At 38.0% G+C, this 144,179-nt stretch overlaps 3 protein-coding genes and 1 long non-coding RNA gene across 7 annotated transcripts; 2 read left to right on the top strand and 2 right to left on the bottom strand.

Annotated features, from left to right (window-relative positions):
• The first annotated feature begins 49,322 nt into the window (after positions 1 to 49,322).
• alphaTub85E (alpha-Tubulin at 85E) lies at positions 49,323 to 53,042 on the top strand. 3 transcript variants are annotated; one of them, XM_002058700.4, is made up of 3 exons: positions 49,323 to 49,473; positions 51,363 to 51,887; positions 52,077 to 53,041. In XM_002058700.4, the coding sequence occupies exons 1-3, from the start codon at positions 49,471 to 49,473 to the stop codon at positions 52,896 to 52,898; spliced, it is 1,350 nt and encodes a 449-aa protein (XP_002058736.2). In that variant the 5' UTR covers positions 49,323 to 49,470; the 3' UTR covers positions 52,899 to 53,041. The 3 variants fall into 3 exon arrangements, with proteins under 3 accessions (XP_002058736.2, XP_032289866.2, XP_070067251.1); XM_032433975.2 differs by lacking the exon at positions 49,323 to 49,473 and adding an exon at positions 51,063 to 51,182 and having other exon boundaries at positions 52,077 to 53,042; XM_070211150.1 differs by lacking the exons at positions 49,323 to 49,473; positions 52,077 to 53,041 and adding exons at positions 51,063 to 51,182; positions 51,958 to 52,034.
• Positions 51,308 to 51,963, bottom strand: LOC116650406 (uncharacterized). The gene is made up of 2 exons (XR_004303370.2): positions 51,876 to 51,963; positions 51,308 to 51,815 (listed from the first exon to the last, which is right to left on the bottom strand). It is a non-coding gene; the product is annotated as an uncharacterized lncRNA (long non-coding RNA).
• A 31-nt stretch (positions 53,043 to 53,073) lies between the features above and the next one.
• Positions 53,074 to 130,426, bottom strand: LOC26531103 (aminopeptidase N). The gene is made up of 12 exons (XM_032433974.2): positions 130,349 to 130,426; positions 98,827 to 99,080; positions 98,505 to 98,763; positions 98,354 to 98,433; positions 66,256 to 66,436; positions 59,843 to 59,988; positions 59,634 to 59,784; positions 58,881 to 59,575; positions 56,182 to 56,365; positions 55,930 to 56,126; positions 55,561 to 55,875; positions 53,074 to 53,396 (listed from the first exon to the last, which is right to left on the bottom strand). Exons 1-12 carry the CDS (start codon positions 130,424 to 130,426, stop codon positions 53,159 to 53,161), a joined length of 2,778 nt encoding a protein of 925 aa, XP_032289865.1. The 3' UTR covers positions 53,074 to 53,158.
• Positions 130,427 to 134,545: 4,119 nt separating this feature from the next.
• On the top strand, positions 134,546 to 138,756 carry LOC116650408 (uncharacterized). Of its 2 annotated transcripts, none has more exons than XM_070211151.1 (2): positions 134,546 to 134,657; positions 134,739 to 138,756. In XM_070211151.1, exons 1-2 carry the CDS (start codon positions 134,624 to 134,626, stop codon positions 138,620 to 138,622), a joined length of 3,918 nt encoding a protein of 1,305 aa, XP_070067252.1. In that variant the 5' UTR covers positions 134,546 to 134,623; the 3' UTR covers positions 138,623 to 138,756. The 2 variants fall into 2 exon arrangements, with proteins under 2 accessions (XP_070067252.1, XP_032289871.1); XM_032433980.2 differs by having other exon boundaries at positions 134,711 to 138,756.
• The last annotated feature ends 5,423 nt before the right edge of the window (positions 138,757 to 144,179 follow it).

Here is a 144,179-nt window from a genome sequence, read left to right as displayed (position 1 = left end):
TCCAACACAAAATAAATTAATAAAAAAAAGTTCCCTTGGCAGGGCTCGAATTTGCAACTGACCGCATTACTTACTGTCGACTCTACTTCACAGCCACACCAGCAAAAAAAAAAATTAACAATACTTTCCACGGTAGGGCTCGAACTCGCGACAGACCGCACCACTTGCTATGCCTCTACTCAGCAGCCACACCAACAATTAAGTACTTATGATAAAAAAAGGAACTAAAATAACATTACAAAAAAAAGGTGCAATTACCCTGCTATTAGAATGCGAAGCAGACGCGCATAAATGTGTGTGTGTACATGTATACAGAAATTCTTAAAGCTGCTGCCCCATTCAAATGCGCAGTTGCATATAACTTTGGTTTTTCTTAACCGATCTTTATGAAATTTTCTACAGTATATCTTATTGTAACCTAGAATATTTGTGTATTCTGACAACATCAATTGCATTTAAATTGTGGTTTAAATTGGTTGGCAATAAAAGTTGGGTTATTAACTTGATTTATTGCTCTGGAGTGGTAGCGGGAAGGTGGCGATAGGTATGAATTGAAAGATACTTGAAATATCTATAATATTCTAGAAGCAGCATATCATGTTTGGTGGCTCTTGCTTTTATTATTTGCCCAATTTGCTAAAAAAAAAACAGCATGTCGATATCGATTATCGATTGCTTAGAAACTAAGTAAGTTATCGATTATCGGAAACAAACTCGATCTGCGCGGGAACTAGGAGCTTCTACATCTAAAATTTCAGGTCTCTAGCTCTTATAGGTTCTGAGATCCTTGAGCTCATACATACGGACGGACGGACGGACGGACAGACAGACGGACATGGCTAGATCGACTCGGCTATTGATGCTGATCAAGAATATATATACTTTATGGGGTCGGAGATGCTTCCTTCTGCCTGTTACATATATTTGGATTTTGCGCAAATACAATATACCCTTATACCCATTTTTAATGGGTTTAGGGTACAAAAACGTGACAGTAAGGCTATCTTTGGCACGAAGATCTAATACCCTTGCAGACCCAACATTATCATAATGCTTGGCCCGTATCTAACAGAGAAAATAGTAAATGCCGAGTTTGGGCAAGATATTTTGATAAACCAAAAAGGTTTTTAATCAAAAACCTTGTTTTCGACCGATGGTATAGTGTACCGATCTTAATAGAATTTTACATTTAAAACTAATAAATGTCGAGTTTGGTCAAGATATCTTCAAAAACAAAATGTTTTTTCATACCACAACTTAGTTTTCTACCGACCGTTCCTATGGCAGATATATGATATAGTGGTCCTATATTAATAGGATTTTGCCTATATATGACGAGTACAGTAAAACTATTAAATGCCGAGTTAGGGCAAGATATCTTGAAAAAAAAAATGTTATTTTATGCAACAACTTAATTTTCGATCGATCGTTCCTATGGCATATATAGTTGTCTGATACTGATAGGATTTTGCATATATATGAGGAGTATAGTTAAACTTATAAATGCCGAGTTTGGTCAAGAGATCTTGAAAAACAAAATGTTTTTTCTTACAACAATTAAATTTTCTACCAATAGTTTCCATGGCAGCTATATGATATTGTGCTCAGATCTTTACAGGGTTTTGCATATATATGAGGAGTATGGTAGAACTAATAAATGCCGAGTTGTGTCAAAATATATTGAAAAACAAAATGTTTTTTAAAATACCGTCAACTTAAGCTCCAATAACAAAATAGCAATAGAAAAGGAGTACAATATTAATAGTCCGATAACATGTACACCACCACTAACTCTTAAGAATAATTATAAACAAAAAGAAATTTACAGACAATCGTCACAGTACATTACGACATTGCTGAATAGGCATTGTCATAACCTACGCAACCACACTGTGAACAAATTCGTATTCTACAAAAATATTGGCGATTGAAAACCACTTCTTCGGACTCATGTCCTGCAACACCACTTGTTCGGACTCATGTCAATACTTGTTCAAAATTGAGAGCTTCTAAGCCTTTTTCTTAACCACGTCCTCGAAGTGACTTGATGGTGACACTAACCAAACAACATATTTATAGGACATTTAGAACAACCAGAGTGGATACACAAAAATCGGGGATATTCGGTCGAAAATCGGGTAAAATATACATATGATGTCTTTTTATTCGCGAACACTAAAGGAATTTGCTTTGGCTTACTCTCTTCCATATGATTTGTGCAAAAGAACAGCATCGGAGGTATTTATTATTTCGCTCCCACTTATAGCCTTTGTCCACTGAACACATTTCTCACACATTTTTGAAAATGTCAAATTTTTGCAAAATGTGTGAAATCTGCCTTGTGCGTTTCCCCATAAGAAAACACATTTCACAAATGTGTAAATTCACCCGAACATTTCGTGTTTTCTGCGGTGATTAATCGATATTTCTATCGATGTTGTAAAAAATGTTGTGATATATCAACGAAAGCAAGCGGCAACTTTAAACAAAAAATTTAATATTAAAATAATCCCACAGTTTTAATACCCTGAACCCATTAATATTGGGTATAATAATATAGTGTATTTGTGCGAATGTATTGAACAGGCAGAAGGAAGCATCTCCGATCCCATAAAGTATATATATTCTTGATCAGCACCAATAGCCGAGTCGATCTAGCTATGTCCGTCTGTCTGTCCGTCCGTCCGTCCGTCCGTCCGTCCGTCCGTCCGTATGTATGGAAGCAAGGATGTCAGAACCTATAAGAGCTAGAGACTAGTGCCTACGCAGATCGAGTTTGTTTCTGATAATCGATTACTCACTCCGTTTCTAAGCAATCGATAAAAGTCGATATCGATATCCTGTTTTTTTTTGGCAATTTTGGTAAATAATAAGAGTAAGAGTCACCAAACTTGACATACAGCTTTTAAAATAGAATATATTTATGCATTTGATGTTGGAAGAAGAGGGTTCAGGGTATTCCCTAGTTGGCAGCTCCCGACTAGAACCTCTAACTTGTTAGAATTTAAACATGGCGAAATGTCGAATAGAGTATCTAAAATGGAGCCCTTACTTTGTTTGAGAAGGAAATTTTTGAGTTTTGGATGAAAAACTTTGCGGCGTTTATGTAATTTAAAGAATCTCGATAAGCTGTTTATTTAAAGAAGCGGTACTTTTGCCACTCACATGTTATCGACAACCGGTGGAACACCAATATGTGAAATTTGAAAATGTGACATTTCTTACACCAGTGGACAGAGGCTATTACTCTCAGTACTCTCAATGTTCTCTCTTTATGTTTTAGGATAGTTTCAATGAGTGTGCTGCAGCAATATTTTAAATTCTTCTATATCCGCGTGAATGAAAAAGAAATAAAAATAAGTGTGTAAGGAAGAGAAAAATAGTTAATCGTACCTGTTTTTCCAAAATCAAGTTTGTGGGTTTCTGAGGGTGTAAGCTTAAGTATGTACTAAATGGTGCGGCATCGGCTGTAAGCACCTAGGTTACGCTGGCTGGTTGGGAAGGCGACAAGAGTAAAAGTAATGGAAGTATGGAATTTTGCGTGGAAAGGTTTGATTTGTCACTTCCATAGGGCGAGAAATCATATTGATTAAATTTATTGTAGGACACCCTGACTTAAAAATTTTTAATCTCATTATTTCCCTTGAAAACCACGGAGACTCATCAGGTCTCGCTAGATAATCAAGAGATAAAAAGATAATAAAACGTTATTGGGAGTCAACAAAAAGTATTAATTTAACATATCAATTTAAATATAATTTTGGATGAGGAAGAATTGAAAGAGATTACTAACGCGTGTAAGTTGAACGATTTGGAAAATTAACGAGAAATTAAGGATGCATTCGGTAGGCAGAGGATTTGCTACCCTTGTAAACATTTCCCTTTTGCAACTTTATAACCTGTCGTTCCTATGGCAGCCATACGATATAGTGGTCCGATCCAACCCAACTGTTGCAGGCAGTATATATCGCAGTATATATATTAGAGCATATATACATTATATTAGAGCATATATACTGCGATATATACTGCCTGCAACAGAAAGAGGGACATGTCAAAATATTCCCGTAGCAATTTTTGGCCTTCCAGACGTCCATTGCCAGGAATTTTGATCCGATTTTATAGAAGATGGCTTAAAATTGAAACTCTGTCGGTTTGAAGGTAGTAAGTTGACGCCCTGTTGAAGTCGTCTCTGCGGGTCAAAGTCGGATGATAACGGTCAAAGTATGCCTGGGACAAGACGACTCTAGCGGATAGGGGCCCAAGGTCAACATGATTATGATTGCTGCCCCACCATGTTGGTTATTATCTGAGCTGTCGGCAGGGTGAAGAGTATATCCTGGCACATAACCTTTTGTCGCTGACATTGTTAAAATAGACTTCTACGTCGATGATCTCATCTCTGGTGGAAGCTGTGCTCAAAAGCCAGTTTGGGAGATTCACGGTGATGCCAACCTAAGCGCTTATGTAGCATGCATCTTTGCAGTCTCAAATTGTCATGGCAACACCAGCGTACATCTCTTGTATTCCAAGTCACGTGTCGCGGCCGTGAAAATTATTTCTATAACAAAGCTGGACTTCAGTGGGGCTGCGCTATTGGCTCAACTAGTCAGCGAAGTATGCCAAATGAAGGTGTTCGTCTGTCGGTATTACTGTTGGTCAGACTCTGCCGATTTTTGGCTTGGATTCGCAATGATGCTTCGAAATTCAGTGTTCTCGATGCCAATCAGATCGCAGTCATCCAAGCCCTCATCACTAGCATGAAATGGCATCATATTTACACTGAGCTAAGCTAGGCAGATTTAAAGATCTCCATTGTGGGCTTAGGGCCAAAGTTTTCTCAGCAAAGCAAAAGATGAATCATTGACAGATTGACACAAGTTATTACTTGGAACTGCTGCGCTACTTTATCTCTCGATTGGCTGCAAGTTCATTAACTCTTTCTCCACGCTGCATCGAAACTATGCTAAGCTGAGCTAACTGTAGACCACGTGCATCATGCCACACATTTGTTGCTGCGGTCTGTGTAAATTGGCGGAAGGCATTTCGAATCGTCTAGTTCAATGGTTTGACTGACCATTACTTGACTAGTTCGGCCTACTTCGAAATACTGAAATACTTGTCTTGGGACTTCTCATTGGACTTGCCCCGTCAGCATCTTGTGACGCGAGTAATAATAGCTTACTATTCTAAACGGGACCTACAGGCTGGACCTCGCGACTAGTTGACTTCGATTCGGATCCAGTACTGGTTCATTGGCGGTTAAAAAACAGTTCAGTGTGGTTGCCAAGAGCACTGTTTGTCTGTTTTGGTGCTAAGCCGCAATTGGCGGAGCATATAATGGCAGACCTACTAGCTGATCGTCTCGACACATCGTATTTCCCTATGGTCAATGGATCTGAAAGGCGGTGCTTTTCTTGTCTACAACATAATTTCTCAACGACCTAAAACGGTTCATCCTGACTCGGTTTCGATATACAAGGATCTGGTCTAACAATGTAACAAACTTCGTAGGTGCCAAAAATGATCTAGCAGATTTGAGCCGCCCATTTCTGAGTGACAAGCATGTCAAGTCTGTTCACGAGTTTTGCCTATCCGACTCAATTGAATTATTGCTCATCCCTCATTGCTATCCGCACTGTGGCGGACTATAGGAAGCCGAAGTAATTTCTGCATAATGTATAAATTAGGAGCGAATCGGGTAGCCAATCGCAATCGTCCTATCCCCTTTCGGCACCGTGGATTGCAAGCCGGGCGTTGCCACTCTTTTCTTAATTGGGCGCCACTATGTGCCCGAATTTCCCACCGATACTGTGTCCATATGACAAAAAGATATCATCGAAGCCGTTAATTCCGAACGCAATCAACTAAGCAAAATATCGATGCTGCTGATGATGTGAAATGCAACATCACCACGCAGATTATTGTAAACGAACGGTCGTCGTGTTTACAATTACTCTGCGTGCACATTTTCTATATTGGTTCGCCCAGTCGACTAACAAGAACGTCCAACGAAGAACACACCCATAACCCTGAGATGTCAGCACCGGGACCTTCCCCGCCAGCGTCTCTGCCGGGACTCTATTCGGAAACTGAAATCCTTGACTGAATCCGTAGCGTGCGTGCCGTCAACCCGCTGCCCCACTGTTCTAGCCTTGGGTACGCCTCTTTGAATTTTTAAGCGTCTGCCTCCGGCGAAAAATCACCTGGTCTTCGGTCCTCTTTCCGATGTTTTGGTGGCACTGGCTCCGAATTGTGGTCTCTGGCGTGGGTCCCCAACGGTCTGAGCACGTCTATGATGTGCTTTATCATTCTCAGGAAATCAGTTCGCATCGCATCTCGGATGGACTCGGTGATGCCGGGGGGTAGGGATTGCCGATATGTCTGGCGGACTTGTGCAATCGCCGCGTTCACTGCCGACCTAATTGCATAATTTAAGGATGTTTTCTGGAACTCTCTTCCAGATACCCTTCGCCGAAATCGCTCGCTTTTAATGACAACAATACATATTAATCTTACCGACCAACTACTCCTATTTATAAATAAATACAATAAAATTCCTATCCATGATAAATCTTGCTAATATTTACATAGATAAATAGACAAATAAAGAAAGAACAACAATAATCACTATCGACAACCAAAACTAATTTCGCCAACTATTTGTACAAATATTAATAATTGAAAAATTAAATAAATATCGCCAAATCCGTTTCGACTAAAACCTTACCTACAATAATAAATAAGGCAATAAATCAACATCAACTACAATAATAATCCATACAAAAATTTTTTTTATGTTCTAAATTAAATTTCATATACTTCGGTGTAGAGAAGTCAAACTAATCTAATCTATGATATGGAAAGTGGGCTACATTTAAGCATTCGTCAAATGTTCAGTTTGTCAGCTTGACTGAAGTCTATTTGGCTTCTGTAACACTTCTATATCTATATCGTCCTGGGTCACCTGGCTCCGAAGTTCGCTGCAACCGCACACCAAACGTAAGCACAGAATGAGACGAAACAAATAGTAAACAATAAACATGCTTTAACACAATCATATTTTATCACAGGGTACCACAAGGCCATGATGGACAGTCGCAAACGTTTCGTCATACTGCCGTTAGCCGCACAAGGAGACTACTAATGTTAATGATATAGCAAGATCCATCTCCATTGCTCTTCTGGCCATTCTTAGAGTATGATGTGGGACAGATGCAGCGCAGGCTCGATATCACACAACAGCCACCCCAGCAAAAAAAAAATATAGTTTCCCAGGTAGGGCTCGAACTTGCAGCAGACCGCACCACTTGTTATACCTCTACTCAACAGCTACATTGATTATTACTGAAGAAAAAAAACAAGTAAGAGGTTCAAGTCGGGAGCTACCGACTATGGAATACCCTAAACTCATTATTCTAACGTCAAATGCAGTTCGCAAAACGCGCTCAGTTTGAAGTAATAATGATAAATTAAGAAAAAAGTTCCCTTGGCAGTGCTTAAACTCGCAACCGACCGAAATTCCTTGCTGAAGAATCTTTGCAACAGCCACACCCGCCAAAAAAAAAAGAAATGTTTCCCCGTTAGGGCTTGAACTCGCGACAGACCGTACCACTTGCTATACTTGTACCTAACAGCCACACCAATAATTAAGTATTATAGAAAAAAAAAAATTAAAATAGCAGAAAAAAAACAATCGCAATTGCAATTCTATTAATATAATTCTAAGCAGACGCGCATGAATGTGTGGTTGTACATGTGTCCCGAAATTCTTGGAATTTGCGCAGTAAAACACATATATAAAAATATAAACATGAGAATTTCTCAAAACCTGGCTGGATAATTTTCTTGATGTAAAATGCAAAATGATTAGTGATTCGCGATCTATATGATAAGCTACCGTGCACTTAAGGCCATTTTCGGAGAAATTATAAAATTAAAGTTATGTTAAAATATTGATACCTTTTTATACCCTGAACCCACTGAAAATCGGTAAAAAGGGTATAATGTTTTTGTGCAAATGTAAATGTATGTAACAGGTAGAAGGAAGCATCTCCGACCCCATAATATGTCCATATTCTTGATCACCATCAATAGCAAATTCGATCTAGCCATGTCCGTCTGCCCGTCTGACTGGTACTATGCGAATTAGTCTCTCAGTTTTAAAACTATCTTTATGAAACTATGCATATCATATATCATATAGCTGCCATAGGAACGATCGGTCGAAAATATAGCTGTTGCATAAAAAACATTTTTGTTTCATTATCTTGACCAAACTAAACATTTATTAATTTTACTAAGCTTATCATATGTATGCAAAGTTCTATTAAGATCGGAACACTATATCATATAGCTGCCACAGGAACGATCGGTCGAAAATTAAGTTGTTTCGCTTCATAGATACGGGCAAAGCACTATGAGCATTATGAAAAGGTCTGCAGCAAGACAGCGAAGACTACTTGCTCACTAAAAAAAAAATGCTTTGTGAAAGTAGTTTTGTTTTTATTTTTGATGTTATTGTTTTATATATTTTTTTTCCTGTTTCTTAAAGTGGCGTTTGGTCGTTCGGACGTGCACTCGAATTTTATCCACGAGTACGTCGGTTCACTTCGAACACCAAGAAATGTATTTTTCTTTTAAGTTTATTTTTATTGGTCGAGTTTGTTTGAAGCAGTTTGACAGTGTAATGCTTTTTATATGTGCATATGTTCAAATAATTAACCAACTGATGGGTTTGATTCTTCAGCCAAGGCTGATTTTACATAAATTCTTCAAACTTATGCTAAGCCAATTTTTTTAATATATTTTGGAATTATTTCTCATGAGTCTGTGAATTTGCTATTGTAGCTGTTTCAATGGCTAGCGAAGGAAATGTCGCAACCACATCATCTTAAACTGCTTAGTTCGGAATTTGATACAGGCACATAAAAACTGTGACAATGTACCGATGCTCCTTTCAGTGGTCGATGAGAAGCAAGGGGAAGGGAATGTAACTCAATCCGCTTCTTAGCGGGTTACAAATATTACTAATATATAATAATGCTACAATTTCCTTCATTTCTGAGGCTTTGCAAACATTTAGTTTGTGTATCTTGTGACATGGTGTGTTAATGTACCTAATGGTATTCTTATTATATATTTCATATTTGGATTTTATTATGAAATGAGTTTCGGTTAATGGTAATGGTATGATGTGGTACATTTGAGATTCATCCTTGCTTTATATAAGTATCTTGTTAGGTTGTTTCTAAAGTAAATAGTTTGTAAAAAGGGGCTACCGTTTGAAATTTAATGTTTTGCATTTCCATAATTTTTGTTGTTTTCTCAATTTCTTTGGTATTTGGATTATTAATTTGGAGAACGAACTACTCTTTGCGATATTGTTTAAATAATAATAAATAATAATAATAAATAATATGGCTATATTGAAACTTAGTTTAGGCTTAAATCTTTGTCTATTTATTTTTGGAATTTTATCAAAAATAGTTTCTTGTTACTTGTTCGTTGCTAATATGTGTCGAGATATTTGTAAATATTATTTATATCTCTTTATTAATTTCTTCTTGTATTTTTATATTCCTTGTATAGTTATTTTTTCCTCTTTTAGTTTCTTTAGTTTCGCTATCTATTCTAAGGTTATGGTTATGGTTATGGTTTTAGTGCCGGCGCCTAATCCGTTAATTATACCTCTTCGATAAGGATTTTAACTCTGTTTTCTAATTTATTTAATTTTTTATCTGTTTGTCTTTCATCGTCAATAATTTCTTAATGTTCTAAATTTATCTATGTTACTTTCGTAATCTTGTAGGAAAACAACGTATGATATAGTTTTAAAGGAATTTACTGTCTATGTCGGTCCTGGGTAGATCTTTGTCTGTGGCCAATCTGCCTGTTACATATCCTTGCGGTTAAACCTATGAACAGACGGACGGACGGACAGACAGACAGAAGGATATGGCTACATCGACTCGGCTATTGATGCTGATCAAAAATTTATATACACTTTATGGAGATGATTCCTGTGACAAAGGTTTAAGGGTATAGAAGCAATAGTTCCATCCATGAGAAAATGAGAAGAAAACAATAAAAATAGCAGCACAGAAAATATTCAATCGCAAATACAATGATTTTGATAGAATTCAAAGAAGACGTGCATGAATGTTACCGTGTACATGTACAGAAATTCGTGCAATTTGCGAAATCTGCTCCATTCAACTGCGCCGTAAGCAAAATTACTTTTGGATTTTTCATAACCGATTTTAATCCATAGAATATTTGTGTATTGTCAAAAAGTAAATTGCATTTAAATTATGTCTTAAGCCGGTTGGCAATACAAGTTTGCAGTATTAACTTGATTTATAGCTATGACGTAGTAGGGTTGGCGATAGGTATAAAATCAAAGATACTTGATATAAAGATATACCATTCTAGAATAAAGAATGTTAACGTAGGGGCTACGACTCTCAGTCTTACCCAGTCTATCGAGTTACAAGACGTTTATAAATTCGCTGGGATGGTGTGTTTAGGGGCTCGAAAGGTAGGTGTTCCGACCTAAACATAACTCGTGCCATGCATCCAACACCTACCTTATCGAGCCGTAGCCTCGCACCGCCTACACCATTAGCCTGTGACCTTGCACCAACTATACTACCGGTCCATGGCCTCGTACCAACTACACTATCGGGCTGTAGCCTCACATCAACTACACTACTGGGCCGTAGCCCCGAACCGCGTGGTCCCATCGGGGCACATCGGCTAGTTCCGATGTTAGAACAAATAGGTCTATTAGAGAATAAACGAATTAGCAAATCTGCTCCATCTGATTGCATTAATTTTTATTCACTTGTTCATTAATCACTAGCGTACTGTGCTTCCTTAACTAAAGCCCTGCCGCACTGCTTTGGAGTCCTAGCAATGTTACGTTTCGTCGCTCGCTCTCCTTTTCATGTCCCACGTCTACTCACCCTGATACCCGTTCCAAAACGGCGGTCGGCGGTTAAATTCAAAGTGAGAGGGACTCCTTGCCCTTAACTAACTTCAATACATCGGCACCTTGGCTTGGCTTTACTTATTACTAATATAATGCTTATATACTATACAAAGCTTATACCCTTTAATTATAATTATAAGCTGTGGGTTGTCTAGTGGCCGCCTCACTGCGCTGAGGCCATACTCACTCGAGTCAGTCTGCAAATCGAATTTGGCGGAAAAGTTCAGACAACCCAACATAGGGGCAGTCGTCAAGCTATCCTTTAATTGACGCAATGCTTATTCCTGGTTTTATCCCATGCCCACCCTTCTTTGAGAGCGCTGTAAGCGGCTGTTCCTGCGTCGTGAAGTTCGGAACGAAGCCCCCGTACTACGATGGCGTCCCGAAATAATTGCCGCATTCCCTTACTATTTGTCGGGGCCCTCAAGTTACGTATCGCCTCCACCTTCTCTGGATCGGTACGTTTTAATTCCCCGAAAATGACATGTCCCAGATAGACCAACCTTTCGCTGAAAAAGCTGCACTTCTGCCTATTCAGCCTGAGATTGGCTGCCCTTAACCGTCGGAATACCTCCCCTATATTCTCTACGTGCTGCTTTTTCGTTGTCCCTATTACCACCATATCGTCTAGGCAGGCGAACGCATGAGGCTCTATCTCCGGCCCTATTACCGTGCCCAAGGCTCGTTGAAAAGTCGCACACGCCGAATGCAAGCCAAATGGCATCACCCGCCATTAAAAAAAGACCACTTTCAGGGATCACTCATAATCCTTCAGCTTCTCGAAGTAGCAGAATTCTATATTAGATACTGACCATGGCATATCCCTCAGCCCACTACTCAAGAACCAAAGAGCGGCCCTAACGCCGAACACCTACCTTACCGCTCGCGGCAATCGATCAAGAGCATATGTAATGGCGCGCTCATCTAAGTCCTCTAGGAACCCAAGGGGGTCCGGACGATCATCATACCTCATGCCCCACCTCCGGACTTGTTCTGGTATGCGAGTAATGAGGCAAACTATCGCAATGTATTGTTTCACTTGTGCTATTTATTTAAATGTTTAGAGGATTTCAGAGGTTCCCGGCTTATATTGAAATCAAACCATTGTGGTTCTTATTTCGAAAAGCAAAAATTAGGGGTTGATGATCGGTAAATCCTATAACTTTTGATGTTCCCTATAAATACATGCGTAAGCTCTGTATAGCCGATAGCTAACAGTTCCTCATCATTTGTGGCGTGATTTTCTTCCGGCTTAGAGAGTGTATGCTATGCAGGTGATGGGCCTACCATCTAGTTCTTAGGCTGCTCCGATGGGATGTTGGGCTCATCGGTTATTAAATGACATTTTATTTCGAAATTCGAGCTAGCAAGTATTACATCACATTGAGGTGCGCTGTTGTCAAGCGTCACTTTTACTATATTGGAACATTTTTTGAAGGGGTCGGTCATTTCCTTCCCTAAGAAGAGTTGTCAGAGGATTCGCTAACTTCGCATAATCTCGAAAAAAACTCCAAAAGCGAACGTAGGTCCCTGGGGTATTGCCGTTACTTTTTCGCAGTTGGTTTTACGCCGTTTGCCAAAGTTAGATTGCCTTATTTTTTTATCCAAAAGAACTTTTTTTCAATGAATGAATCTCCATATGTTTTTTTTTTGTGCGCTGGAATCAATCTGTGCCTTCTGATCTCTACCAAGCGAATAAATATTAATAATAAAGTATAGTTACTATTAGGTAACTTATATTATATTTACAAGGATGTCAGGAACCTGGCGGCCGCGTTGGTTGGTGCAGCAGCTTGTCGGCTAATCGGCTGCTAAAGAAGCTTAGTTGGTCTCCGACGTTTGTTAAGTGGTGGTCGCGTTCGATGGCGTTGGTTGTCATGTACCATGGCAGGCCAGCCACCTTGCGTGCTGCTTTGGCTTGGACAACTCTTATACAGAACTTGGATGGTATATGTCCAGATAGGCGTTATCATAGTTTTAACAAGCAGTACCTTCGTGGAAACGTGCAGCTTGCTTTGAGGCTTTAGAAGCGTCGTTGCTGCAATGTGGGGCTCCCTTAAGAGCCTTTGGTCCAGGTGGACGCCTATCTGTGGATCCTCCGTCAAAACGTAGACCCTGGCAACTCTCTGGGTGAAGCGTAAAAGTGACGCACGCGGACTTGGCGCAGTTAATGGCGATGTTTCAGTTGGCTGTCTAATTTTCGACTTTCAGCAGCCAGTCCTGCTTGCAGATTTTAATGCGAAGCTAGAAATCATATGCCTCGAGTACATGGTTGACTAATCGGTGGACCTGCTCGGGGCAGCCATGTGACTTCCTGAAGTCAAATTGATGGTCCGGGACAACGCGCGTGACCTCGTCGATCTTCATTAGTCGACTTAGAAGGAGTCTCTCAAAGACTTTGCAGAGCGTCGGCAGCAGGCTTATAGGGCGGTAGGATTCCTCTTCCGATCGGAGCCAGTGGCCGAAATGATCCTTGATCGAGGAGGTAAAAATTGGTAAAAATTAATAGCTCTGGTGAGTTTCCACACTGAGAAGGTGATGCCGTCTCTTTCTTTCACTTCGGGACCTAGCCGCAGTTGTCGGAGCAGGTTGAACACACTGACCATTTCCGCCTTGACAGAGGGATCGCCGTTCCGGATATACAGTTTTCTCAGACGCCTTTTGTTGGCGAGGAGACTCTTGGCTTCTGGGTGTAGCAGGGAGCTTCTAAACTTGAGAGGGTGGGGTGCAGTTCCCGGGGCTGCACGTCTGGCAGCTTCTCTTATTTCAGCTGTCAGGTGGTCGACGTTACTCTCCAGTTCGCTTGCTGTATTTATTACGACGTTAAGCTCTAAGGAGTCCTCAAGGCGGTTCCGGTAGACGTCCAAGATAGAGCACGGCGGGAGCATTTTGCGGATGCCAGCGACCCACTTAGATGTCTACTCTAGCTCAAAGATCTGAGGTGATCTGAGGTAATCTTAGGTCAGGTCTAGAAGGTTTCTTATACTCAGCTGTTCCTGTAAAAATCCGTTGTAGAGCCTAAAGTCGTGTGCACTTGGTGTTGCAGTAGCTCTATGGGTAGCATGTTGCTCCACCAGAGCGTACTTCCTCGGGAGCACATCCGATAGTTTCTCCACTAGCGATGTTTCGCGTTCCAGTCTCACCCTGCTAGGAGTTTTGGGCCGAGCTGGTCGAAGAGGGTTTAAAAGTGTGCCTCACTTTCAAAGTTGCCTCTGCCGGAACCGAGTCGGATAACAGCGGCTTGCATATGCAAGTGGCAGGACGACTCAAGTGGATGGTGGGACAAGGACGACCAGCTTAGTATAGCTGCTCCTCCATGTTGACTGTTATCTGGGTGGTTGGTGGTGTGGAAAGTGTAGCCTGGCACTCTGAGATATGGGAGCAGAAATGAGACTCCGTGAGCAGAAACAAAGTTAAAGTTTTTTTTTGGTTTTTCTTTCGAAGGTTAAGCACTAAAAAAATCTCTTGTATTTTTGTAAAAAGTGACTTTGGTTAACGGGGAGCGAAACGGTGACAGAACTGTCACTGGCACTGTCACGGGCAGTGACTGAGTTGCTAGCACTGGCTGTACTCCAATTGGCTGGTGCTTTGCTTGTGTTGGTGAGACTTGGCAAAAGCTCTCTAAAAAAAGCTCTGCTCACACACACAATACGGTTGAACTCGGCGATCAGCTGAGCGGAGTTTGAGCTTAGCTAGAGCTTGCTCTCTTACGCTCGCACGCGGTTTAATTTTTGTGTAAAATAACGAATATTTTGAGAATAATTGATTATACTTGGAACTTTGGCTGCCAGAGTCAACACTACTGGCGCGATTTCTTTGTTAAGCCCTGGGGCGGGCTTAGTTAGTGTCACTGTCACTGTAATTGATTGCTTTTTGCCTGTGTTACACTAAACATACACACACGGAAAAGTACAAAAATAAAAACAACCGATCTCCGTGTAAGTTCAGGCCGAATCTAAAAAAAAAAACTTATATATTGAGATAATGCAGCTAAGGAAAAGTTAAATCTAAAAGAGCATATCTTAGGCATTAACTACTGTCGGATTATATTCGAGTACACTTTCGATTGCGATCTGGCCATGAAGAGCGTAGACTCCTTCTAACTCTGCCTTTTCAAAGTAAGCTTGCTCGTTAATGTCTATGTAATATGAGTCGGAAGGTTTGGTCTTTTCTACCGCTAGCTTCAAAGCTACAGTAGCTCTGCGAAACTGTCGTTGGAAATTCGGTGGAGGTCCAAATGCTTCGGTGTCTAACCACGACATTTTAATGTTTTTGGACCGCATAGAGCCATCTTACCCCATTGGTACTGGTTGAGCTGCGGGTTAGAAACGTTTGACCACGGAGTTCGGGCACAGTAAGGGTGTGCATATGTTGGCTGATAGAATCGCTTGACTTGTTGGGCTATTGTTGGTTTTGTTATCTGATAATTCATGATTAGTGCTGGAGTATAGTAAAGTAGTTCAGAACAATTACATTGACTATTGTGTTGGTATCTAGTATTAAGGTGAACTGACAAATGTCTAGGTGGTAAAGGTGGCGGTTATTGCCCAATTTGCACAGATGCAAGGCGTGGCTCAGATCTCTTGGCTCCCTGATAGCCAGGAGTCAAGGTAAATCGCCACTTACAGTTCACACAAACGTGTATAAGGCTTTTCCTCTGTGTCTAACCGTCAAAGTCCTTACTATTTCTGGCGTGTCTTTTTGTACGCTTATATTATTATGGATAAAATAAAAATTGTGGTATACCGTTTGGTAAAATTTCCTAACAGAAGACTTAGTGTCAATAAAAACTTCTGATACTCGTGAGTTTTTAAATCTCGACTATTTAAGCAATGTTCTGTAAGACACTGGATAGATGGCTTTTAATGAATTGGGGTGTTGTATTACTCAAGCGCAGTATCCTCTTCTCTCATTAATATATTACGTAAGCTAGAGTAATTAATGTTTGTACGACTCCTCCGGACCCTTAAAATTAACTCATATATAGTTTAATCTAACGAGAATGCACCTTTTTAACACGTTTTATTGGGCACTCGTAAGCGGGATCCGCTAAATAATCACCTTCCTGAAGCGCATCACTTGATAAGTAATTAAGTCCCGAGCTATTGTACGGATTACTGATTGCGGGTTGTCATTTTATGCAGAGTTCGCACTAGACGGACACAGTTTCATATAAGTTATCGCGTCAGAAGGATCTCATTTTTGCATTTTTGAGAAAACGGACAACCGTAAGCTTGTGCACTCTTTTGCGAAATTTTGTATGAAGTGTGAAAACTGTATTTGCTGTGTTTTATTCTGTATATAGTTTTATTTATTCACCTTTACTTTTTTCTACAATTATTATAATTTGTATTTATTTCAGATCCAGATGGTGGTTCTCCCCTGCTATTCTGGAGGGTCCCTGGGGACTCCCTGTTCGGGTGCCAACTAAACAATTGTTGTTGTCGTTTTTTTTGTTAAACACAACCGATTTTTAGTGCTGCTTAAGATTTATTTTGAAAATTGTTATCTTGTCGCTTCCATCCAATTAAATGGTGACGGGTGTCTAGGTTGGATTTCCTTGTTGAACTGTCACACGGTGACTCTTTGAATGCGCTAACTTTGCGCTCGTGTCGATTATTGATAATGCCCCTTGACCATGATCATTGTGCTGGGTGCTTGAGTGCATTCTATTGATATTCATTATAGCTGCTTATAATTTATCTAAGCAACTAAAAGTTTCATACTAGCACCCTATGTTTGCGAACTATGGCGTCAACAAAACGTTAGGCACGCTACAATACATAGACTTAGGGCATTCTTATGTTCTTTTTAGCCTTATCAATCTGACTCAGTCGAAAAATGTTCTGTTTGGTTAAAGATCTGGCTGTGACCTTCATTATTTATCTTTTAAAAGCTTTGAGTTCATTTATTGTCATGCGAGACAGAGCGTTAACAGCAAATTATCTTTCCTTTTGAGGGATCCTAAGGTAAAAATGTATTTTTTCAAATCTTATGTTAGTTGTTGGGTTGTTGGGTCTTATAGGTAGAGGTATGTAAATGATCTGATTTAACTGTGAAATATATCTCATAGGCATATATTCTAATATGCTTAATTGCCTAGTGTAAAACAGTTAATTCCTGCTCTGTAGATTCTGCAATTTCTCCCAGAGTGAAAGTTCTTGAGGAGTTTAAAAATGGGAGCTGCCCGCAATCAAGCTCTTGTCTGAGTGCTGCTAGACTAACATGATCCCGGCATTAGTAATACTGCGAAATTATTTACTTAGGTCATCGTATTGCAATGGTTGTAGGGCAGAGAATTCACCATGTGCTTAAACGAGTTTTGGCTGTAATCCAGTCATAATATCAACGCATAAAAAATATTTTGATCTATTGGTCTTATTCTATCGGTCTGAACCCATTAAATATGGGTTAAAGGTTATATTATATTCGTACAATATGCAAACGTATATAACACGCAGAAGAAGGCATCTCCGATCCCATAAAGTAAATATATTCTTGATCATCATCAAGAGCCGACTTGATATAGCCATGTTCGTCTGTCTGTCTGTCTGTCCGTTTGCCCGTATGTATGAACGCAAGGATCTCAAGGATCTCTCTATAAGAGCTAGAGACTTTGATGTACATCCTCTTAGTGCCTGCGCATATCGAGTTTGTTTTCGATAATCGAAAACTTACTCCGTTTCCAATAAAAATGGATATCGACATCCTGTTTGTTGAGCAAATTGGGTAAATAATAAGAGCTAGAGCCACCAAACATGAAATGTTCCTCTAAAATATTAAATATATGTCAAGTATCATTCATTTTATACCTATCACCAATTCCCCGCTACCACCACACAGCTATAAATCAAGTTAATAGTTTTATTGCCAACCACTTTAAACCACAATTTAAGTGTGATTGACCTTTTCAGAATACACAAATATTGTATGGTACTGTAGAAAATTTCATAAAAATTGGTTAAGCAAAAACCAAAGTTATATGCAACTGCGTAATTAATTGAATGGGGCACCAACTTAATTGTTGGTGTGGCTGCTGGGTAGTGGCATAGCAAGTGGTGCGGTCTGTCGCGAGCTCGAGCCCTACTGGGGGAAGTATTTTTTTTTTGCTGGTGTGGCTGTTGAGTAGAGTCGATAGCAAATAATGCTAATGGAGCTCGAAACCTGCCAAGGGAACTTTTTTTGTAATTTATTTGCTATTGGAATACAAGGGATCAGGGTATTCCCTAGTCAAGACTAGAACCTCTCACTTGTTTAAATTTCAATTTGATAGAATTGATGCTGGAATCGATCAGTACCTTCTGTTCTCTATCAGACCTTGCAGGTCTGACTGCAGCGCTGCTTTGTCCTAGGGTCATGAACAGCACAAGGCCAAGTACGCTGCTTTGTGGGTCAGTTGCTTTGATGGTCAAGATGTTGAAATAAGGTGCGGGGAGTAGGCCTTGAGCATGCAAAGAAGGTCACCTTTCCAACGTTGTCAAGCTCCTTCTTAACATTGAGAAACACTCCAACGCAGTATTTCTTCTGTCCGAATGCCTCGAGCACCTCGTTGACTACCCGGTGAACCTGATCACGGCAGCCATGAGATTTCCTAAAGCCAAGCTGGTGGTCCGGGACCAGGCACATGACCTTTTGAGCTCCAGAAATCTACAGTGTACAGTTGCTCAAACAATTTAGAAAGCGTCGCCCGCAGGCTTATAGGATGGTATAATTCCAGCTGTGTTAGCGGCTTACTTGACTTTGGCACGCTTCTATTGCTTCGGGAAGTTGCCAAGCCTGAGCATGGAGTTGAAAAGAACGAGAGTACCATGATGACTTTGTGTGGGACGGCCTCGGCTGCTCTGTTTTTTATTTCGTCGCACCAAAGTTTGTTTTTCAGCTTGAGCGCTTTCCTGATTGGAAGAGCCATCTGCAGTGGCGCATCGACTAATTCTACCACTTTATGGCAATGTGCAACATCCGCGAGGTGAAAGGGATTGAAGTTCGCCTAGCCGCGGTGACCATTTCCTCCTTGGCGGAGGTATCACCAGATGTACCGATGTGCGGATGCGTGGATGTACCTCCTCAAGGAAACTCCTGTCTTCTGGGCTTAGTATGGAGCTTCTAATAGCGAAGTTTACGGTGCTACGCCTGTGGTAGTTTCTGTGATTATTCTAAAGTTTAATAGCCGTATTATTTGTCACGATCTAACGTGCCCTCGAGGCAGGTCCTGTAGACGTTTAGGTAGTATTTTCCGGATGCCAACGAACCATTAAGAAGTCTCTTCTATTTTGACAGTCTCAGTCACTCCGAAGGCTGGTGGGTAGTATTCTGACACGATACTTAAGTTGCGACCTGATCAGGATACAGATCCTCAAGTTGGCTAATCTTATTTATACCAGCTTCTGTTTCAAGCCATTGAGTTGACCTAGGTCGAGAATTCCATTGTTATATAGATTGCTAATCTCAACTCATGCTATAATTTGCTTACCATATTTTGTTAATAATTTGAAAGGTCGGACCTTGCGATCACTACATTCCACACATCGTCATTCTTAATGGCATGATTTACATTGGGGTTAGAAGCATTTTGAAGATTTTAACCTGGCAGATTTTCTTGTTTACTTTTGATTTTATCCCCTGTGTAGAAATTTGTTTGCCTACATTGTTGTGCTGTAGTGACTTTTTAGACTGATATGTCTTTTCTTTTAACTCTGATGATTATTTTTGATTGCGCATCTACAATAATAATTATTTTTACCCCTATGATATACATTTTTTCTATGAAATTTTTTCACATACGTATGGACGACAATGTTTTATTGGCCAGTGGATCTCGCCTTTTGTGAAGTTTCTTAACGTTTGCTACTGGTAGATGTGTATGCCAATGACATCTTTTTTTTTCATCAGGTAAAATACCTTTGTCAGTTCACTTGCTACTTAAAGAAGTTACTTTGTGCATGAAAATTAGAATTTTTCTGATAGTAGCTTACGGTTGTGATGCTGACACAGGTTTTGAATCAGGTTTTTTTGGAACAACCAATAGCTATTAAGTCATCCATATGAGTGGAAATGAGTTTGTCTCGCGTGAAACGATACGATCCATTGCTCGTTGAAAAAGATGTTATATTTCGAGAATCTTTATGAATCAATCTGGTGGAATCCAGACATTGGATTGAGACATGAAAAATATTTTGCGCGTCATATTTGAGCAAGAATATCTTCTATCCTTGGATGTTTAAACTACTTATTTGAAGTTGACACTGTCGACTATCAACAGCTAGTTTCCTAATCGATGTTCGGCTTCACTTATGTAAAATAAAATAATGTTACGGCTCAGTAATGAAATGATTGATTTAACGGCATGTACCAGAGCACGTCCATTGATATGTTGAGTGCCGACTAAAGCTAAAGATAACGCTGCTCTTGAGAGATAAGCAAGGGATTGGCTTGCCGCCGCTGACCGTTCCGATTTACAAATTTTGCTATTTACTAACGCTGTATGTTAGAATGTGACATGTCCGCAACGGCAAAAGCCATTTTCGACGAACATTTTACAGGGGTAGTTGTTAATGATGATCTGTGTCTGTGCAGTGGAAGACGCTTCCTGCTTGTGAGCCACGAGCGCAAATTTAGCATGTCGCAAGTTCGCAAAACAAATTGTTGGAACGCAATTTATGATTTTAAGAGTTTACCTCCATCACATGCGTTTAAGACGCCATCTGAGGTATGCTAGATTCTCTAAATTTGTTCTACGGGGATAATTTGTTTGCAAATGAGCTTTACTCTAAGGAACTCGATAATACAGTAGATTATGTTATCGGATAGTACAATCTCAATATGAGATACCTCCATTAAGCTAGTAAAAGGGATATTTGCGAGTTGCTTACTTCGAACAGATTTCAAATAGCAATGACCTAAGATAGTTCTGAATTTCGATATAAGGCATTATATTATACAAATGAGCGGTAACGCGTCATTTTGGCTTAAATATTTTTTATAAAGATAGTGTTTTGACCTTCCATGGCCTTCAACGCCGTTTCCGCAGGGTCTAGTCATCCTGTGATGCAGGATAACGTGGGTGAGTTTCTCGTATGTTCAATATCTATGAATAATAGACTTCATGTGAAACAGTAAGTCTAGATTCAAGTCTGCCTCTTCAAATTTGTTCTAATCTACCCAAGTTACTACACATCATATAGACCCAAAAAAACCATGCAGCATTTTGCCAAGCTGGAGACTTCAATTTGATTGGCTTGATTGGTTCAAAAGATTGTATGCAGATAAATGAATTTCTGAGATTTTTCAATCAGCCAAAGAAGGCGTGATTAGCCAGTTATCTAATGAAATAAGTTAAGTTTAGCTAGTAGACATATTAAAATACAATGCGCTTACTACACGATACGAACTAATGTGTCTGAAGATAGAAACTCAAACACAATTAAGAGATAAAGTTAAGAAGTTTCTACAGAGAAACTGACCTAATTAGTAGAAGTAATGCCTGTGAGAAACTAGACAATAATGAGGTAGATGAAAATGTTTCAGATATTTAGAATAAAAGAATACTGGGCTGGGACTGCGATAAAGTGGGTCACCGATTCGTTGACTGTATGGGGGAGTTTCGTATATTCTACTACGGTTAAGGTGCTAAAAATACTTCGAAACATAATTGTTGCACAATTCTTAGGGAAACCAAAAACGGAATGTTAAGACAGGACTTTGGATTGACAACGAATTTAATTCGCACCAAAATGTCTGTAAAAGAAGAGTCACGATTAATTTTGATCGTTTCAAATTTTTATTTATAAGAAAACAATGGAAAACACAGTGTTGAGATAGATAATGTGATCCCAATCCCACATGTGATCCCAATCAGACAAAGACATTGGGCTATTTCGACATCCGCTAAAAAACTAATGTTTGGCGATAATAGTTGAACCGCATAACCCTTGGAGCAACAACCGCGGCCTTGTGCAAAGAAAGAGAAGAATAGGGTTGTCTAGAAGGAGTCATTATTATAGAAAGAGGGAGTCATTATTATTACACTGCTTAGCCCATGGACCGTGGCGAACTTCCAATATATCTTGATTATTTTGGGCAGCAAATTCGTTGGAGTGGGACACTTCAGTGCTAAGCATCCACGCTTACAGGAAGCCATAGACAGTTGCTCTATTAAGTCCTTGCCACAGGCAACCCAACTTACTGCTCGTATAACACCCAGCTCACCCCTTCTGCGCTGGACTTTTCATAACAACGGGATTGCTTGGGATAGACTCACAGTTCAATCGCTGTATAAACTCTCCTCGGATCACTTGCCCATACTGGCTAATGCATCACACCTCAATTCAAGTCTCGTCGGCAGCGCCTCCTTCCACCGGGATCCTCTGCTGAAACGTTTAGAGCTGATCTTAACAAAAGAATAAATCTCAGCATGGAGTTAAGCGTTCCGACACAAGTCTCCCTGCTTTACTTATAGAGTGGAGTCAGAAGGGAATATGCCGAGGCAGGTGATGAACGTGTGCATCGAATCAATGAAAGGCTTGCCAACCGACTACAAAAGGTCCAAAATAGGTACAAGCAATCTCAAATCGACTTCTGGACGACGCAGGAACAGATGCATCCACGAACTATTCACTCTGGAAACTGACAAGCCGCTTTAAGGACTAGCCATCCCGAAGGCTCCAATCAAGGATCCATCAGGTGGGTGGTGCTATACGGGTCAGCAGAAAATCGAAACCTGCTCTGAATAGCCTGTTTATACCAATTAACTTCATATCCGAATGCAGAAAAAAATGACAAGGTATAGGTGACAACCCAATTTCAAATGTCTCTGCCCTGCAACCTAGTTACTGTGCCGGAGGTAATGTTGCAGATCAAAAACATAAAGATTAAAAACCGCAGACAAGGACCTGTTGGAACCATCAAACATCTTTATACTAGAGCGCTGCTCGCCATAGTTCTTTTGCTCAACTGATCATGATGAATCATCATCATTGATGATCCCTAAGCCAAAGTAGCAGCTCACACCAGTAGACGTTGAGACCAATCAGTCCAATCCTACCTGCCCATGCTAAGATGTTGGAGCTCACAACCGAGACACAGGCGATTCCAAAGTGGCAGTTTGGTTTCCGAAAAAGTCTCGGAGTGGTGGTCAATTTTGCACTGGAAGCCATGGAGTACAAAGAATATGTATAGGCACTGTTATTGGATATTCAACAAGCCTTCGACAGTTTATTGCACCCTGGACTTCGCAGCAAATTAAAAAGCCTTTTAACGCCACAATTGTTCCAATTATTAAGTAGCTTCTTCAGGAATAAAACCTTTTTTAATGTCGTCGATAGTGGAGAAATCATTCTTTTATGTTTGCTATTGAGCTTGTGGTAAGTCCCTCTTGTAATTTTACCTCTACATTCCTGACTTCGTTGTCTCTTACCCTATGAACTTTTTTTACCTTTCGCAAGGGCCATCTTGCTGGATGACAGTTTTCGTCTTTCGATATGACTCTTTGTCCCTTTTGTATATCCCGTCTTCTTTTTATACCCTGAACCCATTAATAATGGGTAAAAGCACTAACCATGCAATGTGTAGACATACCAAATGGCACTTTTTATCGAAACAACAAAAATCGAAACGAGGCGACCCCAATGGTACCTGCGACCATTTTAGTGTGCCCAGACAGAGTAAGACTGCTGAGAGTGGCAGCCAAACGCCGGCCTCAAAAGCCGAACGTTCACTATAAAGCCGCATCTCTCAGCACACAACGTCGCGGCTCATGATGCGTTTTCTTAATATATGTATGTATGCCATTTTTAAATCCTTACAGCCCAAAAAAAAAATATGTGTATGCATGCGCCTCGCTCTCACTCATCGCTTCGCGCACTTGCATCCATCTCTTTCTCCCTGCATAGCTTCCCCCAACGTGAGCTTACGTGGGCTTAACGTGAGCACCTGCCACGATGGCTTAATCTCACGGTTCCTAGTGTAGGATTAATTCAAGCGTCAATCACCGCCCCCTTGGAACATCAATTCCGCAGGTACCAATTAAAGATACGACTGTTTGGTTGTGACTGCAACCTTGGTTTGGTACGAGGACTACCTAAGCCTCTTCCGTAACCTGGATCATGGAACCCGGTTGTATGACGCAACTCCAGGTCGAGCGATGCTCTACCCGCATTTGGGTGTTAAGCCACAACCACCAAGATACTCCCCGAAGGGCCGCACCAACTAACCAGGACGGAACAAGTGCCGTGGGCTCCTGGTTACCCCTGGTTACCAGATTAAAAGCCCCTGGTCAGGCCTATTACCAGAAGGGTACTTCCAATTTAAACTCCAAGCCAGTTAAGGGTTAGTAGCCCCAGAAACGATAAAACACTAATGCAGGGAATAGAACGCAATTGATGTAAAACAGCAATTGACAGATGGAACAGTATACACCATGTTCATGGCATGGCTTTCTCACTGTGGGGAGGGAGGCTTATTCCTGCCTCTTCCGCAAACGACGGTATCAAGTTGATCAAGTTGATCATAGATCAAACCGCTAGGCGGCAAGCTAGTGTCCCCAACAAGTCCCAAAAGACTATGGCGAAGGGAGCAGAGAGCCGAGACCGCCTCTGTGTTCCCTAACGCCCGTGGTCCCAGATCAATCCACTGGTCAGAACGCGTATCCTAAGAGGACACTTCCAGTTTTAGCTCCATGATGCTGGGACTGGTAGCCCCGGACAACACAATGTTCAACAAAAATAACCATTCAGACACACCCCCACGTTCGTACCCCACCATTCGTACCCCCACATTTGCACATCTACCATTCATCATCATTCATACAATTCCTTCCTGCAGTTGCAAACTTTGCCCGGAAAATGCAGCTCTAGCAAACTCACTCATTCTTCTAACACTATCACTAGTGGAAATTGGTTGACCTACGTCAAACCCGCCACTAACCCCACTTATACCAATCCCCCTCAGATTTCGAAGATCTGCATACCTTGTGCACTCACAGAGAACATGCTCCCATGTCTCAGCAGCCAAGCCACAACGGCATTCTGGACTGTCATAAAGGAATGCATAAATGCATTGAGGGAACAGCGACCATCTGACTTGCCAGTCAAACAGAACACACTCTTTCACCAATCTCTTGCATTCACTAAGCCCTAAACTCTCCACATCCCTACCCGCTAGCCAATCATTCTGCAGCAATGGCAGCCGCCTCTAGATCCTCTACATCAAGGCTCGACGCCTGATCTCCAAGTCAAGAGGGGCTACTCCTAACAGTACCTGCATTGACTCCGTAGAGACAGTGACAAACAACCTAACAGAAGCAGTCTCTGGCAAGCCAGCATTTTCTTTCTGCCGACCACAGTCGTGACCGCCTTGCACCATACAGACGATCCATATGCTGCACATGCAGCAAACAGACCCTCATAGATGGTGCGGACAGCAAGTCTGCTTAGGCCCCATTCTTCAAAATACGACGCACTTGCCCCACCAAACCAAGTAGCCGGGCCTTGAGACCAGCGATATGAGGAGTGAAACACATCCTCTCGCCGAAGGTTATGCCGAGGTATTTCACCTCAGACGCATACCTCACATTCACTCCATTCAGTCTGACAATGGGTGGCCGACTAGTTGCCAATCTGCTCTTGAGCAGCATTGACACTGTCTTGTCCATTGCAAGACTGACTCCAACACTTTCACCGCACTCATACACAGTGCGCAAGCACATACCCGCATTCGTCTCGATCTCAAGACGCGACTGACCCTCAATCAAGATGAGCAGATCGTCCGCATACGCACAACACTTACACATCTGCTCGAGCTGCACCAGGAAGGGGTCCATCGTGAGGTTCTAAATGAATGGGCCACAGATAAATCCCTGCGGACAGCAACGAACCACATCTACGCTCACACATTCACACCGCCCTACAGCACACGCACGTCTGCCAGAGAAATAGCTCATCCAGAGAGCTAATTCTCGGCACCCGCATTCATCCAACCTTCTCAAAACACTCGCCCAACTCAGGTAGGTGATTTAAAATCAACAAAGATGCCTAAGACATACGTGGAGTTGCTAGCCTCAACAGAGTCACTAACATACCTTCACGCATCCTCGACACTTCTCCCCTGCCTAAAACCAAACTGCCTGTAAGACATTTGGTCACTCATTCATTCCTGAAGCCTTTCTACCATAATCCTTTCCAGAACTTTTCCAAGAACCGAAAGAAGACTGATGCCCCGAAAAGATCTAGGATTGCTCCAGATCCTGTCAGGCGACTTCAGGAGCACTATCACTCTCGCACACTTCCATTCACTGAGGAAATAACCCTCATTCAGACACTTCGCATACATCGCTTTCATATACTATGGAATTGACTTCCATACACTTTTACACATTTCTCCAGTGAATCCATCCATACCAGGGGACTTCCTCGACTTTAACCTCGAAAAAGCCACCTCCAACTCACTTTCCAGAAGCGGATAAACAGGACTAACCACACTAGGTGGTGAGTCTGGGGAAGAATTCATTTAACAAGACATTCATGCAATCCCTCCATGCCGTTAACTGAACGTTACCAACACGGAGGCTACTTACATCTGTTTCCCTGCCTCTACCTCGAACTATTTTATAAGCACGACCCCAGGGGTCATCCTTATTGCGCTCCAGGAAAGAGCGCCATTCATCTTCTTTCACCTTTACAAGCATTTGCTTGTACTCATTCATACACCGACTATATTCAATCCTGAGTTGGGCTGCACCATCCGCATTGGTAGCTCTGGCCCTTTGGAATCGCTTCCGCAGAGACCACACCATCCGCCGCTTGGTGCTCAAATGATTCGTCCACCACTTCACATGCTTGAGGTTGACCTTACGATGCCTCTCAAGCATGCGATCATTCGCACCAGTTATTCACCTGTTCACACATACGACCTGCTCGTCCACATTCAAATCATTAAATGCATTATGCGGAACTTGCGTTGCCGCCTCCTGCACAATGAGCCCATGAAGGGACCAATTCACACTACAATTGCGCCAGCGATTACCCCCAACACTTTCATTCCTCGTAATAGTGTGTGTGACAACAATCTCTATCGGATGGTGTTCACTCAAACCAAGTCCACCTAGTACACACCAATGAAAAGCATACATACTCATTGCTACCGCATGCACTAGAGTAACATCAATGTAAACGTGTACCACTCACGTGGGTTCGTGAACGACCCGAACATCCTGGGACACGGCCCATTCGGCTAGCATATCACCCCGTGTGTGGTTCGAATACCCAGACGAATGTCTGGATACCTTACTGAACCACATGGGGGATGATGCATTCGCATCAAGACCAAGGATGACTGGTACGCTACTAACCAGTAGTAGCACCTCATCCAAGTAAGCAATGTATGGTTCGAGGGGACCCCGGAACTTCCAATACATGCTCACTATAAAAATCCTGACAAAACTGCCGCTAAGGCTCACACACACCCCCAGTCAGTTGAGCTCACCAAAGTGCATTCAATACTGACATCATTCACAATGACAGCGGAATTGGCCCTCCTGTCAGGAAATACACGCATACATGCGGGCAATTCCCTTACACAACCTGCAGCAAGGCAACGACGTTGCCCCTTTCACACATCATAGCCCCCACATCACACATAGTGCATACGACCTTTGACAATTCAGCTGAAGAAATCTGCTAGACATTTTAATGTCTAGCATTCGCCCGCGGAACAACCGCCCCGTATATAGGACAGGCTAGAGACAGCATCAGATGTCCCGACGGCTTTCCCTTAAAGGAGCAATTACGGCAATTCAGTGCATTGCTGCACGAAGCCAAAGCAGCGGTAGCACCCTGGTACCAGGTCAAAACTTCTCACTCTAAACGAAAACCATTTTATGTAGCAGCGTCCGATTTCTTAAAGGGACTGCATGGCCACCACAGCACCCTCGAGGACGATATTAACTGCTACATTACCTCCCACAGCCCATGGCTTACTTGTCATTCGGACACCTTTCTTAAAGGCTTCAAGTGACGTTTTGTCCTTTAAGTTCATCTCGTAAGGGTCACCCATGAACTCGTCAGGGGTGATCTGCGAGCGAACGCCCTGAACCACAACTTTCGGCCCTAATTTATCATTCGCACACACTTCCAATCCCACCTCGTTGAACTTTGTGTTCTCCACAATTTTCTCATGCTCGGCGACCGATGGAGTCCGAATTAACGCAGCTCCGTCCCTTAGAGGTTTCACCTCATGTATCCACACGCCAAGAGAGAGACCTACCTCCTTCACCACCTGCTCAACCACGTCCTTAGCGGTTTTGCCAGCAGCCTTGCTGCGCACAACCAAGGACCAAGTCTCGACTGGCCGAGGCATCTCCGGGGTAGACGGCGCTGCCGACCTGGGACCCCCTCTGGCGGCGTTCACCGACGACGCCCGCGCTGGGCCGGCTGGAACATGCAAAGCATGCGAAACGCCTGCACCCCCACAAACGGCCTCCAAGCGCCCCCTCCAAGAGCTGCTCATACTGCCCTGTATAATCAACTAACTTGCAAATGAGCGACCCCGTGGCTCTCTCCTTGAGTGCAAGCTGCAAAAAAGCTCCCGTTGCTTGAAAGCACCGTTATCTTTAAATTGTCCGCGAAACGAGCGATGAAATAAACACGTCTGTTCCCAACGACCGTCTGAAACGAACTGGTAAAAGGCTATATTGTATTTGTGCGAAATGCAAATGTATGTAAGAAGGAAGCATCTCCGACCCCATAAAGTATATATATTCTTGATCAACATCAATAGCCGTCTGTCCGTATGTATGAACGAATCTAAAAACCTACAAGATCTAGACGCTTGAAATTTTAGCTGAAGGTTCTCCTAGTGGCTGCGCAGATCGAGTTTGTTTTCGATAATCAGTAGCTTACTCCGTTTCCAAGCGTAAAATGCTGAAAAATTGATATCTACATCCCGTTTTTAAGCAAATTGGGTAAATAATATGAGCTAGAGTCACCAAACATGATATGTTGTTGTTCCTATTACCGACAAAAATCACGTAATTTACAAAAAATACCGTATGCTGGGGAAAATAACAACAACTGCAATAGTGTGTACATAGGCACAACATGATCTAAACTAAAAACAAAGAATACTCAACATAAATCAGACTTTAAAGTCTGTTAAGACATCAAAATAATAAGCAGAAACAGCAATAATTACCCACTGTATGAGTATTTTTCAAAGCAGATTTTTTTGTGATATAGAATATTTGTATATTCTCTAAAAATCAATTGCATTAAACATGTGGCTTAAATTGGTGATAACTGGAAGGTAGCGATATCTATGAAGTGGGACGTACTTGATATATATATATATATATATATATATCAAGAAGCAAAATAAAAAGTTCGATGACTCTAGCTCTTCTAATTTAATCAAATTCGTACGTTGCAGCAGTACTTGCATACGAAATCAGTATGTTATAAATCGAACAAGGAGAATTAAGAATGGCTATTGCCATACCGCCAAGATACCGAATCAATAGACAACCCAGCCTAATGCTTTTGAAAACATATAATAAAAGAAAAAGTGGAACTAACTCGGATCAAATTGAATTGTTTGGAAAAAACTCGACACCTAATGCATTTCTTAGATAAAGAAATGCTGATTCAGAGGGTATGTGACATTGTTGAGAAGGATATAATAAATGTAATTTTCTGTGAACTCTAAATATTAACATTTTTATAGCCCAAGTAAATAGACCCATACCTGACGGCATCATTTCGCCAAACAAAACGCATGATAACCGATACTTTAAACAAGTACAAGTACCACACACAAAATTTTGATGCAACAACAATTTTACAACAAGAACAACACGTCACACATTAGAAATGTTACACATAATCAACACACCAACGAACAAATCAGTCGAGAGCTCCCGACTAGAACCCCTTACTTTTTTTTATATCTGCAGAGATGGCACACGACGTCGAAAACATATTTTTCGATTCTGAGTCTCATCCACATTATGTCATTTTAACTTATGTTGTTCGTGGTTGCATCGCATACTACTTTCAATTTGGTTGTGAGCATAGAGTCTCTTAACACTGCATGATTAGGTAAATAATACTTCAACTTTTTCGTTGGACATTTTTTTCGCATATTTCTGCTTCTGTATCTTCATTATCTTCTTCTATCTCCCAAAATCTTTAAAAAATCTTTAACCCCAATGGCTGAAGCGACTTATTTTTCCTCTCGTTTGCACATCGTGCACCCAGACACTATCTACCTGAACTCGATTTTTACTACTCCATTTTTAACAATGTGAGTATACAGGTCAGTTCTGATAACCTCATCTACTCGACCTAGTTTCTTATAAAGCTTTCTCATTTAATTTGATCAATATTTACTAATTTAATTGGGGTCTCTTTCATCAGTTTTGTTGAGGGCACTCCACTAATTTGTGTAGTCTCCCTCCATCTAGGTAACTGGCTCTTCAGAAATTATTGTCGTTTGCGACCCACAATCAATTAGTGCCCTACACTTTTCGAATCCCCCCGTAGCTTATTTTGCCATGACAATTGCTGTCGGTAATAGACTTTACCTTTCAGTCACGCATGTGTTCACACTTTCGCTTCTTTCGAAGTGATGCATTGCGTGGTGCCTTTTGTTGCATTCTGCACATAACATTTCACTCATGCACCTCTTGGCATTTTAGACATAATTGTGCCCTGTTTGCGGCTTCTGCCCTTTCTATTGAGCTCATGGCTCTAAATTTAAGCTTTCTAATACATAGTGCCCTGCTACTTTGCAATTTTGGAAATTTTCCAAAAAGTCCCTATTGGCTTTCGGTTTCTTCTCGTCATTCTTCAATGAGGCTAGAGCATTCAACCTAATAATGTGTGCAAAAATTACATCAATATCTTCTGGTAAGCCCGTTTTCAATTTTATTTAATGAATTGATTCATTATTTGAATCAATAAACGCTTTAATGTGCTATGCTAAATCACTGTTCAGTCCTGGCAACTCTATAAGACTATTTAGTTGTTCAGAAAATATTTTGCGGTTGTTTTCGTAACGCCTGGTTAATAATTCATGAATATTGCTTCTCCTTTTAGTGCCGTTTATAAATAGTTAAATTTAAGAGCTGGGCTGAAATCCCCTCTTGATTGAACCAACTCTGTAAACAACTCGGCAAATGGATCCCACTCCTTGGAGTATCTGAATTTTCCCCTATTTTTTATTGGCAATTGTCTTGCACCTGTCCTGCTAGTTCTTCTATCGTGCTCTGTACATCGAATCCTAGCGTTTTCATCTTCCTATCAAGCCATAAAAGCAGCCAAACTTTTCCTTAAAGAATTGTATTTCTTACCAAAGAAATACCAACTTCTTCCTCCTCAATTCAAACATTTTACCGTTGTTTCATGTTAATATTTGTTCAATATATCAACCTGCCTGTCGAATGCATTGGCTCACTCTCTATTGCTTCTGATTTAGGCGAACTGGTTTCGCCCTCTCTTTTGTTGTTTTGCTATTTAAGCTACCTGACGGTTTTTCCTTAAATTTGGCTATAACTGCCTTGAAGTAGACATGATCGACTACTCCAATTTCGCACAATACGCTGCAGTTACCCTACTGCTTCTAAATCACCTCCTTGCCCACCCTCTATTTCCTTAATGCTGCCCACTCTTTGTGACTTTGCAAGAAAAAATTATTATTAACAAGTACTTTTTAATTTAACTTCAATGGACTGTATGTTAAATTTAAATATAATATAATAAATCTATATATTTTTTTTTTATTGCAAGACTCTATTGCCGCCGTTTTCGCATGGGTGCGCCAAAGGTGGTGTTTATGTGTTTTACAAAATTATTTGTAATTTAAAAATTGTTTTAAATTCTTTAAGTGAAGTTTTCACTTGGGCCTCACGTTTGGAGCGCTGACGGAAAGGACTTTGATCATCTTCCGTAGGGCTCTGTTTTTGTAGCCTGGTCTTCTGGACCGCTCGTCTTTTTGGGTGCTATTGGGTCATATTGGTCATAGCACAAGATTTCCTCAATGATCGCCAAGATGTTAGTTTGTTGAACTTCCTGGCTTTTTGACGATGGATGTAGGCGTCGTTTAGTTGCTTGGACCCCCGGTGTGGGCGGCTTGTCATCTTCTTTAAATGTTTGTTTTCTGGATTGACCTTGATCCTCTTCTGCAGGGCTCTGCCATTCTGGTCTTCTGGGCTGCTCGTCTTTTTCCTGTTTCGGCGTGCTGTTGTTACTGTACTGCTGAAAACTTTCTATTCTGGTCGGCATGCAATTGTTAGCGCACTGCTCGAAATTTGTTATTCGGCGTGCCGTTGTTATTGCACTGCTCGATTTTTGTTGTTGGGCGTGATTTAGAACTGCTCTACTCAACATTTTTTGGTTCGGCATACTGTTGTTACTGCACAGCTCGAAGGCTTGTAAGATACTGATTTTACAAGCTTCACTTTTGGAATCTTAATCGATCACATGCACGCTACATATTTTTTTTATACCGAGGTTGAAAGTGAGACTGGGTGTCACGTGTTTATGTGTAAACAATGTGAAACACATCTCAACTGACTTTTATGTAGATCCTTGGAAATGAATTTGAGCGCGAAATATCAGCTTGCCAATCTTTGACCCCAAAGAATGGATTTTTCGAACTTCAAATGAATTTGAAAAAATTTCATTGCAAATGTGTTTGAGGCCGATCGGATAATAAACAAAAAACTTGCATACAAGCAACGTTTTCTGCCAATTTACCACTGATGCAGGTGGAATTTCCCAAATCGCTAAAACGAGTATACATTAAGATCTTACATGGAACTTTGAAAGCAAAGTTTTGTCCGATTTACTTCAAACTTCTTTTCATAATTCAGAATTTCAACGTTTCCAAGTAGTTTTTGAAGTATTTTACGTTAACGGACGATCGTTGACATGTTGTAAAATGACTTTGTCGTGCCGCTGCTCGGATTACGGCCTTTTTTCTTCAATGCTCTACTCAAACGCATCAATTGTGTTCGAAAGAGGTGTTGGTTTAGTATAGTTTGAGCAGCTGATCCAGCTGATCCCAAATTATTATTATTTTGTATTACTTAAAAATAATAATAATTTAATTAATAATTTCAAATATAAACAAGTAAGAGGTTCTAGACGGGAGCCTCTACTCAGCAGCCACACCAACAATTAAGTACTTATGACAAAAAAAGGAACTAAAATAATATTACAAAAAAAGATGCAATTACCCTGCTATTAGAACGCGCATGAATGTGTGTGTGTACATGCATACAGAAATTCTTAAAGCTGCTGCTCCATTCAATTGCGCAGTTGCATATAACTTTGGTTTTTCTTAACCGATCTTTATGAAATTTTCTACAGTATATCTTATTGTACCATAGAATATTTGTTGCAATTGCATTTAAATTGTGGTTTAAATTGGTTGGCATTAAAAGTTGGGTTTTTAACTTGATTTATAGCTCTGGAGTGGTAGCGGGGAGGTGGCGATAGTTATGAAATGAAAGATACTTGAAATATCACTAATATTGTAGAAGCAACATATCATATTTGGTGGCTCTAGCTCTTATTATTTATCCAATTTCCTAAAAAAAACAGGATGTCGATATCGATTTTTATCGATTGCATGGAAACGGAGTAAGTTATCGATTATCGGAAACAAACTCGATCTGCGCGGGAACTAGGAGCATATACATCTAAAATTTCAAGTCTCTATCTCTTATAGGTTCTGAGATCCTTGAGCTCATACATACGAACGGACAGACATACATACAGATGGACATGGCTAGATCGACTCGGCTATTGATGCTGATCAAGAATATATATACTTTATGGGGTCGGCGATGCTTCCTTCTGCCTATTACATACAGTATGTCAATAAAGTGTTTTGACTAACGAAAAAAAACTAATTTTTTGGGTTTAGTTGAAAATAAATGTACCTAAAAGTGAGAATTTTTTTTCAATTCTAATTTATTTCGATTCTATATTTTTCCTAGAACTTAATGGCAAAAAGAATTGTTAAATAACATTACCCAAACATTTTATAAAATTAAAAAACTAAAAACATTCAAATTTTATGCTGTCAATAAAGTGTTTTTACACGAAACTTTATTACTAAATAACAATGTTAAAAAAACAGGAATATTTTTTTTTAATACTTTGTGTGGCTGCCATTAGCGTCACATACAGCCTGCAATCGCCGTTTCATTGAAACAATAAGGTTTTGTATGTATGTTTCTGGAATCTTCTGCCATTCTTCCAGTACAGCAGCTTTTAAATCAGTTTTTGATTTTGGACTCCGCTTTGCGACTTTTTTTTTCAAATATGACCACACATTTTCTATTGGATTCATATCTGGACTTTGTGGTGGAGTGTCTAACACCTTTCCACAGTTGTACAACAGCCAAACTCTTACCATATGAGCTTTATGCTTCGGGTCATTGTCCTGGTAAAATTTAAAAATTGGCTTATTGTCCTCATAGAATCCAAATTTCTGTGCACTACTGACGAGATGTGTCTGTAAAATGCTCAGATATTGTCTAGCATCCATGGTATTCTCAATGAAGGTCAAATCTCCTACACCCTTGCTCGAAATACACCCCCACACCATCACTGATAGTTTTCCGAATTTAACGGTTGGAATAATATTGCGGTTTTCCAACGCTGTTAGTGGCTTTCTCCAGACTCTGGATGGCCCATCGTTGTAGAATAGCATCATCTTGCTTTCGTCACAGAATATGACGTTACTCCAAAAATCGTTCGAACTATTTACATGGACTTGAGCGAACGATAGCCGCTTCAAAATATTCGCCGCCGATAGTAGAGGTTTTTTCCTGGCAACTCGTGATGTGTAGTCATTGGAATTCAGTAATTTTCGGACAGTTTCATGTGACACATCAACACCACTTTCTTCCTTGAACTCCTGAGCAATATCCCTAAGCGAAATTTGTGGATTTTTCTCAATTTTTCTCAGAATTTTTCGCTTATCTCTGTCAGAAATTTTGCAGGGTCGACCACATACTGGCTTTGCCTCTAGCCTATCTTCCTTATTGGCTCTGTTTAATATGTTGTATATCGTTGCTTTTGATAAATTAAACATATCAGCCAGTTCCGAGACTTGACGTCCCATCTGATGGTTATAATACACCAGCTGAGCGACTTCAAAAGTTGTTCTTTTTCCTGGCATTTTATTTTTCATAAAATTAAAGCAAAACGTTATAAATTGCAATAGAAAATGACAAGAAAAGTCGAAGACACAAGAGAAGCCAAAACGCATGGGCCCAAATCTAACGGGATCACCCAAAAGAGAACGGCAAAACAATTTACCGTAGCTGTAAAAACACTTTATTGACAGCATAAAATGTGAATGTTTTTAGTTTTTTAATTTTATAAAATGTTTGGGTAATGTTATTTAACAATTCTTTTTGCCATTAAGTTCTAGGAGAAATATAGAATCGAAATAAATTATAATTGAAAAAAAATTCTCACTTTTAGGTACATTTATTTTCAACTAAACCCAAAAAATTAGTTTTTTTTTGTTAGTAAAAACACTTTATTGACATACTGTACATTTGGATTTTGCACAAATACAATATACCTTTATACCCATTTTTAATGGGTTCAGGGTATAAAAATGATATAAATATTTGCATCGACTTAAAAATACATATTTTGTACGGAGATAGATGTGGGATAGGTCGTGATCTGCGCTAGAAAACTAACAAAATTAATTTCTTGCCAGCTAAAGCCAGAGCAGTTAATAACAACACATATATACATATTTTGATGTACTTATGCATGCATAATTCACGCATACAACAAACGGTGCACGCGCGCTCGTGGCTGAGACAAGAACTTTTCTCGAGCATACACTGTCCAAAAGAAAAGTGAAATCAATCTATGTGTGCTATTTTCTTAACATAGTTATTGCGCAAGAAGCACCTTGTGTAAAAATTATATAAGTTCTTAAATTTTCCTGTAAAATTAATCGTTCATATCTAGGGTAATATATCATTTAAATAAAGCATGCATTTCATGGATAAAGCACAAGCACTTTGCGTCGATCGTAAGTTCTAAACTTTTTCGCTCAATGTACTTCGAAAACGAAGCGACGCAAAGCAGCATCGACCAGCTTTGCTGAAGGCAGGCTGGCGACTAACTTCGTAGCTCGTGTCAGCATCAGCAATCCGCGACTTCGGTATTCGTTCGTCTGGTCTTTAGAGAACGAACAACCAGTCGGCATGCATGCCGTACGAAGCCTCAAAGGCCAGATGAAAGGCCAGGCTAGAAATTTTGCGTCGCATTCAAATGTATGGGCGTTACTTATCTTAGTATTGTCTTATATTGTCTTTGGTGATACCTTGCAGTAACAACCACGTTGTGACCAAGTGCATAAATTAAATCAAGAAACACAGTAATATTTTATCAGTGCAAATTGCTAGACAAATTGTTGTTGTCTATTAATGAAAATCCAAAAAGCAAATCAGGGAAGCGGAAGAATAGCGGAGAAGAAATTGCAATGCTCCAAATTTGTGCCTCGCAATATAATCTGCACAAAATCAAATATTGTGTTCAGGGTGAGAAATACAATTTCTAAAGGTTTAAGCCGCTGCAACAACATATCAGTTTTGGTGACTGTAGCTCCTATTATTTACTCAATTTGCTCAAAAAGCAGGATGCTGATTTTAATTTTTATCGATTACTTGGTAACGGAGCAATTTATCGATCGTTCTGCGCAAGGACTAGGAGGACTTACAGATAAAACTTGAAGTCTTTATCTCTTAAAGTTTATAAGATCCTTGCGTTTATACATACGGATAGGCCTTCTGCCTGTTACATACATATGCAAAGATACATTATACCCATTTCAATGGGTTCAGTGTACGATAATGCATGCATTTCATGGATTAAGCATAAGTACTTTGCGTCAATTGTAAGTGCAAAACTATTTCGCTAAGGGGTTCTAGTTGGAAGTTCCCGACTTGAGAATACCCTCTACCCTCTTATTCGAATACCAAATGCAGTTCGCAACTTCACAACGCGTTCGCTGGAAGTCAAAAAGATAAATTAAAAAGTTCCCTTGGCAGGGTTCAAACTCGCAACTGCCGCATTTCTTGCTGTCGACTCTACTCAACAGCTACACCAGCCAAAAAAAAAATAAAAACAGTTTCCCCGGAAGGGCTCGAACTCGTGACGGACCGTACCACTTGCTATGCCTCTACTTAACAGCCATACCACTAATTGTGTATTAGTGAGAAAATACGAATTAAAATAGCTGCACAGAAAACAATCACATTTGGAATGCTGTTGATAGAATGCGAAGTAGACGCTTGAATGTGTGGGTGCACATGTATACAGAAATTCTTGCAGTTTGCGCTAATTGCTAGCTACCTATAGGTTTATTTTGTGTTTTTGCGACGCAAATTCGAAGAATATCTGTAAACACGTACACATACTCATTCATGTTCTGTGCTGCTTTTTTAATTTGTTTTTTTTTTTTTTATAACACTCAATTATTGGTATGGCTATTGAGTAGAGTCATTGGCATGTGGCGCGGGCTCGAACCCTACCAAGAAAGCTATTTATATTTTGGCTCGTCTGGCTGTTGAGTAGAGACGGCGATAGTATTGATTAGTTGCGAGTTCGAACGCTGCCCAAGGAACGTTTTTTTTAATTTATCTTTATAACTATAAACGAGTGCGTATCGCACGTTTATTAAACGAAGAAAAAAATATAATTTTTAGGGAAGCAAGACTTCCTTTATTTGATGTTAATTTGCAACTGAATAAACTTAAATCAATTCTAGCCCTAGTAACCTGTGACTTAGCGGCAGCGGCGTTGGCAGCGGCGTCGCTACTGATGTTGTTGGCGCGTTGGGCAATTCTTCTTGGAATTTCCGGCGGTTTCCAGTCGGCGCGTGGAGGAAATGGCACAGACACCAAGTCAGCATTTTGCTGCACTTCTTATCAGGTGTTGCAATGCTTCTTATTGGGACTGCATGAATTTATTTGTTGTTAACTCTTCCCCCTTTGATTTAAGCTTGTCCTCAAGCGATCATCAGAAGAAAGGTATGTTGTTGAACCTGAGGTTGTTGGCATCTGTATTTTGTATTTGGATATATGTTGGTTCTTTTTTGGGTCTCTCTTGTTCTTTGTTTAGTTGCAGTATTATATTTTTCTTATTTTTCTTCATTACGTGTAATACACAGGTAAGAAGGATGGCAACTGTGAACAGAGTTATGAAACCGACTCTATTTGCTATAGAGTGCGTCTGAAGTTTTTTCATGTTTTTTATGTTGTTGATGTGCAATTCTTCTTATGCTTCCAGAGAAAGAATCTTTATTCTTTCGTTTTCTATTGGGGTTATTTGTATTGTGGGATTTCCTGGGGTCATGACGGTGACCTCTAGGTTGCTGAACTCTTGTTTGTTGATGACGGTGACCTCAAGGTTGCTGTACTCTTGTTTGTTGATGACGGTGACCTCTAGGTTGCTGAACTCTTGTTTGTTGATGAATAAGGTTTCGTTCCAGAAGTTAATCATGTAGGTGCCTCTCACGCGTTTCTTCTCTTCTTGCCATCTAATAGTGCCGTTGAAGTCGTTCACTAGTATAAGTCCCTCGTCGATTTCCTCGATCTCCGGGATATGATCTGCATTGCTAAAGCCACAGAGCGCTTGCTCTCCGCTAACTAACTTAGGTATACAATTATTAGTGTTCAAGTTTACAATTTTTGATTTGTTATAAATTTTAATATTATGGTATCTTTTACAATTGTTCTTTATGCCATAGATTAGATTCTAAATTTATTATATTGTCATTTTTCACTACTGGCTTTATTATAGTATTTTTGCATTCTATTTCTTCTAAATTTGAAATTTTTACAATATAAAACAGAGTGGTTCCATTATGCAAAATAGATACATCTGCGAATTCTAGCATTTCTTCAAAACTTAGAGGTGGCATGTTGCTTTTATTAAAATTATCGTTTACTATCTCTATTTCTTTTTCGCCAAGTAGGAATGTATTTATTAAATTCAATTTCGCCCATCGTATGGCGTACTTAATATTAATTATTTCTTCTTTTATGAGCCTAATTTGATTTTGTAAGCTAATAGCTATCTCATCACTTATGAGAGATTCCTTTCTTATGCTATTGGTTAAATCGTTTGAGATTTTCGTGAGTTTATTAATTCGATCTTCTAATTGCCTGTTTATGATAAGCTGTTTATTGTCGTTTTCTATAAGTTTGTTTATGTTGTCAGTAAGCATTATTAAGTCGTCATTGTCCGGGCTGCCGGTTACATACTTCCAAGCTGTGCCTATAATGTTGATCGCTCTATTCTTTCGTTTATGGAAAAGTGATATTGTGTCGAAAGTGACAATTGCTTGCGTTATTTCGTGACGTAAAGTGTGGTATAAAGTATTGGTTCTTAAGTCTTTTTCAGTGTAAAAAAGGAGACAATCTAATGCGTTTTTGATCTGTTCTAGCTCTATGACTTGTACGATTCGTGTTGTCGATGTCTGTAGTTTCCCTATTCCTTTTAGAATTGTAATTGTTTGTGCGTCTGTGTAGTTCAAAATTTCCAAGTGTCCTTCTGTTGCTTTTATTGTCATCATTAATAGGAATCTGTAATTTTTATGTATTTTTTATATTGCTTTAATGTATTATTTTGTCAGTTGTTGTTAATACGGTTGTGTTTCTATTTTCTTTAACTATTTCCTTTTTGTATCTGGGTGACAGTTTGGTACCTTATCTGGTATTGACTTTGACGAATATTTCTTGACCAGGTATGTAAGTTCGTATGTCGTTACGTTTTTTGTTATGATTCTGCATGTCAGTCGATTGTTTCTGTTTGAGTCTGTCAATGTTCTCCTTCCTAGCTTTTTCGTATTGGTCTGGGTCCGTAGTCACGTTTCTGCCGAAGAATATGTCTAATGGTCTCTTGTTAGTTGTCGAGTGTATAGTGTAGTTGTAGTCGTATATTGATTTGTTAAGTAGTTCTTCGAATGTTCTGTATTCCTGTTTTCTTTTGTTGCATCTCATTATGTCTGATAGTGTTGAATGAAATCGTTCTACCTGACCGTTCACTGCGCTTTTGTAGGGTGGTGTTTTATAAACTTCTATATTTAATTGGTCCTGCATCATGAAAGTGATTGAAGCTGAATTAAGGGATTTTTCGTTATCTATTACAACTACTTTAGGTACGCCAAAATAAAAAAGGATTTCATGAAGTGGTTTTTTATTGCCCTAGATTTGATAATTCGTCCCTGAGCTAATTTCGAGAATTTGTCTACTGCTGTTAGTACTAAGTTTTTTTCTGTCGTGTATATGTCGATGTGGATTGTATGTCCTGGGTATTCGGGGATTGGTGTTTCTTTGAGTTTTGGGTTAGTGGGATGCCTATCGTATTTTTCTTCTTTACAAACCTGACACTGTTTGACTAATTCTGTTATTCGTTGCTTCATTTTTGTGAAATAGAATCTTTCGGAAAATTGCATTTTGTTTTCTAGTGCGTTGCGGTGGGCTCTGTTGTGTGTTACCAATATCTTCTTATCTTGTTCTTTTTCATTCGTTAAATCTTTTAATTCAGACTGTGTGAATCTAATCTTGAAGTTACTAAAATGTTGGGGATATATCTGCTGAACTTGGCTCATTATTTCTTCTGAGGTTATTATTCCGTTGATTACGGATGGGTTTAGATGAGCTTTCAGTATTTGCGTAAGGTCGTGTTCTGAGAAATTGGGTCGAGTAATTTGTTTCGTTGGCTCTATTGAGAAATATCTGGTTTTTGAATACGTTAATTGGAGCTTCTATGCTCGGAATTAAGTTGTGGCTTGAACTATCTGCACTGTGTTGGGTGGAGGCTACTGATCCAATATTATTGATCACAGGGATACGTGATAGCGCATCGGCTACAATGTTATCCCTACCTGGCTTATAGAGGAGTTCGTAATCGAACTCTTCTAGGTAAGCTTTCCACCTCTTTATCCTAACGTTGCCGTTCCAACTGCTAAGAGACTGGGTTAAGGGTTGATGGTCGGTGTATATTTTTACACTCGCTTTCCCGTGGAGATAATTCTTGATGGCTTTTAAGGCCCAAATTATTGCCAACATTTCCCTTTCATTGGTGGCGTAGTTCTCCTCTGTTTTAGAGAGAGTTCTAAAGAGTAAACAAATGGGTTGCTTGTTCTGGGATAGGACAGCCCCAATAGCAAAGTTGGATGCATCTGTTGTCAGATGAATTTCTTTGCTAAAGTCCGGGTAATGGAGAATTACCTCATTCGAAACTAGGGAATATTTTATTTTATTGAATGCTTCGATCGCTTCTTCGTTGAGATTAATGAGCTTTTTAGCTAATTGATTTTTGGACACGCGTCCATCTTCCCCTCTTAAAAGAGAGGTAAGGTGCTTTGACAGCTTAGCGAAGTCTTTTATAAACCTCCTATAATAGCTGGCAAGGCCAATTAACGATCTTAAATCTTTGAGTGTTTTTGGAAGTGGGTACTTCCTTATTGTCTTAATTTTATTTGGATTAGTTTCTATCCCCTTGTCTGAGATGACAAATCCCAGGAATTCTACTCTGCTTTTAAAGAACTCGCATTTGTCCAACTGAAATTTCATGTTGGCTTCTTGTAGAGTTCTGAATATGGCGGCAAGGTGCTGCGCATGCGATTCATCATCTTTGCTAAAGATAATGATATCGTTAATATAAATGAAGCATATTTTTCCAATATGCTCACGAAGGATGTCGTCAAGAGCTCTCTGGAAAATTGAGGGCGCATTCTTGAGACCGAATGGGAGTCGTGTAAACTCGTATTTTCCGTTGTTAACGGCAGTTTTTTCTATGTCTGACTCCTTAAGGGGTATTTGATGAAAGCCACTTTTCAAATCTAAGACAGAGAAAACTTTGTTATTGCCTAGCTGTGCTAGTACCTCGTTGATTTCGGGTATAGGGTATTTGTCTGCGGTAGTTTCTTTATTTAGTTTCCTGTAGTCTATAACCATGCGATATTTCTTTTGCCCGGAGGCATCTAATTTTTTCGGAACAATCCACACAGGTGAATTGTACGGGGATCGGGAGGGTCGGATGATTCCGTCCTCTAAAAGTTCTTTGATTTGGCTGTGTACTTCGTCTTTTAAAGACATTGGAAATTGGTAAAATTTTGAATATATGGGGGAGTCGTTTTTTGTTCGAATCTCTGCTCTGACGTTGGTTGTGTATGTCAGTTTTTCGTCCGGATTGGCAAATAGGTGTGGGTGCATTTTAACTAGTTGATTAAGGCTATTTTTTTGTTCGTTTGTCATATGTTCTGTCCGTGGTATTACCGTGTTGACCGCCTCTATTTTGTTGTTCTTGATTATTAGTAGATTCTTGCTGCTTTGTATCACAGCACCTAGTTCCTTTAGACTATCGTTACCTAATATGGCGTCAAATGATTTTAGGGTGGGTAAGAGAAAGAATTTTATTTTTATATCGTTTCTATTAAAAAGATTAGCGAACTTGTGGTGTGTAATTTTAATGCTTCCGCCGACTGTGACGGCTTCAAAGGTTTTTTCGTTTGGAATAGGCTCGGACACGAATTTTGGTTGGACGTAATTTCGGTTTGATCCTGTATCTATTAGTATTTTGAGTAATTTTCCGCTCCCCATCTTACATTCTATGTAAGGAAGAGAGGAGCTCTTTATCCTAAAAAATTAATGTCTGAGTGTTCGTATTGGGTATTTTGTCCGTCATCTGTTTCTTCAATTTGTTGGGCGAATTCGTTTAATGGCTGTTCGTATTCAGTCTGCTGTTCGTAATTTAGCATTGATTGTACGTATTCCTCCATAGTCACATAGTTGTCGGTGCTTTCTGTCTCCGTCCGTTCTTCTCCTGTTTGTATGTTGAATTTTTTTTGTTTTTTGTCCGTGGCGTTTGTTGGTGGTGGAGGTCTTTTCCCTACTTCAAAATTGGGTCTGTTCATGTAGTTTATCATCCTCGTGCGGATGCTTTGGTCCACGTCCATTGGCTTAGGACGTGGTTGGGGTTTTGGTGCAGAAGGTCTATTGGGTATGTATACCTGTTGTGGTTGTGTCTGGTAGGTTCGTTGGTTGGGATATTGTGGAATCGGTCCATTATTGTTGTAAGTCGGTGGTCCATGGTTTGTATTGGTTGGCCAAGGTGTATGGATCGGGAGTTGGGGCCTGAAGCTAATGGGTGGTGGCCTAAAAGTTTGAGCGAAAGAAGGCTGAGCTGTTCGAGGTGGCAGTGTAGGTGGTGGTATATTTCTATTTGGGTTTCTGGCATGTGTCTGTTGATTTCTATTCAAAGCCATGTTAGTGCGATAGCTTTGATTCTCTAGTTTTAAACAATAGTGAAGGGCTGAAGGTAGAGCTGCTGGCTCCTTTATTCCAAGAATCGTGGTAAATCTCCCTTCAAACCTCTAATGAAGGTATCTAATGCTTTATCTCGGTATATTTTTGTCATAAGGGTTTCGGATTCCCTATTTAATTCCATGCAGCCTACTTTATTTAATATCAGCGACAAGTGGTTGTAAACGACCTGGTAAAATTCTTCTACTGTTTGGTTGTTACCTTGCACTAACATTGTCATCTGATATTCTAATGTTCCCAGATCCCAGTGCAGCGTGAGACATTTGGAGATAGCGCTCCAATTTAGGGGAACATTATACGACTCGAGGGCCGTGTCGGCATTGCCAGTGATTTTGTTTCTCACTGTATGCAATATGCCAAAGTATTTTGGCGAACCTGCCTCAGCTGCATAGGCTGAGAGTATACGATCTACACTCTTCTTCCATGAGCTAAATTCTGCTGGATTACCGGAGAATTCTCTGAGGCTTTTAACTATGTCCGGAACTCTGTCTAAGTCATTCAAATTGTGGTTGGCAGTTATTGTTTGGTCGTCTACGTCACTAAACTCCCTAGAGGGGTTGACTAACTGCTTTACCAATGTCGGCAGTTGTTGTGCCAAAATCTGGCTAACCGTGGCTGCTATCATCTGTTCTGCGTTATTCGCCATGACTCTATTTTGTAAATGTTCGTTTTGTCTGTCGATATGTCGTTGTTGCTGTCTGTTCAAGTTATGTCCGCCTACCTGTGGTTGATCTGATACTATTGGGGGCCTAACTAAATCGCTTTCATTAGCCATAAACGAGATATATAACTTATATTGTACATTTTAAGATATTTTCGAAGTATATTAAAATCTAGTGTTAATTTTTTACTCTATATTTTAATTGAATTTTTGATCGTTTTTGTTTTCTTTTAAAAATCGGTGGCTGGTTTCTTCCTTCTACTTTGGAGGGTCCCTTGGGAGTCGCAAAGTTGGAAATAATTTATACAACGTTCGTAGTCTTTATAGTTGCTTACGTTTTACACTTTTTTATCCTGCTTATTGTTCTACAATATTTAGTATTTATTATTCTTATAATTCTATTTCACTTTTGTGTTAGTTGTTTGTTTGTTTTTTTGTGTTTCACTTAATTTCTAACTTACAGTACTATTCCTGATGTGGCAACCTCCCCTGCCGGTCCGGATTTCATCCTTTTTGAAGCCTCTGGGTATCTACTGGGGATCCTGCGAACAGTCTTTGTTGAGAGTATCCTGCGGGCGGGCCTTACAAGATGCGTTGTCCACCGATGGGCAAAATTGAACAATTAAGTTCCAATTGCCTTTCGCGAATTTAACCAATCGTTGAATTTAATCGACGAGAGTTGCACTGGTTTTACTTTCGCGTATAACCGACTAACGCGTACGTAGAAGCGTTTTGTTCTGTTGTAACACGAGCCGGTCGCTGCTCGGGCGCCACTTAATTCCAAAGATTATTAAACGATAAAAAAATATAATTTTAAGGGAAGCAAGACTTCCTTTATTTGATGTTAATTTGCAACTGAATAAACTTAAATCAATTCTAGCCCTAGTAACCTGTGACTTAGCGGCAGCGGCGTTGGCAGCGGCGTCGCTGCTGACGTTGTTGGCGCGTTGGGCAATTCTTCTTGGAATTTTCGGCGGTTGCCAGTCGGCGCGTGGAGGAAATGGCACAGACACCAAGTCAGCATTCTGCTGCACTTCTTATGAAGTGTTGCAATGCTTCTTATTGGGACTGTATGAATTTATTTGTTGTTAACTTATATCTATGCATATAGATCAATTAAATGTACCCAAAATGGATTTCTCTGCCCTTTAAAGGTTACCGACAATTGTACACACACAAATGATGTATTTTATTCTTCATCAGTTTTTAGCACACAATACCTAATTTTTCATTATTTAGTTACCAAAATTTCCTTGAGCATGTCCGAAATCCAAGCGTTGTCCAGATCCACTTCAAGCATCCCACAGACCGGCCAGCAGAAGAAATAAACTGGAGTTCTTGAGCTTGTGCCGAGGCAATAAATGCACCGTTTGTCAAGTAAGTCCAATTTCCACACTGTCTAAACAATCTCTCTGCCCGGGGGCCAGCTAAAATCCGTTCACAGAAAAATCAAAATTCCAAATATTTTAATTTGATTTAGTTTGGACGTCGCTAAGTTATTTAATAATTTCTGTTAATTGTAATTTATTGCGTCTGACCACTGCCAGAGTTTGAAATCAATTAATTACATAAAAATTACAACAAAAGAGGTTTGGTCAGATTGTCTAAGCACACGACAAGAGTAACGATTATATGTATATGTTTGTGTATCTCTAACAGAGCAAGTGACTCTGCATGATTACATTGGTGGACTTTTTAAATTTTTCATTTTATTTCATGATAGTGAAGCGGATGAAATTTCTAAAATTTCAGCAACAGGCCTTCACTATGTCATTTTTTGAGGTAAAATAAGATTAAATACTCAATGTTTCACCAAGAGGGGGCGAATGTTCCAAATAATATAAAGAATATGAATAAAAGATAAAAGCATGAATGAATATTCCTAAAGATCCATGTATAGAGCATTTACACCCCAAAAAAGGTGGATTATGCGAAAAAAAACCCGACTTGAGTCTTTTACTTGTTTATTCCTGACTGAGTTGATAGTTCTTTTACATTCTATTGTTAGAAGCGCGATGACAGTTTCGCTTAGAGTAAGAATTAAAAGTTCGCAATGTGTAGCGCTGATAGCCCCTACATTTACAACTTCCTGTATTCTTTGTAGCAGTTTTATGGGTCTAAGGAAAGTATAACATGACATACGGGAAATCAATATCGTAATGCTTATTTGATTCTCCAAGCAATTAACCGGCATGTCTGTGGTCTTGATCGTATTTGCTAGAGACAGCTCACTGAGTAGAAAAGTACAAACTTTTCAATTCTACGGCATTTATATTGTGATGTATCAGTGCGTCAGCACAAACTTCTTTTGAACTTTCTATTATTGGCTCGCACTAAAATATCCATTGTCATATTTCAATAACTCTGTAAGAGGTAAGGATATAATGGCATATGCTCGTATAATAACTGAAACGCCCCAAACATGATCTTGGGCCAAACAAATTTAAGGGTGGCTTCAAGTTTTGTATTGCCTGCAGCTTTTAAAATGCAGCTTTCATCCCCCTCTGGAAACAAATCCTAAGTACTTTACGCTTTTAGGACCCATTCAATGTGCTTGTCATGGTTCTCTCTGTTTTCTGAAAATAGTGTAACGTCATCAACGCCTTTCTTACAATATCAACTATTGTTTTTTCAAATATAACTAGACCATTCCAAAAACAAGTAAGAGGTTCTAGTCGAGAGCTCCCGACTAGGGGATACCCTGAACCCTCTTCTTCCAACACCAAATGCATATATATATTCTATTTTAGAAGCTATATTATTTACCGAAATTGGCCAAAAAACAGGATATCGATTTTTATCGATTGCTTGAAAACGGAGTAAGTTATCGATTATCGGAAACAAACTCGATCTGCGCAGGCACTAGGAGCACCTACATCTAAAGAGATCCTTGCATTCATATATACGGACGGACGGACTGACGGACAGACAGACGGACATGGCTAGATCAACTCGGCTATTGATGCTGATCAAGAATATATATACTTTATGGGGTCGGCGATACTTACTTCTGTCTGTTACATACATTTGGATTTTGCACAAATACAATATACCCTTATATACCCTTATACCGATATACAAAAAATTGTACTTCCTATTGCTTACTGAGAAAGCGGCTTTTATTCCATTTTAATGCTGATTTCAGGTCCTGCTGTATATAATTGAGTTTTACCCATCTTTGACCGAATTGTTGAAATTTCGGTATGGGATACTTGCTGCTCTCTAACTATTCTATTTAGTTAGAGCCGAGCTCGTCGACACCATTTTTATTGACAATTCAGGTGGAGTTTCCTGAATCTCCATCAGTTGCAAATTTATGCAAGAAATTAATGTAAGAATATCTTTGCGTTGGCGATCTTCGGCGTGCCGAAAATATCGTTTCTTTCTCGTTTTAAATAAACATTAATGTATATCATAAGCTTTATTGATCTTCAAATTTGATAGCAGCATTTGTATGCTCGATGTTAGCGTTTACTTGCATCAGCATGTCGAAGCCCAGTTTGTCGTCGAAGTAACTTAAGGTTGGCAGAATGAAAAAAAAAGGATTATTTTACCCCAAAGGATAGATTTGACTTCAAATGGAATTTCAACCGGTACAAGGTGAACCAGATTACAGGTACCTATCCCTACAAAATTATAAGTGTCATCGACGATTGGGAGTTAAACTTTTGGCTTGGTTAGAAAACCATCGTTGTCGAATACGTGACATTGACGGGTCAACTTACGTTGGTTCAAGTGCTGGAGTCAGTTCCTCACGGGATAGACCTCTGACGGTTAACCTTCTCTTTGCTAGATTTTTGATTTTGAAATTGTGGATTCCTCTTGTGTTGGTGTCGCTAATATTCTGGAAGCATGTTGAGATTCAGCCGGAAATACAATACAGTGTACCGATACTATCTTCGTACAGCGACTAAAATATTCTTTGGTAACGAAAATTACGTACTTGCAGAAGAGCAACAAAAAAAGATTAAATGCAGTTTCATCTATTAATTAACTTACCTTAACAAAAAAATGATTAGGAAACAACAAAAGAAAGGCACACTTTTGGCTTGAATAAAGTCTTCGTACACCATTCTATTATAGCTGCGTACGAAATGTAAAAAAAAAGTACCGGTAGTTTTTGAATGTGTACAATCACTAACCAACATATATTACTTTAAACGAGCGCGTTGCGAAGTTGCGAACTGCATTTGGTGTTGAAATAAGAGGGTTCATGGTATTCCCTAGTCGGGAGCTCCCGACTAGTACCTATTACTTGTTATAGCTTCTATTTTTGTTTTCAATTCTTGTGTGCACATCCACACAACTCAAACATGTATGTACATGTACATTTGTAGATCTCGGGGTTTTGTCGGACGCTATGCAGGGAAACAGATATGCACACAAGTGCGCATGCACACACACATTTGTTTTTGGACTGTTAGGATTTAAAGCAAGCATACGTACATATATTAAGGAAAAACATCAGCCGCAGCGACATCGTACAATGAGCGAGATGTGGCTTCATACTGAACGTTCGACTTTCAAAGCCGGCGTTCGGCTGCTACTCTCAGCAGTCTTACTCTGTCTGGGCACACTAAAATGGGCGCAGGCACCCTCGGGGTTCCCTCGTTGCGATTTATCGTTATCCGAGAACAAGGCTGTTTGGTATATCTATACATTGTATGGTCGCACCCTTCGTTAACCAGTCAAAGTGCTCATTTGTATTTACATACATATGTCTATAAGTTTCATAGATGGTTTACTAAATGTCACTGTACCAGACGGGCGTACATATTTTAGTGGCGACATACAGGCACAATACACCCCGACATGTCAATTGCAATTGAGTGCTTAACGTAGTATCAGAGATAGAAGAAGCCTCTGTTGCTGAGTGAGGTCTGATTGTTAAGCGCTGACTGAGGAGAAGGAGGAGGTAAAACAATAGATACAATATTTTGAGTGATTAAATTAAATAAAATAAATAAATTTAAATTAAATTTAAAATAAAGGAAGTTTTTAAAAGTGAGTCTCTCACTAACAGAACTTGCTATGCTGCCGAATTGCAAATAAAATGGGTGACAGCCACTTGGCACTGAAATATAATATACATATATAAATGTATGGAGATTTTTCGATTTACGTGAATCGGTTAACGTAAACTAATTCAAATTTATGTTCGGCAGTTATAAAAAAGGAATAATAAATCGTATATCACATATCTTCTCTTTTTTACACTATTCTACAAGCTGCCCTCGTAGATTTTTAATTGTTTTTAAAGCCTTCCCATTTAAGAATTTTTACTATAAAAAGACTCGCAGAACATAAAGTCCGACTAGTTGATTTCCAGCTATGTTTCATTGCGAACAAAAGTTTGGATAACTACCGGTTTTAAATTTCTCAGTTACATTTATCTTTTGTTCTATTAATTCAAGTTCACCTTCTATTTTTGCTTTATCTATTAGAGTTAATATGGTAAGTCAATCAATGATGGTTATGGCGACCTTTCCATGATTTAATTATAAAGTTGGCTGGCTCCAGGTCCAGCGGTCCAAAAAATTGTTTTCATTGTTTTATTTAAACAGTAAGTCAATCAATACTAATCAGCATACATATTGTTTAATTATTGTTAAAAAAAAAAAAAACATTTTTGTGCAATCTCATGCTAAGAATTCGATAGCGTCAGATTGTCAAGATATTTGCATAAATACTCATATATATATACTATATATACTATACTATATATATATATGTATATATATATATATTTCGATATATGTCAAATATCATGCAATAATAGTAACTTTATGTTATAGTAGGCTGATGTCGTTAATACTTTTCATAATTTATTAAAACTAATAATTTCCGAGCTTGGTCGAAATATTATGATAAGCAAAACACTTTCTTTATAAAAAATTTTTTTAAAAAAATATAAAATAAATGCAGTCGGAAGTACTCCACCTGGGGATCCGTATACTATCTAAGCCAACAAATATGTTTAAAAAAGTTGCTTTTCCCTACCGAACTTGAGCTGGCAATTCTATTTAACCTAAATACCCCCTCATACTGGTTGTGGAGTCCAAGAAATAAGAATCAATGAAAACAAGTAAGAGGTGAGCTGGGAGTTCCTGACTTGAGAATACCAATAGCCCCCTTTTACCTACACAAAATGTAGCTCGCGCTACGAGCAAATTTAACAAGATTAGGATTTCTGATTTTGGACCTCTACACACAGACACACACATACAATTGTCTGTGAATGGGCTGATCATGGGCGCAAAAGAAAATACATTATTGGCACGCGTCTGATGCGCGCCCTTATTTTTTGAGATTTTGATGAATGAATGTTGACCCCTTATTACCTGCAGCAGTTCGTTGGGTCGAATGGGTCAACTTTTGACAAGCACCTGCATATGGAAGTCAAGTGACTGATCACCAATATTAAAACCATACATATAAAATCACATCTTGTATTTTAATTTGGTATATTTTAATATTTTAAAGATTTTTATTTTTACTCAAATTTCATTCATCAAATCATTAAAAAGAAATTGTTAAATTTGCATCGGGGACAGGCATAACGCATAAATGCTTCTATTCATACACAAAATATGCAAGTATGTGTGTATAGCTAGTCCAAAATATTTTAAATGCACACATGGCAACGCTTGGGTACCCTTACCAACGATAGCGAACTAAAATGACAGAATTTTGCATCGATGTGGCAAACCCTTTCTCTATTTCATATTAGCCGTGCCTTCAAAAGGGTAGAAATGCCTCAGCATTTGGGAAAAATTGAATTTGTGCGCAGTTTTTCTGGTCGGACAAATACACACACACACACATTGAAACGATCCCTAAACATGGAGAGAGCATTGAGAGCTGAGAGTAAGTGCGAGCGAGATAAAAGTTAACAGCGTTGCCGTTCTATTGCACAAATCATATGGAAGAGAGTGCGCAAAGCACTTTCCTGTAGAATAAGCGGTTCAAAAATACATCATATGTATATCTTACTCCCTTACTCGCGATTTTGGACCAGATGCCTCCGATACTTTTTGTGACAATGCTGTTTGTATGTGATGTCCAGTCTATATGTTGTTTGGTCAGTGGTTTTACGTTATGAAGCGGTAAAAGCCTCAGACTGCTATAAAGCTAAACTGCTCATTCTTAGTTTCTATATTGATGTAAGTCCTTATGATGCGATCAAAGTGGTCGCTTGTGCGAGATGTGCGCAGATACATATATATGTATGTACATATGTATATACATACATTAAATATAAATACACAATAACAGAAGCCTACACCTATTTATAGTGATGTTACACGGTCTACTGAACTGAACTTTATTTTCTTTTGTTATAGAGGGAGTGCATTTCAGTTCATATAGGGCAAGCTGGAGTTCAGATTGGTAACGCTTGCTGGGAATTATATTGCCTAGAGCATGGAATTCAGCCTGATGGACATATGCCCTCTGATAAAACAATTGGTGGCGGGGATGACTCCTTTAATACTTTTTTTAGTGAAACTAGTGCCAGTAAGCACGTGCCACGTGCAGTTTTCGTTGACTTAGAGCCAACTGTTGTTGATGAAGTTCGTACTGGTACATATCGACAGCTCTTCCACCCCGAACAGTTGATCACTGGCAAGGAGGATGCAGCCAACAACTACGCCCGTGGTCATTATACAATAGGAAAGGAAATTGTGGATATAGTACTAGATCGTATCCGTAAGCTTGCTGATCAGTGCACTGGTCTTCAGGGATTTTTAGTATTCCATTCATTCGGCGGAGGAACAGGCTCTGGGTTTACTTCATTGCTAATGGAACGTCTATCAGTTGATTACGGAAAGAAATCAAAACTAGAATTTTCAATTTACCCAGCTCCACAAGTACGTATAAAACAAGCTGTTGCCTTAAACTAGAGGCAAATATTCATATTTGAGTTATTTTCCAAAACAGCCTGACAAGGAAAGCGAATGATCCAATTTAAAGAACTTTTTCGGATTTCGAGCGAGCGTACCTAAAACTAAAATTGCATACATATGTTTTGTAACATATTATATATTTTTTTTTTCAAGGTTTCAACTGCGGTGGTCGAGCCATACAACTCAATTTTGACCACCCACACCACTCTCGAACACTCTGACTGCGCATTCATGGTTGACAACGAAGCCATATATGACATTTGCCGTCGCAATTTAGACATTGAGCGTCCCACCTATATGAACCTAAATCGTTTAATTGGTCAAATAGTTTCCTCAATAACAGCGTCGTTGCGCTTCGACGGAGCGCTTAATGTTGATTTAACTGAGTTTCAAACCAATTTGGTTCCCTACCCACGCATTCATTTTCCCCTGGCGACATATGCTCCAGTAATTTCCGTTGAAAAAGCTTATCATGAGCAACTAACTGTTGCTGAAATAACAAATGCATGCTTCGAACCCGCAAATCAGATGGTCAAATGTGATCCGAGGCACGGAAAATATATGGCATGCTGCATGCTCTATCGCGGTGATGTGGTACCTAAAGATGTTAATGCAGCAATCGCTACAATCAAAACAAAACGATCAATTCAGTTCGTTGACTGGTGTCCAACTGGCTTTAAAGTTGGTATTAACTATCAACCACCCACTGTGGTGCCAGGAGGCGATCTAGCAAAAGTTCAACGCGCGGTGTGCATGTTATCTAACACCACAGCCATAGCTGAAGCCTGGGCTCGTTTGGATCATAAGTTTGATTTAATGTATGCCAAGCGTGCTTTTGTACACTGGTACGTTGGAGAAGGTATGGAAGAAGGAGAATTCTCTGAAGCTAGGGAGGATCTAGCCGCTCTTGAGAAGGATTATGAAGAGGTGGGACTTGACTCAAATACCTATGTAGACGAAGGTGATGAGTACTAAGAAGTATATTGTTACGCATGCTCGGAATGACTAACTACAAAATAAAGCTCTGTAAAAAAAAATGATTTTACCAAACAGTTTCCATTGAGATGATTTTCGATTTTATATTGCACTTAACAATTAAAAATGTAATAAAACAAATAAATATTGCAATAAAAAAATTTTTTAATTTTTCTTTTTTAAACTTTAAGCATACAAAGTATAAAACGAATTTCATCCTTAAATAAATAACGATTTGATTATTTTTCTAAAATGATACTTTAATTTTTGGATAAAAAGTTATTAAGCCAAGTTTCAATGACTGGCAAATTCTCTTTACTCCACAGTGTTTCTTCTCTTATGTTGCGGAGAGACTTTTCAATTATGTGTTGTGCACTCCCGAAATCTCCAGAATGCTTCTCATAAAGCTCCTTTACCATGTCATAGCCTTTTTGAGTCAGAAAAAACCCGGTTGCTGAACCTATTAAATGATCCCATAAATTGGTGTTATTTTTAAATCTGAAAGATAAAATATAAAGTTACATCAAACATAATTAATGACTAGCAATTAATACGGTGATTAGATGAAAACTCTTTTTTCAAAATACTTTTTGTTGTACCGAAGTTGCAAACAGAAGATACAAGCAACACCGAATTTCTTAGACTCTTTGTTGTGCTAATGCCAGGCAATATAAATACTATGGTGAGAACCGCCCATACATGTGGTTTTTGATGCTAACACGAGCATCGAAGTCAGTCGTCAGCCTGCCTTTACCAAAGCTGGTCGATGGTGCTCTGCTACATTTCGTTTTCGAAGTTTATTGCGCGAAGAACATTTGCACCTACAATCGACTTTTGTCAGTTTTATTATAGGTATTATTTTATATAAGATGTAATGCCTTATATGCAATTGTAGAGAGAGTTTTACAAAATAAAATTTTTTCTTGGGCAAAGCTCATTTTTGCAACAAATATCATCATACCAGTTGAGTTTAACTTTTATTTTTACATTGCCAATTTTTTTTGAGAAGTGGTTATCTCAGCCATGCATGTATGAGTAAATTAAAATATGTAAATGTGTATGTAGTGTTGGTATAACGGAATAACGTATTCACTGTAGTGGTTTTGCTCTCAACCATGACCTACTCCAAATTTGTAATCACATATTTATGTTATTTAATGAGGTTGGCACACACAGAAAATAAGTATCTTTAAAGTCGGAATCTCACCAAAAACAAGCTCATTGATTGAAATACAATAATTAAATAAATATATTTAAATACCCACATTAATATATATTTAAATAATGAGGCTATTGCTTTTTGTTTGCGCCAGCGAAGTAATAATAATAATTAATCATTTAATTTAAACAAATTATATAAATATTAGCATCAAATTAGAGTTACTTCTATTATACCGATCCAACCTCAGTACGCATTATACAATACATACATAAATGTGAATACAAATTTGGGGCTAATCATGGTTAGCTCAAGAGAACTACCACAATTAGTTTCTTCGGTACAAAAAGCCACTGCATTTAATATATTGACTCATACAAAAATACTTTAATGTATGTACATATGTATCTATGTATGTACACACAATTGCAAGCATACTTGATTGCTCGGCCCTTATAAAGCCGAAGGTGATAGTATATTCTATAATTAATGTTTTCCCTCGTTAAGTTTTAAGAGAGAGAAGAGCGCGAAGATATTAATTTCGATCTCAATTTTTTGAAAATTAAACTGTAAGATTTTGTTGTATAGCGTTAGTTATCTGAGTATTTATATTGTCTTTGGTCATACGCTCAAATATCCAAAGATCGGACCAGCTGCTTGAAAATTAATTAATGAAAGCACCAGATGAAAGCAAATTCTGCCTCTGATTTCGATTTTTGTTTTTCTATAGCATTTGAGTTTAACCACTGTACTTTTCTAAATCATTGCACTATAATGACATGCGCAGAACAAAAGGTGGCATTTTTAATTATAAAGTAAACTTATTTTGCTTCACAGACGCACACTTGTACTTCTGCACCAAAATGAGTGCTAAGCAATAACGTATTAATAAGAAATTAAATTTTCTTTGGCTTTAGAAGAACAGCTCATCGCTTAGACAAAATGTTTATGTAGTCTGTTTTTAAATAGGATACTTTTATAGTCCAAAACGAAAACTGATAAAAATCTGCCAGATTCGTTAGTTGAAAGTGAGTGGAAAATATGACATGTGGCTTTGAGAGCTACAGGCATAGCTCTAGAAGAGTGCAGTAGTTTATATCAGAAATATGAAATTTATGAATTTATTTTTGTCTGTTAGAACATTTTAAGTCGCTTCTGAGACGAATCTAATAATCTTATCTAATAATAGAAAAATGTATTTAATTGAAAATTAAAAAATCTTCCAACAATAGTGTACATTTGCTTTATCATATCAAGAACAAACTCGAAATATAATGCTTTCTAGACCTTACCATCTTTATTACCAGTCAGTCAGATAATTAACGTGCGAATATAATGGAACCACATCTATGTTTTATATTATCTACGTACCTATTATAAAATGAATAAAATGCATAAAATAACTACATTTCATGAATAAAATATAAAGATATGTAGGTTGATGAGAAACATTGAAGCTTAAATATTTTTAGCAATTTAACGTGGGCAAATGCACGGACTTACTTCTGCCGAATCGGCGTCCAATATTCAGATAAGAAATTAAATAATGTGTAATAGCCACTGGAGCTTCCGGTTAGTGAGGAAAAAATTAAGAATTGATCATTTTCGGTGAAATTGGAATGTTCTTCAAAAATCGACAATTCTAGCAGTCGGTAGATCTTTTCGGACTGGGTGGAACAACCAGCTAGGGTCTTTAATAAATAGGTTCTTTCACTCTGTATTCGTGTTTTTGGAAACTGAATCACTCGTTCAAGTCCAAATTGCCATTCATCAGTGGAACCCCACTTAAAAACAGGGCAAATATAATGATTTGGTACCCTAAAATACAAAAAAATGTTATTGTGTAAAACATAGAATTGCAGAAATACTGACGGATTTTCCAAATTTGGGGTGGCCATGTTTAGCCAGACTTTGTATGCATCCTTAGCTTCTTTAATGCATGGACGAAAACCTGAACGACACAAAAATCTTTTAGTTAATGAGCGTAAGTCTTTTTTCCAGTTATCTTCTGTTTCAATTTCAGCTCCTAATTCCTCATATAATGGCGTTAGAAGAGCTAAAACATATTCCTGAAATTATAAGCTATGTTATTAATGTTTATTTAATAAAATGGTGAATACTTGCCTCAAATTTTTTATGAACCTCTGACATATCAATACGCCGACCAATTTGATCAATGAATGTGAAGACCGGATTCCATATGATATGATTTCGCTCGAATTTCATAAATAGTGTCATGTTGAAGGCAGTAGCAAAACTTAAATCACCAGCGTAAGCGAGGTTCCAAGCGTCATGTAATAGTTTTGCCCTAAAAATGCTACAAGTCTCAGTACAAATCGCCAAACAATTATATTTGACATACATACATATGTACATATCACTAAAGTAAACATATACATTGAGAAAGTAAGAGACTGGTGTTTCATAAATAGTGTGTTTAAAAACATAAAAAATTTTATTAAAAAACTACAGGAATAGAATGGACAACTAAGATTGTTATGTGTGTGACCGACTAAAAGATACTCTAAGCTTTCTTCAACCAACACCAATTTTAGTTCTCGCTACACGCTCGCCATGGGTTCATAGTTTATTTATAAACTATTTAATAAATAAAGGGCTATACTTACTTATGAATAATGCTAGATAAAAACAAGTTAGAGGCTCTTGTCGGCAGTTCCCGATTAGGAGATAACCGGAACCCTCTTCTACCAACATCAAATACTTTTCCTTAAGAAGTAATAAAATTAAATTTAAATATTAAAGAAAGGCTATCTTCGGCATGCCGAAGATCTAAGACCCTTGCAGACCCAATCTTTTCATAACGCTTATAGAGCTTTGCCCGCATCTAAGGAGCACAGGGAAAATAGTTAATGCCGAGCTTGGGCAAGATAGATTGATAACCAAAAAAGGTTTTTCATCAAAAACCTAGTTTTCGATCGATCGTAGTAGTCCGATGTATATAGGAATATATTGAATGACAAAAAATTTGTCATACAACTTAATTTTCGACCGATTGCTCCTATGGCAGCTGTATGATATAGCGGTCCGATCTCAAAAGGATGTTGCATATTTAAGAAGAGCATGACTTGATAAACAAAATGTGTCTTCATACAACAACTTCATTTTCAACCGATCGTTCCTATGGCATCTATATTAATAGGATTTTTATACCCTAAACCCATTCAAAATGCGAAGAAAGGGTATATTGTATTTGTGCAAAATTCAAATGTATGTAACAGGCAGAAGGAAGCATCTTCGACCCCAAAAAGTATATATATTCTTGATTAACATCAATAGCCGACTCGATCCAGCCATGTTCGTCTGTCTGTCTGTCCGTCCGTCCGTCTGTTCGTATGTATAAACGCAAGGATCTCAGAACTTATAAGAGCTAGAGACTTGAAATTTTAGATGTTGTAGCTTGTTTCTATAAAAATCGATTACGATATCCTGTTTTTGGGCCAATTTTGGTAAATAATAAGAGCTAGAGTTACCAAACTTGACATATAGCTTCTAAAATAGAATATATATGCATTTGTTGTTGGAAGAAGAGGATTCCCTAGTCGCTCCCGACCAGAACCTCTTACTTGTTTTTCATATAACAACTTAATTTTCGACCGGTCGTTCTTATGGCAACTATATGATATAGTACTCCGATCTTATTAGCATTTTGCCTATATATGAGAAATATAGTAAGTAGAACTTAAAAATGCCGAGTTTGGTCAACATATCTTGAAAAACAAAATGTTTTTCATACAACAGCTTAATTTTTGACGGATTGATCCTTTGGCAGCTATATGATATAGTCGTCCGATATCAACAGGATTTTGCATATATATGAGGATCATAGTAAAACTAATAAATGCCGAGTTTGGTAGATAACTTTAAAAACAAATTGATTTTTCATACAACAACTTAATTTTCAACCGATCGTTCTAATGGTAGCTTTATGATATAGTGGTCCGATCTTAATAGAATTTTACACATATATAAAGAGAATAGTAAAACTAATAAATGATGACTTTTGTCAAGATATCTTGAAAAACAAAATGTTTTTTCATACAACAATTAAATTTTCTACTGATCGATCCTATGGCAGCTATATGATATAGTAGGCCGATCTTATTAAGATTTAGCATTTATATGAGGAGTATGGTAAAACTAAAAAATACCGAATTTGGTCAAGATATCTTGAAAAACAATAAGTTTTTTTATACAACCTTATTTTCTGCTGATCGTTCCTATGGCAATATGATATTGTAGTTCGATCTTAAAATTATTTTGTCTATATATGAGGAGTATAGTAAAACTAATATATGCCGAGTTTTCTCTAGATATCTTGAAAAACAAAATGTTTTTTCATACAACAGCTTAATTTTCCACCGATCGCTCCTATGGCAACTATATGATATGGTGGTCCGATCTTAATAGGATTATGCATGTATATGGGGAGTAAAGTAAAATTAATAAATGCCGAGTTTGGTCAAGATATCTTGATAAACAATATGTTTTTCAAACAAAATCTTAATTTTCGACCGAACGTACCTATGGTAGTTTTATGATATAGTGGTCCGATCCAGTTTTGGTTTTGACATATGTGTTTTCATTAAGATAGCTTTAAAACTGAGAGACTAGTTCGCATAGAAACAGACAGACGGACATGGCTATATCGACTCCGCTGTGGAGTCGGAGAGTCGGAGATGTATACTTCTCTGCAAGGGTGTAAAAACAAACAATTTCATCACACTTTTCGAAAAATCTAAGAAAGTAGGTATATTTATAGTTTACTAAATAATACTTAAGGAAATGATTTTTTTAAGGCTCACCTCGTATATGTTGGTACTACGGTGCGTCCAATCTCAGTTTGCAGAAATGCTGAGAGCATTTTCCAATTTTCTTCGTCGTAATTAACTGGGAATGGACCAATTTCTTCCTGGTTTATAATAATAAATTTATCATTTCCTGGCATATTATTGATATTTATTTGCCGAGTCTTTTCCATCCACACATAAGGACTGCTATTAGAGAAATTAAGTGTATCTTGTTGATTAATAATAATTGGAATCCACCAAAGCATTTTGTCTTGATCTGGTACATCATGTGGTCTTTCTCTAAGATACACTTTTTGTTGTATAGTCGCAGTATTAGTTTCATAATCCCTGTGGACAGTAATGACTGGTAGGCGTTGATAGGCAAGCCATGTACCGACAATATCAGTCAGTCTGTATTGGCTTTTTAGCGTTCCATCCTTTAGCGCCTGCGACGTCAACGCACTCCAAAGATCATCTCCAACAAATGTTTTATACTGATAATCTTCAATAAACTTTTTCAATCCTTTTTGCAACGTGTCCTTACCCAAGGTAAAGTTTAGCATGCGTATAACAAGTTCGGTTTTGTAAGAAATTGTCTCTTGCTTCATTGCAGTAATACGTGAATGTGGATATCTTTTACTGAATTCATAGTATAATGAATAAAGGGTAGTCATTGGATATTTTCCATTAAACTCGACTCCTCCATCTAACTGTATATTTAGTTTATTTGAAATCCCTAATCTTTATTAAGTAAACATCAAGACTTACCTTTATAACAGTTTCTGATGCTAAAAAACTTGCCAGCGCTTTATTAAGATGATCGTCAGTCCACCATTCAGGAGTCACCCACGAACCAATCCATTGATATATAAGCTCCTGTGCTATGTCATAATAACGATTTTGTGTAATAACGCTTTCTCTGTTGAAATATGGTTGTTAAAATAAATTTGCATTTCGATGCTTAAAATTGATCTTACTTAAACAACAACAAACCCCAATTATCCACCGGACGCACTATTGGCAGTTCAGGTATGACAACCACATCAATTTTAGAAATAGGTACAGGTATTCCAAAATAATTTTGAATAGTTTTATAAGCAAGGAGAGTTTTTTTATAAATGTGCTAAAATAAACGTAACATAAAACATTTAAATATTTTGTAGACGGGTGTACAGTGGAAATGTAAGCAAGTAAGAAATTATAATCGGGAGCTCCCGACTAGGGGATACCCTGAACCCTCTTCTTCCAACATCAAACGCATATATACATTCTATTTTAGAAGCTATATGTCAAGTTTGGTAACTCTAATTGTTATTATTTACCAAAATTGCCCAAAATAGCAGGATGTTGATATCGATTTTTAACGATTGCTTGAAAATGGAGTAAGTTATCGATTATCAGAAACAAACTCGGTATGCGCAGGCACCAGGAGCACCTACATCTAAAATTTCAAGTCTCTAGCTCTTATAGATTCTGAGAACCTTGCGTTCATACATAAGGACAGACGGACAGATAGGCAGACGGACATGGTTAGATCGACTCGGCTATTGATGCTGATCAAGAATGTATATCCTTTATGGGGTCGGAGATGCTTCCTTCTGCCTGTTACATACATTTGGAGATTGCACAAATACAATGTACCCTTATAGCCATTTTTAATGGGTTCAGGCAAAGACAATATTAATTTTTATTTTTTTCATTTTATTATTTTTTGTTCGAATTATAAAGAACAAAGTACGCAGGGAACACCGCGAGGAGGCCATTATAATTATAATGGGGTCATAATTAATATGACCTTCGAGTCGACTTGAAATGTAATTGTATTTTTTAGCACTCTTTTATTTCTTAATTGGAGAATAAAAATAATATTAATTAAATTTAATGAAATTATGTAAATATTTGCATCGACTTAGAAATAAATATTTTCTGCGGAGCCAACCTCAGTACACAAAATGCATTCATATATCAACACAAATTTGGGATAGGTCATGATCTGCGTAAGAAAACTAACAAAATTAATTTCTTGCCAGCTAAAGCCAAAGCAATGAATAACAACACATACATACATACTTTATAGTTCTTATGCATGTATAATTCACGCATACAACCAAAGGTGCACGCACGCTATTGGCTGAGACAAGAACTTTTTTCGAACATACACTGTCCAAAAAGAAAAGTGAAACCAATGTATGTGTGCTATTTTCTTAATATAGTTATTGCGCAAGAAGCGCCTTGTGTAAAAATTATAAAAGTTCTTAAATTTTCCTGTAAAATTGTTTGTTAACATCTAGGGTAATATATCATTAAAATAAAGCATGCATTTCATGGATAAAGCACAAGCACTTTGCGTCGATCGTAAGTTCTAAACTTTTTCGCTCAATGTACTTCGAAAACGAAGCAACGCAAAGCAGCATCGACCAGCTTTGCTGAAGGCAGGCTGGCGACTAACTTCGTAGCTCGTGTCAGCATCAGCAAGCCGCGACTTCGGCATTCGATCGTCTGGTCTTTAGAGAACGAACAACCAGTCGGCATGCATGCCGTACGAAGCCTCAAAGGCCAGGCTAGAAATTTTGCGTGGCATTCTAATGTATGGGCGTTACTCATCTTAGTGTTTATATTGTCTTTGGTTCAGGGTATTAAAACGAGAATGAACAGTTATTCTCGGCACTCCGAAGATCTAATACCCTTGCAGACCCAACCCTTTCATAATGCCAATAGTGCTTTGTGAGTATCTAAGAAGCACGGGAAAATAGTTTATGACGAGCTTGGTCATGATATCTTGATAAACAAAAATTTTTTGTATACATGAAACTAGTTTTTGGTCGATCGTTCCTATGGCGGCAAAATGATATAATAGTCCGGTGTTGACAGGATTTTGTATATATATGAGAACCATAGTAAAACTAATAAATGTTGAGTTTGCTGAAGTTTTCTTGATGAACAAAAATGATTTTCACACAAAAACTAAATTTTAAACTAATCGTTTGCATGGCAGCTATACGATATAGTGGTCCGATCTTAATAGAATTTTTCATTTATATGGGGGCATGGTAAAACTAATAAATGCCGATTTGTTTCAAGATTTCTTGATAAACAAAAATATTTTGCAAACAACAACTTAATTTTCGGCCCATCGTTCACATGGCAGCTATATATTTAGCATTTCGCATATATATGACGAGCATAGTAAAACTAATAAATGTTGAGTTTGGTGAAGATATCTTGATATACAAAAATGTTATTTATACAACTAACTAATTTTCGACCGATCGTTCCTATGGCAAGTATATGAAATGGTGGTTCCGACATCTGTGCTGAGAGCAACAGAAAAGGGACTTCTGCAAGGTCTGGTAAAGAAAGCTTTAAAACTGAGAGACTAGTTCGCATAGAAACAGAGAGACGGACGGCGGACATGGGTATATCGACTCGGCTTTCGATACTGATCATATATATACTTTATTAGGTAGGAGATGCTGCCTTCCGCCCGTTACATACAATTGCCAAAATCCATTATATCCATTTTAATCAGGGTCCTGATCAAGATCAAAAAAGAAAGCCGTCTTCTATAGCATCAGATTATGCAAAACACAATCACACTATGTATATACATAAATGTACACATTCAATGTGTATGAATGCAAGTGCGCTGTCAGTGATCATACTGTTTGTTCGAATCAAATTATTCACAAACACGGTGCTTACTAGGAGTCTTTCGCACACTTGCACGTATACGACAAATGGTAAGGATTTGATTATCTCTGCAGCTCTGGTGTTGATAGCGATCCAATTATTTTGCGAGCTTTTTAGTATCTAGTAAGTCGTTGACTATAAAAGGTCTCCCAATAATTTGACTTAGATCTTCCCGCAGCAGAGAATCTTGGACAGACGAAAAGAAATGCTTCATCTCTGGCCCGCGCACAATGTGTGCAAAACGAATTTAAACGTCTCGTGCTTGAAGCGCCCGGGTCCCTTCAGTAATTGAGTCAGGTAGAAATCTTTCTGACCGTGCTTCTTACTCACCCAAGGCCATATGTCCGGGATCAGCGATCGTACCGGAGTAGCTCTCCACCTCACCTGCCATGCTGTTGCCCCCTGTCTCCATTGCTGGCCAGCACTAGTGCTGCATCTTCGGAGACAGTACAGATGGATCTGAGGCATCAGCTTCGTAATTTGGGCACAACAAAGAATGCTCGGTTTAAGTTATCTCTTTGTTAAACATACATGACTAGCGCACTCTTGGTTTATTTAATACAGCACATATATTAATAATTAACAGAGTTTACTTTTTGCTGAATGGTATGTACTTCTGCTCATTAAAAGCATTAAAAGCTCATTATATATTTCGTCAAAAGTTTTGGTTTTATTTTCAATAAATTAAAATCAAATATAATGTCCAAAAGATTCATTATTATGTCTGAAAATGCCGTTGATCCCATTAACATTCATTTTAATTGTATGTTTTTATACCCTGAACCTATTAAAAATGGGTATAAGGGTATATTGTATTTGTGCAATATCCAAATGTATGTAACATGCAGAAGGAAGCATCTCCGGCCCCATAAAGTATATATATTCTTGATCAGCACCAATAGCCGAGTCGATCTAGCCATGTCCATCTGTCTGTCCGTCCGTATGTATGAACGCAAGGACCTCATAACCTATAAGAGCTAGAGACTTGCAATTTTAGATGAAGGTGCTCCTAGTTCCCGCGCAGATCGAGCTTGTTTCCGATAATCGATAACTTACTCCGTTTCCAAACAATCGATAAAAATCGATATCGACATCCGGTTTTTTTTTGGCAAATTGGGTAAATAATAAGAGCTAGAGCCACCAAACATGATATGTTGCTTCTAGAATATTATAGATATTTCAGTATCTTTCATTTCATACCTATCGTCACCTCCTCGCTACCACCCTAGAGCTATAAATCAAGTTAATAACCCAACTTTTATTCCCAACCAATTTAAACCACAATTTAAATGCAATTGATTTTGTCAGAATACACAAATATTCTATGGTACAATAAGATATACTGTAGAAAATTTCATAAAGATCGGTTAAGAAAAACCAAAGTTGTATGCAACTGCGCAATTGAATGGGGCAGCAGCTTTAAGAATTCCTGTATGCATGTAAACACACACATTCATGCGCGTCTGCTTCGCATTCTAACAGCATGGTAATTGCATCTTTTTTTTGCAATGTTAGTTTAGTTCCTTTTTTTATCATAAGTACTTAATTGTTGGTGTGGCTGCTGAGTAGAGGCATAGCAGGTGGTGCGGTCTGTCGCGAGTTCGAGCCCTACCGGGGAAAGTATTATTTTTATTTTTGCTGGTGTGGCTGTTGAGTAGAGTCGACAGCAAGTAATGCGGTCAGTTGCGACTTCGAGCCCTGCCAAGGAAACTTTTTTTTATTAATTTATTTGTCGGGAGCTCCCGACTAGAACCTCTATATTGTTACATTTTTGATAAAAAGTTTACACAGTCCTTTTGATGAATCTCCGATAGTGGTAGTCCATATATCCTCGGAGGTACCGCTGTTGTTGTAGTCATCTTATTTCTTTTGTTCTTTGAAATAAGTCCCATCTTAAATATTACTGCCGAAGCAGTATTTTCGAAGAAATTGTTTTTACAAAGTTGTATACACAAAACTAAGCTAGAATTGAAACATTGAATTGGATCTGAACCCGCGCATAAGTCTCAGCTGCTATATCCGGCAAGCCGAATCCGCATACGCCAACCCTGTCGCTTGCGACATGGGCAAGTGTCAAGTTACCGCTGCTTGCTGCAGTGGCCGGGCACTGAACTCATGCGTCAGCAGAATGTCGCAATGTAAGCAAAGTGCACTGCAACATTCTTGCGTTCTTATAAACAAAAGAGTGTTCCTTTGACATAAATATGAAGTGAAATTCTTATGTGTTAACTTATATACTTTATGGGGTCCAAGATGCTTCCTTCTGCCTTTTTTATACATTTGCACAATATATAATACCTTCTTTACCCGTTTTCAATGGGTTCAGGGCTTAAAAACAGGACGGATCTCTTTTATTTTATCACTAACAAGACTACATATAGACTGCACATACTGAACAACCATTGGGACCAAAAAAATTCGAATTCGCTAGCGAGAGTGAGTTGTACACTTCATGAAATTGCTTTAGCTTACTCTCTTCCATATGATTTGTGCTATATAACGACATAGCTGGTTTTTTTTAGCTTGCTTCCACTTACTCAGTGCTCTCAATGCTCTCTATTTATGTTAAGGGATCACATATATATATATATATATAAGTATATATATATATATATATATATATATATATATATATATATATATATATATATATATATATATATATATATATATATATATATGGCATGGAAAAATGCCATCGGTGGCATTTTTCCCCTTTTGAAGGCTCGAATAATAAAATGAATAATGAAATAAGGGTACCTAAGCATTGACATGTGTGCATTTACGATTCTTTGGACTTTCTGTATTCACGCATTCTTGCATTTTTTGAATATACATAGAAGCATTTATGCGCGTGCCAATAATGAAATTTTCTTTTACGGTCATGATCTGCCCATTCACCCACATTTGTGTGTGCTTAGAGACTGAAGTACCACCAAAACTTTAAATCTTCTCAAATTTGTGAGGGGCAGGTAGGCAACTAACAGGCACATTAGCGTATAAATTGTTCTATTCATATACAAAATATGCAAGTCTGCTTGAAAATAATTTAAATAAACACATGGCAACGCTTACCCTTACGAACGATAACAATGCAAGAAATTCCTAACGACGTAGCAAACCCTTTTAATATTTCATATTACTCGTCCCTTTAATAGGGAAGCAAGTTACCGACTTTTGAGAAAAATTGAATTTGTGGGCATTTTTGCTTGTGCGGACAAATACACACACAGACAGTACAACGGGAAATACACAAATAAAAAGAGCACTGAAAGTAATCCAAAGCAGCCTGTAGTGCGGGGGAATATAATCAAGTAGCTATGCACAAGTCATATATATTTACTCTCTCTTACTTACTCTCTTGCTCTCTTGCTAACAAAAACGTAGGCGACTTTGGACCAGCCGCACAAAAAACGAGAAGCCCCACCGCCGTTCACTGCTTTTTCAGTCTATATGTTGTTTGATTAGTGGCAACAGCAACCTTTTTTGCAACTAATAATTTCCCTCTACATTCGTGAAACAACAGAATTCAAACAGTTCAATTCAATTTTAATTTAATTTATCAATTCAATTGTTGTTAATGCAAGAACATAAATATTCTTATGTGTACGGATCGAAAAATTGTTCCTAAAATTGAGAGCGTTTAACTGCTCCTGAATTTTAAATGGCAAGTACAAAATAAAAAACATATATCTCTTACCTTTAATTGATTTGTTCGATCTTGAAAACTCCAAAAATTAATAACGGGATCTGTTGAATTCCTTGCCGTTTTCAAGTCATCTTTTAATTTAAAAAGTGCTGATGTCACAAAGCCAAATGTAAAAGTGGACATAGGTGGAGTTTGTTCAAAATGATCTATTACATGGTCTTTAAGAATTGAGCTGCAATTTAAAATTTAACTTGTTTATATGCGTTTATATTATAGATATAATAAGAGGTAACAATAATATATGCAGTAAAGTTTTTGTATACCATAGAATTACAAAGGTTTTTTATTATAATTTGGTTTTAAATAATTTGCCTTAAAAAAGCATGATTTATATTATAAGATGATTAGATATTATTATGATGAATTACATATACGGACAGACGGACATGGCTAGGTCGACTCGACTATTGGTGCTGATCAAGAATATATATACTTTATGGGGTCGGAGATGCATCCTTCTGCCTGTTGCATACATTTGGATTTTGCAAAAATATAATATACCCTTATACCCATTTTTAATGCGTTCAGGGTATAAAAAGCTTCTTGATGCTTAAAGCAACTGAGTTATGCATTTGATTTTTACCAAATAGCTTTGAAAACTCTTCATTTTTTTTACCGATTCTAAATTTAGAGCTATATGCTTTAAAATTTATCACGAATTCAAATGCATATATACTTAATGGGTACTTAGATGTCTTCTATAAATACGAAACGATTTTTTGTCTGAATTTTAAATGCTTTAATGGCATTTGAATTAGAAAAATTCGTAATTTTTAATCTGATTTTGGAGATGTATACTCATCGCTCTATTACTACTATGTACAATTTTTGTATAAATATGATTTAAAGGGAAATAAAATATTAAAGAAGAAACAAATATATGTTAACAAATGAAAGAATTTTTTTCGCATGTGCCCCTCTAGGACGTACCATGAATATTCGTCTAATATCCAAGCTTTACACATACAGAAAAATACGTATTTTACTCTTTTAAACAATTTTCAATGGATTCTGGTTGTAATTAACAAAAGATCAGCGATAACATCAACTCACGTTTCGTATAAATACAATATTATATTATTGTCATGAGGTGTGTATAAGTTAACCGGCGTCAGTCTCAAGTAGACATTAAAATACCTCCGCATGCCCGAACGACAAAGTTATTGAACAGCTCACGCTCATATAACGTTTCGTATGTCACAATGCAGGCCGTAGGATTTGTAAGAGGAGTGGCTTGCCGGTACTTTTCCACTGGACATTCTTAGCTCAAGTTCTATGCCGTAGTTCTTTAAATTTTCAGTTTTGTATGAATATTATAAGTGCTCACTGCTCAAAAAAGTACTTGCTCCGACAATTGACGTGAAAATATAAATATTATTTGCTGACAAACTACATCCTGAAGACGGATTTCATACCAGAGTGACATCGGCGCGATAATCAACTCTCAATAACTTATACATAGAAGGAGAAATCTCTAACCAATAAAATATATAATTATGTTTTTATGCGAGGTAGTCTGTCAGTTTTAAAACATTGTTTCTGTTTTCTGTAATGCATATATCAAAAGCTGCAGGATTGGATCACTATATCATATAGTGGCATTAGAATTATTGGGTTAAAATTATATTTTTGGATGGACAGCATATTTATTTATAAGTATACATATATAGAACAAACTCGATATTTAAAAATTATTAAATATATTTAAAATCTTACTAACCTCGTTAGACTATTATCTTCTTGAATAAACAACTTGTTTGTTGATCAACAACAGGCTGATCAAACCTGGCAAACATTCCATAGAAACGATCGTTGGAGAAATAAGTTCTTGTTTGAATACATTTTGCTTATCAAGATGTCTTAATAAAACTATGCATTTGTTGGTTTCATTATGTTCACTAATCTTTTCAATATTTGAGCTTTATACCGTATAACTGCCATAGGAATGATCGATCGACAGTTAAGCTTATGTTAAAAAATTGTTGTTCTAAATGATTAACCAAAAGCCGCTTTAGATTACCAGTAGCACCAAAGACAATAAAAACACTAAGATGAGTAACGCCATACAACAAAATGCTACTATGCAGCTTGATTTTTTGAAAATTGAGAACGAAAACGAAATCTGTAGCATTGCGCTCTCACAGCCGAGAGAACGAAAAAGCTAAAAATACAATTTGCTCTCAGCTTCGGCTCTATGAGGGCCGTGCAAGCAATTATGTTTGTATGCGTGTGAATATACATACATAAAGCATATTTGAATGTGTTGTTATCCACTGCTCTGGCAAAGTCTCTGGCTTGCAAAGAAACAATTTTCTTAGTTTTCTAGCGCAGATCACGACCTACCCAAAATTTCTGTTGATATATGAATGCATTTTGTGTACTGAGGTTGGCTCCATACAAAAAAAATTGTATTTTTAAGTCGATGCAAATATCTATGTAATTTTTTTTATTTGAAATTATCAATTAAATTATTATTATTTTTAAATTGTTGTTTTTAAAGATACATTTAATTAATTTTTATTTTTTTTTATTTTATTATTTTTTGTTCGAATTATAAAGAACAAAGTACGCAGGGAACACCGCGAGGGGGCCATTATAATTATAATGGGGTCATAATTAATATGACCTTCGAGTCGACTTGAAATGTAATTGTATTTTTTAGCACTCTTTTATTTCTTAATTTGAGAATAAAAATAATATTAATTTAATTTAGAGAAATTATGTAAATATTTGCATCGACTTAGAAATAAATATTTTTTTGCGGAGCCAACTTCAGTACACAAAATGGATTCATATATCAACAGAAATTTGGGATAGGTTTGGATCTGCGCTAGAAAACTAACAAAATTAATTTTCTGCCAGCTAAAACCTGAGGAGTGAATAACAACACATACATACATATCTTAAAGCTCTTGTGCATGCATAATTCACGCATACAACCAAAGGCGCACGCACGCTATTGGCTGAGATAAGAACTTTTCTCGAGCATACACTGTCCAAAAAGGAAAGTGAAATCAATCTATGTGCGCTATTTTCTTAGCATAGTTATTGCGCAAGAAGCGCCTTGTGTAAAAATTATATAAGTTCTTAAATTTTCCTGTAAAATTAATCGTTAATATCTAGGGTAATATATCATTTAAATAAAGCATGCATTTCATGGATTAAGCACAAGCACTTTGCGTCGATCGTAAGTTCTAAACGTTTTCGCTCAATTAACTTCGAAAACGAAGCGGCGCAAAGCAGCATCGACCAGCTTTGCTAAAGGCAGGCTGGCGACTAACTTCGTAGCTTGTGTCAGCATCAGCAAGCCGTGACTTCGGCATTCGTTCGTCTGGTCTTTAGAGAACGAACAACCAGTCGGCAGGCATGCCGTACGAAGCCTCAAAGGCCAGATGAAAGGCCAGGCTAGAAATTTTGCGTCGCATTCAAATGTATGGGGTTACTCATCTTAGTGTTTATATTGTCTTTGGTAGCACTCTATGGGTACCTTTATCATACATATATACCCTAGGATTAGATAAGACAAGTGAATACCGAGATTGATCTTATGGACGAAGAGATTAATTAGCTCAGTTATTGTAGAGTAGTACACACTCAAGTAAACCAAACATATTTACCGCCGGCATTTTCGTCACGAACGGCGGAATATATCACTGAATTACTCCAGGTTAATACAATTTTCGAAATTACTCAAGCACAACCATAAATGCCGGGATTATACTCTCGGGCGGTCTTAAAGGGAAATAATATAAACGGAATTAGTTTTGGGTATTGGCTTTTTCAGTTCAATTATTTCTTCGTTGTTGAGCCACACGTCCAGCACTCTACACAAGCTGAGTCGAACAACGAATCTTGCTGCGAGCGATTGTGTAGAACGCCTACCAATAACCATAACTAGATTCATTAAAGTCACAAACAGCATAATTAGAGTCGAACCACAATTTCTGAAAATCAGTGTCTCTCATTTTTAAGATTGATTCGTAATGAATCGGTTACCATCGATAAACCTGCTTGAATTTACTTTTTTGTAAATGAATTTTCCCTTCCAGAATGCAGAGAATGACTTCGCAACAAGTTCACGTTACTTTGGGTTTCCTCAAGGTAATCATCTTTGACCTTTACTCGTTATTCTTCTTATAAATGATAATACGTGCCCGTGTACTTAGATATGCGGACGATGTGAAACTTATTCTTTCATGCACTAGTCCTCTTCATCCCTCTCGTCTGCAAGATAATTTGAGCGCTATATAAATTTGGTGTTCGACCAATCAATTGCATCAACTGCACGTTTAATCGAACTACACCTTATCTTGTCAGTTATACAGTCGACAATACACCATTGCATCGGATACTTATAGTAATGGATCTAGGCGTGATTCTCGACTTTACTTCAATCTTCATATATGTTAGCTAGCATCTTTAATGAGGCCAAAGGCGTACTTGGACTTACTAACAATAACCAAACTTCTACACATCTCTTTTAAACGCCTTTTTTTTCAATATTAATATTTAAAAAAAAGGACGCTTTTGCTTTACGAGTCTTAAATTGAGATACCAATCTTTGGTTGGCAATTTACTAAAGCAGGCTTTACGACATTCTGTTTTTGAGTAGGCACTAGTAAGCTAGAGCAGTACCTATACTTTAGACATGACATAACCATTTGCCCTTGACTTTTCTAGTATCACATAGGAACCATAACGCAAATATTTAAAGATAGTAGCCGTATTGATGTACATTCGCAGGCTCCATTTTACAAATAGGAGTTAATTCTTAGACGAAGTCAAATCGATAGTCTACCCGAACTGGTCAAGCATCCAACATGAATTAATAAAAAGTTGCAGTACCAGCTGTCCAACACTACTGAGGGATTCGCTGCGAAACTGGCTCCCAAATTTATTTCACCTAACATAGTGCGTCTCGTGAGGTCTGGCGAATGCAATAAAAGAGTGGCCAACAGCGCGCAACTAAAGCCTTTCTTTCAGGAGACAACCAGTGATGATGAAAAGAAGCAAGGACCCTCGAGTAGACAATAGTAAGAGCGACACCCGTCGCGCACCATAACACCTGTAGTCGGGCCAAGAAGGCTTCATCGAGGCCAAGAAGAGGCTCCACCTGGGCCGATGCCGGCGAATGCGCTTCATGGTGAGAGACGGTAGCTACATGTACTGCGTCACGGTCGCCTAAGGCGAGGTTACCATTACGTTATGAGAATAAAATGAAGTTCAGTAGGGCCTTCGTCCGAATTAATGAAGCTTAAAGTTTGAATGTAACAGCCGGCTGCATTAACAACAACGCCCTGGAAAGCGCAACTTCACTTCGCTGGTGAAGAGCAAAAGCTCCGAGGCGAAGTTGCAAAAGATCGCGGTAAAGTTGAGCCGCCGAGGTAAGCACACAGCTCGACAGCGAGCGTGCCGGAACTTCTGCAGCTATGATCAGAGTGAGTAGACGTGTGTAAAGTAAGATAGAAGGAGTGAACATAACCGTAAGTGTACAGCGGATCGCAAAGGCTCCAGCCAGTGCGGCAGGGAAAAGTAGTAGGATAGTGTATAATAACTATAGAGAATGAAGCGCGAATAAAACCTATATTAATAACGAAGTTCGCTCATTTTTTTTTATTTCCTACCCCTAATCTCGGTCGTCGTGGCAGGCCGGTGTTCTATAAAACACCCTTCACTAACCTAGAGTGTGAGTAGTACGAGGCTCATCCCGTCGCATGGTAGAACCATTCCGGCTTTAGTGTATGCGTGTGCTTAGACGGTAGGTAACGCCCTTGATATTGATCGGCCGGCTTTTCCGCAAGGTTTGCCCATGTGTGTGCTCAACAAATGACAGGGTAGCAACTCCGTGGATGAACGAAGGCGATCTTAATCAGCTCGTAGATGAACAAGTCGTCAAACCGTTTAAACTATTTCCCGCCCCTGTTAAACTCTCTATCCCAGCAAATAACTTGCTAAAAAACAACTTGATAAAGCTGACATTTTTTACCCCGGCCAGAAGCTCCTTCACAATTGTACCCTGTATTCTTCACCGACCTCCCTCTCCTCCTAATAAAATCGTGTTTTTAGGATACCTTCGGGACCTCACTGACTATTCCCAGCTTTAAGTAGGAGCATAAATTACCGGACAGGCTATAAATATCCCCACCGAGTCGGTGAATTTCCAATACTATATTTTTATCGTATCTTCCAAACACTCTATATGCTAGTATACATTTCTTTACTTTTTGAATAACTTATTTCCTTCTTTTTTCCTAGTTATTGTATATTCTAATATATATATATATATATATATAGTGACATATCCATAGTCGCACCCACCCTTTAACATAACTTAGCACATAAGCATAAGCACAACTATAAACATTTCTAATATTGTAAGCAAAGAGCCTGGTAGACATAAACAATTCACACTAAATATCACGCCACTGTCAATGTTCCCATTAGAGCACTATTCCACGCACAATTGCTGACGCAGCTCAAACTTCACTCATTCACTCAAAAAGCTCTCTCAAAGCGAAGTTTGCTAAGAGACCGCAACAGTTAGATAAATTAGTTCATATTCGGGAAGCAAATCTGAATGTACTCAACAAAAGTAGCCGTTAGTGAAAATTATAAATTGAAATATATTTTTTTATAGTAACTTAATGTGTAAAACTTAATTGGCGCAGCCGGTAGGATACGTCGGGAAAAAGTAAAGATCGCTAAAGGATAATTAATTCCCAGATCTAACGCACAATCGCGACCGAAATTGTTGTCGGTGTGTAACAAACATTTTCTCGAATACATATCCGCACAAGAACCTTCGGGTCACTAGTAGTCTAATAACATTGACCCTTTGGCCAATAAAGCTACTATAGTTAATAACGACTGGCTTTGCATATCTTTTGATCCCTGCAATACGTTATTACTGGGTCTTTTTAAGACACACACAAAAAAAAAACATTAAAACAATAACCGATCACAAACTATAATCTAAATTAAAATAAAAGTGCAAAATCAAAGAATAAAAAAGTTTAATAACTACAAACTCAATAATATAAAAAAAAAAACCATCTAACGAAAAAAAAAACGTGTATTACACTAAGATGACCATGGAATTATCGGAACAACACCTCAACCAGGCCCTTTCACAACTAAGACAGGTGCCAAGCTTTGACGGATCAACGGAAAATCTAAACGCTTTCATTAAAAGGATCGATTACATCCTACACCTTTATCCAACCCGAGACGTGAGACAACACAGCATCTTATACGAAGCCATCGAATTGCAAGTCACTGGAGATGCTCAGAGAATTTCACAAAGGACAGCAGCCAACACTTGGCAGGAGCTGATTGAAGAGTATAAAGTGCAAACACCATTTAAAGAACTCTTTCGACGCTTATACAACACGAATTGCCAAGGAAACGTTCGTAAGTTCATCGAGTATTTCGAAAATAAATCTTTTGTTATATTAAATAAGTTAGCATTAGAAAATATACCTAGTAATACGACACTTTATACAAATGCTGTGAATAACACAATCAAATATGTAATTACAAAAAAATTACCAAATAGGCTCTTCATGATGTTAGCCAGATATGACATTACGTCGACACAAAAATTAAAGCAAGAAGCTCAAGGAGAGGGATTATATGAAAATACCGTTACTGAAAAACCTAAAAATAATAATGTTCAGGGAAATCAAAATAACAATGGTAGGAACATGGGAAATTATCAGTAAAATGTTAACCACCAGCTCAAGTGGCTATTCCAACACGAATCAGAGTTATCACGTACAAAATAAACAGCACAATAAGTCCGAAGACAATCAGAAAGCTCACCAGTTCTTACAGAAATTAATTCAAAGTAGATCCCAAAATCCTTTAAACTATCACAATCAGTCCCATTCACGCTTGAATGCGCCATACCCTCTGACTAAACGTCAAAGAGATAGCAACAGTGGGCAGATGAAAATGGATACATCCGAAAATTTTCATCAGCAAGCTTCGGAACAAACAGAAGAAATCCATTCATAAAATTGATTATGAATGACGAAATTCTAAAATGTGTCATTGACACAGGTTCAACCATAAATCTAATGAAAACAAGCCGCTTACATTTTCCTGTTTACAACGAAACATGAAAGGTTCATAATGGTCATAAATGGTGTTATTGAATTAAAACACAAAAACAAATTAGGAGCAAGCAAAATTTGTCCGAGTAAACAAAAATTCTATATTCACGACTTCTCAGAGCATTATGATGTTTTGATTGGGAGAGAACACCTTGAAGCATGACAAGCAAAAATAGACTATGCAAGTTAACAACAAATAAATTCATACAGTCCCAATAACAAGCATTGCAACACCTCATAAGAAGTGCAGAAAATGCTGACTTGGTGTCTGTGCCATTTCCTCCACGCGCCGACTGGCAACCGCCGAAAATTCCAAGAAGAATTGCCCAATGGGCCAACAACATCAGCAGCGACGCCGCTGCCAACGCCGCTGCCGCTAAGCCACAGGTTACTAGGGCTAGAATTGATTTAAGTTTATTCAGTTGCAAATTAACATCAAATAAAGGAAGTCTTGCTTCCCTAAAAATTATATTTTTTTCATCGTTTAATAAACTTTGGAAATAACTGGCGCCCGAGCAGGGACCGGCTCGTGTTACAACAGAACAAAACGCTTCTACGTACGCGTTAGTCGGTTATACGCGAAAATAAAACCAGTGCAACTCTCGTCGATTAAATTCAATGATTGGTTAAACTCGCGAAAGGCAATTGGAACTTAATTGTTCAATTTTGCCCATCGGTGGACAACGCATCTTGTAAGGCCCGCCCGCAGGATACTCTCAACAAAGACTGGTCGCAGGATCCCCAGTAGATACCCAAAGGCTTCAAAAAGGATGAAATCCGGACCGGCAGGGGAGGTTGCCACATCAGGAATAGTACTGTAAGTTAGAAATTAAGTGAAACACAAAAAAACAAACGAACCACTAACACAAAAGTGAAATAGAATTATAAGAATAATAAATACTCAATATTGTAGAACGATAAGCAAGATAAAAAAGTGTAAAACGATAAACAAATATAAAGACTACGAACGTAGTATAAATTATTTCCAACTTTGCGACTCCCAAGGGACCCTCCAAAATAGAAGGAAGAAACCAGCCACTGGTTTTAAAAAGAAAACAAAACGATCAAAAATATAGAGTAAAAAATTAACACTAGATTTAAATATACTTCGAAAATATCTTAAAATATACAATATAAGTTATATATCTCGTTTATGGCTAATGAAAGCAATTTAGTTAGGCCCCCAATAGTATCAGATCAACCACAGGTAGGCGGACATAACTCGAACAGACAGCAACAATGACATATCGACAGACAAAACGAACATTTATAAAATAGAGTCATGGCGAATAACGCAGAACAGATAATAGCAGCCACGGTTAGCCAGATTTTGGCACAACAACTGCCGACATTGGTAAAGCAGTTAGTCAACCCCTCTAGGGAGTTTAGTGACGTAGACGACCAAACAATAACTGCCAACCACAATTTGAATGACTTAGACAGAGTTCCGGACATAGTTAAAAGCCTCAGAGAATTCTCCGGTAATCCAGCAGAATTTAGCTCATGGAAGAAGAGTGTAGATCGTATACTCTCAGCCTATGCAGCTGAGGCAGGTTCGCCAAAATACTTTGGCATATTGCATACAGTGAGAAACAAAATCACTGGCAATGCCGACACGGCCCTCGAGTCGTATAATGTTCCCCTAAATTGGAGCGCTATCTCCAAATGTCTCACGCTGCACTACGCAGACAAAAGAGATCTGGGAACATTAGAATATCAGATGACAATGTTAGTGCAAGGTAACAACCAAACAGTAGAAGAATTTTACCAGGTCGTTTACAACCACTTGTCGCTGATATTAAATAAAGTAGGCTGCATGGAATTAAATAGGGAATCCGAAACCCTTTTGACAAAAATATACCGAGATAAAGCATTAGATACCTTCATTAGAGGTTTGAAGGGAGATTTACCACGGATTCTTGGAATAAAGGAGCCAGCAGATCTACCTTCAGCCCTTCACTATTGTTTAAAACTAGAGAATCAAAGCTATCGCACTAACATGGCTTTGAATATAAATCAACAGACACATGCCAGAAACCCAAATAGAAATATACCACCACCTACACTGCCACCTCGAACAGCTCAGGCTTTTTTCGCTCAAACTTTTAGGCCACCACCCATTAGCTTCAGGCCCCAACTCCCGATCCATACACCTTGGCCAACCAATACAAACCATGGACCACCGACTTACAACAATAATGGACCGATTCCACAATATCCCAACCAACGAACCTACCAGACACAACCACAACAGGTATACATACCCAATAGACCTTCTGCATCAAAACCCCAACCACGTCCTGAGCCAATGGACGTGGACCAAAGCATCCGCACGAGGATGATAAACTACATGAACAGACCCAATTTTGAAGTAGGGAAAAGATCTCCACCACCAACAAACGCAACGGACAAAAAACAAATAAATTTCAACATACAAACAGGAGAAGAACGGACGGAGACAGAAAACACCGACAACTATGTGACTATGGAGGAATACGTACAATCAATGCTAAATTACGAACAGCAGACTGAATACGAACAGCCATTAAACGAATACGCCCAACAAATTGAAGAAACAGATGACGGACAAAATACCCAATACGAACACTCAGACATTAATTTTTTAGGATAAAGAGCTCCTCTCTTCCTTACATAGAATGTAAGATGGGGAGCGGAAAATTACTCAAAATACTAATAGATACAGGATCAAACCGAAATTACGTCCAACCAAAATTCGTGTCCGAGCCTATTCCAAACGAAAAAACCTTTGAAGCCGTCACAGTCGGCGGAAGCATTAAAATTACACACCACAAGCTCGCTAATCTTTTTAATAGAAACGATATAACAATAAAATTCTTTCTCTTACCCAACCTAAAATCATTTGACGCCATATTAGGTAACGATAGTCTAAAGGAACTAGATGCTGTGATACAAAGCAGCAAGAATCTACTAATAATCAAGAACAACATTTGCATACCCATTAAGCAGAAAAAAATAGAGGCGGTCAACACGGTAATACCACGGACAGAACATATGACAAACGAACAAAAAAATAGCCTTAATCAACTAGTTAAAATGCACCCACACCTATTTGCCAATCCGGACGAAAAACTGACATACACAACCAACGTCAGAGCAGAGATTCGAACAAAAAACGACTCCCCCATATATTCAAAATTTTACCAATTTCCAATGTCTTTAAAAGACGAAGTACACAGCCAAATCAAAGAACTTTTAGAGGACGGAATCATCCGACCCTCCCGATCCCCGTACAATTCACCTGTGTGGATTGTTCCGAAAAAATTAGATGCCCCCGGGCAAAAGAAATATCGCATGGTTATAGACTACAGGAAACTAAATAAAGAAACTACCGCAGACAAATACCCTATACCCGAAATCAACGAGGTACTAGCACAGCTAGGCAATAACAAAGTTTTCTCTGTCTTAGATTTGAAAAGTGGCTTTCATCAAATACAAAAAACTGCCTTCTCCGTTAACAACGGAAAATACGAGTTTACACGACTCCCATTCGGTCTCAAGAATGCGCCCTCAATTTTCCAGAGAGCTCTTGACGACATCCTTCGTGAGCATATTGGAAAAATATGCTTCATTTATATTGACGTTATCATTATCTTTAGCAAAGATGATGAATCGCATGCGCAGCACCTTGCCGCCATATTCAGAACTCTACAAGAAGCCAACATGAAATGTCAGTTGGACAAATGCGAGTTCTTTAAAAGCAGAGTAGAATTCCTGGGATTTGTCATCTCAGACAAGGGGATAGAAACTAATCCAAACAAAATTGAGACAATAAGGAAGTACCCACTTCCAATACACTCAAAGATTTAAGATCGTTTATTGGCCTTGCCAGCTATTATAGGAGGTTTATAAAAGACTTCGCTAAGCTGGCAAAGCACCTTACCTCTCTTTTAAGAGGGGAAGATGGACGCGTGTCCAAAAATCAATCAGCTAAAAAGCTCATTAATCTCAACGAAGAAGCGATCGAAGCATTCAATAAAATAAAAAATTCCCTAGTTTCGAATGAGGTAATACTTCATTACCCAGACTTCAGCAAAGAATTTCATCTGACAACAGATGCATCCAACTTTGCTATAGGGGCTGTCCTATCCCAGAACAAGCAACCCATTTGTTTACTCTTTAGAACTCTCTCTAAAACAGAGGAGAACTACGCCACCAATGAAAGGGAAATGTTGGCAATAATTTGGGCCTTAATAGCCATCAAGAATTATCTCCACGGGAAAGCGAGTGTAAAAATATACACCGACCATCAACCCTTAACCCAGTCTCTTAGCAGTTGGAACGGCAACGTTAGGATAAGGAGGTGGAAAGCTTACCTAGAAGAGTTTGATTACGAACTCCTCTATAAGCCAGGTAGGGATAACATTGTAGCCGATGCGCTATCACGTATCCCTGTGATCAATAATATTGGATCAGTAGCCTCCACCCAACACAGTGCAGACAGTTCAAGCCACAACTTAATTCCGAGCATAGAAGCTCCAATTAACGTATTCAAAAACCAGATATTTCTCAGTAGAGCCAACGAAACAAATTACGAATTCCATATCCCATTCCCAACATTCCACAGGCATACAATTACTCGACCAAATTTCTCAGAACACGACCTTACGCAAATACTGAAAGCTCATCTAAACCCATCCGTAATCAACGGAATAATAACTTCAGAAGAAATTATGAACCAAATTCAGCAGATATATCCCCAACATTTTAGGAACTTCAAGATTAGATTCACACAGTCTCAAGTAAAAGATTTAACAAATGAAACAGAACAAGATGAGAAGATATTGGTTACACACAACAGAGCCCACCGCAACGCACTAGAAAACAAAATGCAATTGTCCGAAAGATTCTATTTCCCAAAAATGAAGCAAGGAATAACAGAATTAGTCAAACAGTGTCAGGTTTGTAAAGAAGAAAAATACGATAGGCATCCCACTAACCCAAAACTCAAAGAAACACCAATCCCCGAATACCCAGGACATACAATCCACATCGACATATACACGACAGAAAAAAACTTAGTACTAACAGCAGTAGACAAATTCTCGAAATTAGCTCAGGGACGAATTATCAAATCTAGGGCAATAAAAAACCACTTCATGAAATCCTTTTTTATTTTGGCGTACCTAAAGTAGTTGTAATAGATAACGAAAAATCCCTTAATTCAGCTTCAATCACTTTCATGATGCAGGACCAATTAAATATAGAAGTTTATAAAACACCACCCTACAAAAGCGCAGTGAACGGTCAGGTAGAACGATTTCATTCAACACTATCAGACATAATGAGATGCAACAAAAGAAAACAGGAATACAGAACATTCGAAGAACTACTTAACAAATCAATATACGACTACAACTACACTATACACTCGACAACTAACAAGAGACCATTAGACATATTCTTCGGCAGAAACGTGACTACGGACCCAGACCAATACGAAAAAGCTAGGAAGGAGAACATTGACAGACTCAAACAGAAACAATCGACTGACATGCAGAATCATAACAAAAAACGTAACGACATACGAACTTACATACCTGGTCAAGAAATATTCGTCAAAGTCAATACCAGATTAGGTACCAAACTGTCACCCAGATACAAAAAGGAAATAGTTAAAGAAAATAGAAACACAACCGTATTAACAACAACTGACAAAATAATACATAAAAGCAATATAAAAAATACATAAAAATTACAGATTCCTATTAATGATGACAATAAAAGCAACAGAAGGACACTTGGAAATTTTGAACTACACAGACGCACAAACAATTACAATTCTAAAAGGAATAGGGAAACTACAGACATCGACAACACGAATCGTACAAGTCATAGAGCTAGAACAGATTAAAAACGCATTAGATAATCTCCTTTTTTACACCGAAAAAGACTTAAGAACCAATACTTTATACCACACTTTACGTCACGAAATAACGCAAGCTATTGTCACTTTCGACACAATATCACTTTTCCATAAACGAAAGACTAGAGCGATCAACATTATAGGCACAGCTTGGAAGTATGTAGCCGGCAGCCCGGACAATGACGACTTAATAATGCTTACTGACAACATAAACAAACTTATAGAAAACGACAATAAATAGCTTATCATAAACAGGCAATTAGAAGATCGAATTAATAAACTCACGAAAATCTCAAACGATTTAACCAATAGCATAAGAAAGGAATCTCTCATAAGTGATGAGATAGCTATTAGCTTACAAAATCAAATTAGGCTCATAAAAGAAGAAATAATTAATATTAAGTACGCCATACAATGGGCGAAATTGAATTTAATAAATACATTCCTACTTGGCGAAAAAGAAATAGAGATAGTAAACGATAACTTTAATAAAAGCAACATGCCACCTTTAAATATTGAAGAAATGCTAGAATTCGCAGATGTATCCATTTTGCATAATGGAACCACTCTGTTTTATATTGTAAAAATTCCAAATTTAGAAGAAATAGAATGCAAAAATACTATAATAAAGCCAGTAGTGAAAAACAACAATATAATAAATTTAGAATTTAACGAACTGTTTCATTGTAATAAAACAATCTATGGCATAAACAACAATTGTAAAAGATACCATGATATTAAAATTTGTAACAAATCAAAAATTGTAAACTTGAACAATAATAATTGTATACCTAAGTTAGTTAGCGGAGAGCAAGCGGTCTGTGGCTTTAGCAATGCAGATCATATCCCGGAGATCGAGGAAATCGACGAGGGACTTATACTAGTGAACGACTTCAACGGCACTATTAGATGGCAAGAAGAGAAGAAACGCGTGAGAGGCACCTACATGATTAACTTCTGGAACGAAACCTTATTCATCAACAAACAAGAGTTCAGCAACCTAGAGGTCACCGTCATGACCCCAGGAAATCCCACAATACAAATAACCCCAATAGAAAACGAAAGAATAAAGATTCTTTCTCTGGAATCATTAGAAGAATTGCACATCAACAACATAAAAAACATGCAAAAACTTCAGACGCACTCTCCACGCAAATAGAGTCGGTTTCATAACTCTGTTCACAGTTGCCATCCTTCTTACCTGTGTATTACACGTAATGAAGAAAAATAAGAAAAATATAATACTGCAACTGAACAAAGAACAAGAGAGACCCAAAAAAGAACCAGCACATATCCAAATACAAAATACAGATGCCAACAACCTCAGGTTCAGCAACATACCCTTCTTCTGATGATCGCTTGAGGACAAGCTTAAATCAAAGGGGGAAGAGTAAACAAACAAATAAATTCATACAGTCCCAATAAGAAGCATTGCAACATCTCATATGAAGTGCAGCGAAATGCTTACTTGGAGTCTGTGCCATTTCCTCCACGCGCTTATTAGCAATCGCCGAAAATTCCCAAAAGAATTCCCCAACGGGCTAATAACATCAGTAGCGACACCGCTGCCGCTAAGCCACAGTTTACTAGGGCTCGAATTGATTTAAGTTTATTCAGTTGCAAGTTAACATCAAATAAAGGATGTCTTGCTTCCATACAAATAAAATTTTTTTCATCGTTTAATAAACTTTGGAATTAACTGGCGCCCGAGCAGTGACCGGCTCGTGTTTCAACACAGTAGTCAGTTATACGCGAAAATAAAAACAGTGCAACTCTCGTCCATTAAATTCAACGATTGGTGAAATTTGCGAACGGAAATTGGAACTTAATTGTTCAATTTTACCTCGCCCGCAGGATACTCTTAACAAAGTCTGGTCGCAGGATACCCAAAGGCTTAAAAAACGATGAAATTCGGACCGGCAGGAGAGGTTGTCACATCAGAAATTTTACTGTAAGTTAGAAATTAAGTGAAAAACAAACAAACGAACAAACAACTTACACAAAAGTGAAATAGAATTATAAGAATAAGAAATACAAAATATTGTAGAACAATAAGCAAGATAAAGAAGTGTAAAACGATAAACATATATAAAGACTACGAACGTAGTAAAAATTATTTCCAACTTTGCGACTCTCAAGGGACCCTCCAAAGTAGAAGGAAGAAGCTAGCCACTGGTATAAAAAATTAATACTGGATTTAAATATACTTTAAAAATATACTAAAATATACAATATAAGTAATACATCTCGCTTATGGCTAATGAAATCAATTTAGTTAGGCCCCCAATAGTATCTGATCAACCACAGGTAGGTGGGCATAACTTGAACAGACAACGATATATCGACAGATAAAACGAACATTTACAAAATAGAGTAATGGCGAATAACGCAGAGCAGATAATAGCAGCCACAGTTAGATTCAGGCATAAAAATTGCCGACATTAACAAAACAGTAAAGTTAGTTAACCCCTCCAGGAAGTTTAGCGACGTAGACGACCAAACAATAACTGACAACCACAATTTAAATGACTTGCACAGAGTTCCGGACATTGTGAAAAGCCTAAGAGAATTCTCCAGCAATCCAGCGGAATTTAGCTCATGGAAGAAGAGTGTAGATCGTATACTCGCAGCCTGTGCAGCTGAGGCAGGTTCGCCAAATACTCTGGCATATGTATACAGTGAGAAACAAAATCACTGGCAATGCTGACACAGCCCTAGAGTCGTATAATGTTTCTTAAATTGGAGCGCTATCTCCAAATGTCTCACGCTGCATTATACAGAAAAAAGAGGTACAATGTTAGTGCAAGGCAACAATCAAACAGTAGAAAAATTTTACCAGGTCGTTTACAACCACTTATCGCTGATAAATAAAGAAGGCTGCATGGAACTAAATAGAAAATCCGAGACCCTATTGACAAAAATATGCCGAGATAAAGCATTAGATACCTTCATTGGAGGTTGGAAGGAAGAGAACATGGCTTTGAATAGACATCAACAGATACATGGCAGAAACCCAAATAGAAATGTACCACCACTTATACTGCCACCTCGAACAGCTCAGCCTTTATTCGCCCAAATTTTTAGGCCACCACCTATTAACTTCAGGCCCCAAGTCCCGATTCCTACACCTTGGCCAACCAATACAAACCATGGACCACCGACTTATAACAATAATGGACCGATTCCACAGTACTCCAACCAACGAACCTACCAGACACAACCACAACAGGTATACGTACCCAATAGACCTTCAGCACTATGGACGTAAACCAAAGCATCCGCACGAGGAGGATAAATTACATGAACAGGCCGAATTTTGAAGTAGGGAAAAGACCTCCACCACCAACAAACGCCACAGACAAAACGCAATGAAATACCACGGACAGAACATATGACAAACGAACAAAAATATAGCCTTAATCAACTAGTTAAAATGCACCCACACCTAAACGAAAATCTGACATACACAACCAATGTCAGAGCAGAAATTCGAAAAAAAAAAACCGACTCCCCCATATATTCAAAATTTTACTGATTTCCAATGGCTTTGAAAGACGAAATACACAACCAAATCAAAGAATTTTTAGAGGACGGAATCATTTGAAATATCTGATGGTTATTGACTACAGAAAACTAAATAAAGAAACTACCACAGACAAATACCCTATACCCGAAATTAAGGAGGTACTAGCACAGCTAGGCAATAACATAATATTCTCTTTCTTACATTTAAAGTGTCTTAGACTTAACGAGTCAGACATAGAAAACACCACCCTATCCGTTAACAACGGAAAATACGAGTTTACACGACTCCCATTAGGTCTCAAGAATGCGCCCTCGATATTCCAGAGAGCTCTTGATGATATCCTTCGTGAGCATATTGGAAAAATATGTGTCATTTATATTGACGATGAATCGCATGCGCAGCACCTTGCCGCATTATTCAGAAGCCTACAAGAAGGAGGTTTATAAAAGACTTCGGAGATGCTCCCTTCTGCCTGTTACATACATTTGGATTTCGCACAAATACAATATACCCTTATGCGCATTTTTAATGGGTTCAAGGTGAAATTACAGATTAATATTAACGAGAATTTTAATAAAAGCAACAAAAAGCAATAAAAGCTACAATTTGCGGATATATCCATTTTGTATTTTGCAACAACACTGTTTTATATTGTTAAAATTTCAAATTTAGAAGAAATAGAATGCAAAACTACTGTAATAAAGCCAATAGCGAAAAACAACAATATACTAAATTTAGAATTTAACGAACTGTTTATTTGCAATAAATGGCATTAACAACAATTGTAAAAGATATCATAACATTACAATTTGTAACAAATCAAAAATTGTAAACTTTAACACTAGTAATTGTATTCCTAAGTTAGTTAGTGGAGACCAAGCGCTTTGTGGCCTTAGCAATGTAATTCAAATCCCGGAGATCGAAAAAATCAACGATGGATTTATACTAGTGAAAGACTTCAACGGCACAATTAGATAGCAAGAAAAGGAGAAACGCGCGAGAGGCACCTACATGATTAATTGGAACGGAACCTCATTCATAACAAACAAGAGTTCGGCAACTTAGAGGTCATAGTCATGACCCCAGGAATTTACACAAGACAAATAACCCCAGTAGAAAACGAAAGAATAAAGATTCTTTCTCTGGAAGCATTAGAAGAATTGCACATCAACAACATAAAACACGTGCAAGAACTTCAGACGCACTCTATAGCAAATAGAGTCGGTTTCATAGCTCTGTTCACAGTTGCCATCCTTCTTACCTGTATATTACACGTAATGAAGAAAAATAAGAATACTGCAACTGAACAAAGACCAATAGAGACCCAAAAAATAACCAGCACATATCCAAATACAAAATACAGATGCCAACAACCTCAGGTTCAGCAACATACCCTTCTTCTGATGATCGCTTGAGGACAAGCTTAAATCAAAGGGGGAAGAGTAAACAAACAAATAAATTCATACAGTCCCAATAACAAGCATTGCAACACCTCATAAGAAGTGCAGCAAAATGCTGACTTGGTGTCTGTGCCATTTCCTCCACGCGCCGACTGGAAACCGCCGGAAATTCCAAGAAGAATTGCCCAACGCGCCAACAACATCAGTAGCGACGCCGCTGCCAACGCCGCTGCCGCTAAGTCACAGGTTACTAGGGCTAGAATTGATTTAAGTTTATTCAGTTGCAAATTAACATCAAATAAAGGAAGTCTTGCTTCCCTAAAAATTATATTTTTTTCATCGTTTAATAAACTTTGGAATTAACTGACATATTCGGTAAGACAGCCTGGACTCTCTGGTGCTGTTCGATGGAATCATAGGTTTCGATTTTCTAACGCAATTACAAGGGACAATATATGTTAATGACTCTATAAATTATCAAAAAGGCTACAACACCACTATTGCGACAAAATAAATTTAGCTAATGTGGCATCATCATTGTGCCGGTATTCAAAAAACATATTCGACGGCATTGCCATTGCCATGTATTAACATTAGTATATTAGTTGTGGGCACAATCCTCACGGGCGACGGAAACTCAATCTACTCGAAAATGTACCCCACGGCATGGGAATGTTTCGGCATCATTCGGTCCTCAAGGTAACCATACCATAACACCACTTTGGTTGTTGATAACTAGGAAGTACCCCGAACCCTCTTCTGCCAACACCAACTTTAACGTGCACTACGCGTCAGCAGAAATAAAAATTAATTTGAGAAAAAGTGTTTCCGCTGCACGTCTCGAACTCGTAAGAGGCCACACTGCTTGTCACTGCATCTATTCAATACCAATACTACCAATTAACTCTTACCTGGAACAAGAAGGAAGAAATATCTTCGGCACGCCGCCGATCTAATACCCTTGCATACCCACCTTTTTCATACTGCTCATAGTGCTTTAACCGTATCCAAAAAGCATAGAAAAATAGTTATTGCCGAGTTTGGTCAAGATACCTTGATAAACAAAAACGTTTTTTAAACAAGAATTTAGTTTTCGACCAATCGTTCCTATGTCAGCTATATGATATAGTGGTCCGATCTTAATAGCATTTTGCATATATATGCAAAATGTAAAACTGATAAATGCCGAGTTTAGTCAAGATATCTTAAAATTCGAAATGTTTTTTTCATACCAACAACTTAGATTTCGACCGATTGTTCCTATCACACCTATATGATATAGTGGCTCGATATTGATAGCATTTTGCATATATATGAGGAGCATAGTAAAAATAATAAATGCTGAGTTTGGTGGAGATATTTTGATAAACAAATATATTTTGTATTCAAAAACTTAGTTTTCGACCGATCGTTCCTATGGCACCTATATGATATAGTGGTCCGCTCAAGCTGGTTGCGACATATGTACGCAATAGAAAAAGGGACTTTTACAAAGTTTCATAAGGATAGCTTTAAAGCTGAGAGATGAGTTCGCGTAGAAACTGTCAGACGGACATGACTATAACGACTCGGCTGCTTATGATGATTAAGAATATATACACTTTAGGGGTCGGGGATGTCTTCTATACAAGGGTATAAACAAAGGGATTAAAATAGTAGCACAGAATACATTTCAATCTGAATTACAATGCTGTCTACAGAATTCAAAGAAGACGAACTCGCTCGAACTCGCGACAGACCTCACCACTTACTATGCCTCTACTCAGCAGCCACGCCAATAATTAAGTACTTATGATAAAAAAGGAAGTAAAATAACCGTACAGAAATGTTAGAATGGGAAGCAGACGCGCATGAATGTGTGTGTGTACATTTATACAGAAATTCTTACGCTTTGCGTTAGCTGCCCAAACTCGTGGCCAGCCAAAACACATATTGCTTAATAACTTTATCGTAATACAATTTCAACAGTAGATCTTATTGTACTGGAGAATATTTGTATATTCTTAATAAATCAATTCCATTAAAATTGTGGCTTAAGTTTGTGGGCAATAAAATTAGTGTTTTTCTTGATTTCTACAAGATAAAAGATACTTCATTCATATATACTATTCTAGAAACTGCGTGACAAGTATGGTGACTCTAGCTTGAAATTACTAGATTTGCCCAAAAACAGGATTTATAGCCTCTGTTTAAGAAAGTTCACATTTTCAAATTTCACAAATTGGTGTTCCACCGGTTTCGGTAACATATGAGTGGCAAAAGTACCGCTTCTTTAAACAAACAGCTGATCGAGTTTCTTTAATTTACATAAGCGCCATAAAGTTTTTCTTCCAAAACTCAAAAATCGCGCTCTCGAAGTAAGGGCTCTATTTTAGGTACTCTTTTCGAGATTTCGCCATGTTTAAATTTTAAAAACTGTGGGATTATTTTAATGATACTTTACCATTTTTCACAACATTGATGGAAATCTTGATTAATCATCGCAAAAACCACGAAATGTTTGGGGCGAATTTACACATTTTTTAAATATGTGCCTTTTTTGAAAGATCTGTGAAATGAGTTTTCTTATGGGGAAACGCACAGGGCGCATTTAACACACTGCAAAAATGTGACATATTCAGAAATGTCTAAGAAATGTGTTCACTGGACAGAGGCTATTAGCCATAAATTTTGATCGATTACTTGGAAACACGGCAAGTTATAGATTATCAAAAACATCGTACTAAGCAGGCATTATGAGGACCTAACGCCGAAATTTCAAGTCTCCAGTTCTTATGGGTTTTGATTCTGCGTTCATACACACGGTCGGATGGACGGAGCCAAATCGACTCGCCTATTGATACTGATCAAGGATATATATACCATATAAGGTCGAAGTAGCATTCTTCTGCCTGTTACATACACTTGCACAAATACATAATACCCCTTAACTTTTTCAATGGGTTCTGGCTGTAAAAAGGGTTTCACTAGATTAAAGTCAGATACCATCAAATTTATTTACCAAGGCAATCAGCAAAAACATGGCAATAATGACTCCTATTGATTTTGATGCCTTGATTTTGATGTCGCCTGTGCGGATATACCATTCGGCTCCAGGTTTTTTGCGCAAGGTTTTGGCCTGAATGATGCGAATTTTGTTCAAATGTGTTATACCATCGACTTGGAGCCCATAGCAACACACAGGGGCTAGGATTGCCTTGTAGATGAGGAACTTCTTTCGGAGCGTGAGTTTGTTGTTGGAGTTGAGAAGCCAGCTCATTCGCCTTATCTTGGACTTGATATTGCCTGATACTACAGAGACGCGCTTACTAAATATAAGTCGTCTGTCGAGACTGCGATTGATTTGATTGATTGAAGATTGATCGTACTCTTCGCGAATCGAATCGCAGTTGAAAATGCCCTTATATATTAAAAGGGAGTACTTTGCCGGTTGTTTGAAAAGTGGGTATGTCTGCCGGTGGCCAGTACCTGGGCTAAGCAGGGAGTGAGCGCCTCATGCTGCTCAGTCCCTCTGCTGTCAGCTTAGTAGTTTCCCAGTCTGTGCTGTGCGTCGAAGTTACCTCCAACAATGAATTCGGGGTTAAGCTGGTCAAACAGAGAGTCAAATTCAACTCGGGTCCAGATGGTGTTAGGTGCTAGGTATGCTACCGCAACGAGTATTTCACCTAGAGGAATCTCCATAATGATAGCAGCCAGCTGTGTCTCCTGGAGGTGTGCAGATGTTAGTGTGCTTTATTATGTTTTGCCAGCACTGCAGCACCGCCTCTGGCTCGTCCTGTTGGGTGATCCGCACATTGGAGCTGCATTGCTTTGATGGTGGGCTGAAAAGTGCGCGCTGATGGCCGGCTGCCAGGCATTTAATGTCACCTGATTGCTTGTGCATCCTTTATAGGAGACAGTATGGTTTCCCTCGCAGTTGGAGCATCGCAGGTCTGCCACTGTTTTAGCCTGGCACTGCTCAGAATTTGTCCAATGGGACTGAACGCACCTTGGACAATTGAAACAGTAGTTTTTGGTGTGGTCAAAGTCAAGGCAGCGGAAACACTGCCTTATGCTGCTATTTTTCATTGCGAGCTTTATAATGACCTGTTGACGGCCAAACCTTGTCAAGTGGCAGCGCTTCCCTGATGTTGGGTGCCTGCTTGAGATCAACAAGCCAGAAGTTGGGACTTGGCTAGTCCTCAGTGAAGTCTGCACATACTCAAGTACCCATATTTCGGAAAGAAGATGCTCATGCGTACTGATTGGTGCGATACTATCGGAAGAGGACAGGACCATAACTGTGATTTAATGCATATTGCACTATGCTACCAGTGAAAAAAAATTATTGGTCATAGTCTGGGCTCTAGGAAGCTACAGCACTCCTTTAGTGTACACATGACATACACATTTATACAGTCCACCATCCCTTGACTTTTCTTGTATCACATAGGTTCCTATCGACAAAATTTGCGATACGAGCTCATTTGCCTTGGCAGAAATTATATAATAAAAATTATAAAAAAAAAAAGTTCTTCCTCATCGGACCCGAATCCGTAAAGACAGCACGACCAGCGCCTCTACTTGACAACCAAACCGACAACGAACTTTTAGAGGGGGAAAAACGACATCAAATATCAGCACTGTCAGCAGTACAGAATACAATTCAATTTCAATTGTAAGGTTGTTTAGAGAATTCAATAAAAATGAAAATTAATGTGTGTGTGTGTGCACGGAAAATCTTGCAATTTGCGTTGGCTGCCGCACACATGGCCAACAAGACACGTTTTCTTCAATAAATTCTGTGTTTCTTAACCGATCTTGATCTAGATCTCATTGTGTAATACCACCAACCAAACAACATATAGACTGGACATCACATAGACGAAACGTTGGCACAAAAAGTATCGGAGGCATCTGGTCTAAGCTCGCGAGGAAGTGAGTAAGATATACATATGATGTATTTTTTAACCGCTTACTCTACACAAAAGTGCTTGGCGCACTCTCTTCCATATGATTTGTGCGATAGAACGGCAACGCTGTTAATTTTTATCTCGCTCGCACTTACTCTCAGCTCTCAATTCTCTTTCTTTATGTTTAGGGAGCGTTTAAATGTGTCTGTGTGTGTGTGTGTCCGACAAGCAAAACTGCGCAAAAATTCAATTTTTCTCAAATGCTGAGGCATTTCTAACCTTTGAAAGGCACGTCGATGCGAAATTCATGCATTTTAGCTCGCTATCGTTGGTAAGGGTACCCAAGCGTTGCCATGTGTGCATTTAAAATATTTTGGACTCGCTATTCGCGCATACTTGCATATTTTGTATATGAATAGAAGCATTTATGCGCTTATATGCCTGTTGCTTGCCTGTCTGCCTGTCCCCAATGCAAATTTAACAAGATTTTGGGATTTCTTATTTTCGACCTTTAAGCATAGACACACACATACGAATGTCTGTGAATGGGCAGATCATGGGCGCAAAAGAAAATATCATTATTGGCACGCGTCTGACGCGCGCCCTTCTTTTTAAAGATTTTGAATGAAATTTGCGTAAAAATAAAAATCTTTAAAATATTAAAATATACCAAATTAAAAAAAAAGGAGCGATTATATATTTATAGTTTTAATAATTTTGGTGATCAGCCACTTGACCTCCATATGCAGGTGCTTGCCAAAAGTTGACCCATTCGGGCTGCTGCAAGTAATAAGGGGTCAACATTCATTCATCAAAATACTTTTTGTTCCTACTTTCCTGTACTCATGTCCAGTCTATATGTTGTTTGGTTAGTGATAATACTATAGAATATTCACGTGTTTTCAAAAAGATAATTGATTGATAATTGTGACCTACAAGGAGGGCGATAAAAATTGTTTTTTTTTTACTTGATTATTAGCTATAAGGTGGTAGCGGGGAGGTGGCGATATCAATAGAATTAAAGATACTTGATAATTGATAATATATACTAGAAGCTGTCTACTAGATATACTAGAATATGTCAAGTTTGGTGACTCTATCTTTAATAACCAATGATTTTGATTTTGATCGACTACTTGCAAATGGGGCTTGTGGTCGTTTATTGGAATTAAACTTGTACTACTTGTACTAGTTTCAGTGTCGGTAGCACCCTTAACGTCATGACTGCTGTCCAATACTGGGTTTCGATTGTTGTTGCTAACAAGTCAGATTTGGAGCTTGGCAGGGTATCTAGTTTTGTAAATCAGCTTTTTGCAAACTGAATAAGTCGCTACCAGAGCGTTGATTCGGAGCGTGGCCACCCTGTAGTCCTGTGACCTCTTCTGGTAATGTCTGTATCATCCCTAGATCCAAGCCATATTTTATTCTTGATAAAAATAGCCGCGACGCTTCTCATCCATTGCGGTGATAGGTGTGAATGAGGTCGTATCCTTCTTATGTCGAAGTACGACCTTGAGGATACAAGCGTATCGGAGATGAGCAGCATTTAAAGTTATTAAGTCGGTCATGAAATATTCGCTTAGTTCAGTTATGCAGTCAATCATAAACGATTATATTTCTGTTCAGTTATTTTTCATGTTTTCAGTTGCAAAAAATATGTTATACTATATATATATACTACATATATAATATGTTATACTAATAGATACTTAAAAGTTGTAAGTGTGCAGTCAATCATAAACGATTATATTTCTGTTCAGTTATTTTTCATGTTTTCAGTTGCAAAAAATATGTTATACTATATATATATACTACATATATAATATGTTATACTAATAGATACTTAAAAGTTGTAAGTTACGACTAAACAAATTAAGAACTGGACATCTCAACAGAATGTATCGTTCAAGAACGGCTGAACTACTTAGTTGCGTACAACGTTCATGACCGACTGAACGAGTTGAGAATACATTGTTCATGACCGACTGAATAGCTGAACGAGTGAACTAAATGACCGATTTAGTTCACTAATCACTGAATTAGTTCAGTAGTTCATTTCAGCCGAAAGCTTTGTTTTTGTAATTTCGGCAATCCACTGTATGGAAGATAACACGCACTGTACGTGCGAACCATAAGCGAACCATGTGACGTCCGGGAGCAAAAACAAATCAGGAAAATATGCGACAAAAGCAAATGCAAATACATTTCTAAGACATGATACAAATTTGGTAAACCTGCGTATATATAGTGTGAGATTCACAACAACAAAATTTTGAACCACTGTTATTTATTAGCTGCGTAACATGGTATAACCAAAGACAATATAAACACTAAGATGAGTAACGCCCATACATTAGAATGCGACGCAAAATTTCTAGCCTTGCCTTTCATCTGGCCTTTGAGGCTTCGTACGGAATGCTTGCCGACTGGTTGTTCGTTCTCTAAAGACCAGACGAACGAATGCCGAAGTCGCGGCTTGCTGATGCTGACACGAGCTACGAAGTTAGTCGCCAGCCTGCCTTCAGCAAAGCTGGTCGATGCTGCTTTGCGTTGCTTCGTTTTCGAAGTACATTGAGCGAAAAAGTTTAGAACTTACGATCGACGCAAAGTGCTTGTGCTTTATCCATGAAATGCATGCTTTATTTAAATGATATATTACCCTAGATATTAACAAATAATTTTACAGGAAAACTTAAGAACTTTTAAATTTTTACACAAGGCGCTTCTTGCGCAATAACTATATTAAGAAAATAGCACACATACATTGGTTTCACTTTTCTTTTTGGACAGTGTATGCTCGAGAAAAGTTCTTGTCTCAGCCAATAGCGTGCGTGCACCTTTCGTTGTATTCGTGAATTATACATGCATAAGAACTATAAAGTATGTATGTATGTGTTGTTATTCATTGCTTTGGCTTTAGCTGGCAAGAAATTAATTTTGTTAGTTTTCTTACGCAGGTCATGACCTATCCCAAATTTGTATTGATATATGAATGCATTTTGTGTACTGAGGTTACATACAAGTATGCAAGTATGTGTGAATAGCGAGTCCAAAATATTTTATATGCACACATGGCAACGCTTGGGTACCCTTACCAACGATAGCGAGCTAAAGTGCAAGAATTTCGCATCGACGTGGCAAACCCTTTCTCTATTTCATATTAGCCGTGCCTTCAAAAAGGTAGAAATGCCTCAGCATTTGAGAAAAATTGAATTTGTGAGCAGTTTTGCTTGTCGGACAAATACACACACACATTTAAACGATCCCTAAACATAGAGAGACCATTGAGAGCTGAAAGTAAGTGCGAGCGAGATAAAAGTTAACAGAGTTGCCGTTCTATTGCACAAATCATATGGAAGAGAGTGCGCCAAGCACTTTCCTGTAGAATAAGCGGTTCAAAAATACATCGTATGTATATCTTACTCCCTTACTCGCGAGTTTGGACCAAATGCCTCCGATACTTTTTGTGACAACGCTGTTTGTATGTGATGTCCAGTCTATATGTTGTTTGATTAGCGGTATAAGGGTAAATTGCATTTGTGCAAAATCCAAATGTATGTAACAGGCAGAAGGAAGAATCTCCGGCCCCATAAAGTATATATATTCTTGATCAGCACCAGTAGCCAAGTCGATCTAACCATGTCCGTCTGTCTGTCTGTCCGTCTGTCTGTCTGTCCGTCTGTCCGTATGTATGAACGCAAGGATCTCAGCAACTATAAGAGCTAGAGACTATAAATTTGAAATAGATGTAGATGCTTCTACTGCTTGCGCAGATCAATTTTGTTTCCGATAATCGATGACATACTCCGTTTCCAAGCAATCGATAAAAATCGATATCGATATCCTGTTTTTTTGAGCAAATTGGGTAAATAATAAGAGCTAGAGCCACCAAACATAATATGTTGCTTCTAGAATATTATAAATATGTCAAGTATCTTTAATTTTATATCTATCGCCACCTCCCTGCTACCACCCTAGAGCTATAAATCAAGTTAATAACCCAACTCTTATAGCCAACCAATTTAAACCACAATTTAAATGCAATTGACTATTTCAGGATACACAAATATTCTATGGTACAATAGGATATACTGTAAAAAATTACATAAAGATCGGTTAAGAAAAAACCAACGTTATATGCAATTGCGCAATTAAATGGGGCAGCAGCTTAAAGAATTTCTGTATACATGTACACACACACATTCATGGGCGTCTGCTTCCCATTCTAACAGCATGGTCATTGCGACTTTTTTCAGTAATGTTATTTTACTTCCTTTTTTGTCATAAGTACTTAATTATTGGTGTGGCTGCTGAGTAGAGGCATAGCAAGTGGTGCGGTCAGTTGCGAGTTCGAACCCTGCCAAGTGACCTTTTTCTTATTAATTTATTTGGTGTTGGAATAAGAGGGTTCAGGGTATCCCCTAGTCGGGAGCTCCCGACTAGAACCTCTTACTTGTTATTTATAGCCTCTGTCCACTGAACACATTTCTCTCACATTTCTGAAAATGTCACATTTTTGCAAAATGTGTAAAATGCGCCCTGTGCGTTTCCCCATAAGAAAACACATTTCACACATCTTTTAAAAAAGTCACTATTTCCAGAAATGTGTAAATTCGCTCGAACATTTAGTTTTTTTTGCGATGGTTAATCGAGATTTCTGTCGATGTTGTGAAAAATGGTAATGTATCGTAAACTATAACAGCTAATATATCAAAGAAGGCAAGCGGCAACTTTCAATAAGAAATTTAAAATTAGAGTAATCCCACAGATTTTAGAATTTAAACATAGCGAAATCTCGAAAAGAGTACCTAAAGTAGAGCCCTTACCTCGAGAGCGCAATTTTGGAAGGAAAACTTTACGGCGCCTATGTAAATTAAACAAACTCGATCATCTGTTTTTTAAAGAAGCGATACTTTTGTTACCGACAACCGGTGGAACACCGTGTGAAATTTGAAAATGTGGCATTTCTTAAACCAGTGGACCGAGGCTATTACATATGAATGCATGTTGTGTACTGAGGTGGGCTCCGCAGAAAATATTTATGTTACCGCAAATGATTCACAGAGTGTCGCAAGAGCGGATATGTGCGCTACAAAGTAGCGAACGATGCAACATAGCGATCGACGTAATCTGACACCAGCATGCACGTACCATGGACTACGTGGGATAGTTTTAAGTTATGATAAGTTGAGTTAAGTTATGGAAAGACCAACAGGCTAAGTTGCCCAATAAATAATAAAAACATATAACTCCGACTTCGTTAATAGGCGCCCAACAAATTCGAGTTCGATCCAGTTCAACGTCGTATTTATGTAAAAACGTGTGTGCGCCGCGAAAAAAAAAAACAAAAATCAAAACAAAATATTTAAAAATAAGTATAATTTTAAGTCGCAAGCTAACGCAACGTCAAAACACATCAAGCAAAAAAAAATTCAAACACCAGGGCCAAAACCCTAGTTCAAAAATTCAACGCTGTTAAGATTTCAACACTTTAGCAAGCAAGACGACACAGATAGTGAAATCTGACGACCCCTGCGACCGCTTATGGTCGGTACAAGGATATTTTAACAACAAAATGTTCATCCCAATGAGACGTTCATCCGTTTGCGTGTTATCCAGTGTGACTTAAAAAGGAAAACAATAAGTTGCGATTCTTCTTCTGTTATTTCTGTTAAAATTATAAAGTTGACCAAACTCATGCAAAAAAAAAAAAAACATACGTAAAAGTTCCCTTTGTTCTTACTCAAGAATTAATGTATAGAAATAGAGTTAGTACTGATGGTGCAAGTGACGAAGATCTGTTACCCAGTTACAACAACATATATCGAAAAGCCAAATAATAATAATGAACAGATAATTTAATTGATAAAGTCTGCAGTCTGGTGCACTACTGCACCAAGAAAAAATTTTTAAAAAAAATTAAGAGCATTAAAAGAGTAAATGAATAGCGAGAGAGAGAATAGAGAGAGAATAGAAAATGCATCAGACATAGTAGTGTACGAACCAGCCAAAATTATAGGGAAGGTTTTTTGTAATGAACCCTTAGACATTGTAATGTCTATACCACAATTTGATGGCAACCAAGAAAATGATGTCTCTTGACAACAGGCTGCAAAATTTTTAAACCTTATGACGATAGCTCCCAAAATTACCAAGCGGTTGCAATTATTCGCCACAAATTGGATGCTCTGCAGACGCAACACTAGCGTCATTCAACATGATGTTAAATTTTAATGCAATTATTGCCCGCTTAGATTTAACTTACGCAGACAAAACTCCGATTCGTGTTATCCAACAACAGTTGGATACAATGAAGCAAGGCCAAGACCTGCCCTTGCTAAAATACTACGATGCAATCGAAAGAAAACTTACGCAACTGACAAATAAAACGATACTGCCCCACGATGTGGCATCCGCAAAAGTCCTCAACGTATCTGGGATCATCTTTCCCGCAAAGCCGCGAGGTCTGCCATCCGTCCTGGCGTTGCCCCAAGAGGCAGAAGTAAGCAATGACAGGTGTATGTTCGTACAAGTCGCAAAAGCTCGACGGACAACGCCAGGGGTGGCGGAAAGGTAACTCAAGCGGTCCGCAAATTAGTTCGTCAGGAGGCCCTTAAGAAAATTCGCACAGCTGTCAACAAAAAGAGAACAACCAGGCTTATCAGGGTAAAAATCCCCATTACACTAAGAGTCCGGGTGGTAGAAACCAGGGTCAGCACAATAATGAATCAAATAGCTCGAAGTGAATTAGCATTGAAAGACAATAGAACCAGGGCCCAGAGGCAATGGAAGTAGATTCTTTGTCGCGCCTTGGACGACAAACAGGTCATAGAGGAACGAAGGTTTCACAAGACCAATCCTAGAAGCCAACAAAAGGTTATCTACAAGCTCTGGAGCAGCATAATGATTAAAATGATGAGCCTTTTAGCCTCTGTCCACTGGTTTAAGAAATGTCACATTTTCCAATTTCACATATTGGGTTTCCACCGCTTTCGGTAACATATGAGTGGCAAAAGTACCGCTTCTTTAAATAAACATCTGATCTTTGTTTAATTTACATAAGCGCCGCAAAGTTTTTCTTCCAAAACTCAAAAATTGCGTTCTCGAAGTAAAGGCTATATTTTGGGTACTCTTTTCGACATTTCACCATGTTTAAATTCTAGTAAAAACTGTGGGATTATTTTAATATTAAACTTCTTGTTTAAAGTTGCCGCTTGCCTTCGTTGATATATCAGTTGTTTATGGTTATGATACTTTACCATTTTTCACAACATCGATAAAAAGCTCGATTAATCATCGAAAAAAACACGAAATGTTAGGGGCGAATTTACACATTTTTTAAAAATGTGCCTTTTTGATAGATGTATGAAATGTGTTTTCTTATGGGGAAACGCACAGGGCGCATTTCACACATATTGCAAAAATGTGAGATTCTCAGAAATGTGTGAGAAGTGTGTTCAGTGGATAGAGGCTATTACCACTAACCAAACAACAAATTTTTGCGCAGTTTTGCTTGTCGGACATGTACACACACACACATTGAAACGATCCCTAAACATAAAGAGAGAGCATTGAGAGCTGAGAGTAAGTGCGAGCAAGATAAAAGTTAACAGAGTTTCCGTTCTATCGCACAAATCATATGGAAGAGAGTGCGCCAAGCACTTTCCTGTAGAGTAATCGGTTCAAAAATACATCATATGTATATCTTACTCCCTTACTCGCGAGTTTGGACCAGATGCCTCCGATACATTTTGTGCCTACTTTCCGGTACTCATGTCCAGTCTTTATGTTGTTTGGTAAGTGCTATACACACTTTTCAAAAATTTTTGAAATGTGTTTTCCTATGGGGAAATGTACAGGCCGCGTTTTACACATTTTGTAAAGATGTGACATTTTCAGAAATGTGTTCAGTGGACGTATGTCCACAGGGATCGACGGACGATGCAAGATCGACTCGGCTATTGATGCTTAAGAATATTTCTACTTTATGGAGTCGGAGATGCCTTCTCTGGCTATGAATAAAGTTTCTCTTATTGAGATTGGCTGTTGGCAACATGTATGTATATATCGGCTAGTCGACCCCAAAATTATTATTCCCTTAAATTTTATTTAAATTTGAATTTAGTATTTATGTATGTATTGTCAACAACAAACTAAGTATGAAGTTAGCAACACAAATTGGGTTTGTTAATTCTCTCTCTCTTTTATATAACTTATACATAATGTTAATTACATCACCTCTATCTACTTACTGTTCACTTGTCCGAGCAACCGGTGTATTAAAAATGGTAATTAAATGCCTGGATCTTGTTATGGAGACTGTAAATGGTACCTATAAGTACAAATAATTAGTATAGAATCATCGAAAAGTTATGAGTTGTGAGTTATGAGTAATAAGCTTACTTTGAATCTAGGTTCATCGAAGCATGGAAACAACCGTCGAGCGTTATTTGGTCTTAAGTAAGTGGCTAAATAGGTCAAATTTGAATAAGATCCTTTAAAAAGTCCTTCTGCACTCTCCCAAATGTATCCTTCAAACGGAATTTCTAAAACACATTCAGAGCCTTGCTTAATTATTTCTGTGAGATAAACAATATAAATTGTTTTCTTAGGAAATCGACTGCCGCGCTGTACAGTAATGTTTTTATGTAACTGTAAATCACTAAAAACGTTATTAAAGAATATATATCATTTGAAAACTGTGGGATTAATAAGAGTGGCTAACCTGTTATTTTTATTAAGCATTTGTACAAGAATTTTTTTGTGATTGATATTTAAATCAAAATGAGCATGAAGTGCAATTTTATTTGTGTCTGATTTCCAGACCAAATTAATTTTTACATGTCCACTGAATGTGCCTTGTTCGTAGTTCGGTTCCAGATGAATTTCGTAGCTTTGTGGAAGAATATCTGTTGGCAATCGATCATCCGTTAAAAGTGCATAGGAAGCTGATGTATCTATGCTACGTCTTACAGCAGCCTTAAAGTAAAAAATTAGTTTATAAGTTATTAAAGATTACATAAATAGATTTCAAATTTGATTTACTAAGTAAAAGAATTTGTGTTTGTGCTATTATATTTTAGTTATATGGATGGAACTTGAAAGTCCAATTCTACATCCATTCTGGCAAGTAAAATATTTAGATTTTATTAATAGTTTCTTTATTTATTATACACAAAAAAAAGGGAATAAGTATTTGAATGCTTAGATGCTGAAGGTTAGAGAGTTCGCGCTGGAAGAACCTTGTACATACTTTTTCGTGATATAGTGAAATTCTAAATTAGTGTAACCACATTATCAAAGACTTTAAATGTATCATGTACCTTCTAGGCTTTAAGTTGTGAATCGAACAGGGGATCCAATTGTACGGCGCAGCCTTGTGGATTGTTGAATCAGTATCGTATGCATCTTGTTGTTGACCTAATGGCGATATTGTATCTGTGTTGGTTGTCGTTGATTGCTGTGTTTTCATAAATGCAGGGTTGAGGCGATCAACTGAGGCTATGGTATCGTGACCATTGATAAATATGTTGAAAAATGGGTTTGTTTTAGCTTACTAAAAATGGTTTGTCGTAGGCCGTCTGAAGCGAAACATGTAGCGTTTTGTTACGCAAAAAAAATCAGTTAAATCAGCTAATTGCTTGAAAATGAAAGGCTTTGAGGAGCCGTGGTTGGAAGTTTGAATTGTAGCTTCCTTAATCGTGCGGTGGCAAAGTTCTATGATTACGTTTGCTTGAGGATGGTAGGCGGTTGCTCGTAAATGGTCCTTTCAGGATACCTTCGGGAAGCCGCTGACATTTCCCAGCTATGAGCAGAGGCATAGCTTGCCGGACAGGCTGAAAAATTTTCCCCCACCGGGTCGGTGATTTCCCATTACTTTACTCTTTGTCCTATCTACTTAACACTCTTTATCTAACTTACATTGCTTTACTTTATTGACAATCTTCTTACTTTCTTTTTTCCTATTTATTGTATTTTCTTTATTAATATAGCAAATTAAGATTATTTTTAATTTTACTTGAAAACACTTTTCCTACTTACAACCTTCTGCTTAGATGTAGGCTCTAACTGCGTCACTGACAAAATTAGCTGTGAAAAGAGGCACAGCTGGCCGGACTGGCAAATAGAACACCTCCATCGGTCGGTAATGCTATTTAGAAAATTGTATCCTTTAACTAGGCTGTTAGCATATAATTCTATTGTATAATCTATTGAATAATGATGAAGACACTCGTTTTGTCGACCATTAATAAATAAATAAATAAATAAATTCCAAATTCTAAAAATGCCGAGGTGGCTCAACAGCTAGTTAAATAACCTGGATTCAAATTGTCTACCTTGGTCCGTGATGATGTGGGCTGAAACTCCAAAACGAGAAATATATGTATTGAATAGCGGGTATTGCCCGGCCTTGCCCGTGGCACTTATGTTATAAAATCAATGTTCACGAACAGCTTTGAAAATGATTTTGAAACTGAGCGGATAGTAAACAAACTACTTTCATACAAACGTTTTCCGTTATTTTACCATTGTTTCGAGTGGAATTACCAAATCGCTGAAACACGTATTCATTATATTCTTATATTAAACTTTGAAAATAAGTTTGATGCAAATCGGACACAGCTTATAATTCTCAAAAAATTACTTTACAATACAGTTTCCAAAAAAGGAGCTAAGATTTTGCAAGAAATGTGAAACAGCTCTCAAATGATTTTTTATGTAGCTCCATGCAGTTGCAGTATGTAGCTCTCTCAGTTGAGAGTGATTGACGTGTTTTACTTGTGCTCCAAGATTTTTATATATTTTTGCGCTTTTATCCTGCTTTTTACTTTAAAATTTTGCATTTTTCGGTGCTTTCTTTAAAGAGCTTTTATAAACTGTGCAAAGTGTTATCTGTTGTGCAGCGTAAGTCTGTTAATTATTGCATTTTATAAAACGCGGCGTCAGTTCCGTATTGTTGTTATTGCCTGTTTTGATTCTTTTGCTTTGGTGCTCCCCTGTGCATACACTTGTTTGTCCGTGTGTTCGCTGCATACTTTCTGCTTGTGCATCGCGCTCTCCCAAATTTTTTCTATTGCTTTTCGCACCAAACAATTTGTTTGTGTACTAATAATTGTTTTTTGAGTGTTTACTTGCTCTATCTTGTGCACCGTTTTCGTTTTGCTCTGCGCTCTCGTAACTTGCATACGCATTTAATAATTATGTCGTGCTGTAAGAAACCGTGCACGTTCAAGCAGGCTGACGATTCTGCACTGCCGCAATTTGTTAATTGCTGGCTGTGTGAGAATATAATGCATGCTAAATGTGCAGGTCTGACTGGGCGTGATTACGACAAGATTGCTATTGCCAAGAAGGGCTGCGGTGGCTTGCGTTGGTCGTGCCCAGAATGCATCGACAAGCAAATTGATTTCTCCAGAATGTGTAATTCTGTGAGAAGTCAATTCTTAAAATAAAATAATGTGGCTAGGCAGCTCTCGAGTAATTTTGACTCGAGTTTCGAGTTGCTTGGCAAATATAAATTTGAGTCCCCAACCAATCGCCGGTTGGAGCCTCAACTTTTGCAATTGCCCTCTACGTCTGTTCAGACACCTACGACTTTCTTGTCCCTTCCTAGCAACTTGGAGGTATCTCCAATGTTGTCTTTATCGCCTTCTCCCAGCGACTGTCCAATTACCCCTGTTTCAACCCCTGTACTAGTCCCAGTAGAGCCCGTACCTGATCCCGTCCCAATTAATCAAACTGCCTCAGCCCCGTCAGCTCCTGGCCGCAAAGGTAGACGTGCGCGCAATCTAGCCCAGATTGTTAAAAAACAATCATTGTGCCTCGTTAGCTCCTCCAACTCCTGTATTACCTACAGCCCCAATAGCGCCTACTTTAACGGTAGTTGCCCCTCGTAGGCAAGTTTTTGTGTCTCGACTTTCGTCGGACACCACTTCTGAGTCATTGACAGCCTATATTGCTAGCAAATCTTCTGCTAGCGTGTCAATAACCAAATTTAATTTCTCCACCCCTCGTGAAATATCATCATTCAAAATAAATGTTTCACATGATATGTTCCCAATCATTTGTGTTCCCAAATTTTGGCCTCCACACATGATTGTTCATGAGTTCAAGCCTAAAAAGCGTAACCAGCCTGTCACCCTTCCAGTCCCTTCAATACAGGGTACCATGTCTTCCCCAAAAAACTAGCTTCATCTTCTGACCAAATCTTTATTCATTATCAGAATGTCAGAGGTCTCATTTCAAAGCTTAAAACTCTTTTCATGACGAGCACTTCCTTCGTTTCGGATATAATAGCATTTTCAGAAACATGGTTAAACTCAACCATATCTGATTTTGAGGTTTGATCGAATAACTTAATTTTGTATAGAAATGATCGGCTGACTCGAGGTGGTGGGGTGTTAATTGCCGTTAAAGCCATTCTCCAGTCAGAATTTTTCTGTTTTAGAACGCCTACTTACGCTGAGTTAAGGTGTCTTTTTCTGCACGGAATATCTATAAAACATGCTCTTATGTCCCCCGTTCTTCTGATATTCAAGTTTATATGAACCATATTACTTGTATTAAAAAAGTTTCTTCACACGTGCGTGATAATAACCTATTTATGGTGTTGGGTGATTTTAATTTACGGAATATCTCTTGGTCACTATTCACTAATGAAAATTATCTAGTGCCCTCAGCACAGCACGATTTAATAGATTGCATGCTTGATCTTTCGTTGTTTCAAACAATTCAATTTCTAATCATTTGAATAGAACACTTGACCTTGTATTTGTTAACGAATATCTTATTTCTAATGTGTCTAGGTCCACTCCTTTATCTCTTCCTGAGGATGTCTATCATCCTACCTTAGAGATTGCAATGCTCAATTGTAATCCTTTCATTTCGTGCTCATCACCCAATAAGCTCCGCTGTTGCTTTCGCAAAGGAAATTATTTTTTGCTAAATCAGCTTATTTATGGAACCGATTGGTCTTTCTTATATGACTCGGTTGATATGAATACTGCCATTAATTTTTGTATATCACCCTAAACCCCCTCTTAGATGAGTGTATTCCTAAGTCAATACCTTCGACTACTTTTTCAAAACCACCCTGGCTTACTGCCAAATTATCACATCTAAAAAATGTTAAATCTAAATATTTTAAATAGTATAAAAAGTCTTGTTCGTGTACAGACTTGGCTAAATATTCCATAGCCAAGTCGAACTTCTTTCTCAATGCTATGAGAATTATCTAACTCGTTGTAAAAGGCAATTCGCCCGAAATCCGAGACAGTTTTATAATTTTGTAAACTTGAAGCGTAAATCTTCAAGTTTGCCATCTTCTTTTTTTCTTGGGATGGATAAAGCTAGCAATGACACTGATTCTGCTAACCTCTTTGCTAATTTTTTCCAATCAACTTACTCTTCAGTCTATCCTAATACTAATTCTTACCCTTATACTATTTCTTCCGCTAGTTCTATACCTCTCCCCATTATTTCACACTCCTCTCTCCTATTAGCTATAAACTCTTTAAAATCTTCTTAATCTCCTGGGCGGGACAATATTCCTAGTTGTCTACTCAAGGAGTGTAGTTCTTCCCTTTTTTATCCATTGCTAAAGCTTTTTAATCTATCCCTTGAAACTTCTGTCTTTCCATCTCGTTGGAAAGAATCTTATATCATTCCTCTTCACAAGAAAGGTGGGAAGTCTGATATACAAAATTACAGGGGCATTGCAAAACTGTCCGCTATTCCTAAATTATTTGAAAAAATAATCACTTCGAATTTGCAGCATTTCTGCAAATCAGTTGTTTCCCCTGTTCAACATGGTTTCGTAAAGAATCGGTCAACTACGATCAATCTGCTTGAATTTACTTCCTTGGTAAATGATGCTTTCCTTTCGAAAATGCAAACTGATGTCATTTACACTGACTTCAGTAAGGCGTTTAACTCTGTGCACCATGACATTTTACTTTTTAAACTTGACCGAATAGGTTTCCCTCTGTCCCTTTTACTTTGGATTAATTCTTATTTAAAAGGTAGGACCCAAAGAGTAATACTGAGGTTGACTACCTCTAAAAGGGTTCACGTTACTTCTGGTGTTCCTCAAGGTAGTCATCTTGGACCTTTACTCTTTACAATTTTTATAAATGATCTTCCCTCTGTTATATCACATGCCCGTATACTCATGTATGCGGACGATGTCAAACTTTTTCTATCATACACTAACCCCCTACATCATTCTCGTCTACAAGACGATTTGAACGCTATGCAACTTTGGTGTTCGGCCAATCAATTGCATCTAAATTGTTCAAAGTGTATGTTTATGACTTTTAATCGTACTACACCTTATCTTGTCAGTTATACAATCGACAATATCCCTTTACAACGTATACTAACAGTTAAGGATCTAGGCGTTATTTTTGATTCTAAGCTCTGTTTCAATCTTCATATAGATACCATTGTTAATGAGGCAAAAGGTGTACTTGGATTCATTAAACGATGGTCTAAAGAGTTTAACGATCCTTTTATAACAAAACTTCTGTACATCTCTCTTGTTCGCCCTATCCTTGAATACTGCTCTTGCATCTGGTCTCCACAGTAGAACAACAGCCAGGATCGTATTGAATCTGTTCAGAAGCAATTTCTGCTTTTTGCCTTACGAGGTTTAAATTGGGACCCTTATCTTCGCTTGCCGTCCTACTCCAGCAGACTGCTTCTTCTCAACCTTCCGTCGGTAACCAACCGTAGGACAATTCTCGGTGTTGTCCTTCTACATAAGTTGATTATTGGCGACATAGATTCTCCTTTTCTGCTAGGGCGTCTTCAATTCTCTGTTCCGGCTAGACCAACCAGAAATTATCGCCCCTTATTACTATCTACGTGCACAACAGATTACGCTATGCACAATTCTTTTCGCGTGCTATGTAAATATTATAATAGTTTGCATCACGTTTTCTCTACCGAACTGTCTCTACCCCTAATAAAATCGTTGCTTTCAGGATACCTTCGGGAAGTCGCTGACCATTCCCAGCTATGAGCAGGGGCATAGCTTGCCGGACAGGCTGAAAAATTTTCCACCACCGGGTCGATGATTTCCCATTACTTTTCTCTTTGTTCTATCTATTTAACACTCTTTATCTAACTTACATTGATTTACTTTATTAACAATCTTCTTACTTTCTTTTTTCCTATTTATTGTATTTTCTTTATTAATATAGCAAATTAAGATTATTTTTAATTTTAATTGAGATCACTTTTTTCCTGCTTACAACCTTCTGCTTAGATGTAGGTTCTAAAAGCGTCACTGACAAAATTAGCTGTGAAAAGGGGCACAGCTGGCCGAACTGGCAAATAAAACACCTCCATCGGTCGGTAATGCTATTTAGAAAATTGTATCCTTTAACTAGGCTTTTAGCTTATAATTCTATTGTACAATTTATTGAATAATAAGGAAGACACTCGTTTTGTCGACCATTAATAAATAAATAAATAAATAAATGCAAATAAATTTGAAGGCAACAGGCCATCCATCCATCCATTTGGATCGCATTTCTACCGAAGGAGTTTAGATTTTGCGAAAAATGTGAAACCCGTTTCAAATGATTTTCCATTTAGATCTTTAAAAATTAATTTGAGGGCGAAATGTTATCCACCAAATTTTTGACCCCCATTTCCACCAAGGAGGAATACATTTTTGAAAATATGTGAAACACTCCTCAAATGAATTTGAACATGAGAACTTTGAAATTGAGTTTGAGGCCAATCGGATGGTAAACAAAAAAGTTTCATACAAACGTTTTTGTAGTCAGGAAAAACAGTTTTATATATGGAGATGTGGAGGTGGCTACTATTTCAGCTTGGATATCTTCGATGGCGATTGCATCTGACCATCTTGTATAGCGATCGATGATCGTGAGACTATATCTAAATTTACCAGATCGAGGCAATGGTCCAATATGCTCTACATTGATGTGTTCAAGTCTGCGTAAAGGCAGAAGTATTGTTGGACTGGTGAATGAACGTGGCGCGTGACTGAAGATTTTTGGCAAGGGATGCAGCGCTGTTTGATGAGCTTAATTGTTGAACCAACTCCTCCATGGTCAATGTGTATGTATCTTGCTGATAATATTTTTTCGATGTAGCTGCGGTATGAATGGTTGCACTATGGAAGTGAGTTGTAAGTTGGACCACTCTTATGTGGCGTAGCTGGGATGCTGTCGCCGTCCCCCAAACTTGGCGTATATCCAAATGGGCGTTATCATCGTTTTAATAAGCAGTGCATTTGTGAAATGTGAAGCTTTTTAGCGGTTTTAAATTCCAGTTAACTTTTTGCAGCCTTCTTAGGCATTTTGCTTTTGTTGCTGTGATGTGGGATTCCCATATAAGCTTTCGGTCCAAGTGGACGCTCAGTTAGCAAAATAAGCTGGTATGTTCAATAGTTCCTCCATCAAAACGAAGCCGCTGGCAACTGTCTGGGCGCGCGTGAATGTAACGCAAGCGGACTTGGCAAAGTTTATGGCGATGTTCCAATTAGCTATTCAAGTTTCTACCTGCAGCAGCCAGTCTTGCACTGCATTTGTTGTAGCTTGCAGATATTCGTGCGAAGCTGGGAAGGCCACCAGCTATCTCGCGGGGCTGAAGGCTGAACTGCGTTGTTCCGTAGGGAGGTAGGCCGTATACAACGTGAACAGCGCTGGGCTGAGGACGCTGCCTTGTGGGACACCTGCTTTGATGCCTTTAACACCTGAGCTTTGGGCTTTGATGACCACGTTAAGGTGCGTCCTGCCAGGAATAAGCTCAAGATGCTAAAATATGACGCAGGGAGTATTTTGATTTTGCAGAGGAGGCCGTCGTAGCAGACCTTGTCGAACGCCTGTTTGACGTCGAGGAAAACTCCAACGCAGTATTTATTCTTTTCGTATGCCTCAAATACAGGGTTGACTGGTAGACCTGTTCGGGGCAGCCATGAAACTTTATGAAGCGAAATTGATGGTCCGGGACCAGGCGCCTGACCTCGTCGAGCTCCATTAGCCGACTTAAGCTTCGGGAGTAGGCTTATATGGCGGTAGGATTCCAGCTGAGTTAGCAGAGAACCTTTTTCAGATTTTTGAGTTAAAGCCCATTCCAAAGGTTTATGTTCAGTGTGGACATCAAACATTTTACCTTCGAGCATGTAACGGAAATGCTTGATAATAAGGTGGATTGCAAGAAGCTCTCGAACGTAAGTACTGTACTTGCGTTGTACCTCAGTAAGTTCAACGTTAAAAAATTCGATTGGCTGAAGTTCATTGCTGACGATCTGGTGCACTACATCGCCATCGACTGTATCGCATACGTTCGTGCTGAGCGATACCTGAACATCTGGAGCAGGGTGTAACAAAAGTGTTGCTGTAGCTAGAGAACGCTTGTATTCATCAAATTGTTTTAGTGTGTCCAAGCTATTGGAGTTGTTTTTTTTTTATTGGGTGATGGGTGATTGCTTTTGGCAGAAATCTTCGATAAAAGATATTTATTGCCGAAAACCGTTTCAGTTTTCTTGCGACTTTGGCTTCGGGCAAGGGAAATTCGATGATAATTTTGACGTTGCCTAGTAATGGTTTGATGTCACTATGATCGAAATGACCAAGAAACTCGATTGATGTTTGACGGAACCGACATTTGCTAGAGTTGATTTTGATATGAAAATGTCGAAGTCGTTCAAAAACTTGCCGAAGATGGATATGTTGATGCTCGATTTTGTCTGATGCAACGGCTATATCATGGAAGGTTGGTGGAGCGTTGCACAATCCAAATGCTATGTGTGTAAACTCAAATAATCCAACGGGTGTGGTTAATGCAATGGATCTGTGGATCTGGTGATATGTACCGTTAATACCAATTTTTGGCAATATTTTCGCCATTAAAAATATGTGTACAGTCTTATATGTGTGGAAGTGGAAGTTTGTGCGTTGAGGGCACGGTAATATCCACATGGCCGCTATTCACCTGTTGGCTTGCGGACCATGTGCAACGGCGATGCGTATGCACTTTATTATGGTTGGCACACACCTATTTTAAGCAAGAACTCGAATTCCATTTTGCCAGCCTTAAATTTGTCTGGAATGAGTCGACGAGGTCTTCCGAATGTATGTGGGCCTTTTGTCTGCATGTTGTGATGTTGTGTGCTTCGGTGCTAAGGCATCGAATTGTGTAATGTCTTTGAATTCCTCCACCAGTCGGGCGTACTCACAAGATGCATTAAACGTTTTTATTCCCCTGAAGAGGGTATTATAATTTTGTTGTGATATGTGCAACGCATAGAAGGAGACATCTCCGACCCCATGAAGTGTATATATTCTTGATCAGCATCAACAGCCGAGACGATATAGCCATGTCGGTCTGTCTTTCCTGTCAGTTTTATAGCTGTCCTTATGAAACTTTGTAGAAGTCCTCCTTTCTGTTGCACGCAGCATCTTATGGGTGTCATGGGAACGATCGGTCAAAAATTTAATTGTTGTAATGAAAAAACAATTTGTTTATCAAGATATCTTGACCAAAGTCAGAATTTATTAGTTTTACTATTCTCCTCATATATATCCAAAATCCTATTAAGATCGGACCATAAAATAATATAGCTGCCATAGGAACGATCGGTCGAAAATTATGTTAATGTGTGAAAAATCATTTGTTTTTCAAGATATCTTGACCAAGTTCGGCATTTATTAGTTTTTTTATACTCCCCCATATACATGCAAAATCCTATTAAGATCAGGCCCCTATATCATATAGCTGCCATAGGAAAGATCGGTCGAATATATTAAGTTGTTGTATAAAAAAACATTTTATTTTTTCAAGATATGTTGACAAAACTCGGCACTTATTAGTTTTACTACGCTCCTTAAATAAAGGCAATGCTGCCATATTAAGATCGGACCACTATATCATTTAGCTGCCATAGGAACGATCGGTCGAAAATTAAGTTGTGTAAAAATAAATATTCTTTATCAAGATATCTTGACTTAACTCAGCATTTACTAGTTTTACTATACTCCTCATATATATGCAAAATCCTATTAATATCGGACCACTATATCATGTAGCTTCCATAGGAAAACTTTATTGTCAATTCAAGATATTTTGATTAAACACGGAATTTAAAGATTTCACTATGCTCCCTTAATGCGAAATCTTATTAACGTCGGACTACTATATCATATATCTACCATAGAACCGATCGGTCGAAAACTAGCTTTTTGATTAAAAACCTTTTTTATTTAACAAGACGTCTTGAGCAAACTCAGCATTAACTATGTTCCCTGTGCTTCTTAGATACAGGCAAAACACTATATGCATTAAGAAAAGGTTGGGTCTGCAAGGGTATTAGATCCTCGGCGTGCCAAAGATAGCCTTTCTCTCTCTCTTTAATATTGTTGATGATCGAAGGCTACAGACACCTTGTCAATGCTATCCAAGTTAGAGTGTCGATTAATTAACATCTTTAATATTGGCAAGAAAGTTATAGTGCTGTAGAAAATCTGATCCAATGATTGGAAATTTTGTATCAGCAATGATAAATTTTCATGTGTATGGACGACGTAACCCAAGATCGAGAGTGAGGCGGGTTGAGCCATATGTTTTAATGGTAGTGCTGTTAGCAGTAAAAAAGAGAATTTTCGCCGGTGGCTAAGACACGTCGGTTTAGTGTCGATAAGGAACTTTTTGCCAGACTTTGTGTCTGGAATAAATAGTCGATAAGATGTTGTTATACTGTGAACGTTTATACTAAGCATGGAAAACAGATTGGGCGTCGAAGTTTGCTAATTTGATTTTTTCGGCGGTGTTTGCCTGTTTATTACGTTTTTGTTGTTTATTTGATTAATGGAAGGACTGCAGCCATACTTGTTATAAGACCAGCAATTTTGGTTTGAATCGGTATATGCGATCGGTGTTTTGCATTGATCTTTTGAATAATTATGTCCTAGGTACCCAGAGGTTTTTCAATCTTACTGATTCGGTTGTCATTTAAATGCTTAGTTGCAGTGTTATTACGTGAATGCACTGCGACGTTATCACATGCAGTATAACTGAATGTATCCATTACGGCGTCAGCGGCTGTTGCAAGTACGTTAATGTTGTATTCGGGGAAGTCTCAAGAATACCTGCTATGACGGCGCGAGCTGCAGGAGGTAGGAGCTTAATCCAATAACGACGCACAACTGATTCGTCATTAGTGGTATTTTTTTGCTGTAGTTGGCTGAGGAGATGGCTTGGACGTCCATCACCAAGTTGAATGCCTGGGGTAAGGTTGTCGAGGCGTGTGTGGCCTGTTTGAATGTAGTGTATGGATTTGTTTTAGGATCATTTTGAACAAGATCGTGAAATTTATCTAAATATTTCGGATCGGCATATGTGGAGACGGCTGCATACTTCTCGTGTTCCTTCCGTAACCCTTTGCCTTGTAAAAGAAAACAACTTTCTAGCTTTGTTAAAAATATTTCAATGTTTGTAATCGTGTGTAGTTGAAGAAATATCATCTTGACCAAAGCGTCTTGCATTTGGTGGAACTGCGCAAAATGTCTATATTTGCGTGAGTATGTCGCAGCAAGGCTATATGAGTGTGTGCATAAGAATTTTATTCCAAATTGAATAGACGAAAACTACAGAATAATATAATATTTCGAAATTCTAAATTAGTGCAAGCAAACTTATCAAAGACCAAAACTTTAAATGTATCTATTTCTGTGATGCCCGATCGCCCCAACATTATACAATTTAAAACTTGTTTGCGCCCTGAACCTATTGAAAAGGGGCTAGAAGTAGATCAAACAGGGGTGAGTAGGACCTCGATAAACAAAATAAAATCGGACCTACGAATTTCGGCTACTCCTGGAACACACATACACACATACATCTCATAAATAATCAAACAACATTATTGACAATTTCATACAACTTTTTTTCTTGCAGGGCGAACGCGAAAACGGTTTGACAAAACTAATACACAGGGCAAATAAATAACTATAGCTCTATCCTAAAAAATAAATATCAATATTAAATAGGTTCAAGTCATAGGCGCTTATGTGTCAACATTACTTATAAATAATAATCATAAATAGTAATAATAACTAGAAAAATACAATCAAATTATTCTAATAAGTATTACACCTATTCAAAATTAAATCAAGTAAGAGTTACTAGTCGGGACCTGCCAACTAGGGAAGACCCTGAAGCCTTTTATTCCAACACCAAATTAATTTAAAACAAGTAAGAGGTTCTAGTCGGGAGCTCCCGATTAGGGGATAACCCCGATCTCATTAAAAATGGGTATAAGGGTATATTGTATTTGTGCGAAATCCAAATGTATGTAACAGGCAGAAGGAAGCATCTCCGACCCGATCTAGCCATGTCCGTCTTTCTGTCTTTCCATCTGTCCGTATGTATGAACGCAAGGATCTCAGAACCTATAATAGCTAGGTAGGTGCTCCTAGTGCCTGCACAGATTGAGTTTGTTTCCGAAAATCGATAACTTACTTAGTTTCCAAGCAATCGATAAAAATCGATATCGACGGCCTGTTTTTTGAGCAAATTGGGTAAATAATAATAGCTAGAGTTACCAAACATGATATATTCTAGAATATTATATAAATATCAAGTATCTTTCATTTTATACCTATCGCCACCTCCTCGCTACCACCACAAAGCCATAAATCAAGTTAATAACCCAACTTTTATTGCCAACCAATTTAAGCCACAATTTAAATGCATTGACCTTTGCAGAATACACAAATATTGTATGGTACAATAAGATATACTGTAGAAAATTTCATAAAGATCGGTTAAGAAAAAACCAAAGTAACTGCGCAATTGGATGGGACAGCTAGCGAATACTTCTATTTCTGTATACATGTACGCATTCATGTGCATCTGATTCGCATTCTATCGTATTCTTACAGCATGGTAATTGCGACTCTTTTTGTAATGCTATTTTAGTTCGTGTTTTTTCTCATAAGAACTTAATTATTGGTGTGGCTGCTGAGTAGAGGCATAGCAAGTGAGTTCGAGCCCTACCGGAGAAAGTTTTTTTTTTTTCTGGTGTGGCTGTTGAGCAGAGTCGACAGCAAGTAATGCGGTCAGTTGCGAGTTCGAACCCCGCCAATTTAAATTTATTTGGTGTTGCAATAAAAGGGTTCAGGGTCTTCTCTAGTTCTTTTTTCCCAACTAGAACCTCTTACTTGTTTCATTGTTGAAACGTTTGTTTGATTATGGTTGTTGTTGGTTCTTATAGAAATTGTTTTAAAGTCGTGATTGAATTTTGGGCAGAAGTAGCTGCAGAAAGCCGGGCGTTGTGTTTGCAACTTCGGTATCTTGCTTGAGAATTTTTGAAAAAGAGCTTTTGGTCCAAACGCCCTCTCCATGTTTTTATTACTCCATGGCTTAATGGCATATATACATACAGACACACACAAAAGTATTGGCACAGCAAACATTTTCTACTTTCCACCCACTTTGCGTCCCTATAAGAGCTAGAGACTTGAAATCTTAGATGTAGGTGCTCCTAGTGCCTGCGCAGATCGAGTTTGTTTCCGATAATCGATAACTAACTCAATTTCCAAGCAATCGATTAAAATCGATATCGGTGCTGCAAGGTTTTTCTTCGAAGGCATTATTTGTCTTGCCACACACAATAATTTTGCGATCTGAGCGAAAAATATTAAATTTACTTTCTCACAGTTTTATGGCTGTCTTTATGAAACTTTGCAGGAGTCCCTCTTTCTATTGCACAAACGCAGATATCTTGACCAAACTCGACATTTATTAGTTTTACAATGATCTTCATACATATGCAAAATCCTAATAAGATTGAACCACTTATCATATAGCTGCCATAGGATCTGTTTGGGCTACAGCCTAATTTAGAATATTATAAGAGAGCGCATGAAAAGTGAGATTAACGGTAAATGCTCCTGCGGTTAGATCAGCCGATTTTGAGTAATATCGTATTACTTAATGGATCACGCGCTATCACGGTTGAGTTGAATTTAGTGGCTCTCCCAAGAGCTCAAGCATTCAGTCCTGTCCTTAAGTTTTCTTATTTCCTTGCATTTTGTAATTATTTTGAGCTTGAATTTGCCCGCTTAGTAACAGCGGAATCGGCGACACATCTCGACGTCTGTGAGCATCTTTCCAAGTCAACGGACATACGCTCTGTGTAGGGCAAATTATTAACTATGGTATTTAGGGTAAAGTTCGATAAAAATAAAGCCTTAAAATGAACCGCTCCTGAACTGGGAGTCTTTTGCTAATTTTAATTCCCAACAATCGTGCGAAACCCTCAAAGCTGCCTTGGTAGGTAACCACGCCGCAGGCCGCATCATATCTACGGGCAGTTTGGGTCTCCGCACCTGGCGCAGCCGATATCCAACATATTTTTGGTGCCTCCTGTGAGGAGATTCTTTGCGATTGGACTGAGGAGTTTAGAATTGGACATTGGATTGTGATCGTTGAAGACACTCGGTACTTACCGCATTCAATGAGACGTGTCTGCATCAGACTATGAATGAACATTGTATAACCCCTATGGAGGAAAAGAAGTTGTCCACGGGGAGGCTGCAAACTTTCAGTAGTAATTCAAGGCATTCAAGGATGTGTTCCTATCGCGTGTCCATCACTGTCGGATGCCTACTGACTTACACCGCTTCCATTATTTAAAGGATTCGTTATCAAAGGAAGCTGTTAAAGATATAGATCCCTTGACTATGATAGAATCGAATTACCCATTAGCATGGAAAATGCTGGTGAATTTATATCACAATAAACGAGTATTGCTTTTACATTACATAGATGTTTTGATCATCAATTAGCAGTTGAACATGGTCTGTGCACATCTGTCGCTCATGTGTGAGCTCGTTGGGGAAAGTTGGAGCTGATATAAAACAGCAGTCTCAACTTTTGGTATATTATATGATGAAGAAGCTGCCTAAGGCAAGGCGTATATGGCTTACGTGCAAGTCAAAGCTACACAAAAGCTTCATTTATTACTCGACAAGTGTCCGCGAATGCAGTCCAACAACCACGACTTACATCGAAACAAGTACACATTTAAGCCAATGGTTAAGCGAATGAAAGAATTACGGAATCGTCTACAGGAATTGAGCTAAAAAAAAGAATGCCTATATGATCCACAGGTAAAGCATCAAATATTTGCGTATGTCCTACCCAAGGTGAGTCAAAGAATGCCTGATAGAAGAATATCTACCACGAAGTGGCCACATCTACAGGATTTCCATTTAGCCGATATTAATTATTTTATTTTATGAAGAGTTAATGCTCGGTGAAGTCCACCGAGTGCCAACAAGTTTACCTTTAGCATAAAATACGCATTTAAGCTATATCGTGACTGGAAAGATCAACCAACGTGCGTCAATGGTATCATCGCACACAGTGAAGGTACACGCTTATGATGCAAAGGCGGAGCTCGACAATGTTTTACGCAAGTTTTGGGAACTAGAGCAATTTGACAATGAGGACAACGAGGTCTCTCAGTGAGGAAGGGGGTGCGAGGACTTTTTTTGTCAATACTTGTCGTTGTTTTATATTCGGGAAAATATCTTGTGCGTCTATGTATTTGTCCCATCTGGATCAAACTATGGTGATTGGTTTGTCATATCGAAGCGCACTGAAGCCACAAGATTATCTGGACAGGCGCCTGCGTGCAGACCCTAGGTTGAGAAAAGCATATTGTCACACCATTAATGAGTATCTGGAGCTGAGCGAAATGGAAGACGAAATCATCCGAAGGAGAAGTTCAACAAGCGTAATCTAAGATTCGTGCTTATGGCTGATGTAAACAAAATTTACAGTTGCATCAATATTCCAAGGGAAGATGCCCATAAAACGATCACATCGAGGAGTATGCATGCTCAACAGTTATGTTTGGAATTAGCTCAGTACCCTTTTAAGCTCTGCGAGTCATGCGATAGTTTGGTGTAAAGGAGACATTTCCATTGGCAGTGGATGTGCTGAAACATCATTATTGTTTGTGATGCATCAACTCATGCCTATGGAGCGTGCTCCAACCGGGGATCATGCATTTCATACGAAGTTGCTGCTGTCAAAATGTAAGGTCTCGCCTGTTAAGCCACAATTAACCATACCCAGAGCTATGTGCTACTCTTAAAGCTGCAAAAATGTATAAGTATTTTAAATAGAATTTGCGAATTAATATGTTTATAATTAATATGTTTCTGCAGTATTATTTTCGGTCCGACTGAATGATAGCCATCAGATGGATCCGTAAAGGAGGTGCAAACTGGAAGGTATTTGTATCAAATCGCATAAACAAAATTCTGGAGATCTCGAATGCAAAGCAATAGAGACAGGTTCCCTCGAATGATAATCCTGCCGACCATCTGAGTCGGGGAATTAGTGTATGTAAGTCACTCTCACATGTGAGTATTGAGACAAGAAGCTTGACTTGCCACAAAATATCATTGGAAAAGATGCCAAGCTCGATGTTCGTAAGTCAATATTCATCGCTTACACGACTTCGTCGAGTTATGGTATATGTTACACATATTATCCGCAACTTTCGCATAATAGAGTCTGAGCGTAAGCGAAGTGAGGTATCAACAGATGAATTAGGATAAGAAGTAATATGATTAGTGTAAAATGACTGTTTTGTTAAGGAATGGAAAGCACTTTCTTCTGACATACCGGTGCCCACCCAACGTAGATCGTTTTGGTATACATAAATGTAGCACATGTTTTAAAATGAAGCATCAGTTTGCAAGTTAACAAATGGGAAATTTGTTCATAGCCAGACGTGGTCTATGTGTCTAATTTTGTCGGAGCCAAAAAAAAAACCTGATAGGGAGGCATACTATTCATACATTTGAAGATTAATCGCGCCAAAATTGCTGAATAAGGGAATCACTTGGCAATTCAACCATCCATCAGCTCCACACTTTAGTGGATTATGGGAAGCCGGAGTTAAGTCTCCTTGGCATCGGTGGGTCGGATTACAAGCACTCATGCTGGTGCAGATGGATTAGTTAGAGTTGTAACTCTAAACACAAGCAGTGGTGTTATCAAACGGCCAGTAACAAAGCTCTGTCCATTACCCATACAAGAGAAATGGATTGATAATGACACCTAACCTTTATGTAAATGCTAACTAGTAATCTTCTTCAAACCCGAGAATTTGAAAGCCGCTGGATATAAATTTGATGATGAATGCTGCAATCATCAAAAAAGGGAGAATGTTTGGGCTACAGCCAAACAGCAAAAGCAATCAAGCCAGCCTAAGAGAGGTGCGACCAAATACACACACAGACAGTACAACGGTAACTACACAAATTGCGCTCCAGCATTCAGTCCTGTCTTTAAGTTGTCTTACATCGTTACATGTCGAAGTCTGTGAGCGTCAGTCCAAGTCAACGGACATACGCTCTGTGTAGCTCAAATTAATAATTATAGTATAAAGGTAAAGTTCAATAAAATTGAAGCTTTAAAATGAACCGCTCGTGAACTGGGAGTCTTTTGCTAATCTCAACATTAACAATCGTGCAAAACCCTCAAAGCTGCCTCGGTTGGTAACCACGCCGCAGGCTGCATCATATCTACGGGTAGTTTGGGGCTCCGCACCTGGCTCAGCTGATATCCAACAGGAACGATTGGTCGAAAATTAAGCAGATTAATGTCTTTGAATTCCTCCACCAGTCGGGCGTACTCACAAGATGCATTAAACGTTTTTATTCCCCTGAAGAGGGTATTATAATTTTGTTGTGATATGTGCAACGCATAGAAGGAGACATCTCCGACCCCATGAAGTGTATATATTCTTGATCAGCATCAACAGCCGAGACGATATAGCCATGTCGGTCTGTCTTTCCTGTCAGTTTTATAGCTGTCCTTATGAAACTTTGTAGAAGTCCTCCTTTCTGTTGCACGCAGCATCTTATGGGTGTCATGGGAACGATCGGTCAAAAATTTAATTGTTGTAATGAAAAAACAATTTGTTTATCAAGATATCTTGACCAAAGTCAGAATTTATTAGTTTTACTATTCTCCTCATATATATCCAAAATCCTATTAAGATCGGACCATAAAATAATATAGCTGCCATAGGAACGATCGGTCGAAAATTATGTTAATGTGTGAAAAATCATTTGTTTTTCAAGATATCTTGACCAAGTTCGGCATTTATTAGTTTTTTTATACTCCCCCATATACATGCAAAATCCTATTAAGATCAGGCCCCTATATCATATAGCTGCCATAGGAAAGATCGGTCGAATATATTAAGTTGTTGTATAAAAAAACATTTTATTTTTTCAAGATATGTTGACAAAACTCGGCACTTATTAGTTTTACTACGCTCCTTAAATAAAGGCAATGCTGCCATATTAAGATCGGACCACTATATCATTTAGCTGCCATAGGAACGATCGGTCGAAAATTAAGTTGTGTAAAAATAAATATTCTTTATCAAGATATCTTGACTTAACTCAGCATTTACTAGTTTTACTATACTCCTCATATATATGCAAAATCCTATTAATATCGGACCACTATATCATGTAGCTTCCATAGGAAAACTTTATTGTCAATTCAAGATATTTTGATTAAACACGGAATTTAAAGATTTCACTATGCTCCCTTAATGCGAAATCTTATTAACGTCGGACTACTATATCATATATCTACCATAGAACCGATCGGTCGAAAACTAGCTTTTTGATTAAAAACCTTTTTTATTTAACAAGACGTCTTGAGCAAACTCAGCATTAACTATGTTCCCTGTGCTTCTTAGATACAGGCAAAACACTATATGCATTAAGAAAAGGTTGGGTCTGCAAGGGTATTAGATCCTCGGCGTGCCAAAGATAGCCTTTCTCTCTCTCTTTAATATTGTTGATGATCGAAGGCTACAGACACCTTGTCAATGCTATCCAAGTTAGAGTGTCGATTAATTAACATCTTTAATATTGGCAAGAAAGTTATAGTGCTGTAGAAAATCTGATCCAATGATTGGAAATTTTGTATCAGCAATGATAAATTTTCATGTGTATGGACGACGTAACCCAAGATCGAGAGTGAGGCGGGTTGAGCCATATGTTTTAATGGTAGTGCTGTTAGCAGTAAAAAAGAGAATTTTCGCCGGTGGCTAAGACACGTCGGTTTAGTGTCGATAAGGAACTTTTTGCCAGACTTTGTGTCTGGAATAAATAGTCGATAAGATGTTGTTATACTGTGAACGTTTATACTAAGCATGGAAAACAGATTGGGCGTCGAAGTTTGCTAATTTGATTTTTTCGGCGGTGTTTGCCTGTTTATTACGTTTTTGTTGTTTATTTGATTAATGGAAGGACTGCAGCCATACTTGTTATAAGACCAGCAATTTTGGTTTGAATCGGTATATGCGATCGGTGTTTTGCATTGATCTTTTGAATAATTATGTCCTAGGTACCCAGAGGTTTTTCAATCTTACTGATTCGGTTGTCATTTAAATGCTTAGTTGCAGTGTTATTACGTGAATGCACTGCGACGTTATCACATGCAGTATAACTGAATGTATCCATTACGGCGTCAGCGGCTGTTGCAAGTACGTTAATGTTGTATTCGGGGAAGTCTCAAGAATACCTGCTATGACGGCGCGAGCTGCAGGAGGTAGGAGCTTAATCCAATAACGACGCACAACTGATTCGTCATTAGTGGTATTTTTTTGCTGTAGTTGGCTGAGGAGATGGCTTGGACGTCCATCACCAAGTTGAATGCCTGGGGTAAGGTTGTCGAGGCGTGTGTGGCCTGTTTGAATGTAGTGTATGGATTTGTTTTAGGATCATTTTGAACAAGATCGTGAAATTTATCTAAATATTTCGGATCGGCATATGTGGAGACGGCTGCATACTTCTCGTGTTCCTTCCGTAACCCTTTGCCTTGTAAAAGAAAACAACTTTCTAGCTTTGTTAAAAATATTTCAATGTTTGTAATCGTGTGTAGTTGAAGAAATATCATCTTGACCAAAGCGTCTTGCATTTGGTGGAACTGCGCAAAATGTCTATATTTGCGTGAGTATGTCGCAGCAAGGCTATATGAGTGTGTGCATAAGAATTTTATTCCAAATTGAATAGACGAAAACTACAGAATAATATAATATTTCGAAATTCTAAATTAGTGCAAGCAAACTTATCAAAGACCAAAACTTTAAATGTATCTATTTCTGTGATGCCCGATCGCCCCAACATTATACAATTTAAAACTTGTTTGCGCCCTGAACCTATTGAAAAGGGGCTAGAAGTAGATCAAACAGGGGTGAGTAGGACCTCGATAAACAAAATAAAATCGGACCTACGAATTTCGGCTACTCCTGGAACACACATACACACATACATCTCATAAATAATCAAACAACATTATTGACAATTTCATACAACTTTTTTTCTTGCAGGGCGAACGCGAAAACGGTTTGACAAAACTAATACACAGGGCAAATAAATAACTATAGCTCTATCCTAAAAAATAAATATCAATATTAAATAGGTTCAAGTCATAGGCGCTTATGTGTCAACATTACTTATAAATAATAATCATAAATAGTAATAATAACTAGAAAAATACAATCAAATTATTCTAATAAGTATTACACCTATTCAAAATTAAATCAAGTAAGAGTTACTAGTCGGGACCTGCCAACTAGGGAAGACCCTGAAGCCTTTTATTCCAACACCAAATTAATTTAAAACAAGTAAGAGGTTCTAGTCGGGAGCTCCCGATTAGGGGATAACCCCGATCTCATTAAAAATGGGTATAAGGGTATATTGTATTTGTGCGAAATCCAAATGTATGTAACAGGCAGAAGGAAGCATCTCCGACCCGATCTAGCCATGTCCGTCTTTCTGTCTTTCCATCTGTCCGTATGTATGAACGCAAGGATCTCAGAACCTATAATAGCTAGGTAGGTGCTCCTAGTGCCTGCACAGATTGAGTTTGTTTCCGAAAATCGATAACTTACTTAGTTTCCAAGCAATCGATAAAAATCGATATCGACGGCCTGTTTTTTGAGCAAATTGGGTAAATAATAATAGCTAGAGTTACCAAACATGATATATTCTAGAATATTATATAAATATCAAGTATCTTTCATTTTATACCTATCGCCACCTCCTCGCTACCACCACAAAGCCATAAATCAAGTTAATAACCCAACTTTTATTGCCAACCAATTTAAGCCACAATTTAAATGCATTGACCTTTGCAGAATACACAAATATTGTATGGTACAATAAGATATACTGTAGAAAATTTCATAAAGATCGGTTAAGAAAAAACCAAAGTAACTGCGCAATTGGATGGGACAGCTAGCGAATACTTCTATTTCTGTATACATGTACGCATTCATGTGCATCTGATTCGCATTCTATCGTATTCTTACAGCATGGTAATTGCGACTCTTTTTGTAATGCTATTTTAGTTCGTGTTTTTTCTCATAAGAACTTAATTATTGGTGTGGCTGCTGAGTAGAGGCATAGCAAGTGAGTTCGAGCCCTACCGGAGAAAGTTTTTTTTTTTTCTGGTGTGGCTGTTGAGCAGAGTCGACAGCAAGTAATGCGGTCAGTTGCGAGTTCGAACCCCGCCAATTTAAATTTATTTGGTGTTGCAATAAAAGGGTTCAGGGTCTTCTCTAGTTCTTTTTTCCCAACTAGAACCTCTTACTTGTTTCATTGTTGAAACGTTTGTTTGATTATGGTTGTTGTTGGTTCTTATAGAAATTGTTTTAAAGTCGTGATTGAATTTTGGGCAGAAGTAGCTGCAGAAAGCCGGGCGTTGTGTTTGCAACTTCGGTATCTTGCTTGAGAATTTTTGAAAAAGAGCTTTTGGTCCAAACGCCCTCTCCATGTTTTTATTACTCCATGGCTTAATGGCATATATACATACAGACACACACAAAAGTATTGGCACAGCAAACATTTTCTACTTTCCACCCACTTTGCGTCCCTATAAGAGCTAGAGACTTGAAATCTTAGATGTAGGTGCTCCTAGTGCCTGCGCAGATCGAGTTTGTTTCCGATAATCGATAACTAACTCAATTTCCAAGCAATCGATTAAAATCGATATCGGTGCTGCAAGGTTTTTCTTCGAAGGCATTATTTGTCTTGCCACACACAATAATTTTGCGATCTGAGCGAAAAATATTAAATTTACTTTCTCACAGTTTTATGGCTGTCTTTATGAAACTTTGCAGGAGTCCCTCTTTCTATTGCACAAACGCAGATATCTTGACCAAACTCGACATTTATTAGTTTTACAATGATCTTCATACATATGCAAAATCCTAATAAGATTGAACCACTTATCATATAGCTGCCATAGGATCTGTTTGGGCTACAGCCTAATTTAGAATATTATAAGAGAGCGCATGAAAAGTGAGATTAACGGTAAATGCTCCTGCGGTTAGATCAGCCGATTTTGAGTAATATCGTATTACTTAATGGATCACGCGCTATCACGGTTGAGTTGAATTTAGTGGCTCTCCCAAGAGCTCAAGCATTCAGTCCTGTCCTTAAGTTTTCTTATTTCCTTGCATTTTGTAATTATTTTGAGCTTGAATTTGCCCGCTTAGTAACAGCGGAATCGGCGACACATCTCGACGTCTGTGAGCATCTTTCCAAGTCAACGGACATACGCTCTGTGTAGGGCAAATTATTAACTATGGTATTTAGGGTAAAGTTCGATAAAAATAAAGCCTTAAAATGAACCGCTCCTGAACTGGGAGTCTTTTGCTAATTTTAATTCCCAACAATCGTGCGAAACCCTCAAAGCTGCCTTGGTAGGTAACCACGCCGCAGGCCGCATCATATCTACGGGCAGTTTGGGTCTCCGCACCTGGCGCAGCCGATATCCAACATATTTTTGGTGCCTCCTGTGAGGAGATTCTTTGCGATTGGACTGAGGAGTTTAGAATTGGACATTGGATTGTGATCGTTGAAGACACTCGGTACTTACCGCATTCAATGAGACGTGTCTGCATCAGACTATGAATGAACATTGTATAACCCCTATGGAGGAAAAGAAGTTGTCCACGGGGAGGCTGCAAACTTTCAGTAGTAATTCAAGGCATTCAAGGATGTGTTCCTATCGCGTGTCCATCACTGTCGGATGCCTACTGACTTACACCGCTTCCATTATTTAAAGGATTCGTTATCAAAGGAAGCTGTTAAAGATATAGATCCCTTGACTATGATAGAATCGAATTACCCATTAGCATGGAAAATGCTGGTGAATTTATATCACAATAAACGAGTATTGCTTTTACATTACATAGATGTTTTGATCATCAATTAGCAGTTGAACATGGTCTGTGCACATCTGTCGCTCATGTGTGAGCTCGTTGGGGAAAGTTGGAGCTGATATAAAACAGCAGTCTCAACTTTTGGTATATTATATGATGAAGAAGCTGCCTAAGGCAAGGCGTATATGGCTTACGTGCAAGTCAAAGCTACACAAAAGCTTCATTTATTACTCGACAAGTGTCCGCGAATGCAGTCCAACAACCACGACTTACATCGAAACAAGTACACATTTAAGCCAATGGTTAAGCGAATGAAAGAATTACGGAATCGTCTACAGGAATTGAGCTAAAAAAAAGAATGCCTATATGATCCACAGGTAAAGCATCAAATATTTGCGTATGTCCTACCCAAGGTGAGTCAAAGAATGCCTGATAGAAGAATATCTACCACGAAGTGGCCACATCTACAGGATTTCCATTTAGCCGATATTAATTATTTTATTTTATGAAGAGTTAATGCTCGGTGAAGTCCACCGAGTGCCAACAAGTTTACCTTTAGCATAAAATACGCATTTAAGCTATATCGTGACTGGAAAGATCAACCAACGTGCGTCAATGGTATCATCGCACACAGTGAAGGTACACGCTTATGATGCAAAGGCGGAGCTCGACAATGTTTTACGCAAGTTTTGGGAACTAGAGCAATTTGACAATGAGGACAACGAGGTCTCTCAGTGAGGAAGGGGGTGCGAGGACTTTTTTTGTCAATACTTGTCGTTGTTTTATATTCGGGAAAATATCTTGTGCGTCTATGTATTTGTCCCATCTGGATCAAACTATGGTGATTGGTTTGTCATATCGAAGCGCACTGAAGCCACAAGATTATCTGGACAGGCGCCTGCGTGCAGACCCTAGGTTGAGAAAAGCATATTGTCACACCATTAATGAGTATCTGGAGCTGAGCGAAATGGAAGACGAAATCATCCGAAGGAGAAGTTCAACAAGCGTAATCTAAGATTCGTGCTTATGGCTGATGTAAACAAAATTTACAGTTGCATCAATATTCCAAGGGAAGATGCCCATAAAACGATCACATCGAGGAGTATGCATGCTCAACAGTTATGTTTGGAATTAGCTCAGTACCCTTTTAAGCTCTGCGAGTCATGCGATAGTTTGGTGTAAAGGAGACATTTCCATTGGCAGTGGATGTGCTGAAACATCATTATTGTTTGTGATGCATCAACTCATGCCTATGGAGCGTGCTCCAACCGGGGATCATGCATTTCATACGAAGTTGCTGCTGTCAAAATGTAAGGTCTCGCCTGTTAAGCCACAATTAACCATACCCAGAGCTATGTGCTACTCTTAAAGCTGCAAAAATGTATAAGTATTTTAAATAGAATTTGCGAATTAATATGTTTATAATTAATATGTTTCTGCAGTATTATTTTCGGTCCGACTGAATGATAGCCATCAGATGGATCCGTAAAGGAGGTGCAAACTGGAAGGTATTTGTATCAAATCGCATAAACAAAATTCTGGAGATCTCGAATGCAAAGCAATAGAGACAGGTTCCCTCGAATGATAATCCTGCCGACCATCTGAGTCGGGGAATTAGTGTATGTAAGTCACTCTCACATGTGAGTATTGAGACAAGAAGCTTGACTTGCCACAAAATATCATTGGAAAAGATGCCAAGCTCGATGTTCGTAAGTCAATATTCATCGCTTACACGACTTCGTCGAGTTATGGTATATGTTACACATATTATCCGCAACTTTCGCATAATAGAGTCTGAGCGTAAGCGAAGTGAGGTATCAACAGATGAATTAGGATAAGAAGTAATATGATTAGTGTAAAATGACTGTTTTGTTAAGGAATGGAAAGCACTTTCTTCTGACATACCGGTGCCCACCCAACGTAGATCGTTTTGGTATACATAAATGTAGCACATGTTTTAAAATGAAGCATCAGTTTGCAAGTTAACAAATGGGAAATTTGTTCATAGCCAGACGTGGTCTATGTGTCTAATTTTGTCGGAGCCAAAAAAAAAACCTGATAGGGAGGCATACTATTCATACATTTGAAGATTAATCGCGCCAAAATTGCTGAATAAGGGAATCACTTGGCAATTCAACCATCCATCAGCTCCACACTTTAGTGGATTATGGGAAGCCGGAGTTAAGTCTCCTTGGCATCGGTGGGTCGGATTACAAGCACTCATGCTGGTGCAGATGGATTAGTTAGAGTTGTAACTCTAAACACAAGCAGTGGTGTTATCAAACGGCCAGTAACAAAGCTCTGTCCATTACCCATACAAGAGAAATGGATTGATAATGACACCTAACCTTTATGTAAATGCTAACTAGTAATCTTCTTCAAACCCGAGAATTTGAAAGCCGCTGGATATAAATTTGATGATGAATGCTGCAATCATCAAAAAAGGGAGAATGTTTGGGCTACAGCCAAACAGCAAAAGCAATCAAGCCAGCCTAAGAGAGGTGCGACCAAATACACACACAGACAGTACAACGGTAACTACACAAATTGCGCTCCAGCATTCAGTCCTGTCTTTAAGTTGTCTTACATCGTTACATGTCGAAGTCTGTGAGCGTCAGTCCAAGTCAACGGACATACGCTCTGTGTAGCTCAAATTAATAATTATAGTATAAAGGTAAAGTTCAATAAAATTGAAGCTTTAAAATGAACCGCTCGTGAACTGGGAGTCTTTTGCTAATCTCAACATTAACAATCGTGCAAAACCCTCAAAGCTGCCTCGGTTGGTAACCACGCCGCAGGCTGCATCATATCTACGGGTAGTTTGGGGCTCCGCACCTGGCTCAGCTGATATCCAACAGGAACGATTGGTCGAAAATTAAGCAGACATTTAATAGTTTTACTGTGCTACTCATATACATACAAAATCCTAATAAGATCGGACCACTATATCATATAGCTGCCATAGAAATGATCGGTCGATAGCTAGGCTTTTTACTAAAAACCTTTTTTGTTTACAAAAATATCTTGACCAAACTCGGCATCAACTATTTTCCCTGTGCTTCTTATATACCGGCAAGGCACTATGAGCATAATGAAAGGGTTGGGTCCACAAGGGTATTATATCTTCAGCGTGATTTTCTCATCTTGGGTTCTTTTTAATTTTCCACACTATATCGCTCCGTTCACGGTCATTTAAAACCCGAGGGTGCCCTTGCCGTGTAGCGTGTTAAGGGCTTTGTGATCCTTTAAAGCGTTGTACAATGCTGCGAATCGTAAAACGACTTCTTATCATAATTTCCCCGATATCAGCATACCATTTACTTTGCTAATGGAAATATAAAATTATTTTGCGTTTAAATTCAGTGGTTCCTTTTTATTTTGGACTCATATTTGAATTATTTTTATTGTTTAGGACAAAATGCAAGTCTAAATTCGACATATATCTATGATTTCATATAATAGAAAAACGTACAGGCCTTAGTTGTTTCACATATTTCCAAAATTTAAAAATGTGAAAGCAGATATAGGCTATTAGATTATTTCAGATCGCCACATTGGCGGACGCCCAGGCAGACAGACATGACTAGTTCAACTCAGCTATTGAGGCTGAGATGCTTCCTTCTGCATGTGAGAGAATGTTTCGAGCTACAATTTAACATTTAGTATTAAGTACCTTGCTATGTTATTTGAATAAATATCGATACCACTAATCGTACAATGCATTGTAAGGTTAGTGATTGAACTGTAATCAGCATTTTTAGGCTTTCACATAAAGCTGTAATCTGTCCTGTTGGGTAAAAAAGTTGAAGCGGAGCTGATATACATTTACACTTAAAATAACGATTTTTCGAATAATTATTTTTACGGTCTTCGAGGAGTCTTACTCGAACATAGGGCTACAGAACAGGAACCTAAGGATGAGGTGGAATTCCGGAAGAAGCGCAGCACTAAAACTAATTTGTGTTAAGCTTGATATGTGTTATGATCGCAAGTACGGCAACAATTAAAGCTACATTGTATTGTCAGTCTGCTTGCCTTGGTGCATTTAATATTTCTTGCAGTCATGTTAATTTCGTCGATTTATGTAAATATAAATTATGTTAATTAAGGAAATGCATACTGATTGTCAAGAGATTGGTAGATCGCCTCAAAAGCTGTATAGAAATTTGTCAAATGGATTCTTGCAAATGTACAGAATCACATTGAAAGTTACAGTTGTATTGTTTTCAAATTAGTTGAAATAAATTAATCGGTGCAGCACATAAAAATATGAATAAAATTGAACATTTTTTGCGGTCTGCTTGCCTCGATGGTATGCAGAATAAACTGAAATAGGAAGACTCCAAAAACTAAACCTTAACCAAATGGTAGCTGCAGATCACCGTAGGCTCCTCGAGCAGGTGACCCATGTCCGCAGTGGATATTTCGTAATGAGCTTTCGCTGACGGCTGGGCTCGACAGTGGACGCTGCACGTGTGTCAGGTAGAGAGCTGCATGGCTTCACTCACAACATACGTTGAATTGAATGGACTCGAATTGAATTAAAATGAGTGAGTACGAGGCTTACGATGAAACGAATGAGTACCTATGTGAGTGCGTGTTGTGTTTCATACTAGACGGCAACAGACGCAAGCAGTAAAATAAAAGGACGAAGAAAAAAATCGGTGACGGTATGGGGCATAAGAAATAAATGTTTTTTTTTTGTTATTTTCCGTTCTTCTTTTTATACCCTGATCCCATTGATAATGGGTATAAGGGTATATTGTATTTGTGCAAAATGCAAATGTATGTAACAGGCATATATTCCTGATCAGCATCAATAGCCAAGTCGATCTAGCCATGTCCGTCTGTCCGTCCGTCCGTCCGTCCGTATGTTTGAAAGCAAGGATCTCAGAACCTAAAAGAGCTAAAGACTTGAAATTTTAGATGTAGGTGCTAGTGCCTGCGCAGATCGAGTTTGTTTCTGATAATCGATAACTCACTCCGTTTCCAAGCAATCGATAAAAGTCGATCTCAAAATCCCGTTTTTTGGGAAATTTTTGTAAATAATATGAGCTAGTTGGAAGAAGAGGGTTCAGGATATCCCCTCCCGACTAGAACCTCTTACTTGTTGGTATTGTTCATTTGAACGTGTTTATTTCGCCATTCATGCACCTCTCTAATATGTATGCATTTTTGAGTCAAGCTTTGAAGAAAGTGCAGATGAATTCGTGCGCCTATTTTGGGAAATAAAATCTTGCGTAGAAACTAGAGCTACCACCTCAAGGGAAGAAAATGATTCGTTTGGATATATACCAGATTGCCTAGTAGCTAAGATTTAGTGTGTTAACCCTCAAGCCAAGTTTCAAATTTTCAATTCCTGACCTTGGAACGGAATCCTCAAAATCGTCCTCTAAAAGTCGGTATTCAAATTTTTAATGGAATACTTGGATCTGGGTCATATGTCGCTAGTCGTTTCAGCCCATGTATATGGGTCGAAAAATTTAAGCTTGCCTATTCAAGGCATATATCATCTTTTAATATAAATGTTCCACCAGAAATATGTACTACAATTATCTGATGTAGAAAGTTTTAGCCGGATATTTAAAGGTTAAAGAATATAAAGCCGAAAAAAATCGATCTCAAATATTATTACCCCCTCTATCTAGTGCTTGCCTATTAACTCAGTAGAGGTCTTAAATATAAACTACCTACCCTGTTTGACGATTCTCTTGCCCTCAATTTTAATATTATCACTTTTACTGAGACATGGCTAAAACAGAAAATTTGTCAATACTTCCTTGCAAATACACCTCTAACAAATTTTATTTTCCGTAACGGAAGAAACGTATGCATAACTGTTGTGCCTTTTTCTTCACAACTAATTGAGCTTTTGATTTCGGTGATCGAGCAAGTGGGTGTAAAAGTGGCATGTGGTAGTTTGTGTGACTATATATTATGTTTTGCTATTCCACCACTATCTAAAATGACCATTTACCAAAGCCATATTAACGCTATTAAATCTTTCTCCTCCCCTTCGTCGTTCTTGACGACTTAAATCTCTTAAAGAGGTTGCCAAGTCATTGCCAATAGATTCAACCTTCCCTAGCTGATGTTCATCAACTTAATAATTTTATTCTGTAAGTGGATCGATCTCAATTGTGCAATTGTGCAGACACTGATGTTGCCCTTTAACTTTATCCTGCACTCGCCCTTTGATATATGTGTCTTTCTTGATTACCCAACGATGTCTGATAGCGCTCCCTGGTTCTCAGGGGAGCTCCGCAAGTGTGGAGAAATTTATTTATTTTTAATGCAGCTCCCACGAATGCTTTTGGAGCGATATGGCCACGGCGCTTATCTCAACATCTTTCAGAGTGGACTGGAGACACTGTGACACTGAGACATTGACACACCATTAGCAGTCTCTTCACGGTAGATAACTTGGTTCTGAGCATGCCAGAGACCCAACAGAAGTAAACTCAGGAAAGTTGAGCGCAACGAACGGAGGATAATTAGGTAGCAGAAACCTCAGCCTCAGAAGCAATGCTTTACAGCCGTTCCGCAGGAATAAAGGATATACTATTGTTAATATACAAAACACAATAAAAAAACAAGTAATAAGTTCTAGTCGGGAGCTCCCGACTAGGGGATACCCTGAACCCTCTTATTCCAACACCAAAGAAATTAATAAGAAAAAGTTCCCTTGGCAGGGTTCGAACTCGCAACTGACCGCATTACTTGCTGTCGACTCTACTCAACTGCTACACCAGCAAAAAAAAAAAAGTACTTTCCCCGGTAAGGCTCGAACTCGCGACAGACCGCACCACTTGCTATGCCTCTACTCAGCAGCCACACCAATAATTAAGTACTTATGTTAAAAAAAAGGAAGTAAAATACCATTACAAAACAAGTCCCAATGACCATGCTGTTAGAATGAAAAGCAGACGCGAATGTGTGTGTGTACATGTATACAGAAATTCTTCAAGCTGCTGCCCCATTCAATTGCGCAGTTGCATATAACTTTGGTTTTTTCTTAACCGATCTTTATGAAATTTTCTACAGTATATCTTATTGTACCATAGAATATTTGTGTATTCTGAAAAGTCAAGTGCATTTAAATTGTGGCTTAAATTGGATGGCAATAAAAGTTGGGTTATTAACTTAATTTATAGCTCTAGGGTGATAGCGGGGAGGTGGCGGTAGATATAAAATGAAAGATACTTGACATATATATTATATTCGAAAAACAACATATTATGTTTGGTGACCTTACCTCTTATTATTTACCAATATTGCCCAAAAAACAAGATATCGATATCGATTGCTTGGAAACGGAGTAAGTTATCGATTATCGGAAACAAACTCGATCTGCACGGGCACTAGGAGCACCTACATCTAAAATTTCAAGTCTCTAGCTCTTAAAGGTTCTGAGATCCTTGCGTTCATACATACGGACGGACGGACAGATGGACAGACGGACATGGCTAGATTGATTCAGTTATTGATGCTGATCAAGAATATATATACTTATGGGGTCGGAGATGCTTCCTTCTACATTTGGATTTTGCACAAATACAATATACCCTTATACCTTACCTTATACATTTTTAATGGGTTCAGGGTATAAGAAAAATAAGTGGTTATAGCCGGGAATATTCCGACTAAGGGATGCCATGCAGCTTTATTTGCCAACACCAAATGCAGCTCTCGCAACGAGTGCGTTTGTTTTAGCACAAATAGAAATAAATTAAAAACAAAATAGTTCCTTCAATAAGACTCGAACCCGGTACAGAACACCTCTACCTAAGAGCCATACCACTAATTAACTCTAGGAGGACCTACATTCGAAATTTCAAGTCTCTAGCTCTTATAGAAAGAAAAAACACACGAGAAAATATAATTATCTCTTCGCATGGATGCTGAAATGTGAAGACTGTCATGACCGTAATCCTTTAGGTACTTCGCCGAAAAAAAAATGTTTAAATATAAATAAAAATTTTGTATTACTTACATGACTTGTTTTATAGCAAAAAAACATAAATGGCAGAAAAAACAATAAATTGTATGCGTTCGACTTAAAGATGTTCATTTTACTGAAATAAATTAAAAAAATTTTAATTTTAGTAATGTCTGAAGCATACAATCTAGTTAGATACGCATGCTCTCTCGAAGTAAGGGTTCCATTTAAGGTACTCTTTTCAACATTTCGCCATGTTTTAAATCTAAAAAAATCTGTAGGATTATTATGATTTAAAATTTCTTATTTAAAGTTGCCGCTTGCCTTCGTTGATATACCAGCTGTTTATGGTTATGATACTTTACCATTTTGCACAAGATCGATAGAAAACTCTATTAATCATCGCAAAAAACACGAAATGATCGCGGCAAATTTACACATTTTTCTCAAAATTGCAATTTTTGAAAAATATATGATATGAGTTTTCTTATGGGGAAAAAGAAATGTGTAAGAAATGTGGTCGGTGGACAAAAGATATTAGTTCATAAATTTAAAGGATATATATATATATATAATGAACAAGTGAGCGGCTCTTTGGTGGAGTTGCCGACAAGGGGATACCCTGAACACTCTTCTACCAACAAAAAATGACCCTAAGACCCTTAGCAGTAATAAAAGTATATTGAAAAAAGCTCCCTCGGTAGTGTTTCAACGCGCAACAGACAACACTACTTGCCCCTACTCTATGAAAACAAGTAAGAAGTTCTAGTCGGCCTTCGTTTTTGTTTGGGTTCGAGACACGTTCGAACGCTTAGACAGCAAGAGAGTAAGAAATACATTTTACCTGTGCGTTAAAACGGGATCGCTGCTCTTTTTTATTCCCTCGCACTACAGAAACTGTTTTGGGTAACTCTCAGTGCTCTTTCTATATGTGTATTTACCGTTGTACTGTCAGTGTGCGTCTGTCCGAACAAGCAAAAATGCCCACAAATTCAATTTTTCTGAAAATTGGTTCTGTTGCTGGTGGATCGCTACATTTAGCCAAATACAATATAAACACTAAGGTGAAAACCGCCCAAACATTTGCTTGCGACGCAAAATTTCTACCCTGGCTTCCTGAACTGGGTTTTACAATTTCGCACGACTTGCTAGCTGATTGTCTGTTCGAATGGCAAAGTCGCGGCTTGTTGATTCTGACACGAGCAACGAAGCTAGTCGCCAGCCTGCGTTCAGCAAAGCTGGTCGATGGTGTTTTGCGTCGCTTCGTTTCCGATTTACATTGAGCGATAAAGTTTTGATCCTACGATCGACACAAAGTGCTTTTGCTTAATCCATGAAATGAATGCCTTATTTAAATGATATATTACCCTAGATACCAACAATAAATTTTACAGGAAAATTGAAGAATTTAATAATTTTTATACAAGGCGCTTCTTGCGCAATAACTATGTTAAGAAAATAGCACACATTTATTGATTTCAGTTTTGTTTTTGGACAGTGTATGCTCGAGAAAAGTTCTTGTCTCAGCCAATGGCGTGCAAGCACCTTTGGTTGTATGCGTGAATTATGCATGAATAAGTACATCAAAATACGTATGTATGTAAGTATGTGTTGTTATTCACTGCTCTGGCTTTAGCTGACAATAAATTAATTTTGTTAGTTTTCTAGCGCTGTTCATGACCTACCCCAAATTTGTGTTGCATATGAAAAACTCTTAGAAAATAGCTACTTTTAAATATATGCACTTATTTATAGTTTTTCTTTAATTTAATTATTAATTAAATTGTTATTATTTTAATGTAATACAAATTATATTAAGAAATATAAGTGAAAATTTGTGGTTTTTAAAGATAATTCTTCTTAATTGTTTTATTTTTAATTACATTTTTTTATTGTAATTAAAAAGTCCAAATGTACTTTAATGTAAAATTAACATTAATTTAATTAAATGAAATTGAATATATAAATATTTGCATCTACTTAAAAATAGATATTTTCTACGGATTGTCAACACAAATTCGGGATAGATCAGCGCTAAAAAGCCAGAACAGCGAATAAAAAATACATTCAAATATGCTGTTATGTATGTATATTCAGGCCTGAAGTTGAGAGTACATTTTTTTCCAGCTTTTTCGCTCTCTCGACTGTGAGAGCGCAATGATACAGATTTCGTTTTCGTTCATAATTTTCAAAAAATCAAGCTGCATATTGACATTTTATTGTATGGCGTTGCTCATCTTAGTATTTAGATTGTCTTTGATTTAGCCATACCAGCCATACCAACCATATTGAACAGTTTCTGTTAGCTAAATTGAATGCATGTGATTCCATACATATATATATCTATGAATATTTACAGGTAATGCTTTAAATACCCTGAGCCCATTCAAAATAGGTAACACGGTATAACGATTTTGTACCTATATATGTAAAAGGCAAAACAAAACAAATCCGACCTCATAAAGCTTATATATTCGTTGGCAGTATCAATATTCGAGAGATCTAGTCAAGATCTTCTGTATGTCTGTCCGCTTGTCCGAATGAGAGCCAGAAGTATTCACCAATAATAACAAATATTACACACCACAAGAAAATTTATTCAATATCGGTTAAGAAACATATAAATTAAAAATAACCCCTTTTATAATATAGTATCGGACACTCCTCGGACTAGCCCGTGCCAAATTTTATGCTTTATATTTAGTTCTTTATCCAGGGCCTAAAAAATTTAAATCTGCCTGTACTATTTTGAAAATATATTTGAAGCTAATTAAACCATTATATGAAAAAACTTTTTCTGCGCCCACTAGTTTTGCAGTGAGAATCTTAAAGCCGAAAAATATACGCATCAACCAAATTATCACAAATATCGCTTAAAATAAATAAACATTTTCCGCCAATATCAAGAGTGATTGGTGTGACACTCGTGTCAAATGAATATTCGTGAAGATTTTTGAAATTATTTTTAAGCCGATCGGATGATAAACAAAATCTTTTGTAGAACTGTTTTGCGCTATTTACTACAGCTTGGGATGAAATTTCGAAAATCGATGAAGCATGCCAAGCTCCTATGTGGGGCTTTGAAAATAGGCTTGAAGCAAATCAGATGAAACTTACAACTTGATTCTGCAAAAATATATGAAACACGTTTTGAATGAGCTCGAAACATTACCCACCAAATCTTTGACCGCCAAAGTGTGAAACACCTATTCCAATGAAATCGAAGGAGTCTCTTTGAAAATGATTTTGAGGCTGAGCTAAATACAAACGCTTTTCGCCATTAAGATGAAATATTTCAAACCCACGTGCATCTTGGCGTGCATCTCTAGCACATAAATGATTGCCGTTTGGGCTGTGTGTTGACTACCAATCACTTTATCAGGACAAATAGTTTTATATATGTATATTTAGCGGGTGTTGCCCGGCTTTGCCCGTGGAACGTTTCGTGCTAAAAATTTTAGAAATTTTGAAATCTACCCGTTTAACCGTAAGCTCCACTTCTATTTAAAAATATGTTAAAACTACATCGAATAAGAGGTTTCTGTCCTTGTAAGTCTAAATCAAAAAATCATTGAATCGCCCTTATTACCTAGGAGCTATTGTTTTGCGAAAAATGTGGCGCACACCTCAAATAATTTTTCATATAGATCCTTAAAAATGAATTTGAGCTCGAAACGTCACCCACCAAATCTTTGACCCAAATTTCGAAAAAGGTGTACATTTTTTAAAAAGTGTAAAACACACCCCAAAGGAATTTGAACAAAGATATTTTAAATTGATTTAAAGGACGATCGGATACAATCATTATTCGCGATTTATCCATACTTGCATGTGGAATTTCCCGAAACTCCGTTTTGATGTTCACCATCTTCATATAAGTTTACTACAGTGAAAATTTAAGATTTCTAGCTCTGACGGCTTGGGCTGTGCGTTGATCACCAGTCAGCCAATAAGTCAGCCAGGACAAACATTTTTATTTATAGAGCTATAATAAGATATATAAAAAAGTTATGACAAGCATAGTAACCTGCCGTAACTAACAAGAAAATGTTCTGTTGCATATTGTAATAGATGTTTACTTTCAATGCAATCAAAATTATATTAATATAAAAAAAAAATACCCGTTTTATAAGATTATATTTACAGGGTATAATGCACACATTTGATAACAGAGATAAAGAAATATATCTAAATTGAGATAAAAAATAATAAGATAGCTCGGACTGTGCTTTGGTTTTTAGATGTGAAAGATACAAAATCAGTGTTTTGTGCATTGATGCTTCTTGGCCTTAAAAAAATGGCCAGACGATCCATAATTTTTATTATTATATGGGTACATTTTTCCTGCACTTTACCAAAAAAGGTCAGCAATCATCCATTGTAATTACACTCAAATTTTAAATTCGTCATATGTAGGTTACAAAATGTGATGATAATACAACAGAGACAGCTAGTGGCACAGCATATTGGAAATTTCGGGGCGTTCGTTACACAACTTCTGAAGACATTCTATGTTGGAAGGACCATTGGGAACTCTTTTTACGCGAGTGTAACACAACTACCGGCCAGTGGCTGCCAGAAAAGGTTGTATGCAAACCAGAAGAGAGGATTAATAAATATTGCCCGGAGGACTTAGTCGAAATTTATGATGACAAAGGTGATCCGCTATGTTTTAAAATTTCATCAAAACCACAGAAGTATGATGACAATTTTTGCCATGGCTCTAATAAAATTTTACCATTAGATATTTCTAAACATCAGATTGTAAGTTTCACACAGTTCTTGTATGAAAAAAACGTTAGTGAATATTGGTTACCAATACAACGTGAAAATAGTTATATGCCATATAAAATACGTTTGCCAGGTGACCGTTGGGGACAAATTGTCAACGACAATATTAACCTAACAGATTTAAGATCTGATAAAAAATGTATGTCAGTACGATATTACCATCGCCTACAACAAAAAAATGATAAGAAAGAGAGTTCTGATTTTATCATAAATATTACTGATTGTGAAGACTTGTTGCACTCGATTTGTATATATCAAGATAACCTAATAGCCAGATCAGGCTGTCCCGAAGGAGAAGGCGCGCTTACTTATCGTCCACATGAATGCTATGGTGTCAACTGGCAAAAAATATTATCTACAGAACAAAATTCGATTCGCATAAAAGAATATTTTTCAAAACGCAATAGCTTAAGAATGTTACTTAGCGAATTCCTACCAAGGGAAAAAAAAAACGAATTCTTTCAAGTTGACAATTTTGTGGACAAATTTGGCGACGAATACGTGATTCTCATGAACAGAAATGAAGTAGTGCAAGTTGTTAGTCATGCAAATAACAAAAGATTACCGATTTTATACAAAAATACTATCGACAGACTAGAAAACCCCGTTGAACTGATATTGAAAGTCGACATAACATTACAAGCGTTAATTCTGATAGTTTACAATGGGGACTATATTTGGCGTATTAATAAAAATGACAATGGTGTGCAATGTTTTACAAACGCAGATTATGATCTTCAAAGAAGCACTAAAATTGATCTTATTTGGGAAAATAAAAGCAAGACCAAGTCAATCTTTAAATTGAAACTACTTGGCGACGGACCAGGCGAATATTGGTGTGAAGGACACACTATCTTCGATTTTAATTTTGTGACCACCCAACGGGTAGTGGCAACAAAAGAACAACGTGGACATTCCTTTGCTATGAAAATAAATATCCCATGCATTATAGAAACTAAAAATGAATACACTAACATGTGCAACAATATTTATAAAAACATAAAAAAGCTTGGAAAGCATGTACTGAAGGTGCTACGAGAAAGAAGTAGCGAGGTGTCTCGAGACTTGAATCTACATAATTCACGTATTATGGATATAGAAGAAATTGCTACACAAAATATAAATTGTTGGGTTCACTTGACTGCTTCCCTAAAAAACTCTGCAGTTGATAATAGTGAAGAGGAAAGTAGCCAGGAAGATAATAGCTTGGAAAACGATAATAATGTTAGACACGACACTTCAGTTCGTATGCAAGTTTGGACTTTATTAAAAGAGCTTTTATCACTTTACAGCCCAAATAATTCGATTGTAATACGTAGCTCAGAATATTGTTTTCCAATTCAATTTAATTTGAATAATGACACATACCAGTGGAAGCAGGCGGTGATTGGGCAAGTGGGCACATTATCACGATTGTGTCTTCAAACTAATGGCATGCCATATACACGCCATTGTCTTGGCAATTTTACGCATGGTGCTTATTGGGAAACATTGAAGGGAAACATATCATGCCAACTTAACGAATACAAATTGAAAATAACAAAAACTCTTTACAGCTTAACTAACTCGAAAATGCTTAAAGCTACACCAGCAAGGGTGGTTAAAAAAGTTAAAGATATTTTGCAAGAATATGCTGGACAAGTTTTACCTGTGGATATACATTTTACTGCTGACATTGTGCAAGCTTCTGTAAAAAGTTTGGATCAGTTTGTTTTGAGTTTGCCAAAAAAAGCGATGGGTGCGGAACTTGTTCATGCTGACGCAGTATTGAAAGACATCACCCGAGATCTTATATATATTTACAATTATCTGATAAATGTGAAAGAAACCACAATACGGATGTCAGCTGAATTAAACTCAACCAACAAACTTCTGGAGGCATTTGAAATCGCAATGAATACTTTTTCATCACAGACAATATTTAATAAAGATAATGTAAGCGGATCTATTGGAAATTCTAATGAATTAGAACCGAGAGCCGATTTTGAAGTGTTGGACTATGAGGATATTGGAGTTTCCGTAAAAATATCACCCAATTTACTCTATTTTATTATTAACCCGTTGATAGCTAATATTTCTGGAATAGCAATATTTAAAAATGATAATAATACAACGGAACTACCATATTTACTAAATGGTGCATTTAAAAATGAGCACTACCGATTCCTGCAGTCGAATCATGAAATTGAGGACTTCATTTACGAACCTAACTTACAATTAGCCACATATGTTCCAGAAAAACTCTTGGGACAATTGGATGCAAATTTAAATACCCTTAATGTTACCGAGGTAACAAATAGTATTGTGATTATTAAAGTCTACTCAAATGACAAACTTTTTCAATCACAAGCCAATCATATCTCACAAAGTGCTTTGGGTCGTGTCGTTTCAATATCCTTACCGGGTCACAGTACGCATTTACCTGAAGAATTGCCACTTGCTTTTAGACTTTTTCAAAGTGATTCATCAAAACACAATAAAACCAAAAATATGTGTGGATATTGGAATTTTGAAAAGTGGGCCTCAGATGGGATTCAGGTCTCCAGTCTCTCCGAAATGTACGAAGATATTGTGTTATGTCAAGTAAGCCATCTAACGCCATTCGCTTACCTAGTAGGCTTTAATTTTACTGTGGAAGAAGACATTGAAGTAAATATCCAGCAAATTCATGACCAGGCTCTTGACATTATAACGGTAATAGGCTGTACATTATCACTTCTCGGTATATCTGGCATATTTATAACTGCAGCAATATTTAATTCTTGGCGCCAGAAACCGTCTTCCAAGGTACTACTACAACTTTCAGCTGCAATAGCTTTGCAGATGATAATTCTTTGCTTTGTTAATACAGAGGAATATTCACTACATTTAATTATAAATAAAATTATACCTAGTTGTGTAGCAATTGGCGCTCTTCTTCACTACTCTGTCCTGGTTCAGTTTTTCTGGATGATGGTGATTGCATACTTGCAATTCAAGCGATATGTGCATGTATTTGGAGGAACTCGGCCGAACAGGTTCTTTATAAAATCGACCGCTCTATGTTGGGGTGTACCAGTTATACCAGTTGTGCTTGTTATTCTGCTAGATTCTGATTCGTTTAGTCAAGGGGCCATTTGCTACCCTTCCGGTTATGCGCTTTACTTCGGCATAATTATGCCAATTTCCATCATCATAATAGCAAACTTTATTATCTTTTGTCTTATTATATATAATATATTAGGAAGGTCCAGCACACCAATAAGGCATACTGATAAACCCGTTTTAATCTATCAGATAAGGTTATCAGTACTGCTCTTCTTTTTATTGGGATTTACATGGTTTTTCGGTTTTTTATCAACAATAAAAGTTGGTATTGTATTTTCATATCTTTTCTGTCTCACAGCAACTCTGCAAGGGTTTGTTATCTTTATATATTTTATTATCTTAGATCCTGTTACGAGACGTATGTGGCGAAAATTTTTTTACGAGCTTTGTTCTAATAAGAGTTATCTTCAAAGTACAGGTACTATTAAAGACACAACGCAATCATATTAAATAATATAATACTTAAGTTGTCATTGATTTATTCGTTAAAAACACTTGTACTAGGTTAATTATATTACAAGTATGTATAGTATTTAATATTCTAATAAACAATTATTGCACGAAATATCTTAATGATGATGTTGACTGGCCCGATCTCCGATGTGTATGTATGTATGTATTTTGTTTATTATAAAACAAAACAATTGCGGAACTTCCGGTGGGCTGTCTGTTTTCTTGTTTGCTTGACTTTCATCAGCCCCATTTGTAAGCTTATAATTATCCATTATGTGAATCGTGTAATGACAATCAACCGTTGGTATGTTTGCGTGTAGGCATAGTCGAAAAATCTTTAATTGGTGAGGGTGGGCTTATAATTTTTATACCGTAAGCCCATTAAAAATGGGCTTAAGGGTATATTGTATTTGTGCGAAATGCAAATGTATGTAACAGGCAGAAGGAAACATCTCCGACCCCATAAAGTATATATATTCTTGATCCGTCCGTCCGTCCGTCCGTATGTATGAACGCAAGGATCTCAGAACCTATAAGAGCTAGAGACATCAAATTTTAGAAATAGATGCTCCTAGTTCCCGCGCAGATCGAATTTGTTTCCGACAATTGATAACTTACTCCGTTTCCAAGCAATCGATAAAATCAATGTCGATATCCTGTTTATGGGCAGTTTTGGCACTAACCAAAAAATTGAATTTGTGCGCAGTTTTGCTATCTTTTTATTTCTAAATTTCGAATTTTTTGGTTCTTTATTTAAAATGCTTTTATAAATAATAAGTCCAATAGACTTGTCCTGCTTCAGTCAGCCAAACTGCTGCAGCCCCGTCAGCTCCTGGCCACAAAGGGAAAACTTACCCGCAATCTAGTCCACTTTGTAAGAAGCAGTGTCTGTGCCTCTTAATATTTCATATGTTCCCAATTATTTGTGATCCTAAATTTTGGCTTGCACAAATGATTGTTTAAGAGTTCAAACAAAGAAGACGAAACCCGCCTTTCAGGCTGAAGATCAAGTCCTGCCGCAAAAAACTAGCTTTGTCTTCCGACCAAGATTCTATTCATTATCAGAATGTCAGAGGTCTCGTTCCAAACTTAAAAATCTTTTTTGGCTAGCTATCCTACGGTTCGGATATATTCGCATTTTCAGAAACATGGTTAAATTCAAACAATTGATTTTGAGGTTTTTTTGAACAATATTATTTTGCATAAAAATGATCGGTGGACTTGAGGAGGTGGTCAGAACTTTTCTTTTTTAGTATGCCTACTGTTGCTGAGATTGTATCAGCTAACGTGCCTTGTCCTACGCGGAATATCAATATATTCATCCTTCTTCTGATATTCAGTTTTATACGAAACATTTAACATTTTCTTTACACGTGCATGATAATGACCTATTTAGAGTGTTAGGTGATTATAATTTACCGAATATCTCTTGGTCATTATTTACTGCCGAAAATAATCTAGCTCCCTCAGCACAGCATTCCTTTATAGATTGCATGCTAGACCTTTCGTTGTTTCACATTAATTCAATTTCTAATAGTTTTAATAGAACACATAATATAGTAAACGACTATCTTATTACTAATGTGTCCAGGTCCACTCCTTTATATCTTCCTGAAGATGTTTATCATCCTACTTTAAATATAATGTTCAATTGCAATCCTCGTATTTCACAATTTTCAGCTACCAATAATAGCAAAGGAAACGTTTCTTTGTCAAATCAACGTACTCATTCAACCGATTGGTCTTTTATATGTCTCGATTGATATGAATATTTCTATTAATTTTTTTAGCACCAGGAACTTAATCTTAGATATTTGTGTTCCCAACTTAATTCCCTCAATTAATTCTTTGAAGCCAACCAGGGTGGTTCATCTCAGACTATTAAACTAACAAAATATTAAATCTTAGTATTTGAAAATGTTTAATAGCTCTGGTTCTTAATCTTATGTGCTTAATCTTACTCGTTGCAAGAGGTAATTTGTCCAAAATCCGAGACACTTATACAATTTCGTAAACTTGAAGCTTGAATCTTCAAGTTTGCCACCTTCTTTTTCTCTCGGAGCAGATAAAGCTAGCAATGAATCCGATTTTGCTAGCCTCTTTGCTCAATCAACTCTCAGCTCTCAACGCTGCCCATAAGTATATAACCACTAACCAACCATCATATAGGCTGGACATGAGTACCAGAAGTAGACACAAAATGTATCGGTGGCAACTGATCCAAACTCGCGAGTAAGGGAGTAAGATATACATATGATGTATTTTTGAACCGCTTACTCTACAGGAAAGTGCTTGGCGCACTCTCTTCCATATTATTTGTGCGATAGAACGGCAACGCTGTTAACTTTTATCTCGCTCGCACATACTCTCAGCTCTCAATGCTCTCTCTATTGTTAGGGATCGTTTCAATGTGTGTGTGTGTGCATTTGTCCGACGAGCAAAACTGCGCACAAATTCAATTTTTCTCAAATGCTGAGGGATTTCTACCCTTTTGTAGGCACGGCTAATATGAAATAGAGAAAGGGTTTGCCACGTCGTTGCGAAATTCTTGCATTTTAGCTCGCTATCGTTGGTAAGGGTACCCAAGGGTTGCCATTTGGGCACTTAAAATATTTTGGACTCGCTATTCACGCATACTTGCATACTTTGTATATGAATATAAACATTTATGCGCTTGTGTGCCTGTTGCTTGCCTGCCTGCCTGTCCCCGATGCAAATTTAACAAGATTTTTGGATTTCTGATTTTGGACCTCTACACATAGGCACACACATACAAATGTCTGTGAATGGGCTTATCATGGGCGCAAAAGAAAATACATTATTGGCACGCGTCTGATGCGCGCCCTTCTTTTTAATGATTTTGATGTTGATATGTTGTTTGGTTAGTGATATAACATAACCGCTCCGCTGCTGGCGCCGCTGGCAGCGCAGTTCGTCGGGTCATAGCAAAGTAGTATCTAAGTAAAACATTGTAAAGACATTGTAAAATCAAACCAATAAAGTTATGATTGGAGCAGAAGCACCAAGGAACAAAAGTATTTATTTTGAATCAACTTTATATGGCAACCGTGCCAGCAGTTATTGGTCATTTGCCGTTGTTTGTGTGCAGTTCATAATGAACAAATGCAAATAATATATTTAAAATAACCTAACAAAAACATATAGTGCATCATATTAAACAAACGTCCCTGTGTAACCAAAAGATGGACCCCGCACACTCTCATTAGCTGAGTACAGGGCAAAACAACAGAAGAAAGTATGCATATATATATTCTATTTTTGAAGCTATATTCCAAGTTTGGTGACTCTAGCTCTTATTATTTACCAAAATTGCCCAAAAAACAGGATATCGATATCGATTTTTATCGATTGCTTGGAAACGGAGTAAGTTATCGATTATCGGAAATAAACTCGATCTGCGCGGGCACTAGGAGCACATACATCTAAAATTTCAAGTCTCAAGCTCTAGTAGGTTCTGAGATCCTTGCGTTCATACATACGGACAGACGGACAGACAGACAGACGGACATGGCTAGATCAAGAATATATATACTTTATGGGGTCGGAGATGCTCCCTTCTGCCTGTTACATACATTTGGATTTTGCACAAATACAATATAGCCTTATACCCATTTCTAATGGGTTCAGGGTATTAAAACAGCGGAATCATTCTTATTAAAAGGTTTTTATTTAAAATTGCCGCTTGCCTTCGTGGATATATCAGCTGTTAATGTTTACGATATTTTCACATTATTGACAACATTTATGGAAATCTCAATGATTCATCGCAAAATACGAAATGTTCGGGGCGAATTGACACATTCAAAACTGTGCCTTATTTGAAAGATGTGTGAAATGTGTTCTCTTATAGGGAATCTCACAGGCCGCATTTCACACATTTTGCAAGTTTGGTGACTCTTAATATTAACATAATTTTCTCAAAAACATGATGTCGATATCGATTTTTATCGATTGCTTGGAAAAGTAGGAGGTCCTACAGCTTGATTTCAAGTCTTTAGCTCTTATAGGTTATAGGACGGATGGACAGACAGACGGACATGGCTAAATCGATTCAGCTATTGATGCTGATCAAGAATATATATACTTAATGGGGTCGGTGATGTTTCCTTCTGCCTGTTACATACATTTACATTTTGCACATATACAATATACTCTTTTTACCCATTTTCAATGGGTTCAGGGTATAGAAACATATCTTTTACTTCGATTGTCAAATCTACAAATCATAGGGATATTGACACATTACTCACAGAAAAGAATTGCTCATCGTCTTGAAAATGTCATCCAAGATATCTAGGCACAATACCCATTTATATATGAATATCAGCTTGGAACATATTCCATCAGATAAGACCAAAGCGTCAGTGTTTCGCTTGCGTGCTCAACATTGATGGGATGATCCCAAAATTGAGTGCATTATTCGAAATCTCAACTCTCGGATTACACCGCTCTGCTTAAATTCCGATATTTTATGACACATGCAAAATGTAATAATATTTTTGCGCTTATATCACAACGAAGCTGTTAGAAGCCTTCTAGTCAGAGACCGCAGCCTTATATCTATGGTTATTCGTTGAGATTTTTGTAAGGACGAACTAATTTGTTTAATTGCTCTATGGCTGCTTGTTCAAATTTCACCCATGTTGCTGTTGGATTTTTAAAAATTCTGCCCAATAGACCAGTTGGTAAGCATACTATCATCTAGCATCAGCTACCAGAACTTATTCATTCCCAATTCTATCACAAACGTATTCAGTGAAACAATGCATGGAAAACATGGATATAAACATGGACGCTGTGACGTCATATGCGCAACAGAATATTGCAATTTTCTTAAGTTTCATAGACTTCCCTTGGCTTGGCAGACACATACATATATGGATATTTACACCAATAGGTGGGAGATGAGACACATATACAACAACTATTAAGCGCGTCGCGCGTCTTATTTATAGAATTGGTATATATTGTTTAAAGAAAAAAATTAACAACAAGTAAGAGGGTCGAGTCGGGAGCTCCCGATTAGGGAATACCCTGAACCCGCTTATTCCAACGCCAAAATGCAGTTTGCGCAACGCGCTCGTTGAAGGAATATAGATTAATTTAACTTAAAGTTCCCTTGGCAGGGTTTGAGCTCGCAACTAACCGTATTACTTGCTCACGTGTCTACTCAACAGACAAACCAGCAGAACAAAAAAAAATAGTTCCCAGGTAGGGCTCCAACTCGCGACAGACCGCAACACTTGCTATGCCTCTACTTAACAGACACCCCAATAATTAAGTATTATCGAGAAAAAAAACTAACTAAAATAACATTACATAAAAAAGTCGCAATTACAATGCTGTTAGAATGCGATAGGATGCGAAGTAGACGCGCATGAATGTGTCTGTGTACATGTATACATAAATTCTTGATGTTTTTCGCTAGCTGTGCCATCCAATTGCGAGGTTACATATAACTTTGGTTTTCTCTTAACCGACATTAATGAAATTTTCTTCACTATATCTTATTGTACCATAGAATATTTGTGTA

Source organism: Drosophila virilis, unplaced genomic scaffold, assembly GCF_030788295.1.
Source record: "Drosophila virilis strain 15010-1051.87 unplaced genomic scaffold, Dvir_AGI_RSII-ME tig00003822, whole genome shotgun sequence".
Lineage (NCBI taxonomy): Eukaryota > Metazoa > Arthropoda > Insecta > Diptera > Drosophilidae > Drosophila > Drosophila virilis.
Note: the sequence above shows the minus strand (reverse complement) of the source record. Positions and strands in the feature narration are given on the sequence as shown.

Excerpts from the sequence above, each read along its gene's own strand:
- LOC116650408 (XM_032433980.2), top strand. The coding sequence starts at position 134,571 with ATGCTTCTTGGCCTTAAAAAAATGGCCAGACGATCCATAATTTTTATT. Across the intron at positions 134,658-134,710 it reads CCTGCACTTTACCAAAAAAG|GTTACAAAATGTGATGATAA; the intron begins GTCAGCAATCAT and ends CGTCATATGTAG.
- LOC26531103 (XM_032433974.2), bottom strand. The coding sequence starts at position 130,426 with ATGAACATCTTTAAGTCGAACGCATACAATTTATTGTTTTTTCTGCCA. Across the intron at positions 56,127-56,181 it reads AGGTTCATAAAAAATTTGAG|GAATATGTTTTAGCTCTTCT; the intron begins GCAAGTATTCAC and ends TTATAATTTCAG. Across the intron at positions 55,876-55,929 it reads ACCCCAAATTTGGAAAATCC|GGTACCAAATCATTATATTT; the intron begins GTCAGTATTTCT and ends TTTGTATTTTAG.
- alphaTub85E (XM_032433975.2), top strand. The coding sequence starts at position 51,078 with ATGTCCAGTCTATATGTTGTTTGGTCAGTGGTTTTACGTTATGAAGCG. Across the intron at positions 51,183-51,362 it reads TTCTTAGTTTCTATATTGAT|AGGGAGTGCATTTCAGTTCA; the intron begins GTAAGTCCTTAT and ends CTTTTGTTATAG. Across the intron at positions 51,888-52,076 it reads CAATTTACCCAGCTCCACAA|GTTTCAACTGCGGTGGTCGA; the intron begins GTACGTATAAAA and ends TTTTTTTTCAAG.